Below are 136,787 nucleotides of genomic sequence, written 5' to 3' on the forward strand. Positions count from 1 at the left end.
GTCAGCCCTAGCACCGGTGTGCTTACATCCCATCAAAGAACATGCCAGAAATGTTTAGGGAAAAAACGCGCTCAGAAGGGAGGGTAACAATTCTTGGATTTCAAATCAGGCCAGTTTTGCCCTTGAGGATTGTGTTATTGAAGGCAATGCTGAGCAGAAGCTCATTACAATAAAAGAGGGGGAAATTTGGAGAAGCCAAGATACAACATCCAAATTGCTTTCTTGTTTATTGTCTCAACAGTTGCAAAACCTCAAAAATAAGGAGGAGAGCTTAAAATACACTGTGAATTTCATTATTACAAAGAAAAGACTGACACTACAACCATTCAAACAATAGCAAACATCTCCCTGGTTCTCAATTGGGGCAGGCTCAAGCCTATACAAAGGAAACAGAGGTGCTTAAATAACAAGTAGCTAAAAATACTGCCATATTTAATACTACTTTATGTTTCTAAGTCCTTTGATAGCCAGTTATGGATTCAAAGATCTGTCCATAATTACTGGGCTGGTAGGGGTGATTAGCATGGTTTTCAAGCACAGATAAGCTTCACATTAGACCAGTCTGCTGCAGCATATTACAATATATCCTGAAAGCCACAACCAGAAAATTGGAAACACCTTTCCCCCCTTCATTCCTTTTTACAGCTCTCAATTTAATAAAGTAAATCATAGAGGTATCAAAGAAACTGACTAAAAGGTAGTTCACATAAGAAAGCATCTCTGCCTGCAAGCATATCTTGCTGCTGCAGGCAGCACTGGGCAGGCATGGAATCTGAAGCTGTATGTGGCTGTTGGGTGCTGTGTCAACCTTCCTGCTCTAGCCACAAGACCCAAGAGGAAAGGCAGGCACAGGACTGTTTGGCCTTATCAGCTCATCTGAAAGCAATTCAAGTACTTCAAGAACAGCACAAGATGTGCCCTATACTCCTCACTTTCCCCAAGCACTAACACTTTTCTGGCCTCCTAATCATTGGGTAGTCAATAGACTGAACTTTCAGTCTTAAGACAACTTCCATCTTCATACTGTTATGCTCTGTTTACATAACCAATCTTGAGTTTGTGAACATATATGTGCATGTCACATGTACCTGCATATATTCAGATTGGTGTGATTGGAAAGAAAACTGCTACTCCAGTTTGGTTAAGATGCAACATGATGGGCAGACTTTCTGTAACCTTTATGTGGTGGAATGATCCACTGTATGCAAGAAATCATCTTCCCTGTGAGGCCTCAGAACAACAAAAATTTGGTGTCTGCTCATGGAATGTTTTTCTCATGTGTGATCTTACAAAATGATACTGGTCTGTGATGAATTGGTACACTAGAGACAGTGTGCTGAATTAGATAAACTTGAAAGTTTGAAGTAGCAGGCAACGCCTGTGATGCTGGTATGTTGGAATAGAATAATGCATGTCTTACTATCTCTTCGTGAAAGAAACCAAGAGAACCCCAAATCTAATTACATATCCATCATTAAAGTTCTACTGGGTATCAGCTCTGGTCCTGCAATTCACTGCAGTCTTAGGACAAGATTCTGATAGACTTTTCTTTCACTTTCCCATGAATGATGCTTCTTCACGTAGTCTTTGGCCCTTGTTACAATTTCTTGTTCCATAATGGGGTCGTTCATCAAACTCTTGGACAGCAGAACAAACTCCTGAAAAAAGATAAAGAAAAGAAAAAGATCCTTGATGTGCTAATGGTACTGAAATAGCTTCTATCTCTACCTTGCTTTTGGGAAAGCTCTCGAACTCGGAGGCAATAAATTTTCAAGGCTATTATTAATTTATAAATAATGGTCAATAAATAATCACTTGATACATTATTTTCAGCAGCCCACCACCTACAACATTTAATATTACAAACAATCCCAAGGGAGTCAAGACAAATATGAGCAAGAAATTTAATGAGACAAAAAATTGTTTGCCTACCCAAGTGTTAGAAAATCAGGCTGGTGGTTATAAATTAAGTCAGTCACCTGGAGGAGAGTAATTCTTCTGCATGGAGGACAACTGGCATCATTTGGTCTTGGCTCAGCTAAATTAATATCTCATTGTTACTTTAGTTAATTTTCAGGTAAGGCCCAAAAACTCACTCCATAAATATAGTCACAGTATATAGATAAGAGCAAGGCATGCCCCAACAGGCTCTTCCAGAGTAGTTGCATCTAGTTATGGATACAGCAGTGTTAGCTCAACAAGCTTTGCAAAACAGCCATGTATGAACTGCCCTTAACTTCACCTGGCAAAATAGACATCACAGACTACACCCATCCCTTTGCCTGCTCCTCTGCCACTAGAGTTCTAGAGATGAAAAACTTTGAACTTCAAACACAGGAAAGGAGATTTGATGTCTGAACTAATCTATTCTGAGGAGCTGGTCTAATTTCATAGACAACTTCCAATACTTCAGCTTGATTACATCTATGCTCAGAACTTTGCAAAACAGTGTCTCTCTGTTCAGCTGAGAAAAGCAGGCAGCTCCTGTGCCACTGGAAAATTGAGATAATGCATTGGTGCACAACTGGTAGCAAAGATCTGTGCACAGGGATGTAGGGGACAAAAAGGATAGGAGAAGGAGATGTATTACTTACACAGTCTGTCAGCTAAGGAAGGAACCAGCACAAACAGGCCCAGAGTTCCTATCCACACTAGGTTAACTAGCTGTATTTTCAAGGCATGCTTGAAAACCTAAGTACACAGCACATATAAAGACATACACAGATATAAAACCTTTGGTTCCCACAGAATCAATGTTGCTGTTGTAACGCGAGCAAGCAATAGCTATGCATAATACATAACTATAACCTGACCCCTGGGAAACACGGATATGTGAAATCACATTGAACATGTTATAATCACTGCTCTGACTCTCACTGACAAGACAAACTATCAATATATGCATCACTGGCATGAAATTCAAATAGTCAGTGAAGCACATCAGTTCTCTTTGAAAGGTTTGCAACCAGGTAATAGAATAAGATGATTTTCGTATATGCATAATAACAATAACTTCTTATTTTACATAAAAGCAATACTGCTTGTGATCTGTGCTCTGCACACACAATGCTGAAAGAGCAGCCTCTGGAATAGCCATGAGGGCCACGTGCTTCATACCCAGCCTGCTTTCCATCCACAGCCACCTTGCATTTGGCTATTTCACTGGTGTTTTCAGCTTCTTACTTGGGACCCATATGGGCTGAAGAGGCCATTTTCTGACTGCTTTGAGACTGTCCCTAAAGAAGACAGGTGAGTCTGGTCTCTAGAGAGTATCCTGAGGCTGCATCTCCCAGACACTGCAGACACAGACAGAGAGTCCAGCTTTACTGACACGTTCTTTGCCTTCCTCCATCTCTGCCAACAATACAGAACAGGGAAGGTGGCAAAGTCGTACATGACTTATGTTGGCTTCATCCAATTGCCTGTATAATCACAGTAATAAATACTGTTCACACTGAACTACACTCCAACTTTAATTTTATGCTCCTGTGGAGGATTTTATTTAAAGCAATGTTTTAAAATAATTTATGTAAATTACCCAAGAACAGAAGCAGCAATGTAACAATTTTTTGACAGGTAGTCCTATTAGCATTCTTTTAAAATGTGGCTAGAGAGGACAAAAACTTGGAAACATGTAAATGATAGAAGAAATGAGATCCTTATTCACAGTTACAATACTTAATGCTGGGGATAATTTCAGGAAAATGCCAAACTGACTCCAAAGCATAAAAGTTGAGAAACTGCAGGAGAAAAAGCAAATGGAAAAATACCAGGAGGTAAAGAATAAAGACTTCTCAGCTTTACCCCTACTTCTTCTACTAATCAAATGTGACCACTCACAAGTCACTTGTGATCTGCCTGGAAGCCAGTGGGAAGATTCACTATGACTTCTGCCTCATACCCTTTGAGCAGCTAGAATCATAGAATGGTCCAGGCTGGAAGAGACCTCCAAAGATCATCCAGTCTGACCTCCCCACAGTCAGAAGGGACATCCCCAACTAGATCAGGCTGCCCAGGGCATTGTCAAGCCTCACCTGGAATATCTCCAGTGAAGGGGCCTCAACTAACTCCCTGGGCAACCTGTTCCAGTGTTCCACCACCCTCATAGTGAAGAACTTCTTCCTGATATCCAATCTAAGTCTGCCCTTGTCTAGTTTGAAGTACATTGCCCCTTGTCCTGTCACCACGGGCCTTTGTAAACAGTCTCTCTCCATCCTTACTGTAGGCCCCTGTCAGGTACTGAAAGGCTGCTATCAGGTCTCCCCAGAGCCTCCTCTTCTTCAGGCTGAACACCCCCAGCTCCCTCAGCCTGTCCTTTCAGCAGGTGCTCCAACGCCCTGATAATTTTCATGGCCCTCCTCCGGATCCTCCCCATCAGGTCCATGTCCTTCCTATGTTGAAAAACAAGCTTAGCTTGTTTTCAGTTTTGGATACTCAGCTTTAGATAGCAATAACTTCATTTTTCAGGTGTCTCCCTGTTGTTAACTTGCACTTCAGTTGTAGTTCCATGCTAAGTCTGAACTATGGGCTTACACTCGCAGAACACAGACATTCAAAGCTCAGAGCTCTTTCTGAAAATCAAGGATTTAATTTCTCTTGTCTAGAAGCTTATGGCATACAAAGTCCTCAGTACAATGTCTCTTTATCAGCTGTTATGCTGTAAGTATTTCTGCCAGTGATATTTGTACAAGTATTTATGCACTCTGGCATTTTGTTGTAGATGTGAGGAAAGCTTTACTTGGGGCAAAAGAGAGGAAAAATTCACAACTTACTTTCCATTTGTCAGACATAAGGGTATGTACTTCAGCAGCCAAAATGAAGGAGGTGACATGCATGCTAATTAACTGCTTGGGGGACATCCGTATTTCTAGTGAGCCTTTTGTTCAGATACAGAAATGAGTGTAATTACTCCAGGATGACGGGCAACAGTTTGACATTAGAAAAGAGTAGATTCAGATTGGATGTTAGGAACATGTGCTTTACCATGAGGGTAGTGGAACACTGGAATAGGTTGCACAGGCAGGTAGCTGAGGCCCCACCCTTGGAGATAGGCTCAACAGGGCTGTGGGCAACCTGATCTAATGGAGGATGTCCTTGCCCACTGCAGGGCAGTTGGACTAGGTGACCTCTGGAGGTCCCTCCTGACCCAAACCATTCTATGATTCTGCATCACAGAAATACACAGGGTAAAAGTTGAACTTCAGTGGTTAGCCACAAGTCATAAAAAAAACAGGGGAGAAGCTAATTTTATGTACATGCAGAACTGACATTACATGCATCCCTTTTATGGGTAGTACTTCACTTCAAACACAGACATTTTTCAACAGCAAATGGACCAATCATCTTCAAAGAAAATGTCAGCTTCTCTAATTAGTACCTAAAAGAAACTCTGTACCCTTTTTTTTAGAGACCCATAAATACAGGTATGTGGGAGATAAAGGCAGAAAATGAGAGTGCTGAGAAAAAAGAATGAATATTCCTTCAACTACCACCAGAACTGTACTGGTGCCACAGCTCACACAATGAAAAGAAGATGCATGGTTAATATATTATTTATATAATGAAAGTAAGTCTGCAATTAAACCATTTCATAGCAGCTTCAGCAGATAGAAGAACATGGGTCTTAAACAACAGAGAATCACCCCAGGGAAGGCAAACACCAGCTGTAAATTCAGAACAGCAACAGATCTACCTAGAGGTAGGTGCAGCTCAGAAGCTAGCTGGCACATTTGTGTACTTCACAGGGCAACGGGCCAGTGGAGTATAAACAGCAATTGCTGGCACTGCCCAAAATGGCAAATTAGTCTATTCAGTGCAAAGGTTCAAAGGTCGAAAAACTTCAGCTATTTTCTGGCTAGAAGCCCTGGTAGAAATGGCACTGACCCACGTTTGGCAGAGACCGACGTGCCTTCAATGTATTACTGCCCGCGCTCAGCTGAGCTGCCTTTCCCTCTTACTGCTTCAAAAGTTGTGTCTGCTCACAGTGGTCTTTCCAGGTCCCACTCTCCCTCAAACTTGGCCCCTCTTACAGGCTTTGAAGTTTATTTATCTCCTCCTGTTTATTTAGCCCCTTCTGTGAGCTTTTACAGATACTGAAGATATAATTTTGAATCTTGGGATACCTCTTTGTGTCTTCCCTTTTAGCACAGTGTTGTATTATTTATTGTCCTATTCTTACCTCTTACTTATTTTTTTTGTATTTCAGGACCCATTAGCTCAGTGTCAAATATTCCATAAACTTGCAAATTCAAACAGTGGCAGGATCAAACTATGATTTAAAAGTAAGGTGCTCGGATGGTGTAGTATCAAGGACAAAAAGCCATTTCATAGCTTTCACTTTTATATCAACTGTTTCCCTCTGAGTATTGTCTTCAGTAACTGGCAGGGCTTGCACTAATGCCCAGTCATCAAGCCTCAGCCTAAATGCAAATGGTTAATGATAATTACAGTTATGACTACCTGCTTTCCTGTAAGCCACAAGGCTCACTTTCAGCAAGAATAAAAAAGGCAAATTAAGAGCATTGACAATTTAAAACAATTCTCACTGTGTAACGATCAAATTATATCCTTCTAATTTGGCTTTAAAAAGACCAGACACAATTGCTCATATCTAAAGCTAACTGCATTGTCAAGCTTCCCCTCCACAGCTCAGTAACAACCTGAAAATAAGCACTGCCATCTACTCTTGCGCACCGCTACAGTCATAGAATAGAATAAACATAGAATAAACCAGGTTGGAAGAGACCTTCAAGATCATCGCGTCCAACCCATCAACCAATCCAACCCACCCAAACAACTAAACCATGGCACCAAGCACCCCATCAAGTCTCCTCCTGAACACCTCCAATGATGGTGACTCCACCACCTCCCCAGGCAGCACATTCCAATGGGCAATCACTCTCTCTGTATAGAACTTGTTCCTAACATCCAATCTAAACCTCCCCTGGTGCAGCCTGAGACTGTGTCCTCTTGTTCTGGTGCTGGCTGCCTGGGAGAAGAGACCAACCTCTGCCTGTCTACAACCTCCCTTCAGGTAGTTGTAGAGAGTAATAAGGTCACCCCTGAGTCTCCTCTTCTCCAGGCTAAAGTCTGCATCATCACAATCAGATAGGATACACAAAACCTAGCAAGGAAAATTTCTGTGACAGTTTCTCATCTTTGGTAGGCCAGATTCTTCAAAGCAGACACAGAGTTTCCCAAGCACCTGTCTGCTCTACTAATCTCTCTGTATGCTTAAAAGCATTTTCCCTAACTAACCTGATGTAATTCAGGTTGCAGCAGAACAGAGTTTACCAGGTACTTAGGATGTCAAAGTGATCAGAGTAACAAAGCCCTGAAAACCTCTTAACAGAACCTCTCTTTTCCAATCCCTATTGCCAGGCTGAATCTTCTCAGGCAGCAAAGTGCCATCAGAAGAGTGTTCCTTCTTCCAACAAAGTGAGGCATGCCTTGAAACTCTGAAGTGTTCTAATTTAATTGTTTTTCTTTGATCTAACATAACAACTTGTGATAGTGTACAGTGAGTTTAAGACTGTGTTTGCTAGGGATTGGGGAGATAAGGAGCAATAGTAAAGGGTGTCTTTAAAACCATGAGTGATAATGACTGGCATTCTGAGCTCATCTCTGCAAGAACAAAGTTTCTCCAGCCACTCTGCAGTGGGATTAGAGTATTATCCTGTAAACAAATATATTCCTGACCCTTTTGTAAACTTTGATAATTTACACATTATCTGACACCAATGACTGGACATGAGGAAGAAGTTCTTCACCGTGAGAGTGGTGAAGCCCTGGAATGGGTTGTCCAGGAAGGGGGTTGAGGCCTCATCCCTGGAGGTATCACAGTATCACAGTATAACTTAGGTTGGAAAGGACGTTGAGGATCATTGAGTCCAACCTATCAACACAGACCCCATGACTAGACCATGGCACCAAGTGCCACGTCCAATCTCCTCTTGAACGCCTCCAGGGTCGATGACTCCACCACCTCCCTGGGCAACCCGTTCCAATGACGAATGACTCGCTCAGTGAAGAACTTCCTCCTCACCTCGAGTCTAAACCTCCCCTGGCGCAGCTTGAGACTGTGTCCCCTTGTTCTGGTGCTGGTTGCCTGGGAGAAGAGACCAACCCCTTCCCAGCCACAACCACCCCTCAGGTAGTTGTAGAGGGCAATGAGGTCACCCCTGAGCCTCCTCTTCTCAGACGCAACCATTGCACAACCATTAGCCAAGTCAGTGCAAATACTATCCATGAGTATGAGAGCTAGTATGGTAATGCAAGTTGCTATCTTCACTTAAAAAAGATTCTGTGGGCTTTTGAGACAGAAGAACAGCAAAAAAAGGGTTCTACAAGCAGCAGAATAGGGAAGTTTCTGATCTTTGGCACATTGCAGAGAAAGGAGCTCAGAGAGAAGGCGGTTATATAAATGAAGATTACAGCATTCCAGACATATTTACAGCCTGTGACTCTCACTCTGATATAAAAGGAAGTCCTTAGCCATTTGTACAGAGTCAATGATGTCACTGGAACTACTTTTGTGCTTAAAACTGCACTTTTCTCTAAGTGAGAAAATATATAGCATATTTTTAATCTGGAATTCCAAATAAACACTTGGAATGTAGGATGCTTGGAGATAACACAAGAGGTTTCTTACAAGGACATACAATGAAGCTAATTTAGTCTGGCACGAATAATGGATTTGAATGCCAAGTCAAACATCACAAGCATGTTGAGGGAAACAACAGCATGTATCAAAATTAATATCAGGAGCCATCAGACTGTGTGTTCAACATGATCATGCATCCCTGAGGTTCTGAAGCAGCATATGGAAGTCAGTGGGCTTTTTGCAGGGGCTTCATGGTCAAGTAATTGTACAAATAGCCTCCATTAGCCTGGAAGTACCCTGTTTCCAAAGGATATTACAAGAATATCCTATAATAAGAATACAAGAATACAAGAATATCCTACAATAAAATTAATTGCAGAAGTTAGCAAAGAAAATGTGCTTTTGTAGAAACAACTAGAAACAGTAAATAGTCAAAACACAAAACAACCAAACCCCAAAATAACAACAAACAATCCCTCCCAAACCAAAAATAACCAAAATCAAACCATGAGCTGCCAGAATTTTTCTGTCAAAAAAAAGGCCTCCTGAGCTAACGGAGCGAATTTACCTTCCTGAAGCACGAGTTAATAGGATGCATTAATCACACACCACACAAAGTCAATAAATAGGACACATTTTCATAGAATCATAGAATAGAATCATGGATTTTTTTTTTGATTGGAAAAGACTTCTAAAATCATCGAGTCCAACCTAACACCACGATGGCCATTAAACCATGTCCCAAAGCGCCATGTCCACACATTTCTTGAACATCTCCACAGATGGTGACTCCACCACTTCCCTGCACAGCCTGTTCCAATGCCTGACCACTCTTCCAGTATCCAACCTAAACCTCCCTTGGCACAATTTCAGGTTATTTCCTCTCATTCTATCACCTGATACTTGGGAAAAGAGACCAACACCCACCTCATTCCAACTGCCTTTCAGGGAATTGTAGAGAGCAATGAGGTCTCCCCCCTTAGCCTTCTCTTCTCTAGACTACAATCCCAGTTCCCTCAGCTGCTCCACATAAGAGTTGTTCACCATCTTTGTTGCCCTTCTCTGGACACATCTACAATGGTGCAGCCAGGGATGGCTCTGCTCTTGGGGGCAGCTGGGAGCCCAATTGCAGGGGGACATTTTGAACCTCTCTAAAGTCTCTCTTTGTCATACAGAGACAGGTAAGGACAGCATAATGCAAAGGAGATGACAAATCATGTGGGAAATTCCATGTAACACAATTTAGAGGCAGAGGTTCATGGCAGCTCATGGGGAGTAAGCGAAAGGTTTGTAAGAAAAAGCTACACAACTTCCACAAACAATAACTATTTTTGTGCCTGTTTTCATTATTAGTGTTGCTTCAATAACAAATAAGCTACCCTGCTACCCTGTTTTCTACAACATGCTTCCCTTAAACTGCTGGCTTATATGACAGTATCACAGTATCACCAAGGTTGGAAGAGACCTCAAAGATCGAGTCCAAACTGTCACCACAGACCTCATGACTAGACCATGGCACCAAGTGCCATGTCCAATCCCCTCGTGAACACCTCCAGGGATGGTGACTCCACCATCTCCTTGCCAGCACATTCCAATGACAAATGACTCTCCCAGTGAAGAACTTTCTCCTCACCTCGAGTCTAAACTTCCCCTGGTGCAGCTTGAGACTGTGTCCTCTTGTTCTGGTGCTGGTTGCTAAAGGGAAGAGACCAACCCCTTCCTGGCTACAACCACCTTTGAGGTAGTTGTAGAGAACAATGAGGTCACCCCAAGCCTCCTCTTCTCCAGGCTAAGCAACCCCAGCCCCCTCAGCCTCTCCTCATGGGGCTTGTGCTCAAGGCCTCTCCCCAGCCTCGTTGCCCTTCTCTGGATACGTTCAAGTGTCTCGATGTCCTTCCTAAACTGAGGGGCCCAGAACTGGACACAGTGCTCAAGGTGTGGCCTAACCAATGCAGAGTACAATGACTTCCCTGCTCCTGCTGGCCACACTATTCCTAATGTGGGCCAGGATGCCATTACGTGCAAGTGTGCGCACACCTCCATCTCATAAATGTTTTGCTATGGTCCTCACCACCCAAAAAGCATTAGATTGATCATTGGGTATCTGATTTATTTTTGCATTTGTAAACTAATTCTGCTAGCCAGGTACCTCTCTTCGAAGAAATGTTAGCTCAAAATGAGAAGAGCAGCTATTGTGGCCTTAGTTCCTTAGTCACTCAGCACTAGTGAAGAGCTAGGGTGACTTCAAATAGGGGATGCCTTTAGATGTGAAAAGCGAACACAAAAAGGGCACGGGTCTGTTGGAGAAGGCTCAGAGAATAATTTTGTATTATTATTTGCAAAATTATCAAATTACCTAGTAAGATTTTTCTAAAAGAAATCTTGAGTTGGATAAAAAACACTGAGGGAATGTGGATCTTATATCTGCCTTCCACAACACACATGAATATGTAACAGAAAGCCATAAGCCAGGAAAATAAACTGAAATGAAAATGTTCATTATTTTAATAGGGTAGTGCTCCCTCTCTCCCCAATCTTATCTTCATAGAAACTCCATTCTGACATTTTACTTAATTTTAGTCATTAATTATTTTCTGAATGAGTGTTATCTCGGACCTAATAATGCTTTATATTAACATTTAATTGCTAGAAATTATAGATAATGCATTATCTAAAACTTCAGGCTGGGGTTAGCTACAGCTTGTTTAATGAGAGTTTGCATTTCAGTTAGTACTCGAAGGGAAATTCGGCATATGAGCAGCATCTCTCGGCGGGCTCGGTCATGGAACCTTGAAAACTGAGGTGCAACAGGCTGATGAGAAGCCAGCCCCACCAGGATGGCCGGCGCAGGCTGGGCAAACATTCAGCAAGGCTGACACCTAGTAAAAGTTGAGTGAACTGCAAAGCGAACGTGAGAACAGCAGGGCTTCAGCAAAGGCAATCTAACACCCAGGGTTTTAGGAGCATCTGAGAACAAAAAATTGCTGAGATGGAAAGCAAAGTTTCCAGATAGTCATAGGCATGTAATGGAAAACGAAGTTAACCTTTGGAGGAGAAAGGTCTAAGGATTTTTGTTCTCTTACCTGAGGATTTGAAAATAGCAGTCCTGTTTCCTTATGTTTTATAATTGCTACATTTCCAGGAATATTCCTTGCCAGCACTGGAATACCTAAATCCATGGCCTAGAGGAACACAGAAAAGAGAGAGAAACAACAGTTTATTAGGATTTGGAGATTCTGAGGTGTTAATGACAACAATGAAAAGCAGAAATGACAAAACAAACTTTTTTCCCCATCTCTCCATTATTTATTTTTAGCTGAAAAATGCCATGTCTGAGGTGATATGGAACTTCTCTGAAATACTCTGTAGGGTGTTTTGTTAGTCTTGTAACTTTGAACATACTACCAGAAGCAATCAATCCAGAAGGTCAATGGATAGCTGCTTCATCCTTTGTTCTTTTTCAGCTCAAAGTATGCAGTTTGCTTCCTATTGGAAGCTCCTGATATATGGCAGGCTTGAAGAGAATGAAATTGAAGTTCAGATCAAAGTCTGTCAGTGTAGCTCCTGCCATTATTATGCATAGATGCGAAGATTAGTTCACAGCACAGAAAGGCAGTTCTCCCCAACAAAGTGCCTGCTCTTTTGTTCCATTAAAACACTTTTTCCACAGATTTTCCATAACATGTAGAACTGGAGAGATATAGGCAGCCCAATGACAGTGAAGGTGACCACAGAGACCACTTGACTCTTTCTCCTCAGCAATTCTGATTCCTGTGGGTCATATAGGACTCTGTAAGGAGTTTTTATTTTCACAGCATCTGTTACTATAGCTTGTCATAGACTTTGGGCATTCAGGGATTACAGGTATGTATGTAGTGATGCAGCTTCTGACTGAATTATACCGAGGAGAGAAAAGGTTATGCTTTCAGAACACATTATGCTTTCAGAAAATACTGTCTGTACAAAGTTATTGGTGTGGGAGCCCTCTGAGAGACCAAGGAGGAGGATTTGATTCTACCTAAACTGCACTGGTTAGGCCACACCTCAAGTACTGTGTCCAGTTCTGGGCCCCTCAGTTTAGGAAGGATGTTGACTTGCTGGAACGAGTCCAGAGAAGGGCAACAAAGTTAGTGAGGGGCTTGGAACACAAGCCCTATGAGGAGAGGCTGAGGGAACTGGGGCTGCTTAGCCTGGAGAGGAGGAGACTCAGGGGTGACCTTATTGCTCTCTACAACTACCTGAAGGGGGGTTGTAAACAGGCAGAGGTTGGTCTCTTCTCCCAGGCAGCCAGCACCAGAACAAGAGGACACAGTCTCAGGTTGCGCCAGGGGAAGTTCAGGCTGGAGGTCAGGAGGAAGTTTTACAGAGAGAGAGTGATTGCCCATTGGAATGGACTGCCCGGGGAGGTGGTGGAGTCGCCATCACTGGAGGTGTTCAGGAGGAGACTTGACAGGGTGCTTGGTTGCATGGGTTAGTTGATTAGGTGGTGTTGGGTGATAGGTTGGACGTGATGATCTTGAAGGTCTCTTCCAACCTGGTTTATTCTATTCTATTCTATTCTATTTAGCTCTTCATTTGTATGTGTGTGTGTGCATGTATGTATATAGGCACAAAAAAAGGAAAGGATGTGTGGGGTCTCAGCACTGTAGCATTCCAGACTGCCTGCAGGATCAGAGACCCAGCACATCATCTGTTCAAAGCTAGTAAATCATTTCCAAGAGACCCAAGGCCTGGCAACTTTAAAAAGTACAGCTTAGATTTTTTAAATAACTAGTGTGCAAACCTCAGGCACTCAGCTCTGCTACTGATGCATATCCTGATCTGAAACTTCAATTACTATTGATGAATTCAGAAGTCTTGAGGTGCGCTGACTGTGAAATCAGAAAAACTCATGTTGTACAATTATCACAGTGTCAGACCAGAAAGAAATTCACTCCCCCAAATCTTCAATCTATCTCATACAGATTCCCTGTCACTTCAGAGTGAATGCATTTTTAATTACTGTCATTACACTGCTGGATGGGGAGCAATTTTGCTTCAGCCTACGTAGCAAGAAAACAAAACTCCACGGAGAAAAGCATGGGGTTTGGTAGTCTGGACAAAAGTGCAGACAAAAATACCCTGGCTGGTAATGTACAGACCCAATTATGTTTTGAACAGTGAGGGACACTGCTGTGACTTAGCAACACGTCTTAATAGCTTAAAGTATCCAGGAAAAACACTTTTAAAATCACCACTGCAGATAAATTTACTTTGGACATGCAAATTCTACAGTGCTTCTGGCATGAGCTTCTGTTTCCCAGCAATTAGCTCTAAAAATAATAACCTTTAATGTCATACATAACCTGTTCTATAGTTTGTATCAGAACCTACTGGATCAGTTGGAGGTTAATTCAGATAACTAGATAAATAAAGTGAACATAAACCAGAATATACAAATGAGAAATATAAAAATTACAGATTTCTGAATGTATCTTTTAACTAACTTAAGAAAAATTAGGACTAGGGGGAATGGAATGAAGCTGGAGGTGGGGAGATTCAGACTGGACATGAGGAAGAAGTTCTTTACTGTGAGAGTGGTGAAGCCCTGGAATGGGTTGTCCAGGAAGGTGGTTGAGGCCCCATCCCTGGAGGGGTTTAAGACCAGGCTGGATGAGGCTCTGGCTAGCCTGATCTAGTGTGAGGTGTCCTTGCCCGTGGCAAGGGGGTTGGAACTAGATGATCTTTGTGGTGCCTTCCAACCCTGACTGATTCTATGATTCTATTTTGTTACTTGTTCACTGTTAAAACAAATTTGCTTTCCAAAGGTAGATTTGCCAAAATGTATACTGACTTTACCTACTTATCAGCACAGCAAAGTTCACAGAACTTCAAGGTTCACCCACGAAAGGAGTTCGGAATCTGCAGGTTAAGGAAGTTGCTTTTTGCTCTAACTATAGACCTAACGTAGGGTTCCCACAGAAGCATCTCCAGGAGAGGCAGAATTTCTGATTCAGCTCTTTTTCAGCCCTTCCTAGTGACAACCTTAACTGCCCTTGTGTTCAGTCTGCTGGCTGTTGACCTCATTCAAGCATGTTCAATGAGCAGGGAATGAAGATATTTTACTTGAACTTCTGAACTGAAAATCAAGAGCTCGATAGTGGCAGTGAAGTGTGTTAGTGTTCATTGTCACCTACCTAAGGCGCTCACCTCACCTCTCTGTATCTCCTTTTAGGAAACAAAACTGTAAGAGTACTTCAGGTCTGGCTATTTTCCAAACAAGCAATTGTCCATTCAAGGGACACACCATTGGGGGGGGGGGGGAAAAATAGCAGAAATAAATAATGAAAGGAGAAAACACAAAAAACACATCACACCACCCCCAAGGCCTGATGGCTGGAAGTGCCACTATCCCCAGCTGTAAGACAGAGAGGAGTTTGCATTTGAGTAAGTCAGTGAACAGTGGGCATGGTGCTGCCAGGTACATTGGCAGTGATGGTCAGATTATATGTGGGACTGGCCTGGGGAAGTTCTGTATTGGACTCTACCTAGTGGTGTGGCTGCACAGGCTGGCACAGTACTGCTGGACTGCAGCACACATTCACAAAAAACTCTCTCAAGAGATGTTCCTTCACTGCTGTTTCTGGATGCTACACAGTTGATGATTCATTGAAATGGATCACTAAGTTGATATTTAATTTTCCATGATTTTTGAACTCTAGAGGGGAAGACATTTGTTCTCTCTCAGAGTTGGAGGGCACTAAGTGCTACATAAGACAATTTTGAGGCCCCAAAGCACATAGGTACCAATGAACTACAGCTACAGAAAGGCTGAACAGATGGCCAAATACATAAGATAAGGGGCTGCCTTTATAGCAGCTAGCCTTAAACAAATGGATTGGGCTGTAAATAATTACTGCATGAAGTGGCTTAGAATTTAATTTAGATCCTCAGTCTATTTTTAAGCAGGAAAAAGAATAATTTGCATTGTTGAAAATATGTATAATTTACTGACCTAGGTTCCACAAATAATAGCATAAAATCCCATTTTAGTCCATTGGCCATCTGTTTTGCTACATTATTCTGACTGCAAATGTATCTTAATGCTATTTCAGGAGGATGCAGTGTGTAAATTTCAGCTTGGGAGGCATGTTACACAATAAGCATTTCTAACCAGCAGTATATGGCTTACAGAGTAAATACAGGGTTTATTTACTATTTTGTCTTCTGGATTGTCCCCAATTGTCTTCCTCCTAGCCTGGGCACCATTTTGTTGTCCTGGTTTCAATTGTACTGCTTTACAACAACCCTTAACTACTTTTTAATTTGTATTTCATTTTATTTTTATAGCTTGCTCTGGCTTATACTCCATACTATCAGGACTGTACTTCAGATGTTGTCTCAGACTGGATTTTGACTTACAGCAGAACAGAGTCTGGCCATCTTTCTTTTCTACAATCTTTTTTTTTTCCTTTTAATTGGCTTGGGTTTGTTTTGTTTTCTGGTAAAAACATAACAATCTAATTATTTTCGTAACAGCTGGCATACTCTTGAGAGCACAGAAAAAGTACTCAGGTGAAATGGTGCTGCAGAAAAAAACCCAACATTTTCTTACCAACTATATAGAGAATGCATAAAACTCCAGCAGTAGTGACTTTTCCACTCTCACATGCCCAGGAACATGTAGAACTCCTGAGCTTTCTGAGGAGGGAATGGATTTTAAACACTTGCTGTAATACTTGTTTTCTTTTCTTTGAATGCCAAACAGAAAATAGCTCCATTATAGCAAAATCTCTGAGCTATCTGTACTAGATGACAATGTACCTTCAGGCAGGGTGAAACAGATATGATTATATATTTATCTCATCTATCTATTATAGATATTTATCTCATACTAAAGCACTGTTTATAGATTCATGGGCTTCTCGAATTTTGAAGCTTCAAGAGAATGAAAGTTGCATTTCCATATTCAAGCAAGATGTTATCTCCAGCCTAGGACCAAAGGATTTTTATACATAGTCTTCTGCATTATTAATTTAAGAAGATTTTAACAGATGGCCCTTTCTATTGCTGGCCACCTCAAGCAGACACTCAACTTTGTTAGACTCTGAGAGAGAAACTTTTACATAGGATACTTTATAAGCATGTCCACTATACAGCTGAGTAGTAGACAGACATACTGTACTAAACCCCATATAACTTAAGCAGAAGAATACAAATCAGTCTGAGGTACTAAAAAAGGTCAAGCTCCTGACAGTTTCTCAAGAGAAAACAAAAGATCTATTTCCACTTGTAGAAAATCTTGACTCAACTGGGACCAGAGCTGTTCTCACACAACACCTGTGCCACATCTATTGAACTACTTATAATGCAGGATTTCATTTTGTACCTGTAATTGGTAACTCATTTGCTATCAACCAATATGTACCTGTACTGGCATGCTGAGGCTTCTGAAAGCATGCCACCTCTTTTTATCCCTGCTCCATGACTTCCATGATAAATTCCAGCTTATGAGTTACCAGTTTAAAGGTTAAGCTATGCTTCCCCCACTCTTCAAAAACAAAGCAATATAGGACTGGGGCTTGGGGAAAGAAGTGGGTCACCTATGGTCACACTTCTTCCAGGAGGAAATACTCTATTTAAGAATATCTGAAAGTGCCTTTAATATTCATAAAGAAGAAAGTGATTATGCATGAAAAACCAACCCTAACTATTAGGTTTGACATTATTCCATCAATGTAATAACAGAAGAAAGGAGAGCAGGATCTTTTTATCTTCTTTTTATGACAAAGTTCTGATGTACAAGAAAATAGCTGACAGTCTGCTGTGGGTCAAGTTTTGCACTTAGAAGAACTAATTTAATTTTTCCACTATGGTCAATTGGCAATTTATTTTAGCATATTTAGCTGTCTGTTAAACTCAGATGAAGACTTGAAGGTATATTTGATGTTGATTAGCTTTGTTTATAGTAAAGGTAATGCCTTCAATAGGATTAAATATATCAATTATAAAACTGGCCAAGGGTCATGATATGCACAGCTGCATGTCAGCTAAATAAGTAACACTAACTACTATATAGGTATAAAAATACATATAAATATATCACAGTATATTAGAGGTTGGAAGGCACCTCAAGAGATCATTGAGTCCAACCCCCCTGCCAAGGCAGGATATATAAAGAAATTCAGCAGGAACAAAATAGAATGAATACTTCTTCATCTTAATATATATACTGGTTTTTTCTGATGTCAAAAAACAACCATCAAAATGGCAGAAGCTAATATTGCAAGCCTATATAAACATCCTGCATAGAATGCTCCTTTGCTAGAATGGTCTTGTAGTTTGTAGAGAAGTAGAGAAATGTAACAGGAAGTATTTACTATTCTGTTTGTGTGGTAATTTATATATTTTATTTTATTTTTTTGACAGGTCTGGGTGTGAATTGGGAATAAATTACTCAGCATAACTGTGTACTTGGAACTTCAAGGAATACCTTCCCACTAGACGTGGTCTTTGACTATTTAAGAGCCCTGACAGGACAATTGAATAGTTCAGCCACATAGAAAAGAGCTTAAATAAAAACTTTCCTTGTTGATTTTGTCTTATGGTTATATTCAAAACTTGTCAGAAGTGGACCTTCAAAAGATGAGAGCAAAAATCAGTAACTCCTGAAGCAGGCTCAGCATTATCTCTGAAGTTAACTGGCTTTAAGCTACCCCATATCTGTTAAGACACTGAACTTACAAGGTTGCTTCCTCTCCTGATAAAAGCTAAGGAAAGTACCTTTTAACTGCTCCAGTGTGATGGGAACATTTTGAGGAAAACTGTACAAATTGTTCCATCAATCCTGAGTTTGCATCACCATTTGCATTAGGCCAAGCACATCTGCACTTCTGTTGCAGAAGCTGTCTCTTTGCTTTCTTCCCCCACTTTTCCTGTCCCTGATCCCCCTCCCCTCTAACTCACACTCTCAGGCAGTAAACCAGAATGATTTCTGGTTGACTGTTATGTGAGTAGTCCTGAAGGGAAGGTGCAGAGGAGGTGACAGATACTCAACTTTTACTTCTCTGAGTAACTGACTTAGTTGTGGCTGTGTACTGTGCGCTACACCCCATTTTAGCTTGACAACCAAACATACAGAATCTGTCTAGCCTGACACACAGCTAAGTGTATTGGTGCTGTGAAGCAGCATCTGCATCCACCTCTGAGCACTGGCATTTCAGAAAGGAAATACCCACCTGCAATCTTAGGATCACCTAACTTCCATCATTCTTACAGTGCTCACTCAGTTCTTACTTATCAGGACTTTCAAATGTGTGGAAGAAAAGCATGTGGGAAATGCACCCTGTGATTATTCATAGGAGATTCATTAATACAAATTATGTAATTGTTTCTGTGGTCTTCTGAGATCACCAGGAACCAACATTCAGCAGCCACAAAAAACCCTCAACCAAACAAAATAATTCCCACCCAACAAAAAAAACAGAAGGAGTTTGCCCAAAGGACTTCCACATTAAGTACATTTCCTTTTATATCTAGAAAACACTTGATACTAAGCAGTGCCCTACTTTGACAGGTATGAAATAAACCTGGTTATTAATTTGCAATACTGATGGCAAAAAAAAAAATATTAACCTAGCATAGCACTCATTCATTAATCATTTCAGAAGTAAATAACCAAATACAGATCTTAGATTGCTTTTTGAAAGGATGTAAAAATAAATGAAAGCCTATTCTAGCAACATTATGAGGAAGGAGATGTTGAGTCAAGAGTAGTGACAAGCCCAGTAAATCAGAATGATTTTTAGATCTCAGGTCTGTGTTGGTAAATTAAAAGGATTGATAAAATTACATTCTGTCCTTGGAAAAAAATACATGGACAAAGTGTAAAAAACTGCCAGTTCAAAGGAAGAACACTTGCAAGAAGAAATATTTTAGTTTTGTCTTCACTAGCTTTGGAGCATATGTTGACACACATTTCCAATGATAAAAGGCGATTTCAGATTCTCTGTAACCTCACAGTAAAACCTTACCACTAAGATGCAATTACCTCCAGAATTGCAGCAGACATGCCTTCTGAAATGGAGCTGTTCACCACAGCAAAGCACCTTCTCACAGCAGCATGAAGATCATCCTGTGGCATCTCCTGTAATAAATGTACTCCTGGGGCTCTAGAAATAAAATGCACACCGATAGGAGACCTAAAAAAGTGCTCTAACAATTCTCTCTACATTTACAGCAATGATGGAAGGTGGTCAGAGCAATTCAGGCATGGTTCTGATGTTAACAATCGCTTGCCCATGGGCAAGCCACCTTCCTATGTTTTGGTTAGCTTTCTACCTATAAATGCAGTTATAAATTCAGTACAGAACACATTGCTATCTGCCATTCCTTTGTCTGCCCTGGAGTTTCACAGCTGATCACTTCACACCATGCTTTGTTAACCACAATCATTCTTATAACTGAAGGAGACAAGTTCAGTGGATAGTGGTACAAATTTCCCTTACAGAATTTATGTAATATAGAGAGGATGGATGCAGAGATTTAGATAAAACACAGTTTAAATAGTTAGGGCAATGGAGCACCATCATCAGAATGGTCAGCTGCAGGAGACACTGACTTTTCAGGTGGACTGTGGTTTTGCAACATGTCTTTGATTCCCCCTTTAAAGTACTTTTCTGTTCTGAATAGTTACATTTCTACTGCTTTCATCTTCCTCAGATTAGTCAAGGTCAATTGAATCAAGGATGAAAAAATAGGGTAATTAGGTGTTCAGTCAAAGATTAAGTGAATGAGACCTTTAAGACTGGTGATCATTTTTGAAAAGCCAGCATCTCCTCCACTTGATGATCCTGTTCCTGCCTCTTTAACCTCAACATAAGATCACTAAACCACATAGAAACACAAGTACATTTGACATTAAGAGCAGCTCCCTGTCAACTAGACTTGGTTAACATTGGTTTTCTGATTGGGTAATAACAGCCAGCCTCCACAGACATAACTAATTATATCAACTGGACTATAAATACATGAATACAGGAGTCATGCTTCCCATAAATAAACTGATAAAAACAGACAGTATGCTTTTGTGCTCCAAAAATGGACATACAAAACTCATATGCACATTTTATTATCAGAGATAAGGTGGCTGTTATGTTCATGTCAGAGTTTTTGGTTCTGCAGACACACCCCCAAGATCTCATTTCTCTGACACATATATCCTTCAGTCAAGAAGTATATAAACTAGAGATAGAAAAGTTATACAGGGTTACTTAGTCCATCTGCTCATTACCCCACCACCACCAAGCAGGCAAGATCTTGCTGAAGTCAGTATAAAAGAAAGAAATAAAAAGACCCAAAAGAACAATAAACATAAATCACACTAAGAGAGGTGTGATCAAGCACAAAACATGAAGGAGATCTACTGGTTATTCTAAAGTGTAAAATGTGTAGAATACTTACTCTAAAAATGTTACATGCCAAATAATCAGAACACGTTTGTTAGTTGTACAGAGAGCTCTGCATGCATGTTCATTTGTACACACAAAAGCATTTACACACACAGTTTTAAAAGCCAGTCAGCTAACTGCTTTCATCTGGAGCAGATAGTAGGCTTAACATTAACTTCTTACCTTTTAACTTTTTCTTTAACTTCACATGTAAAAAGTGGATCAACCTGGAAGTGAATACAGACACAGGTACATGGCACTAGCTTTAGCACTACAACCTATGTTTGAAATACTCAGAACAAAAACCAAAAACAAACAAACAAACAAAAAAAGATAAGAATCTTAGCACATTTTTAACTAAACTAATTAAATGCATGAATGTGCTGGGCTTTAAAATCATGCCATAGGTCTTGGTGGTTACATTCGGCTCTTCAGATGAGCTCTTGTGAGTGACTGACACTTAGAATACCCAGCTAGGAACCCAGAGGGTGAGTGCAAAGATGACCAGAGTGTGAATTGATGAATCCACTCTAAATCTGCAAGTGACTCCTAATGCAGTGTAGCTTTGGTCTACTGTCAGAAGGGAAGGTTCCATTTCCTCTCCCCTGACATGCCTCTGGCTGCAGGTTCTAATTAGAGCTAGATCTGTTTAACATGAATGAATGTTTTCAGATGACTGTGAAGGCTAACATGATTCAGATGACCAGTTTGACAGCTTACTGTCTAAGAGAGGAACAATGCACTAATGTGCCAAGAAATTGTCTGTCTCTTGATGCATGGAATGAACAATGTGAGGAAGGAAAGAAACTCTTCAGGCTTTAGTTAACACAGGAAGCAATCTGCATGCAAACTGGGGTAGTCAGGTAGATGTTATGCACTGACAAAAACATTTGATTGAAAACTAATAAACACACCATTCTAAAATACAATCTCCCATGCAAGCATGCTAGAGTTACTAAAAAGTTGTCCAGGCTGGGCAATAATTCTAGTAGTTGTATGTAAAAAAGTTTAAATATGTTTGCTGTTTCCATTTAACATGATTAAAAGAAATAAACAGAAGTTGGAAATCCTTAACTAGACACGAAGAAGAGAACTAGAATGTTTGTTAATTAAAGTTGACTGACTATATTAGTTTAATTAATGATAGCTTGCACAGCTTGCAGCAGTTGTAAATACTGGGAACAACAGGGCTGATTTTTTTTCATGCTTGTTAATATTTTGGCTTGGGGTTTGTTGTTTTTTTTTTTCACATTATGAGATAGGGAACACTCACAAAGCATTTTAGAAAACTTGTATGGAAAAAAGTCAGACTTTTATTTTGAGTGTGTACTTTGAACACAAGATTAATTAGTCCAACAAAACAGGGCTTCATAAGTTAAGATTCTAGAAAAACCTTGCACTAAGGAATGAATTCTGGCTGAATGCAAGACGGAAAAGGTTTGCATAACTGCTCAAGACGGTGGTTTTGGTAACAGGGTGGGGGGAGGGAATCAAATATTCTTTTCTGAAGCACTACCTGATCCTGGAAACAGAGTATGATAGAGATCCCCACACTAAAACAGTATATCCTGCCAGAGGTTCCTTGCACGCTTCATACTGAACTTCACAATTGCTATTTGTATAAAAATATCTTTTCATCACCCCCTCCCCACCAAGTATTATCTTGATGCTGAGTTCCTCTCATGAGGAACTATACTCTGTTTCCATTAAAATCAATGGAGTACTTGCAAGTGATTTAATGAGCAGTGGGATATGGTCTTCTACTTTTCTACCTTTAGAACGATTAGAAAAACCTACAGCCTGTGACTCATAACATTTGTAAGATATTAATTTCTGTCCCATCTAATTCTGTGGAAGCCAAGAAATTGCCATCTGCCTCATAAACAGAACACTCCTTTAAGCTGTATTCTTCTATTGGTAGATATTCCAAGAAGCCTGGTATGAATATGAGAAGTCAGTTAAAATACTACTTTCAGGATGGGTGTAGCAATGACTTAGATAAGTGATCCCCCTGAGCTATATTTAGGAACTTGAGGGGGCACAGTTATCTAACCACAGGCTCAATTTAACAGAAATTAGATACAACATAAGCTGTTCAGTAAGTTGGAAATGCACTTAAAAGATGTGAATGCTTCCAAAGCCAATTGACTATGGCAGAGTGCCTAGCAACTTAGCACAGTCTCAGAAAAAGCTACTGAAAGGAAAGCTACTTTCACCCAAAATGTCTGGACAATCCAGCTATTCTCCAGGTAGAGTGTTTGTTGCCACATTTTATTTTGTCATCTATTAACATAGCAGGCAAATGTCATCATCAGATACCTTTTTTTTTTTTTTAACTCATCCATCCAGAGGAAGAGCTTCAGAGAGCTGCAAATTTTGTCAGTTTAGCAGAGATCAGAAGAAAGCAGCTTGCATTTTCTGAACAGCTTCTATCAGAACAGATGATACATGGAAAGGGGAGTGGGCACATAACAAGAAACCACACCTAAGAGGACCAGATACGCTATTGAGGAAGTTCTACTCTGCTGACAGGTGAAGAAACATCTGAGAGATGTTTGACAGTGCAGAAAGTCACAGATCAAACACTGCACAAAGATGAAGGTGCCTATTAAGCACGGAGCCTACCACGATCAAAATCTTCTATAAATGCACTATATTAAATTGCTGTCATAGAAAAATTAATTCAGACAGGAGAAATGGTCCAGAAACATCTTCATCATTATGCTAGAATTACTCTAGACTTTGTAGGGAAGAACAAGTCTTAGTATAGTTAAAGTTCTGGCAGAATATCACCCAGAGTGCTAAAGAGTGAAAAGCTGCGTCTGCCACTGTATTCTGTAAGGATAGGAAGAATTTGCTCAACTGCTCAGGTTTGGGAGGTTTTGACAGCACCCCTGTGAAAGGCACCAGCTTTATTCACAGCAGCAGGTGACCCCACATCACAATTTTTTATCTGATCGATTGTTGAATAGGCTCAGCAAGACCAAGCTTCCCCTACAACTGAAAACACAACTGCTGTCTGCAATACAACACAATCTGCCTGCAGCAAATGTACCAGGAATGTAAGGTCCTGGTGAATTAAGCCCTTCTACATCATCTTTTCTGTATACTAAATGCTTGAGGAAATTCAACGTCTCCTAGCTCTTGTGCTGCAGTTTGGGCCAATTAACAACTTGTTAAAAAAAAATACAGTTTTAATTTAGCTGAAACAATTTGGCAACTGGGATCTAAATTAACAAATCCCCAGGTCTAATGGAAAAATCTATAACCCAGTTAAGAAATATTGGAACAGTTCATTTTACCATTTCTAACTAGAGTTTCATTTTCAGGGAGTTTTGCTTGAAGAATAAGCAAAGGGGGTGAGAAGAGTTGTCAGCTTAATGGTTGCAGCAGTCTTATCTTTTAAGATAGGACACTTATTCAGGATGTAGCTGGCAGTTCCATACTGCTCAGCACACTAAAGAATTTGAAATTGCACCTCTCTTTCCTATCTGATTTTCCTAATTATGTTTGGAGGCATTAACTCAACTAAAACAGTCTCAATAGGCATGGAAAGAAGTTGGACAGAGAAAAAATAGCTGTCAGTGGAAAGCTGTGTCATTACAGACACAATATTCTGTACTGTCTACGAGATGGAGTAAGAATTAGGCAGAGTACAAAGTGGGCTTCAAGAGGATAACGAACAGCTGAACTCCAGTTTTGTGGGCTTAACTTTTCTCAAGTTTCATTAGCTTCTATTCTTGGGATATGAAGTTGCTGAAAATTACCTATTGTTTCAAATTTCATTATAGAAAAGAACAAAAAGAACCCTGGAAGAGGAGGTAAATGCTAAAAAGTGTTACACTATCCAGGACTGAATCCTGCAACATTCTATAGGTTGCACTATTTTGAGACAATGATATGTGGCAAACACAGAGTAAAGGCTATAATCTCATGGAAGGAAAGCAGGAAACACTGTGTGGGTCTTTGTTCTTTATATTCTTAATTAATAGACTCTTAAAGTGTGGGGTTTTAATATTCACAATAAACATTACTTGCTTCACAGATAATGGCACTGATTATCTTAAGATTTGTGGGTTTATAAGTAACATGAATAAGAAAAGTACAGCTAAACACCAATAGAGCAGAGATTTATTTTCATCCCTTAGCAATATTTTAGTACTGTGGGAGAAATATAGTTTTTAAATGTTTTTAAAGGAGTTTCAAGCCCTTGATCCCACCTATGCACTGCCACAGGGTTACTTCTGGCAGCTAACTGGAAAGATGTTAGCTTATGGAGAAGTGAAGCACATTTACAAAGGCAACTAAAACGTTGCAAATCCTCACTGGAGGCAGAAAGTGCATCTTTTTATTGTAAAGCACAGATGCATTACACCTGCTCTAGATTTGCCTTCTGTGAGAAATGAGCTCACTGCTAAATTTTAAATACAAACAGTTTATTATAAAATGAAGGCAAAGAGCACTGGATGCACAGCAGATTGGCTAGAAGCGCGCCGTAACAACACGAGTTGAGCTTATAGAGACGTCAAACATACATATTCATCAACATCTCCACGAATCCCTTTACATCTCGCAAGCACGCTCCCACCCGCCCAGTCCCTCCTGCTGTTGGCTGCGGTCATCAGGGCTGGGATAGTGATTGCACTCGTGACCTGTCGCTCCCGGCCAGTCTCGGAGGCCTCGATGCCTCACACCCACACCACACCCCCAACACTCCCCCTTCATTTCTCTCCCAATACACATCCTACACAACACAGACTATAACCAGTCAATCAGCTCAAGGCTCGAACTCCGCGGTCCCCAGCAACGCCAGGCACCCAGCTTCCCCTTGCAAAAGCCAAATGTGACAATTCCTCACACTTCCACACCAGTTCACTTCCAGATCATTTTGTGTATTAAAGTGGGGGGTGGGGTGAGGAAAAAACCGAAAGGCAGATAAAATAAAAGTGTAAACCCAGCTTTTAAAAACAAAATCCTATGTCCTAAAATTTACTGAGAACAAAACTGAATAAGGCAATAGAAAAATAGATCTTATTTGCCCATTCAGATTCTATTTATTTTCTTATAAAGCAGACTGCCTGCAGGTTTGCAGGCTCATGTGAAGATGAATCTGAGGTAAGATTTATAGAGGGACACAAACACATTACCCAGATGAAAAAAATGAAGCTTTTAGTACCCTTTTAGCATCAGCAAGAGTGTGTTTCATGTGACACAGCTGCCTACTCATAGCTTTATGTTTTTTAAGGCTACAGGCTGCCTTTTCAAGTCTTCTGCTGCTGTAGGTACATGTATAGTACCACTGATTTCTTTCTCAAAAGTCCTGCAATTAGTGCTGTTGCTTTAGCATAAAGAAGGTTCCCTTGACATAGGCAATGGTACTGGAAGCAGAAGCAGAACAGTCTCCCTGCAGCTCCACCAGGTCCCTGTGCAGGGCTGTGGGTTGAACCACAATTTGCATAGAATTAGGAGCAGCATGTCAGTGGCTCGAAGGCTTCTTTTCCCCTCTCCCTCACCAGTTTATCCTGCTAAGGATCTGGCCCCAGCAAATGTTGAGGTTGAATACTGGTCAGACTGAGGTTTGAGAGTATTTCTCTCATGGTTCTGAACATAACCAGGCATTCTGTAGTTTTGCACTTTTTCAGCCCTCTACTTGGCAGAAATCATAAGACCATTTGCATGTTCATGAATGGTTTCCTTTAGAAAAGTTTTGAGTTTCTGCAGGTGAATTTAGACAGATCTCCAAGAGGAAACAAACTAGAAACAATGGTGGATGCTCAAACAAGAATTTTGAAGAGATCATTAGGAAAGAAAGGCCTGGTAGAACACTTAACTGTATATTCCCTTTTAAGCATTCGTAGCAGCCTCAGAGCTGGCTGAAGTAGCGCATGCTTCCCTCTTTGGAGCAGTTCAATCTAGTTACTTGCTCAAAACTCATGCTACTTGATTGGAAAATGATGGGGTGCACTTTCTCATTTATCTACATGATTCACAAGTCCACATTTTCAAACTTTTCTCTATGAGCAGAAGATTAATATATAGTAATGTCTGATGGTTTTAATTTTAAGCTCTTTCAGGAGCTGATGCTTCATGAAAAGCAAACCATTGCTGGGTAACATTATCAGGTGGCAACTCAGCTGTACATTTTCTCTAAAGAGAGTTAGCAAGCACAGAAGAGCTGCCATTTATCTGCCTGGTGTGTTGTGGAAAGAGAGAATTAAAAGGTATAACTTCCAAATTTGTTAAACAGAATCTCTATGACATAGGGGGAGAACATGAAATTCCACATTAATATTAACCAGAATGTTTACTAAAATGTATATAATTCATTTGGAAGGTGTGATACCAACTCAAAGCTTAATCTGAGATGTGGACATATAAGAACAATTCTATTTCTGATTTCATTTATTTTAGTCAACACCACCTTCCCTCTCAGCTCTTTCCCCGGCTTTAGTGCACTCACATTCTAAATGTGAAACAGACTTCAATTTTATTTGTCAGCTCAAGCTCTGTCCCTGCTGTCTGGTGTCTGACAGAAACCTAACATCATTTTGCACCTGCTGACAACTGTTAATTGAGTAAACCAGAAACGGCATCAAAATCTAAATAAAATGGAACAAAGATGCAATCATCCATGTGACCAAGAGATGTAAGAACAGGGATAATGAGCACCTGATATCACCTCCACATTATTAAAACCTCTCATTAACAATAGCTGCTAAAAGAATTGTTCTAGATGGCAACTGTTGCCTTTCAAAGTAGCTGATAGGCTCATTTATAAACTATTCATATTGAAATAGGTATTTGTAATATCTTATTTGACAGAGGTCACATTTTTAGTACTTTCTGATTCTCCACAGACCTTTTGTACTAGCCTACAGGTATACAAACAGAAACCAAGTATTTTGATACTTTCTGCAGTCAAATGAAACAGTAAATGCTTTGTTCTAAGAGACTACAATAGATAAATAACAGTATTAAGCCATGAGCTTGAGCTAGACATAAAATTCTAGCAATCCACCTGCAAAAGCCCTCTGTAACACCAGCCCAAGCCTTCTAAAAAACAATAGAAAATAATCAATATATGTAAAACAGATTCATAGCTGCTGTAAACCACTTTAGTGCTGTTGATAAGAGTCTGCATTAATAAAAACCTAACTGAATAGAGTTGTGTTACCTCAGTACATATCCTCTTAGATAAACCCTCTTAGCTGCTTTCCCTTTTGTAGTGCAAAAGCAGAGCACATGCTGAGCGAGGAGGCTTTATATTTGGGAGCAGAACTCTGAACTTTGGATGTCCAAGCATTGAAATCACTTCCACTTCCAAAGTTCAGGCATGTTGTTGACAGCCTTCACAACTGTTAGGTGTGCACCTTCTTACCTCTCAAACAGAATTCCTCTGGCTTAGGTTCAGTTTGCAAGTTATTACTGCAATAACTCAGCTGTGAGTAAACGGAAATGTTTAGCAATAAACATGTAAAGAAGATAAAAATTACCACAACAACTTACTGAGGGTCCAATTATGCCCAAATGGACACTGGGATCCTTTCTGTGCCAGTCTAAAACAGAGGAGAAACATCTGTTTTATTAATAAAAAAATATTAATTGTTAATGTAATTATTTCTCTGAAATCAATGTAAATAGCTGCATGAATAAAGCAGAATTAGACAAATATTGTATTAGTACTTAAGAGACTAAATGCTTCGCCCTCAAATTTCTCCCCAGGATTCAAATGATTAGCATATCTGAAAGTTAGTATTTAGCATTTCTGCCTCATGCAATCTCTTTATGATTCAAGTGTTATTTAATTAAGATCAGATTTAATTTTGGATCACCTCAAGAGAACAATGCTCTGTATGATGCAGTGACTCTGGCCACTAAGACAAAATAATTCAAATTTTCCTCTACATGGCGGAACATGTGGAAGCAACTGCAACCACCACAATTAATACTCAGTTACATGCTGCTCTTTCAATACCAGAATAGAACAAAACCAGTCACTTGACTTTACTCAACTACATTTGTTGCTAAGAGTCACAAGGTGCTAAAGGCCAACAAAAGTAAGCTGAAGAGTGGAGGCTAAATTTCCACCTTGGAATATCTGAACCTTTTACAGACACAAACAAAACCTGGCACAACACTCACCTATGTGTTGTTGTAACATGGTTTTGGTGTTCACCCAAATCACCCTAGAGTCACTACAAGCACAGTTTCCAGGCCAAGATGTTACCAGGCAAAGATGCTTATTATGTTATACAGCAAGGTTATATACTCTTTTAGAAAGCATGTGTCACATCTTAATTGGTTATTTTCTACTGGTATGCATGTAATTAAGGCATGTGATAGGTTAAAATAACAAAGCAATATTCCCTCAGAGATATTAAGTGATTTGGCTGCTGAACATCTATCTATTAGACCAAACATAACCTTCTCTAATTTGAACAAAGGCAAATCTTCTAGAATAGAATAGAACAGAACAGGTTGGAAGAGACCTCTGAGATCATCAAGTCCAACCTATCATCCAACACTATCCAATCAACTATACCATGGCACCAAGCACCCCATCCAGTCTCTTCCTAACCACCTCCAGTGATGGTGACTCCACCACCCCCCTGGGCAGCACATTCCAATGGCTATGTGACTATGAGAAAACTGCAGCCTAGTTTACAGTGTTGAACCATAACCCTGACTGGTAAAATTTGCTTGTAACTTCAATGACATTAATTAGCACAAATGCAAATCAGTGTAACAGCCATGGGACAGCAAGATAAAAAAGTGATTTTGAAGTAGGTGAACTCTTTTTGTCTTCCATTAATATTGTATGCGACAGCAAAACAGTTTTCCCAGCAAGTAAAATCCTCAAATGCTGCTTTGATGCTCTGTAATTCCCAGCAGGGTGGAAAAGACACAGCACAGAGAAAAAATGTGTTACATGAGCATGTCTTTTTTTTTAATGTAAATATATTATGAAATTTTCTGCATTGAATGAAACAGCTTATGCCAAACTTGTTAACATTAAAAGAAATGCATCTGAATCTGGGGACAAAACAAGGGTATTCGAACAGCAGGTGCCTACCTGAAAACGCATCTACTAAGTAGAGAGGGTCCTTGACTCTTCGAAGTCCACATATCAAAAGGAACACATGTAAACCCTGTGTGTCTGTAGGAATGCCTGCAAAAAAAAGAATTTTAAAAGTCTGAAGGCAGATATAAAAGCTGAACACTCCATATAGCTTTGTGAGTGAGCACACACAGTGGTAAAAGCAAGTGATGGGGAGGATTCTGAAAAATTCTCATTGCTGTTCCCTCTCTTTCTTGCTCTTGAATCAATCATCAAATTATCTCAGAGAGAGGGCCACAAAGCTGAAACAGCTCTGTTATGAAGATAGGCTGAAGGAGCTGGGGCTGTGGAGCCTGGAGAAGTGAAGACTCTGGGGTTACCTTACAGCTGCCTTCCAATACCTGAAGGGATCCGGGAAGGCTGGAGAGGGACTTTTCCTAGGGGTGTCTAGAAATAGGACAAGGGCGAATGCTTTTAAGCTGAGGGAGAGTAGGGTTAAACTGGATCTTAGGAAGATCTTTGGTATGAGGGTGGTGGGACTCTGAAACAGGCTGCCCAGGGAGGTTGTGGATGCCTCCTCCCTGAGGGTTTTCAAGGCCAGGTTGAATGGGGTCTTGAGCAGCTGAATCTAGTTGAGAGGTGTTCCTGCCCATGGTGGTGAGGTTGGAGTACATGATCTCTGAAGTTCTTTCCAACCTAAGCCATTTTATGATCTATGTGAGCACAGAAAATCATTTCTAGAGGCAGTGAATGTCTAATATTTAGAGAAAAAATACAGTGGCTGGGTACTCTTTAACACCAGAACCCAGCTTTGACTGACTAGGCAACCATCCAAATCAGTGTGTTTCTCCATATTTCTTCTACCCATGAGAACAATAAATTTGAATCCATATGAACACTCAACACCTCTTTGAATGATATTGCAAGGATTAGTTAATCAGGGGCTGCAGGGACTAGAGCTCTTGATCTGACTTCTTATTACAAAAGATCAGGTAAATGTCCCATAGTGATCTATCAGTAATGTCAGCACTGCTACAGAGTAGTTAACTAGAAGTTAAATTATTGCAAAGCATTTATTTTAACCTTACTGCAAAGAAACACAAATGAAAAATAACTTGAGAAGGAAAAAAGAATAATCTCAGCATTGAAAATCTGTCTTGCAAGCACACAGCCATGCCCCTTCAAAACAATTTTGTGGGCTATATTAGAAACAGAGGACCTGATGTGTGACCTTGCAGTTGCCATTGGCTCTGTGACAGCACAATTATTTCAAAACATACCTCTGGAGAAGGGTCACTATGTGGTAAAAGGTGTTTATCATAAACCACACAATTCACAAATTGTTGAAAGAACACACATAACAACAACATAATTACTAAAGACTAGAGGAGTGGAAATGTTCATGTTTGATTTACTGGACTGAACAAATGGGTTTGCTGTTACTGAACTCATGGCAAGGGTGGACAACATGCATTACCTAACACTAGGCAGCTCAATAAGGAGCATCAGTTTGTAGGACATCAGTACATGGATCCCACGCTAGGGCTATGTCACATAGATACCGGGGGAGCTGTGCTGCATGGTCAGAATGTCTGTGGGATTTGTGACTAGCAGAGGAAAGTAACAGAGCAGCTGTGATGGCACAGTGATCTGCTGCTGTTGAACACTGCAAAGCTTTCTTCTCTAAGGTTTTGTCCTCCTTTTCCCTTCCACTCTTCACCAGTTGAAGGAACAGCTCAGCTGCTTACACTGAATTGCTGCAATTTGTAATTTAAGATCATCCAAACTTGGTACCACCTTAAGGTTCCTCACAGTGCTGTATAACATAACTGCAGGGTCTGCTCCAGGCCCTGAAGCAGAAATATGGAAACAATATGCCAAGAATACCTCCCTTCACAGCAAGGAACTGGATTAACATGAGCTCTGTATCAAAAATTTGTGGGAGGGGGAGAACCAAAGGAGTGGTGATTCATGACATACTCAAGTGCTATTGCTTTTAAAATTAAAATCCAGTTCAGGGACATTTAAATGCTCCCTGTCATAAATTCATTATTGAGTCTGTTTCATTTCATGTAAACAGCTTGAGGTGTCAAGAGAGGCTGTAGCAGACAGGGTAAGTAATGTTTTACTGGTTACTGGACCAAGAAATAAGTTGTAATTTATAATACATAAACATTTGTATTGAAAAAGCCATTCTTTGGTGCAATGGCCCATTAATACTGTTTGTTTTTAAGACACACAGCACTGGTTTCAATTCATGACATAAACTCACACAAAACAACTAGGATGTGTCAGCAAAATTCATATTGCATTTTAAACTATCCATATGGCACAAATAATAACTTTAAATTATGAACTCTCACCTATTGATCTTCAGCTCTGGCTATTTGGGAACAGACTTAAAGTTAGGGCTGAAAGTTCAGTCAGACAGGGATTAGAAAACAGATCTTCCTGTTCTCAGACTCATTGCAGTCTTGATGTGACATTACCCTAATCAACAATAACTTGCTTGAAATAGCCACTTCTTTTTATCTCTTAGCATCTTTTTGTTTCTATCTTACAGCTTTCATTTTATTACATAAGAGTTTAAAGTGCTCTGACAAGGAAAAGCCCAAATAAACCCATACTGTGCAGTCCTGACAGCCTGTATGAAAACCTTCATCTGCAAGAGAAACAGGGAACAGTTTTTGTAATTTGTATTTTGCCACTCAGTTCCTGTGGCCTTTAAAGGAACTTCTCCCAAGAATCTAATCAATAACAGTCTATTTCACTAGTGAATATTACCTAAAATAGTATTTATTCGTGGTAATAGTGCCCCAATTTGACTATTACTTTGAAAAGTCATTCACAACCTTGAACTCTCACTGCAGATTATCCCCCTCATACAAGTTTACAAAGCCCTATCTCATACAGTTTTACAAAGCCCTTCCCTATCATGGAGTTTTATGTATTTTTCTCTGAAAAATATTGGCTATACATGATCCTACATGGCATTCCTACAAACTGTTATAGAAGCACTAGTCAAAAAAACAAGATTTGCCTCTGCCATTCAATTAAGTGAAGTGAGAATAAGTTGTAGTTTTATTTTATTGCATGCTGTAGATCTTGGTCATCAGCTAATTAATTTTTAAAGGTGGACTTTCCCCCTGTCAGTGTCCTTAGAAACACAGAAAGCCATTCCTGAGAACACTTCATTACCAGGACATCACTGCCACTGTTTAGGGCTGGCAGTTTACTCATTCTCAATCTACTTAAAAATCAGATTTCATCAGCACTTGTTTATCTTGTTAGCTTTCTGCTCATTCACCAAAAATGTTTACATTCACACCTCAAGATGACGCTTGCATCAGTGTTTTCCCACCTGTTGTTTTCTCAAGCCTTGCTAGCACCCCTGCTGTGGAAAAAAAAATCCCCCAAACCCCATAAACCCAAACCAAACTGCCACCAAAAACAACCCAAACAAACAAGACCAAAAAAACAAACACACAAAAGCCATTTGTAGAAGGAAGCAATCCTTTTAGTATGGTTTGGCTTCACAAGAACTCTGAAAAGGAGAACATATTAAGAGAATAACTTCAATAGCTGCCTTTAAGCAGCCATAGCCATCAGCTGGGTGAAAACTGGTATTTGAAGGAAGACATTTTTTCTTTTTCCTTGGGCTTAAGGAAGACTTTCAGTATATGATTTGGTTTGGGTTTTTTGTTTTGGTTGGGGGTTTTTTTTGCTGTCATTCTGTCTTTCCCAGGCAGGCTACTTAATCTGTAATAAGATACTGCCACCTCATGTGGTTCAGTTCTGAAATGGAAATGCATCACGATGACACAATCAACTGATTTGCTCTTTTGACTGTTTCACCGTCTTTGAATGACTTGGAAACATCCAAATAACAAAAGAAAGCCCTAATTTGTGTGTTCTCTCCCCATTTCTGTTAGTGTTACTAAAGCAAAGATTTGAAACAGCCCACAGTGCTTCGTTATCTCTTAGCTCATGCACGCTTCTGTTTGCTTTGCAAGGAAAATGCAAAATGGAAGGATTTGCCCAAAGTCACTAGCAATAAAACAAGACTGCATATGGGACATGTTTTCCAGCCATCCTTCAGCATCACTATACACTAAATGCAAATCAAGTCTTGCCACAGTAATCAAGGTCTCAGTGTCAAAAACAATTGTCTGATACCATCAAGAGGTGCTCCTTTAACCATGCATTGACAGTGTTTGTCTGTGGCTGGAGCCTGATTTGGTACCTTGGCTTTATCTATAAAAAACAGCTGCACGTTGGCCCCAGCCAGGCTTGAGCCTGCTTAGCGGGTCACCAGTTTAGCAAGATGTGAAAGGTCAAAACAAAACCAGCAGTTGATAGGATTATAAAACCTCATTCCTCTCATCAGCTTGACAGTATTCTTTCCTGATATGCCCCAGGACTGTGGGGATGGTAAAAAATGAACTGCAGGTGAGCTGAAATGAGACAGACACAGTGGAAGATTAAGATTGGCATGGAACTCCCACAGTCATGAAACTTCTTTTTTTATGGTGGAGCTGAGGTGGTATTATGCTGCTCCAAATTGAAACACAGCAACATATCCTTGGCACTTAACACTTCAGAGTAGAATTGCATGATCAAAAGGGTATCCAGCTGCTCTGCCAGCGTATTTGTTGATAGTATTGGAACCTGGCACAAATTATGCTGGCTAATAGATAAAATGTGATTAATATTCAGGATTCCTGTTCTCTTGCTGGCTGTGATTCTGAGTTATGGCATGGCCTGCAGAAGTTTGCCAAAGTCAGACTTACCCATCTAGGCATATTCATTCACAAGCAGCTTTGATAATTGCATGACATAAAGCAATGGCACTGGGCTTAACTTTTGGTACACTGTTTTGAGGTCTCTATTTGCAAGACAAGAGTGAGAGAATGGAGGATATGAAAAGTGGAAACCATTTTCATAATGTAGCACTGGAAATAAGCAGTTTACTATTTCAGATTGCATTGGCTCCTAGTTTATTCCTATAAGGAACTGTGTCACTGATTGTCACAGCAACTGTTCCACTATTATGACACACATTTTGGCCTTTCTAAAAACATGTACTTAGATGGCCAATATAGCAAACCATGATCAGAGACAGCTAACACAAAAGCTTACATCTTTTCAGAAGCACTGGGAAGGACATTGCTTTTCTGAGAAAGGCAAAAATAAGTAGAATAAATAAACCAAACCAGGTTGGAAGAGACCTTCAAGATCATCGTGTCCAACCCATCAACCAATCCAACCCACCCAAACAGCTAACCCATGGCACCAAGCACCCCATCAAGTCTCCTTCTGAACACCTTCAATGACGGCGACTCCACCACCTCCCCAGGCAACCCATTCCATAGCGCAATCACTCTCTCTGTATAGAACTTCTTCCTAACATCCAACCTGAACCTCCCCTGGCACAGCCTGAGACTGTGTCCTCTTGTTCTGGTACTGGGTGCCTGGGAGAAGAGACCAACATCAGCCTGTCTACAACCTCCCTTCAGGTAGTTGTAGAGAGTGATAAGGTCACCCCTGAGTCTCCTCTTCTCCAGGATGAGCAACCCCAGCTCCCTCAGCCTCTCCTCATAGGGCTTGTGTTCCAAACCCCTCACCAACTTTGTAGAAGTAGAAGTGTTATCTAAACAGATTTTGAAAGAGCAGATCCATTTAACTCCATGCCTCTAGGTACTATCAGAAGAAAAAAAAAGAAAAAGAAAAAAAGTAGTAATCATAGATGTATAGTAAAAATAAACACATTAATGCAAATCTTTAATCTTACTGAAAAGCTGCAGGCCTCTAAGTGAATGAGTAACACCAAGCATTAGCTTGCTGAGTTTGAGAATATCTTAAGTGAGTAATTTTCTCAACCCTTGCTCAAATCAAAATATTTCTCATATTTAAAAGTCCTCACTGTGCCTTTGTAGCATGGTTCTGAACTCTCTAGAGGGGAGAAAACCATAGAAAGAATCAATGTGATTTGTCACTCAAAGTTGTTATTTTGGACCTGAACCAACAACCTCACAAAGCCAAAGTTCTTAAGGTGTGTCCATTCCTTCACATTTTACAATCCAGTTTGCACGAGAGATTAAGTGCATTTGATCGAGTATATCAATATTAGACTTCTAGGTTAGACTTGCTATCACAAATATTGCCCAGCAACATGAAAAAAAGCCCCACAGTCTGCATTTGAAACATTTCTTATTAATACTAGGTCAAGGATGATCAAAGATTTTAAGATTATTTTTCCAACCCCTTTTTTCAAGCTCACTGTCGTGTTCTATGGACGTTTAGAGAACAATACGAAGTCTATATTATCTGAGCTTAGTTATCCATTTCTGGGTTTGTTCAGAAACAAAATCTAAGCCATGAGGAGGTGGTGAGGTGAATAATCTTTCTCATTTTCTTTTCACTTTGAACCACAGCAGGTCTTTCACTCCTCTTGAAAACTGTTCATCTATTCATCTCCAAAGCTTCTGAAAATAGTAACTGATCCCCTAAGAAGAGGAAATCCATAGGTTTATTGATGAGATTTTGATCTCCAAGACAGTTATTTTATTTTCTTGATATTGAAACACAGCTAAATCTCTCCAACTCTGGCATGTATTTTTGATATTCTACATCTTTCACTTCACAGCTATTCTTTACATTTATCTCCCTGGGCACAGCAGAAATACCATACATTAGCTCTTTTAGGCTCTGGAGTTTGATTTTGTCTCTCTTTTACAACTCAACAATTAAAACCAAGCTGCTGAGACCAGCCAAGTTTTCCAGCTAGTTTGACATGGTGGTGTCCTACTGCAGTACAGCTTCAACATGCTACCTTACTTTCTACTGACTCTGAAGTTTCTTTAGTTGAAGTCACTGATGACACAGAACTTTGATAGTTATTAGCACAATTAGGTCTTATTTCAGCTGCATACTTCACCACCTACAGATCTCAAGCATTTATTAATGTTTTATGAAGGCAATTTGTTTCACAGAAATTAAGGAGAAGTGGAGTAAATAACTATATGCCAAGTGTTTATACTGCTATTCACATTCAGTGGTGAATAATTGCTATATTTGCTGATATGTTTGTGAAGACAACAGAAGTTAAATGAACTTCTTAACTTCCAGGTGAGGACTACAAATCAAGAAAAGTCAGACTGCAAAACTGTCCAGCAATTCTTTTTTTCCCCCTTGTTTCTCATTATTTTGACTGGATCAGACAACAACAAAGCTCTGTGCTTTCATATCTCTTGGGGAACAGAGTTTACTGCTGCTAGTTTATCAGTATTTCTATGGTCAGCTATATATCTGCACAAACTTGATAGAATGGTTTGGGTTGGAAGGGACCTTAAAGATCATCTTGTTCCAACCTCTTGCCATGGACAGGGACACCTCCCAATAGACCAAGCTGCTCAAGGCCCAGCCAGCCAGGCCTTGAATATCTGCAGGGAGGGGATATCTGTGACCTCCCTGGGCAAACTGTTCATTTTCCTTATGTGGGCCTTTTTTTCCAGCATACCTTAAGGAAAATACAACACATCTGTAAAACCCTGTCTGTGTCATGACAAGTCATATAAACTTTTCAAGCTCTGAAAATAGCTGTTTTATGAAGCAGAAATTATCTAAGAGTATAAAATGCAAGCTGCATATTTTATTTGATCAAGCACATGATTCTATGTCACCTTCCAGGAAATCAGTTCTCAGTCTTGTCTGTTGGACAAACAAGCTTCCTCAGTTCATAAGACTTTGTTAGCTATCTATGTCTTTTAATCCCATGATGTCTAAGTGTTTATTAGCATTTATATCTTACAAGCTTCAGCCACATTCCAATGAAGTTAGAAGGAGTCTCTCATCACAGTGTGATGACATCAAGCCTGGCTGTGATCTTAAGTATCTGTGCTCCATCCTTGAGCTAGCTTGTTAGAGATTAGTCTCAGTTTTCATGTTTACTTACACCATCTCGTCATATTTCTGTCTGTCCTGGTTTGAGGCTGGGCAGATCCTCTCTTGCCCTTGAGAGGGGCAAAAGAATGACACATAAATGGATTGCAGAAGTGATGGAAAGTTTAAATGGAAAAGCAGTAAATGTTTTACAGAAGCTACAAGCATAGTGACAAGAGAGTCCCAAAGCATAGAGTCCTTTATAGCACACCCAAAGCCTCCAACACTTCCCTTTTCCCCACCTGATGGTATACCCAAGACCCTCAGGGCTCTTTCTCCCCACTGCTGTGCTAGGCTGGTCTCAGCTGGCCAGGTCTGAGACTGCCTCTGCTCCTTCTCCTCCTGGCATTAAGCCTAGCCAGGCCCAAGAGGCCTTGAGATACTCCCCCACCACTACCAGATAGGGAGCATCTCCCGTGGGAGCAGAGAGGGAAGAAAGAAGAAGAGAAAGACTTTGCAGATGGATTTATAGGGCACAGGATATTATGCGTATGAAATACGTTATTTCCTGTGTCCACCTACTGGGCTGGACACTCGGGACACTGGAGTTGTAACTTGTGTGGCAGTAACAGGAGACACCTAGCCTAAACTGCCACACTCAATCAGTCTACAGCAAAAGCCTGAACTTCCATTGTGTCTCTCAAGCGTCTGGATTGGCATCTGAAATTGCTAACAAAAGTGATTATGCTGTATATAGATTCCTGTATTATAAGGCCAGATAAAAATATATTGATCATTTGATCTGAGCTCCAGACTGACAGGCTGCAAGACTGAGTTACTAAGTATACTAAAAATGTTGTCTTCTTGAAGTCTGTGTTGAAATCTGTACCTGATTCAGCTTTCTGGTTTGACTACAGCCTCTCATCCACATAAGACAAAACTCTCTGAAGCTGACTGCTAACCAGAATGTGGATTGAGTCAATAACTGTTTGAGGAGCCAGCCACTGAATATACTGCAGCTAGTAGATAGCACACTAACACTACACAAACATCACCTCTGCAACTCTCAGGCCCGCTGCTGACACTATGGAAAAAATACTAATTCCATGATTTTTGTACTGAAATTGTCTTGCATCCATAATAACAACAAGAATAAAATGTACACAACAATGCTTCAGTTTATATCAGGCTATTGCTATTTCTGTAAGTGACCCAAACTCTCAAATGAAAGGCACAAAAAGCTGTGACTCCGTAGTCTTTTTCATAGTTTCATTCAGGGTTGGAAGGGACCACAAGGATCATCTAGTTCCAACCCCCCTGCCATGGGCAGGGACACCCTACACTAGATCAGACTGGCCAGAGCCTCATCCAGCCTGCTCTTAAACACCCCCAGGGACGGGGCCTCGACCACCTCCCTGGACAACCATTCCAGGGTTTCACCACTCTCATGGTGAAGAACCTCCTCCTCACATCTAGCCTGAATCTCCCCACCTCCAGCTTCATTCCATTCCCCCTAGTCCTATCACTACCTGAGATCCTGAGAAGTCCTTCCCCAGCCTTCTGGTAGCCCCCCTTCAGATACTGGAAGGCCACAATTAGGTCACCTCGGAGCCTTCTCTTCTCCAGACTGAACAGCCCCAACTCCTTCAGTCTGTCCTCATAGGAGAGGTGCTCCAGCCCTCTGATCATCCTTGTGGCCCTTCTCTGGACGTTCCAGCACCTCCACATCCCTCTTGTAATAGGGGCTCCAGAACTGGACACAGTACTCCAGGTGGGGTCTCACCAGGGCTGAGTAGAGGAGGAGGATCACCTCCCTCGACCTGCTAGCCACACTTCTCCTGATGCAGCCCAGGATCTGATTGGCTTTGCGGGCTGCAAGTGCACATTGAGAGCTCATGTTGAGCTTTTTGTCCACCAGCACCCCCAAGTCTCTCTCCTCAGGGCTGCTTTCCAGCCAGTCACTGCCCAGCCTGGATTTGTGCCTGGGATTGCCTCGACCCAGATGCAGGACCCTGCACTTGCTCTTATTGAACTTCATGAGGTTGGCTTGTGCCCACCTCTCCAGCCTGTCAAGGTCCCTCTGGATGGCCTCCCTTCCCTCCAGCGTGTCTGCTGCACCACACAGCTTGGTGTCATCAGCAAACTTGCTGAGGGTGCACTCAATGCCACTGTCCATGTCACCCACAAACCTCTTGAATAAGACAGGTCCCAGGACTGATCCCTGAGGGACTCCACTTGTCATTGGCCTCCACTGGGACATGGAGCCATTGACAGCCACTCTTTGGGTGCGGCCATCAAGCCAGTTCCTTATCCATCTAGTGGTCCACCCATCAAACCCATGTGTCACCAGTTTGGAGACCAGGATGTGGTGCGGGACAGTGTTGAAGGCTTTGCTCAGGTCCAGGTAAACGACATCAGTTGCTCGCCCCTCATCTATTAATTTTGTCACCTGCTCATAGAAGGCCACCAGGTTGGTCAGGCAGGATTTGCCCTTGGCAAAGCCATGCTGACTGTCCCCAATCACCTCTTCACTATTCTTTTGAGCGAGTAGTGACTCCAGGAGGATCTGCTCCATGATCTTTCCAGGCACAGAGGTGAGACTGACTGGCCTGTAGTTCCCTGGTTCCTCCTTCTTACCCTTTCTGAAGATGGGGGCAATGTTTCTCCTTTTCCAGTCTGTGGGGACTTCACCAGATTGCCATGACTTTTGTACCATGCCATGCTTTAGTACCATTCACATTGGAGGGCTGGACTGGAGGGAAGTTTCCCAAGGTAAAATGTATTTGATGAATTCTGCCACTCATTTAAATCTGCTCTTAAATTCTTTTTCCAATCCATTACACTGATTTAAAGAGACTATTTATGTATTGTGTTATATTTAACACGAGTCAAATGTTAAGGCTTTTCTATGGCTAGAAAAAAAGATAATAATTACAAAGACTATTCATAAGAAGTCTGTTCTGTGAAAAAAAAAAAAAAAGTAGTCTTGAAATACCCTGAAGAGCTTATTTCATTTTAAAGAATAACTTGACAATGTATGGCCTGATCACCAAGGACGCTTAACACTGATGCTGCCAATGCGTTATAATTTGCATTGTGGGGCACTTGCTGTTTCTTTATACTCAGTTCTAGGAATCCTGAATTTGACAAATGTTCAAGGATACTGATAAAGATACAGGCAAGAGTTATCTGGAGAAATAATTGAAAAAAAAAGAAGATGATCATAAATGCCATGAAGTGAATGAGATTGGACAGTTTTATCTGCATAAAAGCTAGAGATCTTTTCAAGTGCACTTCATTGTGCAAGCCTACACCATCAAAATCGTATTCTTCTGTGCAAAACTGCTTCCTATTTTTGATAGTTTTCTACTGATTGCTCCAAGTTTAGTAGAATTTTAAACACTTTCAAACTGCAAAACCCCAGTAAAGCAGTTCAGTGGGAACTCTTAATTAGTCTGTGGTAAGTATAAAGGTACAGCCAAAAAACCCTGCCTCCATGTGCAATATTAAAAGAAGTGGAAATTGTAGGCTGCTACCAGAGATGGGCATAGAAACAAGACTGATAAGATAAGTGAGTTGAAATAGCCATAAAACCACTACTGAATAATCTGATGGCAGTTCTCAAGCTATTATTTAACAGGCACAGCTGTTGGAGTCACATTTTTAGTTTACTTCTCATGTACATTATGAATTATTTTGCACTTTTGCATTAGTACACATTAGGCAGAAAACTGTCTCTAATATATTAGATGAAATGCACTTAGGGGGAGCTTCCCCCTCCTCACTCTGTTGACTGCTCTTTTAATCATAAAATGGTTGGGACACGAGATCCAATCACCACTAAGGCTGTGCTAGCAAGTGACAAATCATTTCACTTCAGAAAATTATTCATCTTGGTGGCACTGTGCTTGTGTGCTGTGATTTACTGAGAACAAAATAACCTCACAATGCTCAATTTAAAATTGGACAGGGGTCTTGAATAACGGCACACATTTACTGATGTGATAAAGCAATTGACTAGCGAGGATTCATTTGTAACAGAGAGAACAGCTTCCCTATCAGAGATCAGATCAATGAATATAATATTGAAATATTTTTACCACAGTCAAATGCCTACAAATTCTTTTTTTAGGCAGGAAATTCAGAGTTTCTATCACACAAAGCACAGCACAATCAGATATTGGTGCTTTGGTCTAACTTACCTTCTAAGGAGCATGGACCCATATGTCATGACCATTTATCTTTGGTGAAGTTCAGCCCCGGACAGATCAGAAATCTGGAGGCAGTCTGGGTAGTTTCCTCACCAGACTAATCTGACAAATATTCTGTCTGAAGCTAATATTAGAGTTTTTCATTCTTCATAGCATCAAGCCATTTTATTTCATAATCAATTAATCTTCACATTCTAAATCTCTTCCATCCACTAAGAATAAAATCAGTGAATATAGAAAAGAAAAAGCCATTGAGTTTTACCTGCATTTCGTAGAAATCTGTACCAGTCAAACATTTCACTAGGTGTAGTCTTAATTCCTGTGTTGGAAAAACAGAGAAACAAAACATGTTTGATTGGTTCCTGGATAGCTGAACTATGGTTCTTGAAGTCTTGCCCTAAGAAAGTAGTGTTTCTGTTCAGCACATTGTTGGATGGAAATAGCTGTTTACAGAATTCAATGTCAGGCTGCCTGTATAATCCTTCTGTAGTCATCAGACTCAAATTTAATTGAAAATCTTGCACTGTGTGTATGAACTTCTTTAGCAACTCATGGAAGTAAGCTCACTTAAACCATGCTGAATTTGCCCTTTTAAAATCTACACACAAGATAATATTATCTGAGGGAACATTTCATTCCAGAACAGATTCAGACAACCTGAGACCCAGGTCCTTAACATAAGGCCAAGAAAGTAAATTAAATGTATAGAAAAATTAATCTTAACTGAATATTAACTTATTTGTTTTGTCAAATTCTTTTACAAATGATTTATTTATTCTCTCAGTTAACTATTACCTCACAAAGGGCTTAAATACAGACTAAACATGGGCTCAATAGGCCTTGCAAGGAGTTATTTCCCCATAACAGTTTTGAAAACAATTTTTTAAGTTAAGTATTCCAAACGGATGTAGTTTTGGAATCTGTAGAAAATAAGGAACTGCAGTTTAAAGTAATCACATCTAAACTGCTGAGTTGAATGCTCCCTAGACTACTCCCATAAGCACTACACTTTGGATTAGGTACTTGTTGGGTGTCATGATGTTGGGGACTCATCTTAAAGCCTTTAAAGAAATTTGGAGTTTCAGAGAATAATCATTTAGCACCAAAATTTTGGTATGCATTGGAGAAGGTTCACTGTTACCTTAGGTGTGACCTTGTCTCTCAGATTCCTACTGTAAGGCATCTGGCAAAACTATTTTTAAAGGCCCTAAATGAGTGGAAAATTTTAGGCTAAGAGACTGAAATATTGCCTCAATTAATGTCAATGACAAAAAGCTCAACTTCAGGGGAGCCAGGACTTCAAAACCATTTCAGCAAAACATATCCAAGGAAAAGAAAGTAGATACAGGTGCTAAACACTATTCAAATAAATTGAATGACTTAGCCAGTATTTCAAAACTCTTACCTTGAGTTTGGACATATATTTTCTTCCTAGCATCTGGCTTTAAGGAGAAGAAGAGAAGTTAACTTTCATAGCTCACCATAGCCAAGATCTATTCAATCTTCCAACAATCCCAACTAGTGTAACAAAATGCACATCAGCATGATTTTCTTTCAACTATTAAAGATCAAATCAGACTATTAGAGAGGTACCTTGCAAGATGGAGGCCAATTTCAGAACTTAAATTTGCAAGACAAGTGAGATAGCTGAAAATCAGCACTAGGACATAGGTGCAGCAACAAAGAAGGTGGAGAAAACCCAATGGGGCAGAAGGCAGCTTAAGCCAGCCTTGCCTCCATAGCTGATATACTGCATAGCGCTGCCTTAAACTGGTGGATAAAGATAGGCTTTTAGTTCCCTAAAATCACTAAGTTGCAAAAATAAGCTTAAGTTAAGCATCTGGTTTTATGCTCTGCTGGACCTTTAATGGCTTATGGTGAGTAAATATAATCCTGCCAGGGCTTGGATCATCAAGAGGAAAATAGCAGGAATACTGTAAAACGGTGTGTACAGATCTATTCACACTTTATAGATCAATTTTCCATTGTGTTCTATATTTTAAATGGTCTTGAGGAGAATGGAAAAATGAAATTGAATGCCAATAAAACTGGCTTAGGTAATTCTTATGCAGCAGTTTTACACTACCGAAATAAAACACTGACCACAAGCACAAGATCTTTTACAGCATTTCAAACTCATTTGGAATACAGATTGTTACAAATGCTGCATTATGCACTCCATAATTAAAGATAATTTATCCAATGTAATAGAAAATAGAAAAGATACAGCCCTTGAGTGCAGTGCAATTGCTTATATGTTCATAATTTAAATTATTAATTGACAGCCTAACTAATAAAGCACACATCAGAGGAATAAAACACTTCACATTAGTGTGAGTTAATATGTAAAAAGTCTTGATATTCTGTGACTTATGTATGGAAAGATATGTTAATATTTTTCACTGCTTGAAACTAAGGATGTTGTGTTTGCCCTTGCACTTCATAAGATACAGCTTGGGGAAAAAAAAAACACAACTCATATGTCTTCAGCTAACACAGCAGTTGGCTTGCACAGCAAATAGCTGGACCACCAAGATGGATCAGAAAGCCCTGCTGCCTGGTGTGGAGTTTGTCACAGGTTAGCTGTCAGCCTGACACTATCCGAAAGCTCTCCTTGTACTCATATGACCAGCAAGTCTTTATTGTCTTACTCTGCTCTTCAGAAACCAGGACTGAGGACTGTCTGCTTCAAGGATTTGTCTCAGTTTTCTCCACTGGCAGTCTACCACCAACTCAACCACATAAGAGTGACAATGTTGACCCAGTGTATTTTCAAACAGGACCATCAGATACTAAAAATAACTGCACTGAATGTCTGAAGTAACCTTGCAACACAGAAAATGCAAAGGTACCTACTAAATGGAGACAGGGAACTAACCATGATCACTGCCAGTTCTCTGCTAAGTAATATCCTTGAAATACATTGAAAACATTTAAAAACCATGCTGTTAGATGAAATGTTGCATATATCATTCAGTACAGTGCATTTTGTTTTATTTTTTCCAGAAGCAGAGATGAGCTTTAAGAAAGTTCAGTGCTATTTACAGGCTACATATCCTTCAAGGCCTGGTCAACAGGGCTGTATATCGCATACTGCTGGGCTTAGTGTAACTTCAGTTTGAGCTCTGCTGTTCACCTTCAGGAGTTAATTCTATTCCCAATGTTGACAAAACAAGTATTTTCAAACTATTCTTCCCAATTCTTCATTGCAACTACAGGTTCTTAGTTGCATATTGGAAACATAAAGCTATTAAATAATCATAGAATGGCTTAGGTTGGAAGGGACCTCAGAGATCATCTATTCCTCCCCCATCTATTCCAACCTTCCCATCATGGGCAGGGACACCTCTCAACTAGACTCAGCTGCTCAAGGCCTTGAGCACCCCCAGGAAGTGCCATCCACAACCTCCCTGAGCAGCCTATTCTAGAGTCCCACCACCTCATACTGAAGAGCTTCTCCCTAAGATTCAGTCTAAACCTCCTCTCCCTCAGCTTTGAATCATTCTCTCTTGTCCTATTGCTGGACCCCCTTATGAGAAGTCCCTCTCCAGCCAACCTGTAGGATTCCTTCAGGTATTGGAAAGCAGCAATATATGCATATAGCATCAGGAGAGACCTGGTAACAACAGCAACGCTTAATCTTCAGTGTTACAGAGAAGCACTTCCCAAACTGCTGTATACTCTTCAAATAACAAACAGCTTTTAAATGCCAGATTTATTTGACCTGCTGAAGCACATAAACATGAAATGCTTTCTCTGAAAAGAAAAAAAAAAAAACCAAACCAGGAGTAGAGACTGTGAATACTATCACAATTCTCTAGCATTACTTAGAAACCATCACAGAAGAATGCACAGCTGATAAGACTATAAGCATCAGCCCATAAACATACCCACTCTGCTGCTGCCATTTCCTTCATCTTCGTTGTGAAAGCCACTGCAAACCTAGTTAAATGGACAAAAATAGTTGGGATCATCTGCTTAAGTGTTTAAACATAAAAACCAGAAAAGTACCTCAGGAAAAAAAAAATATTCATAAGAACAAAGAGTAGAGGCTTATAAAATGATTACAGATGGAAAGACAAAAAGCAGGCTTTCTGTGTCTTTTACCAGAAAATACTAGTAAAACAATTAGTTATCTCTTCAGGCTTTACAACTTACAGCTCCTGGGGAGTTGAAGTGAGGATTTCTTAAACTAAGAGAAAGCCCAAATGATGGGAACATCCCTCAGTTCATCTTGATTAATATAAACTTCTGTAATAGTCAACTAGCATTTCCTATTTCTACATGTTGCAGTAGCCCTCTTCACAACCACAAGGCTAAGAAGGGACCTTAAGTCCTGAAAGTTTCAAACAATTGTTACGTGACAATACCCAGCCCTACTATTTCCATCTCATTGGAACTGAGTTTAATTCAAATGAGCAGAAGGATTTAAAAAAAACCCAAACTTTTCCCCAACGTTTTCTCTTATTTCTAAGCAATCAAAGCTGTCAGTGTGAAACAAACACCTGAGAGAGAAAAGCGTTATTCTTCAGGGAAAATATCAGCATCAAATAAACTTGAAAAGAAGAAAAATGATCCAGTGACTTGGCTTCAACTCTGCATTCTCACAGACTTGAGACTGAGCTTGGTAGCTCTGAATGCTTCTCCATTGCAGATGCCTAGCAATTTGCAGAGCTGAGTTAGACACCCACTATTCCTTTCTAGTACATAAAGAAGAATTGGGTGCCCAGAAATGAGATTTACCACAGGCAAAGAGGCTGTTACACTAACCAGACACAGTACTGATAGAAGAGCATTTTGACTGCTGTCTAGCTAAGACTTTATTATGAGAAGAGTGCTTAAATGAATGAACTGTAGAAGAGTATAGGAATACCATCTATTCCTCCTCTGTAATGTATATAAATGGTAGTAATATGGTGGTGTTGTTCGATCACCCTAGAGTCACTACAAGCACAGCTTCCAGGCCAAGATGCTTATTATGTTGTACAACAGGGTTATGTACTCTTTTAGAAAGCATGTGTCACATCTTAATTGGTTATTTTCTAGTGGCATGCGTGTAATTAAGGCATACAATAGATTAAAATAGCAAAACAGTATTTCAATGCATCCAACCAAATTCTATCAAGTCTTTCTCTTCAGTTACAAGATGCTTACATTCTTTCATAAGTCAAAAATTAAACATAACCTTCTCTAACTCAAGCAAGGGCAAATCTTCCCCTACATTTCCTCTTTTCTTTCTCTCAGTTACTGATAAGGTGTGCATTCCTAACTCAAGGGCAAATCACAGCTGTTCCAAAGCTATCCAGAAACAACCCTTCTACATCTCCCCCTTTTTCTTTTCCCAATAAAACCACACTTCTGATCGACCTTTCTAACATTCTTTGCATACATAAAAGCAAGCAAGGTAAAATTAACAATATAGCAAAAGCAATCAATATAATTTTGATAAGAGATTGTATCCATTCTGGTAACAACACATCCCATTAAAGTCCTCACATCCATGTCTGTGGACAAGTAACGGCCCTATTCTGTAACACAGCATGTCCAGCAGACAGCTCCATGCTGTCTATGCTGTTCAAAACACCAAAAGCTGGGGGAGAGGCCATGAAAGCCTGTGTTGCCAAAGTTTATGGATGTTGATGCATGCAAGCTGTTACCACTTCACTTACAGCAGGATTTCTGAAGGCACACAAAAGTCTCTGGCAATCAGTGTTTTTCACTTGCTTCTCCAAGGTAGGCTCTAATTTTCCTGATCTTACTCTCCTTCTTAGCATTGTCCCCAAACTCAGTTCTGATCTCATCCCAGATCCCTGGATCATACATCTGTTCTTTTAGTGAAAGAGGAGTGGTGGTCAGCAGCTGAAATGAGAATCTGCTCAAAAGCAGAGGTACTGATAGACTTCTCATGTTGCTTAAAGAGTTTCTGAAAGGCTTCTAGGACAGGTGTTTAAATGAATGAAGAAAAGTGTATGAATACCATCTACTCCTCCTTTGTAATGTATATAAATCACAATGCTAAAGCAAGAAAAAGCAACCAAAAGTGCACTTGAATGGGTAGGGCTTTCACCTGGGAAGAACAGACTTCTGTCCCCAGGCTTACTTTAACTTCTTCACTTATGGCTCTTTATAATGGCTCTGAACTTCTGCTTATGTGCCTTTGAGAAATGTACAAGTACATGCTCATTCCACATAACAGAAAAGGTATGGCACAGACCATTTAAAAGCAGCACTGTTAGCAACAATTCAGGTTTTGGGTGTCTCAGAGAGACTTTGGTCACAGAAGTCTGATTTCTAAACACACCAGATAAACAAGCTATTCTTAGGAGGAGCTGGGGTATGATCCCAAGAAGTCATATGAGATGTTTTTAAGGAGTCAGTTAATAAAGAACCCCTGTTCTGAAGAGATCTTAACAACATTTGGCTTTAATATAGCTTTTACCTCATGATGAAACATAAACATGTGCTTCCACATTTGTTAAATAGAGCTTCAGTGTTAACTAGAAACACAAATGGGACCATTTCTGAAGACTACCAGTCCTGTGGAATAGAAATGGTTGAAAGCCTCTTTCATATGAGAGATAATGTGTCTGCTCAGCAAAAGTTTTTTTCTTTTTAAATTGCTTTTATAGATAAAATATAAATATATGAATATAAAAGAGGGGTTGTCACATATTACACTTACAATATACAATAGCAAGCCTATTCCCTCATATTCCTTCCTAATGATATAAAGCTGTAGCAAGCACAGGGAGAAATAGAATAGAATAGACCAAGTGGAAGAGAACTTTGAGATCATCGAGTCCAGCCTATCATCCAACACTATCTAATCAAATAAACCATGGCACCAAGCACCCCATCAAGTCTCTTCCTAAACGCCTCCAGTGATGGTGACTCCAGCACCTCCCCAGGCAGCACATTCCAATGGACAATCACTCTCTCTATGAAGAATTTCTTCTGACATCCAGCCTAAACCTCCCCTGGCACAGCTTGAGACTGTGTCCTCTTGTTCTGGTGCTGGTTGCCTGGGAGAAGAGACCAGCTCCCACCTGTCTACAATCTCCCTTCAGGTAGTTGTGGAGAGCAATAAGATCTCCCTTGAGCCTCCTCTTCTCCAGGCTAAGCAACCCCAGCTCCCTCAGCCCCTCCCCATAAGGCTCACGAGTCACAGAAGCAATGTTAGGGGTTGGAAGGGACCTTCAGATAGCGAGTCCAACCTCAGTGGTTAGAAGTGAAGCACATTGCTAACTCACAACCAAAACAGTACTTTTCCATTGGAGATGTTATGTTATGAGGACATGAAATCACAATAATTTACTAGAAGTTACATAAATGCTGAATGCTAACTCCTGCTTCTATTTGTTGAAACAGACCTTACTCCCATACATTTGTTTTGTAGTATCTGCTTTATGATACCACAGTGAATTTCACATATACAACTTGACAGCTTTAAGGTTATTAAAGCCTTTGCAAATGCTTCTTTTGTCAGGTTGCACATGCTCCCTTTCCAGTTTTTGCAATTATACTTTCCATTCATCACATTAACAAGCACAAAATAAAACAAACCCTGTTGCTCCTAAGCCTACAAAATACTGTTCCATAGAAAACAAAACAAACCAAAACAACAAAACAACCCACCCCAGAGGAATACAACCACCATTTAGAAGAGTTTGATTAAAAATGAAACACACATTATAAAGGAAGACAATGTTCAATACTTTGTTTTATGGAATGTGATGCTATGTTGTACTGGACAAGTAACCTGCAATTCATGATATTTCTGCTTAGAACCTTGCAATCAATAAAAGGGAAAAAAATATGTTTCTTGTAATAACTGTGCAATGAATAATACCAGTGATAACACTGGAGAAGAAATCCATTCAGAATAACTTCTAGAAAACTGAATTAATTTTTCTGTAGCAGTGGAAATATTATGAACTGCATAAGGAAGCAGTAAATGTATTTTGAAACATCACAGGAAATTCATGTTCCCAAACTATACTTCAAGTTCCTAACTTATTTCTCATTACAAAAACATTCAGCACAGCTTTCAGAGAAGATATAGTAGCTCTATTTGTGACAGATAGCACTTTAAACACAGAATTGGATCAAATGGACACACTCAGAAACTAAACTGACCCATTAGTTACCTTTTTTCTCTTCCTTCAGACTTGTTTTAAAGAATAACATCTGATTATTTGATAACAAAAGTAAACACGTATATAAATCTTCTTTTAAATGGGGCTTTGCTGCTTTTCCACTGTAAGTCTCCCCAGCATGTAAGAACATGCTTTAATGATTCTTCAATGAGTGTGATTGAGCTGTCTTTAAAGTCTGTTTACCTACCATATTTTATAGGGCACTACAGACAGAAGAGCATATCTATGCCAGAGGTAAGTTAGCTAATAGTAGCTAGAACATATAGTGGCATTAACAAAGATAAAATTAGAAGATAAAAGCCTGCTGCAGATTCTCTGTGCATTTCCTCATCACTAATATGAACCAAAACCCATCCTGCTGTATCTGAACCACTGCAGTTATTTTTCTTAGCTAGAATGCTGTGATGAATGAGCAGAGACAGGAACCTGAGCAAGCTCTGTTCAGCAAGGTATTTAAGCTCTCCTAGGGCAAGCATGCAAGCAGTATCAGTGGATTTGATAAAGATGTTCCAGGTGCTTAAATTTTATCCCACCTTGTACACTCAGGGACCCCTTTGCTTATGCAGAGCTCAGTTCTGGAGAGATAACTCTTCAGACCACCGCAGTCACCAGATGCTCAGACACACTGCAATGCCACGAGAATAAGTGACCTGCTGGAGCAACTTAACGCCACCAAACAGACCTCCTCCTCATATTCTTCCACAAGTTTTTTTTTATTAAAGGGGTAGAAAACTAACTTGGGGCAGGGGTGAGAGAGGCAAACCCAACCAAACAACCAAAAAAATCCTACACCAATTTTATACCATTTAGCAAGTTAAACCTGCTCAGAAAGCAGTTCATTTGTGGCACAAGGAAAGGTGGATCACACAGCCACAAGCAAGAGAGAGGAAGAAGAGGAAGAGAGGTAGCAGTAGAGCCATCCCTGCCACCAGTGAGCTACTGTGCTGGCTACACATGAAGTGACAATCTTAGCCTCCATCTTGGTAACACCTAAGCTACCTATTAAATTAATTGCATCCATTAGAAGCTTTACACACAAAATGTTTTAGATTCCAATAAGAAAGGGACTTATTGGCCCAGTATGGATGTGATCAAACCCTGTAGTCAACAGACCTTTGGATCAAGCAGGAAACTCCTTTTCTGAGGATGTTGAAAAGGAGAAATACTGCAAAACCCTGTTTGGTTTCAGTCAATTTCTCTGACTTCTGACCAGTTCTTGAACTATATTTGTGGACTACACTGACATGTCATGAGAACTTTTCTGGACTTTAAACCACCAAGAAAATACTCCCTTGTCAATTCAACTGGGGAAAAAAAAAATCAAGACAATTTGCTTAAAGACTTTTTTCAGTCTCTGCTTCTTTGTTCATGTATCTAGAGGGCAGATCACATTGGAAGGAAAAAAAAAAGAACAAAAGCTCTTTATACTTGAGTCACCAAGCCCTCTGTCAACAAGCTAAAGGCAAAGCCTCTGAGAACAGGTTTGCTCTGTGATTCATAGGACAAATGCCAGATATATTTAGTTGTTGTCTCACTTAAGACAAACTGCTGGCCACCATGGTCTGTATGTGCAGACAGCACTTGATGCTTAAAACATTCTAGTTCCAATAAAGAATATGTTGTATGTTTGGATATCACAGTATCACAGTATCGCCAAGGTTGGAAGAGACCCCGAGGATCATCGAATCCAACCTGTCACCACAGACCTCATGACTAGACCATGGCACCAAGTGCCACAGCCAATCCCCTCTTGAACACCTCCAGGGATGGTGACTCCACCACCTCCTCGGGCAGCCCATTCCAGTGACCAGTGACTCTCTCAGTGAATAACTTTCTCCTCACCTTGAGCCTAAACTTCCCCTGGTGCAGCTTGAGACTGTGTCCCCTTGTTCTGGTGCTGGTTACCTGGGAGAAGAGATCAACCCCTTCCTGGCTACAATCTCCTTTCAGGTAGTTGTAGAGGGCAATGAGGTCACCCCTGAGCCTCCTCTTCTCCAGGCTATGTGTAACTAACCAAAAATTAAAAACTCAAAATTCAAAACCACAAATCAACTTAGAGCAACATTTAGCTCTTCTGGCACAGGGCATTGGTAAATGGGGTTCAAATTTGTTTAGGCTAATACTATTACTGCAAGATCATATTGATACCTCCACTGGTAAAAAGGCAGTTTGCTATTTAATTTAATCTCCACTACTCAAGTTCCACTATTTGAAAACTAAGTATCAGTCATTTCATGGCCAGGATAGTTCTGTACACATGAGAACTGTATGGAAGGTGTTGGAGATACTTAGCTATACATTTATTTACCTAAGTTCTGCAAATAGGAAGTCTAAAATAATTTTCATGAGAAATTAAAACTTGATTGCATAAAACTGTCTTCAGTAGAAACATGTCAAATAAAATACAGCCAAGTTGCCACAGTTCACAGTTAGGCTAACCATCAAAGGCCGTCTTTATAATGTCTACCCACGGATTATTCTGCAGAGCAATATCCTGCCAAATCCCAGGTGAAATGTTCTCAACTATTGTTCTCCTTTGTCTCACTTGCCTCAGCATTTTATATCCTCATCATACACATAGTCCTATTATTCTAGAAAACAGTTATGATTCAGTAGACAAAGCACAGGATTAGCTAGCAAGAGCACAGATTTCATTAGCTTTTAATGAGATTTGAGTCCTTATTGAAAATTCACAGCCCAAGAGACCAAGTTTCAAGCACTGCCTCTGCCAACTTGTACGTGCACAAAAACAATGAAACGACTGGAAGAGAGGAAATATAAAATTAATAGACTGGTCACAGGCTTGAATTTTATTAAGAAACTGTTCTACTTCCATCACTGAATCATGAAATACTATGTAGAAATCACAGGAATTTCAAGTTGCCTGTCCTTTGTCTGCTGGCCTACAAATCTCCCAGTCATTCCAAGCATTTACTGATCAGTACAGATGCTTTTACCTGGCTTCTTGTAGCACTGCTCCCATCACACGATGTTTTTCTTCACATTTGATATCTTCATTTATATCTGTCCCACCAAAGATGATTCCAAAAGGAATTCTGCTACCTGCAAAGCAAAGACTACAATGAGAAGTTGACTAATGTGTCAAGGGAATGACTTGAATGGGACTTTAAGAGTGAAAATGTGTACTCATAATATTTATCACATATGTAAGCAAAAGCATTTGAAAAAGAAACCTGGGAATACTTGAATTCATCTGAGGTTGGGTGAAGAGGCTGCGCCAGGGGAGGTTCAGGTTGGATGTTAGGAAGAAGTTCTATACAGAAAGAGTGATTGCCCATTGGAATGGGCTGCCCGGGGAGGTGGTGGAGTCGCCGTCATTGAAGGTGTTCAGAAGGAGACTTGATGGGGTGCTTGGTGCCATGGGTTAGCTGTTTGGGTGGGTTGGATTGGTTGATGGGTTGGACACGATGATCTTGAAGGTCTCTTCCAACCTTGTTTGGTTTATTCTAATAAAGAATCCCATACAATAACTATGCACTTTCCCAGCATGTCAGCCAGTTGAGTAGCTATGAGATTTTGTCTTTTTCACACTTAATAAAAACAACCAAGTAGTTTCCAGACTTGGCAGCCTTCCAAACTGCCTATGTACCTTAAATGTTATTCAGCATTGCAAAGTTTAGTCCCAAGTATCTAGTCTCAGCCACTCATTCTCTGCCCTCTCAAGCATTCCAATACAATGGGTTTGGGTAACTGTCCCACAAAGTTGGTTACAGAAAGGTATTTTCTCAAAGATTGACTTTTGAAGCAGATTTTAATGCTACAGAAAGAGTAGCATTGGAAAAGGTCACCAAATTAAATAAGGTAGTATATGTGAACCTGTAACAAACCCATTGCTTTGCTAATTGCATCCCAACAGATGGATCTGTTTATAATTGGTTGTTCCAAGACCTTCCGTGGTCATCTAAGTTGTTTGTTTTACAGTGCCTTAGAGTGATCACAACAGTAAGAGCAAGGGAAGGCAGACTGGCTGTGAGACACTATGCACAAGACATTATCAATATTCAAATCTTAGTGTATCAACAAAATATCTATCCTAGTGGTGTCTGCACTCTGATAAAAGTCTTATTTTGATACACTGCATGAGAATAACTTCACATTTGTGTAAGAACAAAGCCACAAAACATGGGTAGTATAGCACTTCTGTGCTAAGTGACTAGACTTAAATGGACAAGACTAAAGGCCATTTAGATGAAAACACAAAAGCCATTAGCACTGAAAGGCTCCTTTCTAATAGTATTTCTTTTCTTGGAGTCAGCTTATTTTTAGTAACTGACAAGTTACATACTCTTCTCCTCTTAAACTAATCAAGATAGCAGACAATAGTGTTTACTGTTGATTGCTTCAGCACTGAAATTGATTAAGTGGTCAGCTTTACACTACATTAAGCTGACAAATAACAACCTCTTGGTGGCTAATTACTACATGCAGAACACAGTTTTCAGTTCCAAATGGGGTTGTGGTTATGTAAAAGAAACAGTCTCCACAAGACAGTCTACAAAACCTGCCATTAAGGTGAGAGATTTTGTGGATTTTGCAGATTTCTGTTAGCTGCAACAGATGAAGCCAAGGTTTCCTTCTGACTGTGAACAAGAATAGCTAGGCTGTACTGTCACTACATGCTGTGTGCCAAGAAAGGCAGAAAATATACTTTGATTTTATCTGTTTGCTATCGGATGGAAAGGAAAACAGATCAAGGACTTAGTAGACAACACTGTCCTCAGCACTGGACCTATGAGCAGGGCACTAGAGGCTACTGTGCTGATGTAGCTTCTTCCTTTTGAGATGATATAACTGACCTTCAGTGTTCATGGCTGTGGAAACTATTGGTGACACCTTCTCTACTTACCCACACTGTCTTAGGAGATGGAGGGAAATGATAGGTTAAAATTCAGTGAACTCACATAATTGAGTCCATCATCAGTAAATTTGCTGACGACACCAAGCTGGGGGCAAGAGTTGATCTGCTGGAGGGTAGAGAGGCTCTGCAGAGGGACCTCAACAGGCTGGACAGATGGGCAGAAGCCAATGGCATGAGATTTAACACATCCTAAGTGCCGGGTTCTGCACATTGGCCACAACAACCCCATGCAGAGCTACAGGCTGGGGTCAGAGTGGCTGGAGAGTGGCCAGGCAGAGAGGGACCTGGGGGTACTGGTCGATGGTAGGCTGAACATGAGCCTGCAGTGTGCCCAGGCAGCCAAGAGGGCCAATGGCATCCTGGCCTGCATCAGGAACAGTGTGGCCAGCAGGAGCAGGGAGGTCATTCTGCCCCTGTACACTGCACTGATTAGGCCACACCTCGAGTACTGTGTTCAGTTCTGGGCCCCTCAGTTTAGGAAGGATGTTGACTTGCTGGAACGAGTCCAGGGAAGAGCAACAAAGTTGGTGAGGGGTTTGGAACACAAGCCCTATGAGGAAAGACTGAGGGAGATGGGGTTGCTCAGCCTGGAGAAGAGGAGACTCAGGGGTGACCTTATCACTCTCTACAACTACCTGAAGGGAGGTTGTAGACAGGCGGATGATGGTCTCTTCTCCCAGGCAGCCAGTACCAGAACAAGAGGACACAGTCTCAGGCTGCACCAGGGGAGGTTCAGGTTGGATGTTAGGAAGAAGTTCTGTACAGAAAGAGTGATTGCCCATTGGAATGGGCTGCCCGGGGAGGTGGTGGAGTCGCCGTCATTGGAGGTGTTCAGGAGGAGACTTGATGGGGTACTTGGTGCCATGGGTTAGCTGTTTGGGTGGGTTGGATTGGTTGATGGGTTGGACACAATGATCTTTAAGGTCTCTTCCAACCTGGTTTGGTTTATTCTAATTCTAATAAAGTTTATTCTAATTCTAATTACAACGTGTGGTTAAAACCAAACAAGGAAACCTTAAAGCAAATGGGGAATGAAATAAGAATGTCGGTAATGATAAAAACATACTGTATGTTTCATATTTCAAAATTAAGTGAGCTGTAAGACAAGTGTGTTTTAGCATTGCTGATTTCCTCATTGCTAAATGAAAAAACAAACATACAAACAGCATGCCAGACATAATAATTCAGGCTTTTTGAATACCCACCAGCACAAACTGCAGGGGGACTTCTGAAGTCTGAAAACTAGAACAACTTCTACTGAAATCTAATGAACATATCCAATTACGTGCCTTTGGCCAAGTGAATAGATCTGTACAACACAAAGGTAATTTCAGAAATTGATACACACTTGCAATTTCAGTAGGTGACAGCATCTGTAATTTTGAAAGCCAGCGCCTCCAGTGCACCACTAATGGCAGGCTAAAATTTTGTTCTACAGGCCTAGATACAATAGAAAATTTTATTATTTGTCTGATAACATCCTGTCTCCTACAGTTTAGCTGGCATGAATGACATCTCTAAGTTATTTCATGTCCAAAAAGCCCTGACTCATTTTTTGAACAGAAAATAAAATAAATCAAATTAGCCCCTCTGCTTTCTTCTATTCGACCTCAGCTATATTTAGCCAGGCCATTGTCCTCTGAAGGAACACATTTGTTGAAAGTACCTTAATGTTAATATAATGCTCTTATCTTAATGTAGTTAAAGTATGTAATTATGAAATGCACTATTGCTTTAAAAGTACATTTTCTTACTTCTCTCTGGATCAGATAAAATAGAATAGAATTAACCAGGCTGGAAAAGACCTTTGAGATCATCAAGTCCAACCTATCACCCAACACCATCTTATCAACTAAACCACGGCACTAAGTGCATCATCCAGCCTTCTCTTAAACACCCCCAATGACAGTGACTCCACCACCTCCCCGGGCACCACATTCCAATGGCCAATCACTCTTTCTGGGGAGAACTTCTTCCTAACACCCAGCCTAAACCTCCCCTGGCACAGCTTGAGACTGTGTTCTCTTGTTCTGGTGCTGGTTGCCTGGGAGAAGAGACCAACCCCCACCAGGCTACAACCTCCCTTCAGGTAGATGTAGACAGCAATAAGGTCTCCCCTGAGCCTCCTTTTCTCCAGGCTAAGCAACCCCAGCTCCCTCAGCCTCTCCTCATTGGGCTTGTGCTCCAAAACCCTTACAGCTTTGTTGTCCTTCTCTGGACACGTTCCAGCAATTCAACATCCTTCCTAAACTGAACTGGACACAGTACTCACAGTGTGACCTAACCAGTGCTGAGTAGAGGGGCAGAATGACTTCCCTGCTCCTGCTGGCCACAGAGAAAGATTTTCAGCATCTCTGAGCATTTGCAGGAGTGGATAAACAGAATAACTGCATTGCATGTGCATTTATACATTTCTAGCCATTTATAACTGCTTGTATTCATTCTCTTCTCTTTTAGTACCTTTTCCAGATGTATTTTTATTGCAAATTAGAAAGAAAATTACCTTGCAGAAGTCTGCCTCCCTTATAAAGATGAATGGCCAGGGCTGCATCAAACATGTCTGTAGAGGTTAGATTTGCTATTTCAGTTGGACTTTCATACATGAAAGCATCTTTCAGAACACAGGTATGACCTGCAGCATGTAGATGATTCCTTCATCATTGGAACAAACAGAAAAAGAATAAAAATAGATACTGTTAATGTTGTCAGCACACCAGTGCATTAAATAAGCTTAATGAAAATGTTTTTCCTTAATTTTTTCTCTCATGTTTATCTTTATGCTAATTTTGTTTAAGCAACTATGAAGCTATTTACAAGGGTGTTTGGTGGTTTTGCCTGGGAAATATTTGTCACCTTCACCACTCTGAAGCCACAGGCACACTGCCAAGCAGCAAGATCTGCATTCATTTAAAGGCCCAAGCTTCCCAAGTACCAACGTCACCTTTGGAAATCATCTCTCCTGATTGAGCTTCAGCTTAATATGCTGAAAAGAATCCATTTGAATTGAGTGTGAAAAAATCCATTTGAATTGAGTGTGTTAGTGCTTGGTCTTAGACATTTTCAGATCCTTGCTCTGGAGAAAGGCCACTGAGTGAAGAAAGCACAAATATGTCCAGCTAATCAATGCTATTAAAAATACAGAACAGGCAAACAAATGAATACATAAATAGAACTGGAGAGTTGAAATTGTATTTCTTTTGTGTTTGACTGTGGGTTTAATTGCCCATTTGTAAAACAGGCATAGGATAATTGAAGTACAAGGAAAAAAATACCCAAAACCACACTGAAGTAATTATACAAATACTTTCACAGGCTTTTTAAAGAATCTCAATGGATTAAAAGAAAAAGAAAAGCACAAATAAACCCCAACAACAAAACCCTCCTACTCAAGTGTCAGCTTGCCCATTCATCTTTCTACAGAGTGGTTCCTCATATTAAAACATGGATTGAAAGACTGCCAAAGTCTCTTGACTGATTGATTACAGGAAGCTTTACTTCAGGCATTTTGGTGAGCTTTGTTTTAGTCTCCTCTTTTACACTGTAGGCTCATAATTCTGCCCATCAAAATCAGAATCAGTTATCACTGTTTCCAACTACATCAGCCAAAAAAACACACAGAAGAAAATCCATGTTTTGATAGAAAGTAGCACACTGTAAGTGCTGGCACTTAGTGTTTACATTTCCAATATTATAAAAAGACCAGAAGAATGTTTTCTGCTCATTACATATCGTTCCACTTGATTTATTTCTCATAGCATATTAATTGTTCTGGCATTAGAATCCTGCTAACTCAATAGCTTCTTGGATAATCTCGTCTCTTTCCTCTCCTGATCATTTCATATCCTCCCAAAGAATGTAATTTTCTGGCCTGCAGAAGTTAGTCATTACTGCAGAAATTGGTGCTAAAAATGTTGTAAAATGTCTTGAGGCCTTGGAAGGAATGTATTAGCACTATATCAGACAGAGCTCCATTGGCACAACATATGGTGCTGTACTTCTTCCTTCTTCAAAAAAGGGACTCATTTTACTTTTAACTTCACCATTTTACACAAGACTAATAAGTTATATAATAAATAATAAAGTACAGCCAAATTGCAAGCTCCTTATTTGCACTATTGAGCAATTATTTACATCAGTTGCCCAATGAACTTGTTATCATAGTAGTGTAAGTCAGGGTTGGGACCACAAGGATCATCTTGTTCCAACCCCCCTGCCAACCCCACACTAGATCAGGCTGGCTAGGGCCTCGTCCAGCCTGGTCTTAAACACCTCCAGGGATGGCACCCCAACTACCTGCCTGGACAACCCATTTAAGGGCTTCACCACTCTCATGGTGAAGAACCTCCTCCTCACATCCAGCCTGAATCTCCCCACCTCCAGCATTCAAGTACCTGCTTGCTGTCTGAAAGGGGCTCTCAATTTACAGCTAAATAAGGATGCCCAAATCTCATAGCTGTGAAATTAAAATCTCTTGGGCGAACACTTGGGACGCTCGTGCCTGCATTCCACAATTTCACAGGTGCTCATTAACCAGTTTAAAAGACTTTTTTCCCATCAGTATTCCAATTACCATAAATCACTACCATGTACAAGCAATATGTTTGCATATTACAATTAATTTGAAAATAATCCTCTCAAGACATCAGGAATCAAGAAACTCAGCTAGGAATTTCAATCTGAAACATTTCTTTTTCTTTTTTTTTTTTTGAATATACTAAGAATTAATGCTTTTTCCATCTTCCAGTTTCCACAGCACCAAATTTCACAGCTGAATGACGGTTGTTTCTGAAGTAAATAGAAGGGACTCCCTCAAGTGTTCCAGGGCTCAGAAGATGGTGGATTACTTCTTCTACCTCCATACTTTTTTCTACACATGACGACTGATGAGCGCAGAGACAAAAATTGCATACAGCTTAACAAGAAGAAAATCATCAAATTACTCCCAGGATAATGCAAATTCCCAGATATAAAAAGGTTTTAATCCCATAAACATACCACCGAGTTCAACATGATTAGTCACAGGCTTCAGATTATGCATATATGGAAATAAATGTGTGCAGAAGCAGAGTTATTGGGAAGGATTTAAGCACTGAAATTTGTAGTGTTAGTTTCATATTTTCTAAATTATTTTTCATGTTTATAACAAAAAAAAACAAAACCCAAACAAACCAAACAAACAAAAGGCTACAATTTTTACACATATGCTGTTAGGAAAGCGCCCAATGTGCCAGGGTGCTGCAGATCCCTTGCAAGAGGATTTTTTTGAAGGCTGATCTGTCTATGAAGTCACAGCTGTCCCTGGATGAAGCCACAAGTGAAAAGATCATAGTATCAGTCAGGGTTGGAAGGGACCACAGGGATCATCTAGTTCCAACCCCCCTGCCATGGGCAGGGACACACCACACTAGATCAGGCTGGCCAGAGCCTCATCCAGCCTGGTCTTAAACACCTCCAGGAAGGGCACCCCAGCCACCTCCCTGCACAACCCATTCCAGGGCTTCACCACTCACGGTGAAGAACTTCCTCCTCACATCCAGCCTGAATCTCCCCACCTCCAGCTTCATTCCATTACCCCTAGTCCTGTCACCACATGATTTCCTGTGAAGTCCCTCCCCAGCCTTCTTGTAGGCCCCCTTCAGATACTGGAAGGATACATTACCACTATAGATACATTAGACAGATTAGATACATGACCACTATATTTTCTCCTCCTGGCAAGTGTGCATTCACATTATTTTGCCATTTTATAAACAAATACTTTCTGAATGAAAAATAAAAATGAACACATCTCCTGCTGCCTATGACTCTAAGACAACGCTGAAAATGTTAAATCTCAAGGATACATTTTCCCTTTATTGCATAAATTTCCAAGCAAGCATCTTAATCACCAGTGATTATTACTTGGATCCAGAATCAGCCTTGCTCTGCCACATCTTTCCCTTCTGCTGAAGCTCTCATGCAAGCCAATGCCACTACCTGGAGAGAAAAGTATTTCTACAGTCTGACAGCTCCATTTCAGGTTTGTGGTGTTTTGCTAGGAAGTAACCAAACAGGGAAAATTCCAGTCACCCAGTAAGTTTCAAAGATGGTTTCTTAGGATACATTACATTAGTCACTGCTTACACTGTGATATTTATAAACATGTGAATACTGGACAAAAGATTTCCCAGTCCCACTGACCAATATTCAGGGAATTAAGCTTCTCTGTTATATTTTTTGTGCTCTTTGGAACTCATAAGGCTGATAAGCGAAACTTTGTGTCTGCTATGGATCTATACAGCATAGAGAAAGATAACTGCTGAAAGGTACAAACCTTTTCTGACACATTTTCACTTCACTTAAAACTTCTATAGAAAATATTTTTTCTCTAACACAACTATGAAAGACCAGGGGGTGCTTTACAATGTTTCAGGTTTGTTGCCTACATTATTGATCACTATTTCTCACTTATCCTGGCTAGCTGTCTTCACTCCATCAACCTGAATCTACACTTCACAGATCTTCATAATACAGAAACCACTTTATAATTCTGAATGCAACATGGTTGAGGCTAAGACATAGGCAAGCTCTAAGTATGCTTACTTCTAAATTATTATAGTATTGAAACTTGCTTTATTTCTGAGATTACTTCCTCTTAAAAATATTTATGTCCTAATTGTCAACTGATATTTCAATGGAATTGCAGACAAAGAAGTCTGACTTCCAAAAAGTTCTTGGTAGGTAGATAGATTGACACTTCTTGAACAGAACAAAATGGACTTCATAAGAAAAGTGTTAATTATCTCTTTCCTTAGGCTGTTCTGCAAGGCTTATTAAGGGAGTCCCTTCCACTGCCTTTTCTGCAATTCATCCAAAACAGAATACTTACACTTCCTACTGAGTTGAAACTCTGCTTGATCTCTGTTTTCTTTCTAAATTATCTATATATACATATACACTTGTTAAAGCAAAGCATCCTTCATTTTATTTCTCTCTCAAACTTCACCTTTAAACAAGAGACAAATGATGTTGACAAGAACGAAGTACAAATAACATCCACTGTGAATAAGAACAGAAATAAGAAATTTGAGCAAAAATGGGAAGAGAATCCTTCTGTCTCTATGTTCTGAAGTCAGTAGCTGTTCTTTGGAACAACAAAATAACACTGTGAAGTTTAATTCTGACTTAAAATATAGGTCTAGCAGTGCAAACCATTTTGGGATGCACATACATCAAGTGCAGGCCATGTAAATGATTGTTACTCAGTTCCAAAGGTGGAGGACAAATGCCTGCTTTGCAGCTATCCTGCTCTGGGAACAGCCATGCAAACAGCACCAGGAATCCACCAGCACCTGTGCAAACTAACATAAGGAGGTAAAAGCCCTCTTATGATCTATCAAGAAGAGAAGAGGATCTTGTGCTGCACCAGTGCTCTTCTGTGAGACTTTAATGGTAGGGGCTTTAATAGAAGGCTGAGCTCAGAATTACTCCAGTAAATGTCTAAGCTGAAAAATAATTGTAAAGAGGAATGATCAGTATTATTGAATTTGTGGGTTTAATTCTCTTCCAGTTGATTACCTGGAGATTTACAGAATGGCTATCTCAAGTGTTGTGCTTCAAGTGAGAACTGAAACAATCCCTAATTCTCCAAAAGATTTTAAAATATTGACAAAATACTCAATCTAAATCTTTGTAATTAACCAATTAATTCAACATTTCTGTTCCTCCTTACTACCAAATCATAAAAGATGAACAGAACATTTCAAGGGGCAGAGAAGATGCATTTATCTTCTTTCCTAGCACCCTCTTTGATCTCATTTCTAAGCCTGAAGAATGGCAGCCTAACCAAAGACTTGCTTAGTGTTTTATTCTCTACTCATTGCTCACTTTATTTTCAAGTGACTAAAGATTATGCACACCAATATGAATAAGACCACAGCACGTTCATTATATCACTTGTTTTAGCAAGCTGATTTCTAGCCAAATTAGATTCTGGAATCTTTGTCATCAGGAAATTAGTATCTTATTTATGAAAAGATGAAGTAGTTATAGGAACAGCTGTAATATCATAAACATACTATACACAGTGATATTAAGCTGTAAAATTTATCTATGCTGGCAAGTGTCCAACCTAGAGACAACTTCATTTTCATAGGTACTTAACTAGAAGTTGTCATGGTTTATTCAATATAAAACAAACAAACAAAAAGGACTGAACATATGAATTTCTAACCATAAAAGCAAAAATATGCAACTGGAGGCAAATATTAAGTGGAATATATACTGTATGCTACAAGGGTTACCATATGTATTCGACCTCAGGTATTGCAGGTTAGGGTGAAAAGTGACACATCCAAGTCTTTAGACATAAATGTAGACTTTTTAACCCTTTTTTTCTTTTTAATGGCTTAAGGTCTTAAGAAAAGCAGTATTAAATAGAAGCATCTGCATAGGAGGGTTTCAGTGATAGCTGTCATTTGACTGGCCTTTTAGTCAGGAAAATGGAATTCGTGGCTAGCCAATACTTTACTTTTTTCCCTGATCAGACTTCTGCTTTCCTAAACAAGCTCATTGACATCTTTACTATAAAGAATGATTATGGCAGGTGGTAATATAGCAACCAAACTTAAGCTACTGATTCTCAAACACTGGTTCTGTTAGTCCTTTATCCACTTGAATTGTGAACATGAATGAAATTGACTTTTCACTCATTGTTTTCTTTGTAGTTGAAGGTTTACATGCATAAGAAAGCAGCATTCAGTTTAAGGTAGGCCTATAAAGCAACAGGATGCTAAAGCAAGTTGGTGTACTCTACATAGATGACTGCAGATGCGTTCACATAGCTGCAAATGATTGTGTTAATGTGGTAATATGTTAAACTATCTGTTATATGTTATATATATATATATATATATATATGTTAACTATATGTTAACTGAGCTGTTGCATCTCACCAAGTCTATGCTCTCTTTCATACTAAAATGTTAACCCAGGCCACCATGCATGAGTCACAGCTGGAGAAGGCTCACCAAAATTGCTAGTTACTGTGACTCACATAAAGGCATCATACTAAACCACTGTGTCTCAACGCACAATGCTCAGATGATCACAGCAGTCTCAGTGCAGTTAAAAGACAACCTGAAATTGTACATGGACATTTGCATGCTTGGCTTATGCTAAAATAATGCAAAACCTACTTTCCACTAGATCTCTACTGAATGGTTTCACAGTCCGATGTTTGTCCTACTCCTCAGAGCTGAAGTGGAAAATGAAGGTAATTAAATATTTAATTTGTCAAGGCAGAAGAAATACTCTTATGGAAGAAGAACAAATATTGATGTCCCCAAGAATAACTAATCATGAGGCAGTAGACATGTTCTTTTGCTATCTTGTACAACATTGTAGCTCTGCACAGATCTAAGGCTGGTGAAAAACTATAAAAGCAGAAGGTTACCCTAAGAGAGTAATTTTAAGAACAATAACTAAACTGTGAGTGACTCTTTGACATGTAAGAAGAAACCAAGTCCTTATTTCAGGCCTCCAGTGTATAAAAACATTTGGAAATTGTTTCACTTCTATGGCGACTCTTTTTTCTTTTAAACAAATCAGCCACATCCACATCCCAGACAGAAATGAGGATATGAAGAACATCCGTGAAGATCTGTGACTCACAACAATTTCAAAGCACAACAGCTTTGTGTCCATAATCTCGAAGAGAGCTGGATACAGAAAGCCACAGCCAGGGCACTAACTGGCATAGCTCTTGCAGAAATGCTGCTCAAAGACGGCTCCTGTACAGACCCTTCTTTCAGAGCTTACTGCATTTTACAGTGAGTTCTCATCCTACTGTGGGTAATTCCCAAGGCGGATAGCGCCGAGGAAATCCACTGCAGCGCTAACACCGGCTGTGTAAGGCCTCCGTGGGTTGGCTGGTCTGGAGACCCCTGCTCTTGTGAGCCAGGTTCACCCTCCAAGTGCGAAAGCCACCTGTGCTAAAATATTATTTGTTTTAGTGGGGCTGATTTTTCTTTTTTAGCGGGGGAGGATGCTCTCGGCTCCCCCTCTCCCTTACTCCCCAGCATTCTAGCAAATGGGGTCACGTTGTCCACGCGGAGCCGCAAGAAACCCGCATCAGGGGCCGTCTCCCACGGCACGGGCTCGACCGCATATCCCAGCGGGCCCCGGCTCTCGGGTCAGCAGCCGATCCCCACCCCGGCGCTAGCAGACGGGTCTTGCCTCAGCGCTCGGCAGCCGCCCCCTCGCACACCCCCTGCGCCAGCCATCCACGCGGATGAGGCGGAGCAGACGCCGTCTCCGTGCAGCAACGGGGGCAGCGAATGGCGCATGGACCCCGCCACCCTCCAGCCCCACGATATGCTCGCAGCACCGGCCCCGACCGCAGAGCCCTTGAGGAAGCCCCACGCAGCCCTCTCTACCCTGCGGGCACGACCGCAGCGGCCGCTGCGTGAGACGAGGAGGGGCCGGCCCCGCCTCCTTGCCGGCTCCCTGCCGATGAGCGGGGAGCGAAGGCAGGAGCGGAGGTGAGAACCCCGGGGGTATGGGGGCGGGAGGCAGGGAGGCCGGGAGCTGAGATCCCGCCTGCAGGGGATACTTACTGTATCCTCTCCGCGGTGGTCGCGTTGCCGGTCTGCGCTCGGAGGCACGCCAGCAAGAGCAGCCTCATAGCGGCCTCTCCTGTGCTTTCGGGCGGAGGCCGACTCAGTGAGGGGCAGAGCCGCGGTCACCGCCTCCTTTACCTGCCGGCCGCCCGGGCGCGGCCCCGCGGTCTCCCGGAAACAGGGGCGTGAAGCGGGTGTACCACCTGCCGCAGCGCCAGCCCAGGTCCTACCAGAGGGAGCTCCGACCCACTGATGAAGCTGGTAGGACCCCTATGGTGAATCGCGCCCTTGCCAGGTGTCCCTGGTCAGAAGGCACCTCGGAGCAACAAGACCACGTGTCTCCCAAGATAAGGGTGGCTCAGACTCAGTGCGGGAATTGTGGATAAAATGCCAACAACCAGAAAAGCCAAAGGAACATTCTAGTCTAAAGAACAAGGAAACAGTATGGTCAAAGACCACACTGAGTACCAGGAAGGTCACGTTATAAAACAGAGCCAAAGGTGTTGAATAGACCAGAGGAAAGCTCTAGTGAGGAACTACAACTGCCACATCAACGGGATAAATCCTGCAGAACAGAGAAGGAAAAAAAAAAATAAAGAGTCCAAGACTGAAAAATCTACCCCTAAATGATCAAGCTCATCTTCAGGATAACCCCCAGTTATAACCAAAACACAGTGAGCAGGTAAGAGTACACCTGTGGGGCATGATGCACTTGAGACTGAGAGGCCAGTTTAGGGAGGCTTTTGGGAGATTGATGGGGGCCAGGTGGCTGACTGTGGATATCCACAGCCTTGAACTTGATTCAAGATATTGTAAAAACACAGAGAGCACGTGCAGGACATTTGTGGCCATGAGACAGACGAGAAGGAGGTCTTGATCCAACTGAAAACTCACTTTTTTGCTTGTATACTTACAGTCTGATGTGATTCACCACAGGGCCATGTGGCTGTTTGTTTCCCCAAGACTGGAGAAAACAGTGAAAAGGTGATCTGTGAACTGCAGTCTCTGTTTATTGTAGCTTAAATTACTCTTCAAGTCTCAGTGTCAGGCAGAGGGGAAAAAATATGCTGCCTACAGAGAAAAGCTCTTAAATTTAGTAATTTTAAAAATACTAGTCCTTCAGATAACTTGTATGGATCTGTAAGGATGAGAGATATTGAGGAAGTGGGGATTTAGAAGTGATAAAGGTACATATTGGAGCATGTTCTGGCAAACTGTAAGCATTTTAGTATGCTGGCTCACATTTTGCTAATGGGCCTTCATGCTGCAGAGCTATGTTCAACTGTCTCCATTTCACTGATTTATCACTCAGAAACTATTCTGCACAACATTGTTTAGACCATTTTAAACTCTGTCCAAACCAAAACAGTTGGCTCCAACTTAAAAAATTAACAAATCCTGCATAAATGCTACAAATAGTGTAAATGCCAATTTAAGGCTAGGCAGGACCAAGCTATTTTATGCAGTTTTAGAAAGTGCTTCTAGCACTAAGTTCCAGCCCCACTGAAATATAGAGGGGTTTTGTCAATCCACTTAGGATTCTAGCCTTTGCATTTCACTGTATATGGCCTATATGAAACATAAATGTGCTTTTGAGAGCACTCACCACCCTCAAGTCTAGTACCAGCCTACTCTGTTAGTCCCTGCTACCCAACTGTCAAAGTGACCTGTAATTTACTACACAAACTGCATGAAGCTCATGCATCTGCCTTTCTGGCTCCTGAAACATGGCTACTCCAAATCCTTTCTGAACAGACCTTCCTGGTTCCAAGATCTCCCCCACACAACATAGGTCATCCAGCTGTACAACACTACAAAAGTCTGACAGCCCTGTAGTGAAAGCAGCCTGTGTAATCCAAAATAGGGCATTCCTCAGTAGCACAGCTTCAAGAGGGCCATGTGATGCTGCTCAGAAGAGCCATGGTTTGAGTTAAAAGGAAGATGTGGTTTTGATATCTGTGTGAACTATCTTATTACAAGTAACTGGGTAGCTGCAACTTCTCACTAAAATGTCCCTAAAAACAGGCAAGACATATCCAGCATGTTTAGTGTGTAACACAAAAGAAGACAAAAATGCAAACATCAAAGCAAGACAAGGCCTGCTCCACGAGACAAATGAGAAAACTTAACCAGTCACCTCAGAAATAAGGAGAAAATAAAGGAGACAGTCACAAGAGGTCTTAACATTTTATTACTATTTATGGTAACTCTGGCTTTTATGCTATAAAGGTTTTGACTGAATAAAAATCTGCAACTCCTTGCAGCATTATGTCTTTGAAAACATGTATATGCACTAATGTAGCACTGTATAGACACAGAGGCATACACTGTCCTCAAAGAAAGGATCATGGATGCAACTTAATGAAGTTTCAAATATACTGCAGCTAAGTGTTTGTTTGGAGGAAAACTAAATCCCACCTTCCTGAAACTGCTGTATTTCAAGGAGAATGTTTGAGTTATGACAGTAGATTTTGAATGTTAGTGGAAGTACTTACATCTTAATAGCTGAAGATTTAAATAACATCATATAAGGCACATTTAAATATTATTCAGCATTGCCGTGAACTTGTTGCTGGGTAGGCCAGCAGAGAAATCGTATCCCACTCACCAAAGTAAATTATGAAGGGCCTAGAATGATCTCTGCATATAATACGCCACACAATAACACAAGACCCCTTAGAAGATGTCCTCACAGCTGATACAATGTATTACACTGTGCAAAGCTAAAATGCAATTTTTTCACTTATAGAAGCAGTCATGTCACAGCATATGGCATCTCTGTACACCTAGCTGCATTTTCCTTGTTGTCCTTTGTCATGAAATGTAGCTAGTTAAGAGAGCAAATTTATTTAATGAGTCATTTTTATGGCACATGGTATTTACAGAGACCCATCATTAAATGATTGTATTGCCTCTTACAAGCACCATTTGCTCAATTACCAACGCTGCTCCAAAAAATTTTAAGTCATACCTAGACATTGGGTGCAACTACATGATGTTAATTTACCCTTTTTATTGAAAACACACAGCCAGGAGTGTCTTTCCCACTTTGCTCTAGCCAAAACCAGGACTTCAAGATCTTCTGTTGAAGAGCTATGTACTGTCATGATTTTTAGCTCACCATACGTGACGGTGGAACAAAAAACCACCTTCGGGCTCCAATCTTGCAACCACTAATGCGTTTTCTCATTTTAATCACGCACTCTGTTCCATTCGGATGGGAGTTTTTACTGTTCACATGTACTGATGACGGATTACCGATGCTGGTGCACCCGAGATAAAGTAAACAGCGCACAGGTGGCTGCTGCTCCCCCGTCCCGCGGGCTGATATCCCGGGGCAGCACCCAGCACTAAAGGCGTGTCTGCTGCATTTATTTACCAGCAGCAGCATTACACCACCAAAAAAAAAGCATTTTAGAACGGTTTCCTGCAGGATCACCATTTTATGGGGACAATCCTCCCCTTTGCTTCTCCGGCAAAAGCAAAATAGGGAAACAAACCTCTGTCGTTGTAATTGCTGAATAAACCTAAGGAGAAAATGAGGTCTCCCGCGGAAGCTAGGGTTCCACCTATGTCGTTATTAAAGCCAAACAGCTTCAGTTAGTGCTTAAAACCTAACTGCCAGCCTGAACTAATGTAAGAAATAGCCATCAAAACAATGTCCCCTGCTGCTGCCTCCCCCAGCCCGGCGCCTTAGTGAAAGCGGCGAGAGAAAACCTGCAGAGAGAAAGCTGCCGCTTGCCTTCCCCGGTGAAGCTCCATACACCCGAAGGGGTATAGAACCCGCAGCTCAGCCCAGGCGCTGAGGTGACACCGCGCGGCCTGCTCGGCCCGGGTGCCCCGGGCAGGTTGCAGACCCACCCCGCCGCTTCCGGTCCGCCATGACCCACCCCCCTCAGTCCCATGCCTGCAGCTCAGCCGCCTATGTGACGGTGCGGCCGGCGAAGTGACAGCTCCTTCAGCCAATGGTGATGCGCCTTTCCCCGCCGGGCCGGGCCGGGCCGGGCCTCTCCGTGCGACAGCAGGGAAGTTTCCTCAGGGTGGGTCGGGAAGCGCAGCGGGGCCGGGAAGGAGGTGCCGGGAAGGAGGTATCTGGAAGGAGGTGTCGAGAAGGAGGTATCTGGAAGGAGGTGCCGGCAAGGTGGTACCGGGAAGGAGGCACCGTCATGGAGGAGGCCGAACCGAGCGAACGCAGTCCCTTGCTGAGCAGCGGGGAGCGCGGACGTGTAGCAGTCAGCGCTTTCCACGGGCGGCGGTTGGCCTGCGCCGCCGTGCTCCTGGCCGAGCTGCTGGAGCGAGTGGCCTTCTACGGCATCACCTCCAACTTGGTGCTCTTCCTCAACGGGCCTCCCTATGACTGGGAGGGTACCCAGGCCAGCCAGGCCCTGCTGCTCTTCATGGGCATCACGTACCTGGTGTCACCCTTCGGTGGCTGGTTGGCTGATGCCCTGCTGGGCAAGTTTGGCACCATCCTGCTCAGCATGGCACTGTACCTGTTGGGCATGCTGGCCTTCCCTGTCATTGCTGCGCCACACACGCGCCAGGGCCTTTGTGGGGACATCCCCTTGTTCCCCGTAGAGAACTGCTCCTCTCCAGCATCCAACGCCACCATGGCACCTTGCTCCCAGGTGGGAGCCATCCGCTACTGTGCCATGTCTATCTTCATCGGACTGGTCCTCGTGGGGCTGGGCGTCGGGTCGGTCAAGGCCAACATCACCCCTTTTGGGGCAGACCAGGTCAAGTATTGTTTGGCAGCTGCTGAATTGTTTGTGGGTGCTGATCTGAGGCAGGGGATGGCTGTCAGTAATGCAGAGGGGCTTGCCTTGGTGGGGTGGACAATGCACCTACTGATTGACATCTCTGTAGTGTTTAACCCTTAGAGGGAATCAGATCATCCAGTTTTGTTCCCTGTGTAATGCAGACTGTTAAGTTGGACTGTGTTAGATACAATTTTGTTGTCTGTATGGTGTCAGATCTCCTATGACACTTGGTTTCCTGGTAGCCCTACCTTATATGTGGTACCTGATTTGAGTAAGACATTACCATCTTGAGGAGTTGGGTTGGATACTTAATGGCTGCTAAGTGGATTGTTAATTATCCTCCATTGTGGAGTTTGTTTCAGGTTAATTTGACCTCAGAGCTCACCAAGTGAAATATCCCATATACATGTTAGATTTAACAAGGATACCATTGGCCTTCTATGGCAGTGCTCAGAGGCCTTTATCATCCCATGATAAATGAAGGATAGAGAATAAAGAGTTTTTTATGCTTTAGGTATTCTCTGTATGGCACTGTACCCTTGAGTGATACGTTTTTGCAGGCTAATGTGCTGCGTGATGGATGGGAAGGTGCTGTCAACATAGTAAACGTTACCTGGGCTATTCTTCTTAAGGACATGTCATGTCAAATGACCTTACTGAGATCCACTTCAGTGATATCATTAATTGGATTGTCACTGCAGAACCAAGTGGCTTTATGGAAAATGCTTGAGAGACCACTCATAGTTCAGTATCAACTGGAATGCACTGTTGCATGTATATGTTTCCAATCTCATGGTAAAGGTAGTATGCTGACTGTGGATGGTGGAGTATAATGTCTGCTTTACATACTGAGAATTTCAGATGCTTAGAGAATGCTTAGAGACCAAGCAGCTTTTCTAACCAAACTGTTCTTGATGTAAAAGCAAGGAAAATACCTCCAGTCTGTTTGTGTGTCTGTTTACCAGCCCATTGAGTTCTGCTAAGAGCAGGTATCAGAAATGCCATGACACTCTTCATGAGAAGTAGGATCTACCACAATATCTTTGACAGATATACCTCTGTTCTCCTTTGTGCACTTCACATTTGTCATTCTTTGTCATTTTGTGCTTTATAAAATCTGGAGTTGGGGGTGGAAGGCGGTATATAAATGTAAACCATTATTATAGCCTAGGATTGTGTGTCCCCAGTGTATCAGTTCTGTTTAAGCCAGCATGAGCCCATCAGGCGAAATAGCTTTAATATGGCTTTATCTTATAAGGTGTTTTTCAAAACTGACTGCTTATCCCCAGAACACTTTATGAATGTTAAATATAAAAGATACATAATGGCAGGAACAGAACAAAAGAAGAGCCATTGCCAATGGAAATATAGCTGTTGTAGCTAGGTTTTTTCCTAAAGGTTTGCCCCTCAGGATTTCATGGAAAGTAGTTTTTGTCTAGGTTTGCAGATAATTCACAGTGATTTATGTAGGGTGAAACAAAAGGAATACTCCTTTCTGGTTCCTAATAATCAGTAGAGCTCTGCCAAGGACTGGATTTCCCCCCCACACCCCCCATGTTTGTTTGCTTTTTTCTGGCTTATATATTGTTAAATATATTGCAGCTTGCCACTTACCTTGTTGTGCAGTTTTGAGCCCTCTTGGATGCCTTCCCCCTCCCTAGAAGTGTAGCAAACTGCTGGGTAGATGGATATATATTGCTGAGAATAAAATCTGTTTCCCAGAGTAACATTCTTGGGAGTCCAGAATATAATGCAAACACATTTTGGATGGACATGTGCTGATAAGATTTGTCCTCTTTCCCTTAAATACCAAATAAAGGAAAATACTAGTTGTATGTTGTGTGCTTTAGCTGACATGAAACACCTTTCAGCTATTGTTAATTGCATTCCATTGCAGATCTCTCAAAGATTGCCATGTGAATTTTTAATTGTTAATGGATGATCTGTGATTTTAATGGAGAACCTAAACCTAATGAGGATTTTCTTATTTAGAAGAACCACTTTGTGGAAAATTGGATGCTAAATTCCAATAGTTATTTTCCTCAGAGGTTAAGAAGATGTAGTTTCTTAGTTTCTGTTAAACTGATGCTTTTAGAAGTGCTATTTCAAGTGGCTGAGAAGACTTCTTATAGAGTAACTTTTGCCAGTCAGCTTGGCAAACAAAAGTTACTGTACACTAGGTGTAGATCAGCTTTACTTAATTGTGCTTATCAATAAGAGCCATTCTTATAGAATCTGCAGATTGATCCATCATGCAGGTCTGAATCTGAACTGATGGTTCTCAGAATAGTGTTTATAATCATGTGATATGTATAACCTGACACTTTCCAGTTCCCCTTTTAAAGGCAGTGTTTTGCAGTGGCTTCCTCTTCTATGTAGCAGTTTGTGACTTTCTGTAGTTAGGAAACAGTGTGACTGCCCCTCATTATTGTGAAAGCTGGTTTAGCTTCAACATTGAAGCCAACCTTAGTAGTAGACTACTGATCTAGCATCAGCTATAATCATTGTTCTAATTATAGATTAATCTGGTTTGGGTTTATGTTGATTAGAGATGCCAGTTTTGACTCACAGAGTATTGCCTTTCTGCATTGCATCATAACCATTAAATCTCTCAGTCCATAACCTGCCCAAAATCTTCTAGCTTTGCTAAAACCATTGCTGTTAACAGTAGTATTGCCAGAGGCAAGGACCTGTTGGAGTGACTTTTCAACCTTTATTTATTTGTAGAACTCAGATTTTCCAGCCACTCAGAAGAATGGAGGACCTTGTGTAAAGAGTTGAAGGTCACTAACTGAAAATTGTTTTGTTGTGGTTGAACTTCTTAGGAGACTGCAGACCTCTAAGCCTTTGCAGATAAGTTTGAAAACTGAAAACTGAAGTTGTGGCATTCACACAGACAGTACTAATTTATTTGTTTCTGATGGAAACAGGATAGGACACTAGTGAGAGGAAGCAGACTTTAAATGTGAATTTTATTGTAAAAGTTTGGAATTGTGGAGCAACTGAGTTGTAGTGCATAGCTGTTACTGAGCTGCCTCCAGATGCTCTCAAAGAGTAACTCATGTGTGTAGTGATGGATTAGAAGGTCAAAATTCTGTAAGAGTCAATTTGACTGTGGAAAACAGTTGGCATTGTGCTTTCTTGTGTAGGCTAAGGACAAGGGCAAGCTTCTACATTTTCATCCTTGCTCTGTTGTGTGGCTGCTTACATAGTTGGCTGGCATAAGTTTGGGGTTTTTTGTTACATTTGTCACTTGTGACTGTCAGTCGATTGCAGGAACAAAGGGAAACTGCTACTGTCAGTAACTTTTAAATCATCTTTTTGCTTTTATGTGAGTCAAATAGGAGGTCTTGCTTTGCATCTTGCTTTGCATCTGTCATGTGAACAGGGAGAGAGGGAATATTATGACATACTGGTACTTTGAAATGTTGGTATTTAGGAAGTATTTGAGATAATCAGCAGATGATGTCAGCCATCAGATGTCACAGTGGAATGGCACTAGCTGCATCAAACATAAATCCTGTAGATAACTATTGCTGTAGAGAGCTAGAAAATTACTTTGTGACAAAGCAAAGCATCTAAACACAAGAACTATGGAGAAGCAACACTGCTTATATAGATTCCTGTCTTTACATAAAGGGAGGGAATCTGCTATAATCTAAAAGTTATATATATATAAATCAACTGTATAACAGTTTTGATTTCAGGCTGAGTGAACTGCTTTGGTTAGTAGTTGGATCATCTCCTAAGAAAGATGTGGGTGTTGCAGAATCCAGGGGAGAGAGAATTCAGAAAGTGATGATCTTTTGTCTAAGTCAGAATGAGGTCAGCATAAATATTTCCTTTAGAGACAGCTTTGCTGTGGAAGTTGCTCTTGGTCAGATACTTGTAATGAACTTTTCATCACATGCTGTAATTAAAGATCAAGTTGCTCTTTCCCTCTTTCTTTGTATTAGTTGTGTTTGCCATTTTGTTAAGACTGTGAGATGTTAACCTTATATCCTAGATGAGTATAGACTATTGCAGCGCAGAGTTGCACAGCTCATGTATCTTCTGCTGGAAGTGGCTGTAAATAACCTAATGATTACACAGTTCCTATAACACAGTGTTCCAGACAGTGAGGATTCTTTAGCATGGAAACTGTGACTGTGATTGCATCTCACTGAACCACAATCAGTCTGATATGTTTTTGGGGCTTTTTTTGTATTGGAAAGTTTGATTTTTGAGAACTCTTCCCTTGTTACTATGAAATCCAATGTGTGTAGGTCCCAGTTATAAAACTCAGAATGTCACTGTGCTTTTCTGTCTGCATTTGGATTAACTATGTGTAAAGGATAGTTGTCAGATATATGAAGAAAAAGACCTTTTGGACTGTAGAAAAATCAAGTGCTAGGTTAGATCATCCCCCCCCCCCCCCCCAAAGTTATGTTAGATGTCTTGAAAGTTAGCAAGATTATTTTAATTCCTCTTTAAAGGCCCACCTGAGGCAATGAGCAACAAAACAGCTGTGGCCAGGACACTTAGAGTTGCTCATTTCCTTCATTTCTGTGTTGGTGGGTATTTTTAGTGTGGGTGGGGATTTTACTGGTTTAGTTTTGGAGAAAGGTTGGGAGGGGTTTGGTTTTCTGGGTTTTGCTACTTTTTTTTTCTCCATTAGAATTTGCCCTAGAGTTTAAAAGATTAAAATCTAGGGCAGTTGTGATGCTCTTTGTGTGGTACAATAGGTCATTCTGTATTTTTATTGAAGCAGATTCACTACTGGATTGTTCCCCAGAGTTTTTGGAGATTGATGTGCTACCTCATTTAGTAAGGGAAAAAAAGCTCTGTAAGGTTTGAAGGATGCAGAACTGTGAACTGAAGACTCAGAACAGGATTTTATGTGCTGGAGGCTGATCTAAATAAGTGACAGCTGTCTAGCCCTGGTAAATTCTGTGCAAAAATGTCTGAATCTGAACTCATTTGCAAAGCAAGGTGTTTCCTAGAGCAAAGAAAGTATGTAGCAGATCCTTGCTAATATTCATTCAAGTCAGGGCACCTTTGAAATAGTTTTAGTAGAGTGGTTTTGTTCAGTGATAGGAAGCCTTGCAATCTGTCCATGGCATTTCACTGATATTCTTTGCATTTTTCTGTTGTAAGGAGTTTGGCTAAAAGATGGTAGATCTAAGAAGGTGACCTTTTAGGCACTACTACTGGTTTTAAGCTGTTCTGTTGCAATGGGGACAAAATCTTTTAAATGTGCCTATTTTGACTTTTGATGCAGGGATGTGGAACTGTTAGCCCACAGGACAGACTCAGCACAGGACCCACATCCTACTGGTGCCATTTACATGCCATTTCCTTGCTGGAGTTCAATATAATGAAACTGTTGGTGCTGGTAACACAAGGAGAGTGCTGCTATGCTTGAGCATAGATGAAGTTGAGAAGAGGGAGCAATAGATTTTTCTTTCTGCCTGGGTGATTGAAAATAATCTAAGCATGAGGGGAAAAGGAGAATTCCTACAGCCTTGTGAAAAACACTTGTCCTTGATACAAATTAAATAATGAAATTCTACATAGTTTTCTCCTTCTTGGTACCTTGCTAAAATGTAGCATCTACTTATGAAGAGAATAAACCAGTCCATTTGTGCTGGCACACGACTCAAGTAACACCCAGGAGGGTGTAGTCCCCTGTAAATGTGATCTAGCTAAGATTTTGGGCAGCCAGTCTGATTCTTGAAAGGAACTACAAGGATTGCCTTTTAACTCTAACATATTTTTTGATTTTGGTAAGACATCTCCATAGTTCTTCCACTTTGTCAAGACATTTCATATCATAGTTCAGTCTGTTTTTTTTTTTTTTTTTTTGTATTAGGCTATTAATGTTTGGTAATAAAAAGCCACAGTGGCATTTCAGATGTGGCTGTGAAGTGACTTTTAGTGTGCTTGCATACTTTTATAAAGCAGCAGCAAAATCTACTCTCTTCATTGTAAGTCTGTGGTGTGTCTGTCCCTTGAGCATTGCACTCTTTTTTGGTTACAGTTTCAAAAAAGATACTGCAGATGGAGAAGGACTTTTCAGGGAAGGCTCACAGATATGATCAGTAATTTTCATGCAAGAGATCATGAAACAGCCTATAACTTTCTGTCTCTGAAAAGGCACCTAGAAGGAAGATGTGGTTTCTGCAAGTAATAGTCAGAAGGAGAGAGGCAGAAATGGAGCAGGTGTGGGATAAAGCTCAGCTGTCTTCTGTTCTTTCCTGCAACTAGGTAAAACAAGTGAGGCTAGTACAAGGCAGGTTCAAAACAGACAAATGGAGGTGGTTCTTCCCACTGTGTAATTAGCTGGGGAACTCTTTGCCACAGGGTATTATGGATTCTAAAAGCTGACCTGGGTTCAGAGGCAGGCTGGATGAGTTCATGGAGAGGAGATCTGTGCTACTTATTATGTAGGTAGAAGCCATTCTTGCTTTAGAAAGCTTCTCGGGAAGTAGTGGTTGGAGGCTGGTATAATACTTGATAGAAGGATCATTCTGTGCTTGCTCTTTTCTTACCTATATCAGTTTGCTTTCATCTCCCAGCTTCTCTTTGCATAGACATTGAGCAAGGCCATTTGTCAGAGGGAGAATGGGAAGTCATATTCCTTGCAGAAATCATAAGAGAACAGATACTTCATGATGAAGAAACGGGACCTTCATAAAATACATTGTTAGGTCCTCACATAAATTGTAGCACTGTGTTTATGATGTAATTGTTTGCTACTATCCTGCTGCTGTTTGGGAGGGATTCCTATCTTGAAACATTATTGCAGATGATGATTTACAATTTGGAAATGAGTGTCAAGTTGGAACTAGAAAGAGATAATTTCTTGGGTTGAGGCTCCAAGATTATATTTGACTTGCTAACATGAATGCCTAATGATGCTACTAACTGTGCATAGGAGTAGAGGTGCCTTAATATTCCTCTTGTTAGGCTTGGTTAAATGGTACAGATGGGATTGTGCACCACTGAGAAACGAAGCTGTAAATCCAAACTGACAATGTTAAAAACCTAGTCCAAGACACAGCTTGGTTTTCATACTGCCAACTAAACACAGATTTTTTTTTTGAAGATCTGGCAAATGAGGAAGGGAAACTTGCAATTAAAAATGAAAAACAACTGACTCAGCAAGACTGGTTCATAGCACTGACTTGATAGTCACTGTTAATGGCCTTTCAGTCATAAACTGGTGACAGATATGGTATTATGAATTCTTCTGCAGACTAGTTGATCTTTTTAATGTATTTCAAATTTTAGCTTGCATAGTTTCTCTTAGATCACATCTTATGAGTGATGCTGGGTTCCTGTGACTTAATTACAAAACATGGGGTGACTTATGGTAGGCAGCACAGAATAGTGAGTGATAGTGAAGTCTGTACACTATAAGTCTATAAACCAGGGTTGTCTCGACTTTCACTAGAGAGACATTGAGAGCATCAAGCAGGAAAATAGCACTATGAACACTGGTGATTTAATAGAGGGGTGAGTGTTTACTGGAGCCTTGTGACACCTTAGGCAACCTTTTTTTTTCAGGTCAAAATGGCAAGTTTTCAATTTATGTTCTGATGAGAGACATTAGGACTGTGTTAAAATGTAAATTTGTGCTTTAATTACCAAGCAGTCATTTGAGGCTCAGAAAATGGGGTATGGTTAACTGTTAAGTGCATATACAATTGAAAGAAGCAAGTGTTGCAGTGTTTCAAATACATAAAATTGTAGGTAGCTTAACTTTTTGGGGCTTTTGTTTAGTAAAAATAATAGTTATTTTAACTTCTGTGCACTATGGGACATTAATCTGAGTTTTGCCTAGAGAAAGGACCAAATAAGAGACCCTGCAGCAGAACTAATAACAGCCTCTATGGTGCTATTGTTGAGTATTGTGTGGCTTCTTTTAACCCTGTGCTGAACTTCTAGAAGGTCACTGATGCAATGGAGTAGCTCAGCAAGATGTCATTGCATCAAATACCATGCTAAGCCCAAACCATATCCTTTCAGTATGACTAAATTAAACCTGAACTCTTTGGTACTTTGAACTACACTAATTCTAATAGAGAATCTTCATTTTCTTCAGAAACTGGATGACTTCTTTTTAATCTTTTCCAGGTCAAAGATCGAGGGCCAGAAGCCACGAGAAGATTTTTTAACTGGTTTTATTGGAGCATTAATTTGGGAGCTATTCTGTCTCTGGGAGGCATTGCATACATTCAACAGAATGTGAGCTTTGTTGTTGGATATAGTATCCCAACGGTTTGCATTGGAATTTCATTCATGGTTTTCTTATGTGGGCAGAGTTTCTTCATCACAAAACCACCTGATGGTAGTGCCTTCACAGACATGTTTAAAATTCTCACATATTCTTGTTGTTCAAGAAAGAGACAAGTGGAACGTTCAACTAATAGGTTTGTAATGAGCTCTTTGGTATAGTCTCAATTCAGTGAATCAGCCTAAGAATTGGAGCTAGTTAGTTTGAACTAGCTGGCAGTAAGTCACACTGGAGAAAGCACTAGGATATGCAGTTTTGCTTTAAGGACTGGCACTGGAAGAGTTGGGTTCTGGAAATATTTTCTGGGATGAGAGAGGCACATTTTGAGACCTCTGGATCTCCATGCTGCAAGGTCAAATCTGTGAAACTCACACATAAGTATGCTACTTTTAAGCATTAGTTTACTTACTTAGTAAACTATTTAACTTACTTACTTACTTAGATATGTTTGTGGGACACCTTCTGATTTAATAACCACTGTCATCTGCTTTTAATGTTGGAAATGGCTTTTTGTGTACTGGCATTTTGCTTTCCAAATGGTTACTTCACTCTTAAAGATGCCTGTGGAATACTGGGTGCTGAATTCGGTCACTGATAATAAGAGATGCCAGGTGCCTCCTCTGCAACGGGCTTTTATGTAGTCAGATTGCAAAACAATTCACTGAATTAGAGTAGCCTGTGTTTTGTGATAGTGTTTCTTAAGTTTTGCGTATTGCAGTGCCAATTATTTACGCAAGGAGGGGGAGGAGATGGGAAATAAGGAAACCTTTGTAATGGAAATTTTCAGCTTGTGCTCTCACCTGCTGATGATCCATTCTGGCCTAATTGTTTTGCTGTAAGTTACACGAGTAACTTCTTTTGGAAATGTATGAGCTTTTTATAATGAAGTGTCACAAGACTGCCAGTTATGTCGGGGTTTCGTTGCTGTTTAACTAAACATTGCAAATTCTTTTCAAAAGCGAAGGCCAAGGAGTACTTCAGCAACCTCGCAAGCAAAGCCTGTTTGAGACGGCCAAGCTGTCTCGAGGGGGCCCGTTCAGAGAAGATAAAGTAGAAGATGTGAAAGCTCTTGTCAAGATTATCCCTGTCTTTTTGGCTTTGATACCTTACTGGACAGTGTATTTTCAAGTGAGTAGTTCCGAATGGTTAAATTGGTGTCTAAAAAACATCATTTCTAATTTAAGGTCCATAGTGTCCTCTTCTCCCAGTTGAAGCAGCATTAAGTTGCAGTTCTGAGTCTGTGTTACAAATTTAGCTTCTCTGAAAATTACCCCCCCTCCCCTTCCAGAACAGTTACCCAGAGGAAACACAAAGGCTCTTTGGGGAAACTGTAGTAGAAGGTTCACTTGCAGCTAGCATTCAGTAGCTGTGATTCTAAAGAATGAGATTTTTTCCAGAAAGCTGCTGTTGACAGTTTGTCTTGTTTAATACCCATGTATTCAATAAGGGTATTTTGACTTAAAATACTTGAAATATTAATTAAAACTAACACTTAGGCAAATTAACTTACCTTAAATATTGTGCTCTGTTTCATCTTGCACTGATCCAGATAGGTCAGGATAAGTAGTGTAGATTTCATTTTAATTAATTCCTTTCTTGTTCTTCTGTCTTAGATTAATTAGAACAGCAAATATATTTGGGGGAAGAAATAGGCAGAAATTGTTTTTCACGTCACATGAATGATTCTTGTTGCTTTTGGTAAAATTAAATGCAATGGTTTAAAAACAGATCTTGCAATGTTCTGACAACAATTATTTTTGATTTGCTGCATTAGCACTTTACCTGTGATATGATGTTAATTATCCAAAATTTTAAAGTACTCTTAATAACCTCAACTCACCTTTCCTAATGTTAGATGCAGACAACGTATGTGCTGCAAAGTCTCCATCTGAAAATTCCTGAAATATCAAATGACACCAACTCTATTCACACGGTAAGCAAGGCAAAAGAAGTGGAAAGTATTCTTTGTTTTTCAGTCGAAATGCAAACCAGGTAAGGACTGTACACAAATTTCAGGAGGTTAAGGTACTGACTAAGGGGAGTCGATGGCAACAGACACTGGGGCATTTAGAAACATGGCACATAATACAGAGATCTTGGCAGAGTGTATGGAGTTCAAACCATCCTGTTTTGAATGGATTCAGATAACTTTTATTGTTTTACTTAAGAGTACCTTTATCCTTCAGTGGAAACAGCGTGGTCTTTGAAGACAGTTTCTAAATCTGTATTCCCTAAGTTTGCAAAGTTGTAAGTAGAATAAAAATGCTTCAACAAACTCAGCAGGAATACCCATACCTAACTGAAACATTAGTATTTGCAAATATGGAATCTGAAGTATATTTGTAACTTTATAATGCTTAATCAATATTCACTTTACCTTGAATCAGTTTAGCATATTGAAGGAAGTTCATCAATATTTTTCAAAAGCTGGCATCCTGTAACTGCAGAAATGGTGCTGAGAAGCAGAAACAAAAAGGCTGTATGTAAATTCTTAACAAGCTTACTAAATGTTCTTTAAAAATCAAGTTTCTTCTCTTTTATTTACAATTAATGTCAATAAGACAGAATGGCTTCAGTCTTTCTTGTACAGATCCCAAAACAATGCTTAATTTTTCTTTGAACTTGCTTCAAAGCCAAGCTGCTTCTAAATAACCTATTAAAGGCTTAATGGAACTTGTCTCTTAAGTATTTTTCACAACTGAAGTAGAAAAGAAGTTTAACTCTTATCAGACTAGAGAACACACTGGAAGCAGAATGGCAGGGACTGTTTAATTGCATTAAATCATTTCTATGCCATTAATATTGACTTGGAATGCTTTTAAAAAGGGTATCTTGGCTGTATTCCTTTAAACTCTCTGCACAATTTTGTTTACTGGAGTTGAGCTGCACAATCAATCATTCCTCAGACAGATGTTCTATCATTAAAAAAAAATCTTAATGGTAGAAAAGCTCCCAAAGGATAGTGATTATTGCCATTAAACATATCTCAGAACGTATGCAGAAAAACTCCAATGCTGCAATAATGCTAATGGCCATCTTCTCTTTCAAAAGGCAACTTAGAAATCTTCCAAAAAACCCTTTTCAAAACATCTTTGCTGAGTTCTACACTTTGTTTTCTTAGAGTACTCTTTTCATCTGCCCAGTAATTTTCTTATTCCTCATTTTCTTTGGAACTGTGTGCAGTTTTGTTTGCTTTTGTGAAAAGAACCTTTTTTGCTCTGAACACTTCATGTTGTTCAGTGCCGGCAGAAAGCTTCTACATTCTGGGCACCCTACCCTGCCAAAAAACCCACAACCACCCCAACACCCACCTCAGCACAGCTGGAGGTGCCTTTTGAAAGTGAGAATGTGCAGTACTGTTGGAGTTACTATGGTGAGGAATCTTTTGTGCTTCTGAGCTAACAGAACTATGAACTGCTAGATTAAATGAAAACCTTCATAGCCGAGCGTTTCCTCAGCCTTCACACACTGATCTTTATTTTCACACTGTCTCAGTGCACTGTCTTTTATTTTGGATCTCACTATTCCATCAAAAATATTTTTTTCCTTTGTGAAATAATAGTGAAAAATAACCCTTAAGTATGAAACTGCTAACTTAAGTCATCTGTCCTTTCAGTTTCCAGCAGCCTGGTTGACTATGTTTGATGCAGTGCTTATTTTGATCCTAATACCCTTAAAAGATAAATTGGTGGACCCCATTTTAAAGAGGAATGGCTTGCTCCCATCCTCACTGAAGAGAATTGCAGTTGGAATGTTCTTTGTAATGTGTTCTGCATTTGCTGCAGGTAAGAAAACAACTTTGAGAGCTGCTTACATAGTTATTCATTCAGATAATTGCAACAGCAATTTATGATCAAGATTAGTCAGACTTCTTTTTCATGGGATAGCTAGAATGGAACTGCATGGATGCATTTCCTACATTGAAAGAGATTTTCTCCAAAAGCTACAGCTGTTCCGAATCTTTGTGATAAAATTGGACCATTTTTCCTGCCTGAAATGGATTTTGAATATACCTTTTCAAGCCAACTTTTATTAACAAGTTTTCTCATATATTATTTTGCTCTACTGTGCTTGGTAGAGAACTCTTTCTTCTCTAATTGTTTTCTCAACACATGCTTTAGTTTCACATGCAGTGATTGGGTGGCCTGAACAAATGTCCAGCATTTGGATATAAGGCTATTAGTCCTCTTCAGATAATCTTTATGCTATTATGGAAGTCCCTGTTGTCTGAGTTATTAACAATTTATCTCAAAGTTTAAAATGTATTTCTCCTAAAACCCAAATGAGTTCAGAAATAACTGTGTTCCTTCATAGAGCTTGACATCCAAGTATTTTATAAAGTGAAATTTTACCTAAAATGCTGAAATAAAAAAGTTAGGTTATGGCTGAACAATAGTTTCTTCCCACTCTGGGGTTTTTTCTCCCCTACCTTAATGTTCCCTAATGTTTGGGAATTACTGTAGTGTAAAATAGCTTATCTATAGTGTGAAAGGAGAAAGATGGCAACTCTGTTCAAACCATAAATCAGCTACTTTTGAGATGATTTAACGTTGTTAGGCACTGCTGATGTGGAACTGAACATCTCTGAGCAATGCTTCATAGAACCTATAGACTTCGCCTAATATTGCTGTAATGAACATATTGATAAAGCATTATAGCATTAAGTAAATTAATTTCAGCACTTGTAATCTCCTATATTTTAGAGAGTGGGACACTTTATGTGGCTATTAAGATTTCTCCAATGAGAGAGATAATTACGTTATTAGGCCAAGGTCACTTTGTGTATGGGCAAGTTCTTAAAGCAAAGTCATTTAAACTTAAAATAGGAATGTTTCTCTTATTCCATGTTACTTAGGACACTGCTACCAGCAAAAGATGATGATGCAAAACAGTTAAATGTCAGCTCTTTAAATAGAACCATCTGGCTCACATATAAGTGAGTTCAAAACCAGCAATATCTGTCTTTATTAGTACTGGGGGAAAATGTGTTGCATTCTCACAGCTGACTTGGGGAATGGATTCCTATAGCAGAATTCTTAAAAATTTCAAATGCCTTCTTGCTTTCTATTCACCTACAAATGCAATACATGATTTTTGTTGGATTGATCCTCCCCTAACTCTTCCACAGTAAAATCTGAGAAGGTGAATTCTATGTGTGCTTACCTGCAGTCTGGTTGGAAAGCTTAACCTTTAGGAGTAATCTGACATCCTTTCATCATAACATGAACTTAAGAGCTTCAGTTGTGACAAATTTGGGACATAGGAAACCCTGATTATTTCTAGCAGGGTATAAAGCTTTTGTTGGTTTATATGCTTCATAACTTTTTTATTTTCTTAGCAAATATTTATAGAAGCCATGTTTTAATACTGTTAAAATACAGCATGACTTCCAACCATTTCTGCCTGAGAGAGTGATTAAAATCTTGGACATATTATGGTAATATGATTTGTTTGTGCCATATTTCCATTTTAACTTATCTAACTGGCATTAGTTGTGGACACTACTTAGGCTGCCTATTAGGTTGTTTAGATGATTTTCAATATCTTACAAACTGTGTGAGAACACAACTGATTAGATTTAATGAACATCTGCCATGCTTCATGCATTTTATCATAAATTCTGAGCAGCAGTACTTAAGGTTGTTTAAGTGGAAAATCTACTTCATTTATGAAGTTTAAACAATTATGGCAAGAACTTAAGATTCTCCTAACTAAAAAGAAAAAGTAGGATTAAACTTGAAGCTTGTCTATCAAAGTCTAAAGAAGAATCAAGAAATTCAGCAGGGGGGTTGAACTAGATAATCTCCTGAGGTCCCTTCCACCCCCTACCATTCTGTGATTCTAGATCCTGAAGTACTTGCCTCTGAAGACAAATTTATGGCAAAGTTTGGTATATTGAAGTTATGCTCCTGTGTAGCTAAAATGCCTCCTAAATCTGCTTACATTGTCAAGAGTATGAAACACTATAAGGATCACTAGATGTTTTGAGGTGCAATAATTTTGTGTTGAATGTATATGGATGGAATTGAGTTCTTAACTCTTTCTGCTTCTTTGTTTATATTTAAACTAAGTTCCACTCAAAAAGGTTCATCAGCTCTAATAAAAGTAAATCATCAAGAAATCCATCTTTCAGAAGGCACTGGGGGGGTTGAAGGGCTAAAGAAAAGAGACTTTAAGATGGGTGGGTGATAAAGGTGTTAGGGAAGTAGAGAAAACGTGGTTGCCTGGCATTAAGAGGTACTAAGTTCACAACAGTCTTTACCTCAAAGGTAGGTGTTGCTAAGGAAAACACTTATAAAGAAATGTCTGAGGGCCTCAAGGTAGTATTTAAACAAACTTGAGGAATTCTAACCTGCTTTCCCTCTACAACTCTCATGTCTCAGAAGATTAGTCTGTAGACCTGTTGCAAGGTTTTGTACTTGAGTAGATTCTGAACTGCAATGAATGAGTGAACATGGATTATACAAATGCAGCTTCCCATCCTTTTCTAAGTACTTTGTAAGCCTCTTGTTAATGTGTGCTTCCTCAGTTCCATTTTCAGAACTGCTCTCCAACACCCCACAATGAAGAAATACAATGTTATCCTGTGATATCTAGACTTTCTTGTTTCATTATAGCCTCTCCTAAAGACCGTCTATAGGAACTACAAAGAGCTTTCCTGGTGCTTTCTTCCCAGCTTGGCTCTCTTGCCATGACTAGGACTAATAAGAAACTGCATACTGTGGTATGAGGTGGTTTTGGCAAGCATCAATCATTCTCTTGGAGCACTGTCATTTAGCAGAGAGGTGGTGATGTGGTTGGCCCCCATGAGGGTTGTATGTCACAGATGTAGGGAGAAACAGGATAACAGATATTCTGTTGTGCATTAGCAATTGCTTGTGCTTGTTTATGTGAAAAGTGCTGTCAATAGCTTCAGCAGACATCGTATTAAATGCCATGTCATCATTTGGCTTCTCTAGGAAAGGAAAAGGTAAAGGTGAGGAAGCAGATATAATCATTTGTACATGGTTTGATATCTGTGAATCATCCTGTCTATCATCTAAGCCAGGTATAATTTCTTTTTGTAACAGTAGTGATATTTTGTGCCTCAAGATTAGGTCAGATTTTGGCTCAATAAGTAGAAAGAGACCAAAACTGACAGGCACTAAATAGGCCATGTGTGTGTAACTATTAAGGGGAGTAGTGTCATTGACTCAGTCTTGTTCCTCTGAATTGGTAATGATTGAATCCACCTTATTTCCAAGGATATTGAGAGATCTTTTACAGAGGCCCTTTCTGGGTGAAGCAGGGAGTTTTATTAACTATTCTGTTCTTGGTGTCATAGAATGGTCTGGGTTGGAAGGGACCTCCAAAAGTCATCTAGTCCAACCCCCTGTGCAGTAAGCAGGGGCATCCTCAGCATGATCAGGTTGCCCAGAGCACTGTCAAGCCTGGCCTTGAATATATCCAGGAATGGGACCTCAACTATCTCCCTGAGCAACCTCTTGCAGTATTCCACTACCCTCATGGTAAAGATCTTTTATGCAACAGTGAAGCAAATCCTTTTAATCTAGACAACCTCAAGAAAAACTTTACAGCATTATCACAGTATAACTAAGGTTGGAAGAGTCCTTGAGGATCACTGAGTCCAACCTATCAACACAGACCTCAGGACTAAACCATGGCACCAAGTGCCACGTCTAATCTCCTCTTGAATGCCTCCAGGGACGGTGACTCCACCACCTCCCTGGGCAGCACATTCCAATGACGAGCAACTTGCTCGGTGAAGAACTTTCTCCTCTGTTACTGTTATCTGTTACTCTCTTTCTGCTCTAAACTGTTGTGTTGTGCAAGCAAAAAATGGTTATATTTTACACTGCCATGTCTGGTTTTCATTCTGCATGAAGTACTTTCTATGCAGTGTTTTGCCTGTAAATAAAGTTCTAATGAGCTTTTGGATCTTTTGAGATGCTAAGTTTTGTATAAATGCCATGAACATGTTCACAGAGAGTTTTCATAGTTCTACAGGACTAATGTAGCCATTTCAATAAGCAAAAGGGGGTTTAGTTTATTAATATTGTGGTGGCAGATGCAGTAGTTACACTGCAAAGTAGTAGTTTATGAAAATGAGATTGTCTTTAAAAAAACCTCAATGTAGTATGAGAAAGCTCAGCTAATTCATCTGGAAAAGACTTAAGTATTTCTATAATTATTGCTACTGAATAAGAGTATAATCACTGATTCTATGGCAGAACAACTACATGTCTTCGAATGACAATAGCAAAATTAGTCTGAAATGCTTCCTGTTAGGAAATTAGGAAATGCATATTCCAATTTTATCATTTGTAGTTGCAATGCAACACTGAAGCCTGATTTAGTCTGAATATAAAACCCCCAATATTTGCATCTTAGGTCTTATCTTTTTTTTTTTCTTCCCTTTTTTCCCCCCCCCCCTCCATATAGGAATTCTGGAAAGCAACAGACTGAAAATTGTCAAGATTAAAACAATTAATCAGACAATTGGAAATGTCACATACCATGCTGCAGATCTGCCAATCTGGTGGCAGATTCCTCAGTACGTGCTGATTGGATTCAGTGAAATATTTGCAAGTATAGCAGGTAAGTATCTATGTGTGTTTCAAGCCTGCTTTCATAAATGATGGATTCCTAGGAAAGAAATATCCTCTTCCCAAATCCTTATGAATATCCTCTTCCCAAATCCTTATGAATGAGCTCTAGTGTTCCCAAATGCAATATTATTCACTGTAACTTAATATAAGTGGCAAAGTACACAGTTGTCTTTCACAATTGGAAAGCAGCTATGTGAGGATATGTTTTCAAGACTGAACTTCAAACAGAGCAATACATAAAATATTTGCATGTCATCCAATTAGCATTGGGTATTTGCAAGTCTCAAAGGAAATACAGTATAGCCTTTCAATATTGTATTTTAAAGGATCATTTTAATTCAGTATTGGTTGCTCTGACTCTTCCTCTGTGCGACCAATAAAACTTGTGCGCTGTCACTTTTTTGGCTTAAAAATTGAGCTCATGCTTTAGAAAGTAATCAGTAAGTAGCAACACCTTTCTGAGTGGGGGAAAAAAAAGAGGAAGAAGTAAACCATCTTTAGCTTTACCACCTGTTCAAGTTTATGCTACTTAAGGTTTTACATCTTTGAAATAAGAAAAGTTGTGTGACACTCCATCTAAACTTTTTCTGGTGAATGTTTATAATGAAGTAGATGTTCTCACACGGTTTTACCTGCTTTGTTTATGGATCAGGTTTTCTGTAGTTATTTCAGTACTTTCAGCAAACTGAAACACTGTTCAAATCTTTCCTTTCTTGAACAAGTGCAAGGGAACTAAAATTTCTTCATACCGTTCTGCGTGATACAGCAGACAGCTGCGTGATCAGATTGGGTTTTTAAGCTGAAAGTGAAGTGGGAGGAGAGGGTGAATAGGACTATAAAATCTTATTTTCTGGTCTGTTTCCTGTACTTGCAGGGCTCATTAGCAGGAGGGAAGCACAGGCAACTTATCTGTTGTCACTGCGGTGTGCCTAACACTGGTTTGCTGTGATTAAACAAGTGAAATGCTAGGGTGATTCCCTTAGCACAGTGTTTACATATGCAATGCTTGGGAGCAATGCTTAGTTACCAGGAACAGAAACCTTTCATGTTCACAAAAAGAGCTGTTTGGGTAGCACTTACACAGAATTGCAGAGCTACCTGATGCAATGTATTGGAACTCCTCCAGTGACTCGATGTAAAATCATTTAGTATTTGCTTAACTGTAGTTACTTATTACCCTGTTGAACTACTCTTTCAGAATATCAAACTTTGGGGATCATCCATTCAAACTGACATTACATACAGCTCTTTTTCTTCGATTCCCTGTGGCAGAATTTCCTCATTTCATTTCCCCTGTAGGGGGTTACTTTCACTCCACATGCTGGGCAAGCACAGTGGGTTAAAATGAAGTTCTCTAAGATCTTGCTGGTGGTAGCCCCAGCTGTCACACGGGCTGTTTGCTTCCCTCTTTGTGGAACAAAGAGCTTCTGCTCTATCGGGTTTCTAGTTACATATGTTCTATTGTCATCACAGTTGTTAGGAAATAAAACAAGGTGGTTGGATTGCTTGGCAAGTAGAAGAAAATGTGACATCTGTTTGTCAGGTTTTTCTATCTGCTCATTTACTCTAAGCTTTTCTTCCAGCTCTCTGGTTTGTGATTTCATATGACTGGAATAATTAGACATCCATCACATATTAAACTTTACCTTAACTAGTTACTTTGTTGGAAGAATTCTAGCACAGACTCTTGTGGCAGTAAGCAGCAGGATTTGGATTGCACCAGCTGAAACCCTAGTTCGTTTTTGTACTGTAGCAGTCTGGATTGTAGATGAACCTCTAAGTGTCAAATGATTAAAGGTCCAGGATCATTGACTGATAATCTGATAAGGATCCTATTCCTGGTTCCTCATGTGGTTTGCACTGCCCCCAGTGATTTATAAGCAAGTACTTGGATTAATTTGCTTCATTGAATAGCTGGTAAGATACAGGGAAGAGTTCATTATCTTTAAAGCACACTAAGACCCAAGATGCTAAACACATTGGATTCCTAGATGGAAAGTACACTTTAGCAGTGCAGTCAGTCTGTACCTTTTGCTAGAGGACATACCTGCATAGCCATTGCCGTACATTTCATTACATGTGAATAGTAGCTGTCACAAATCCTAACGTGAAAATATGAAGATGGAAGCCTTCCTTAATTAAGTTCCTTATTAAAACTGAGGCTGTGTTTAGCATTTTTCTCAAAAGGATAAAATGAATTCTGTGCAACTTCAGGGATTGTGCCAATTAAATCTGAACTCAGATAAATAGATAACTTATCAGAAATGCAAGTGTTCATGCAAATAGAAAGAAATTTCTCTCCTCTTGCACATTTTTGTTTCTCTGTCAGGCGTTTTTCCTACTCTATGGACGTTCACAAAGGAAAAATAACAAACCTATCTGCAGGGTGTGGAAAGGTCAAGGACTTGGTGCATTCTCTGTTGAACTCCAAACTGAGAGCTGGGTTTTTTGGACTGCTTTAGTGGACTTCTACATAAGAAAAAAAGACTTTAAGATTGCTGTTTTGTACTTGCTGGGTCTGCCCCAACAGCTTTATAACTACAAAACCTGTTGGTCAATGTTAGAAAGAATGCAAATGTTTCTCTTTCTTTGAGCCAGAAATTTTATGCAGATCTTAATTGTTTTGTGTGTTGCACTTTTCATTCGACTTGTTTTACAAAGCTTTCTTTTTCCTGCCTTTTGATTGTGACTTTAACGGAATTCCTAACATCTTTAAGAAAGTCTCTTGAGATTTAACAGAGCAGACATCACCAATTTGATACTAAAAGTTGATAAAGGCATCTATTGTGCTGTGAAGCTTTAAAATACGCAAAGTGTTAATGGTTACAAAACTACAGTGATTTGGAAACATTCCTTGTGAACAAAAGGGGACTCAGTATCATAAGAGCAGAAACAATGTTTGAGTTTGTTTACTGTAAAGCTAAGCATATTCTTATTAAGCTACATTAGTTACACTTGAGGTACCTTTGGAAAGATGACACACACTGTATTAATCTTTTGTATTATTCTTGCAATCCTCTTAAAGCCCCCTTATTGGACTGGGAATCATAATCTCACATGACACCACCACATCTTGGGTTTAATTTCAAAACTGCTTGTTTGAGGTAGCATGAAATCGTTATCAATGGCTGCCAGCAGGCAAAAAAAGATCTCTGAAGACAAAGAAAAGATTTCATATTCTTTAGGCCAGATTTAATATTGGGCTTGCTGGAAACGTTTAAGTTTAGAAATGTGCCTTATTTTGTTGGGAAAAGTGTTACACCTCTTCTGGTTTTTGGTTTGAGTCTTAAAAGCTTTTACCAGCAGTAACACTCACATCCACTCTTACCTGCAAAATGAAGAGAAGAAATGGGCCAGATCCTTTCATGTGATATAGTTGAGCTTAATTTGTGCAGCACATACAGCAGCCTGGTGGCCAAAATGTGACTGATACACTGGGGACTTGTGACTGAAGACTGAAAACAAAGGGTTAAAAAACTAGCTACTGTATCCTGAGAGTAGTCTGCTCTTTCTCTTGAAGCGAGGTGGGACGGAAAAATACTCCTTGAAAAACCTGAATTGTTGTGTTAGTGACAAAGCCCTAGTAAAAACATTTTGTAATTCTCAAAATAAAGATAAGTTTGCCACCCCCTTCCCTCTTTGCAGATGTCTCTCCATCTCTCTAGAGATCCTCTCACTGTAGTTTGAATTTACAGGAAGCCAGGCAGCTGAATTGCATGAAGAATGTTTCAGTTCCCTTCTAGGCTCACAGATAGGTTGCTGTTGGCCCATTCTAGTGTGTTTTGCAAAGGAAAGGAGAAGCAGTGTGTTGATTTCCAGAGAGTTTTCAGGTGGCAGTACCAAATGCTGTTAGATCAGTGAGAACACAGATTTCTGTTTCTTTTACAAGAACAAAGTTCCTGCCTCTCAGCAGGCAAATTGACCTATCTGGCTTGAAGCCTTTTCCTGAAAAGAAATGCCAGTGCCTTTCTATTAAATTCTGTCTGGAGTAGCAAAAGTGAAATCCCAGTAATGGTGTAAATAAAGCATACCATTATTATGCAAACCAGAAGATTTGTGCTATTTTCATGTCTATAATGCTGCTTTTGCCAAGAAATATGCTAGATGAGGGAGCATGAATTTCCAGGATGAAGTAGACTGTTTTGAAACAAGCATTTCACCTGTCAGAGAAAAAGCTCTGCAAAGAATGTATTTGCCTGTCTCTTAGGAATAATCCCATTTGATTTTTGACAAGAGTATTACTCTGAAAGAGAGGGAGTTGATCATGGGTGTTCATCTTGGGAAGGCAGAGCCTAACCCAGCATGTTCTGTTGGTAGCACAGGTTTTCAAACTGATGTCATTGATGTGTTTTCCTTGGTTTTATCAGTTGAAATTCGAGTAAGGATAGTTCAAAGTTCAAGTCCCACTTCTACAAGTCTTACAAAGAGCAGACTAGTAAGCAGTGAGCTCAGGGAACTCTAGATCAAAATCAAATTAAAGCTAATTACTTCCTTTCCAGCTACAGTTAATTTATCTGCATATTCAGAGATACAGACACCCATGCTAGAGAGATCTTCAGTGCCCCAGTGCTTTGTTCTCAGCATGGCATGCTTTGTAAATGCTCCACAACAAATACACAGTACAGAAACAAGAGAAACTAGGATCAGGGAACTTGCCAGGTTAAGGTTACTTGAATAAATTTCCTAGAGGACTAATTTAGACAGAAAGATGAATATGCTGTCTCAGAAGATCTCTTGATTTTACACATGTAATGTTAATAAGAACAAAATGGTTGTCTCAAATGTTGTCCATCTGGTAGGTTAATATATATTGATGACCTTCAACAGGGTTCATAAAGCAATTAGAGGGAACTGCAAACTGATAGGGATTCACTGCCTCAGTTGCCTGTCTCTTGAAATCCAAAGGCTAGTTGTGCCAGAAGGAGTATACAGCTGTACCTTCTCTTACACTAAATTACAACAAACTTCTATTGTTTCTCAGGTCATCTAATAGCACTTTTTTCCTTAATCTTTTAATACAGGTCTAGAATTTGCATATTCAGCTGCTCCCAAATCTATGCAGAGTGCTATCATGGGGCTGTTCTTTTTCTTTTCGGGAATTGGATCATTTGTTGGCTCTGGATTGTTGGCACTGGTTTCTATTAAAGAAATTGGCTGGATGAGTAATCACACAGATTTTGGTAAGTTATTTTCAGTGTATTCACCAACTATGAAGTAGGAAACTTCCTTCAGAAGCAGTTAAGCATCCAGCATGTACAACTGTGGAACCTTAGTATAGTTATTATTTTAGAGCTATACATTTGACTACTGTTTTGTACAAATGGAGTTTCATTTTGCATGTAACATGAAGTGACAGCATGGGAAACATACATGTATCATTTTGCCTCAGTAAGATCTGTCAGTTACAGCTGTCAATGCAGTTTGTCACTAGAACTTAGGAATGTTTTTATTCTAGTGAAAAGTATTTAAATTATGTAGGGACCAAGAATATATTAGGTATAAAGTACTGAAATTACTCTGTGGTTATGGAGAGTAAAATGTACCCATCCCACACTTTGAGATTATTCAGCATCCTAGTTTCAAGGGACTTCATGGAAATGGCCATGAGTTAATTGTGCATTTCTGTCTGTTTGATAGTTATACTCTTTTAAAAAAGTCCAACATATCTTCTGCTTTGTGTTGCCTGCAGAAGTTAAAAATAATTATTGGCACCAGCAGGTGGCACCTTGGGAATTTAAGAAAGTCATACCATCATCAATGAGCTAATTAGCTCCAACAGAAGGAGCAAGAAAAGTTCTTAAAACATCTGCTAGACATACTATGTATACATGGCTTAAAAGGGCAGCCTCAGCTAACTTTGAATTTGGTATGAGAGAGTTTGCCATTTAAACTTGATTTGTGTGCTGCCAAAAAGTAATGTTGTCTGGGACAGTACATTAGGCCACAAGTTGTCACAGGTTTGTAACTTGCTCTTTAAAAATCTGCAAAAGGTGACAAGTAGCCCTTAACTTTATGGAAGTGTCCTCAATAAATTAAAATCTAATCACACTGATGCTTTTTTTTTCCCCCAGTCCCTTTCAAAATCAGAAGAGCATCTTTTTCTGCAGTTGTGTAGAGAGATGATTCAGCTGATAAGGGCTCAAAGGGAGGAAAATTTCAAACAAATGTGGTATTTGATGGTGCCTTTTTATCCTTGCCTTTGTTTTCTAAAGCAGCCTAAGAGAAGAAAGTGCCAAATATTCTCTCTATAAAATATTTAGGTTGTGCTAAATTTATCCAGAGTTGGCTAAAACTGGATGATGTTACCTTTCATGACTCACTGGTCATCTGTTTTGAATAAGCTACTCAGCTGGGTGGATTGTATTTTGGACAGCTGTCAGAACTGGGTATTTCTACCTTTCTCAGTCCAAAGACTAGGTCCACAATCAAGCCTTCTCAGCAGCTCTATGTGTGGCACAAGGTTGAAGCACTCAGTGGGTGATTTTGATTTGTAGCATCCGTGGTAGCTACTATATTAACTGTTTGTAACTTAGTTTTCATTTGGTTTACCATTAATGAAAGTTACCAAATGCACATCTAAAACTTACTTAAGACTTCCAGAGTAGGAATTGCAAGGAAGAATCTTTATGAATGAAGAACTTCTGAACTTTTAATAAGATGCTGTAGCATAACTAAAAACACCTGCACCAAGTTTCTGCTCTTTATGCTGGCTCACGGTACACAGTCAAGCTAAGAGGGGGCATCAAAAAACCTCCACTCTGGACTTCAGGTTACTTAAGGAACTAATTCAGAAGGTACCTCGGGAAACAGCCCTTAAAAACAAAGGGGTCCGGGAGGGCTGGACCTACTTGAAGAAAGTAATCTTGAAGGTACAGGAACAGGCTGTGCCAATGTGCCAGAAGATGAGCCACTGGGATAGACAGCCAGCCTGGTTGGATAATGAGCTTCTGAATGAATTAAGAGAAAAAAAGAGGGTGTATCATCTGTGGAAGGAAGGAGGGGTAACCCATGAAATGTTTAAGGATGTTGCTAGGACATGTAGGACAAAAATTAGAGAGGCAAAAGCCCATTTAGAGCTTAGACTGGCCACTACTGTGAAGGACAACAAAAAATGCTTTTACAAATATATTAATAGCAAGAGGAGGGGCAAGGACAACCTCCACTACTTAGTGGACATGAAGGGGAACATTGTAACAAAAGATGAGGAAAAAAGCAGAGGTGCTTAACACCTTCTTTGTCTCAATTTTTAATAGCAGGATAGGTTGTCTTCTGGACAACTGGCTCCTGAGCTGGCAGATGGAGTCAGGGAGCAGTATAGTTCCACTGTAATCCAGGAGGAAGTAGTTAGAGACCTGCTCAGCCGCTTGGGTCCTCACAAGTCCAGGTGGCCAAGAAGGCCAATGGCATCCTGGCCTGTATCAGGAACAGCAAGGCCAGCAGGAGCAGGGAAATCATTCTGCACTGTTTAGGCTGCACCTTGAGTACTGTGTCCAGTTCTGGGCCCCTCAGTTTAAGAAAGATGTTGACTTGCTGGAATGTGTCCAGAGAAGGGCAACAAAGCTGGGGAGGGGTGTGGAGCACAAGTCCTATGAGGAGAGGCTGATAGAGCTGGGATTGCTTATCCTGGAGAAGAGGAGGCTCAGGGGAAACCTTACTGCCTTCTACAACTACCTGAAGGGAGGTTGTAGCCAGGTGGGGGTTGGTCTCTTCTCCCAGGGACCCAGCACCAGAACAAGAGGACACAGTCTCAAGCTGTTCCAGGGAAGGTTTAGGCTAGATGTTAGGAAGAAATTCTACACAGAGAGAAAGAGAGGTTGGCCATTGGAATGTGCTGCCGTGGGAGGTGGTAGAGTCACCATCACTGGAAGTATTTAAGAAGAAACAGGATGGGGCACTTAGTGCCATGGTTTAGTTGATTAGATGATGGTGGGTTAGACTCTATCTCGAAGGTCTTTTCCAACCTGGTTAATTCTGTATCATTTGAGGTAACTGATGCCTCAGTCTGCTGAGGAAGTTCACTTTCTGCTGGCACCTCAGTGGTTTTGACTTCTCTGACAAAACTTGAGATTTCATGGGTTTAATGTCCCATCTTATAGAGGATAATTACTACTCTTTAAACAGGCCTGCTCTTGAAATGGAGATTCACATGTGTATTGCCTTTTAAATGTCAAAGGAAGGCTCCATGTAATTTTACTGCATTTTATTGTAAGTTAATTGAATTGAATCTTAAGTTTCAGTAATGAGAGTCATTTCATCTGAACATTTACAGCCATGCAGCATGATCAGCTTGTTAGGATCAATAGATACTTCGCTGTTTTTACTCTCCCTAACCCTTTTTGGTAATCATAATGGTCCAATTTGCTGTGGCTCACGTGGCATATTGGAAATGAGCCACAATACATTGTTCTTGGGAGTACAGCACTAGCGAGTACACATTTCTTAACAGAGGAAAAATGTTTAGCAAGGAGCTTTCTTAATCTAACATTGTTCAATGGGGTTCAAATGGCTAATTTATAACAATTTTGAGGGAGTGAGCAAACTGAACCAAAAAGTAACCACATATAGAATAAACCAGGTTGGAAAAGACCTTCGAGATCATTGTGTCCAACCTATTATCCAACACTATCTAATCAACTAAACCATGCAACCAAGCACCCTATCAAGTCTCCTCCTAAACACCTCCAATGATGGTGAGTCCACCACCTCCCCGGGCAGTACATTTCAATGGGCAGTCACTCTGTGTAGAATTTCTTCCTAACTTCCAGCCTAAACCTCCCCTGGCACAGCTTGAGACTGTGTCTTCTTGTTCCGGTGCTGGTTGCCTGGGAGAAGAGACCAGCCCCCTCCTGGCTACAACCTCCCTTCAGGTAGTTGTAGACAGCAATAAGGTCTCCCCTGAGCCTCCTCTTCTCCAGGCTAAGCAACCCCAGCTCCCTCAGTCTCTCTTCATAGGGCTTGTGCTCCAAACCCCACAGCAACTTTGTTGCCCTTCTCTGGACATGTTCCAGCCAGTCAACATCCTTCCTAAACTGAGGGGCCCAGAACTGGACACAGGACTCAAGGTGTGGCCTAACCAGTGCAGTGTACAGGGGCAGGATGACCTCCAGGCTCCTGCTGGCCACACTGTTCTTGATACAGGCCAGGATGCCATTGGCCCTCTTGGCCACCTGGGCACACTGCAGGCTCATGTTCAGCCTACCATTGACCAGTACCCCCAGGTCCCTCTCTGCCTGGCCACTCTGCAGCCACTCTGACCCTAGCCTGTAGCATTGCATGGGGTTGCTGTGGCCAATGTGCAGAACCTGGCACTTGGATGTAGTAATCTCATGGGAGCTGTTTACAGTCCAGGGCTTGATTTGCAGAAAACTTTTTCAAGTCCATTTAGTGGCCACAGCACAAGGATATTTTGGGGGCTTTTTTGCTTTGTAAAGGAATTGTCTCCTTAAAAATTGGTCAAGTGATGCCTGTTATTTCCTGTCTGAAGAAAGTAAAGCATAGCTGAAAATGCACCTTGAGGTTTTTAGCTTGTCTGAAATCATTGCAGTTTTGCAGCATGAGAAACTAGACTTTAAAAAGAAAGGATGCAAGGGGGAGAAAGGAAGATTGTTAGCCTATTAATATTTAAATTGTTCTGACTGACACAAAGCACACCCAGCCCACTGCTGTATGCACCAAGGTGTAACCGGGATAGGAGGAGCCTCCAGCAATTCTTCGTAAGAAAGAAATCATGCAGTAAGAGCATCTCAGCTTCTTCAGGGACAGTGCTTGATTTAAGGTATTGAGGCACAAGAGAAAGTGATCCTTGTACTCTGCACATCTCAGAGGTTCCATTTTTTTTTGCCCTGGCTAATTAAAAATGAAACTATGCTGTCAGATGGAAATGTGGTTTGGTTTTGCCCATGTTTTGCAGAATAGTCTTCGCTATTTAAGCTCGGAGGGATTGGCTCTTAATTTTACAAGTTTTATTAATGTGTTGTTTGGTTTTTCCTCCCCCATTCTTTCTAGGCAATATTAATGGCTGCCAATTAAACTATTATTTTTTTTTGCTGGCTGCTATCCAAGGAGCAACCCTCTTGCTTTTCCTTATCGTTTCTGTGAAATACGATCATCCAAAATCCAGGATTAACGAAGTGGCTGCCAATGGGAGGATCTGATCTCTGGTACAGAGCAGACTTTATTACAGCAGCACACAAGGAAGTGGCAGTGCACCCCAAGTCTGCAAGATCTTAAGTTTTCTCCAGTGGGACACTGACTAGACTTGCATGTTACAAGAGCTCTGCCCCTGCCCGCTCTCATGTAACGTAGGTAAGTGCCTTATGTCGGTGGGGCCGAGTTCTTGCACTACGTCCCTGGCAGAGGACAAACACAAATCTTGGAAGTGTATTAACTCTAGGCATTCAAGTTGCTCTTTGTTCATTGCGAGATGTTTACTTAACTGGTGAAAGCTGGGACACTTACACTTGGAAATCAAGTATTATGAGTCACATGTGACATGGAGTGTTCTGACTGAAAAACTCTGCTTAGTGAAGAGTGGATCTAGCGAAACACTCAGCAGTCTCAAGCCTACATTGAGGACACAGGAAAGAAAGTGTTTCACAGAAACCTCAAGTAGTGGGTACAAGAACAAATCTCCCATCCCTAGAGAAGTACTCCTGGGGGACAAACAGGGACAATTTAAATTGCAGATTAGCTCAGATTAAAAAGAAATGTAGTTTTGTAATTGACTTTTCACTAGCAGTGTTTCCAGGATTTAAGTCCAAGCTTGCGGTCAAGAGTATCCAGCACTGAAGACTGGATTCTATGCCACAGTAGCTTGTCATACAGCTGCTGTGTATTTTGGTGCACAGTGACACTTGTTGGGACTGAAATAGTTTTACTTCAGGAAAAGTCTTACATTTTGAATCGCATTAGATGGATTAGGACAACATGGAAACATTCATCTTTTGACAAGGCCCTGTGCAGTCTAATTGCTGCCACTTCCCTAAGGAATATTCTAAATATTGGCAGAAAGAAAAGTGAAATTGAACTCCCAAGAAGGTGACCACTCAGTTTAGAAGCCTTTCAACCAGTCCCTTCAGTCTTGTGTCTTACTTCTATCTTACATGCTACAGGGTTTGTATCTTTCAGCAACACATTCCTATAGCAGAGCAAATGGTTTTGTGTTCAGCCTCTTGAATGTTAATGATTCTAACAACTGTGCTTAAGACTGTGTGCAACCTGATACGAAAGATGCAAGGAATTATGAAGAAAGGAAATAAAAACTCCTCTTTTTATTCATGTGGTGAATTTTTATAGTTTCCTTTGCATTTATGTTGTTGAAATGTCCTTTTGTACATGGACATCTTTTTAATGGGTTTACAAAATAAAATGAACTTCCATGCTGTGACTTTTGGCCCTTTGTTTCTAAGGTAAATAAAATTATACTACAAATAGCTTGTTCTTTAGTCTTTGTTTCCAAAATATACAGTGAAGTGATACCAGATTTCTAAGTGCACACTGGCATCCTATTAATTTGGTCAGCAGTATGCAAGCTGCCCTGTCTCTGCCAAGATCAATCAGTGGTAGATGCTTCAGCTGTTACACTCCTGAGTATGATTTAAAATTGGAATCATTAAAGAAGAGTCAGCAAAATCTCCTATTAGTAAGAGGAAACTAGCTTTTCCTCACTTTGTTTTTAAAGCTCCAAATGCTACATTATGTTTCTGGATTATCCCATTTATAGCCAGATAAAAAAGTAGTACCATTCTCAGAACCTCCAAGAGGAACGTTGCTTCTGGTCTTAGATATCATCAGGTTTGGTGTTTGTCCCTTTCCTGGTAAGGGAACTGAATTAATAGCATTATCTTTTTTCCCCAAGATGTAAAATTTTTTCAAGAACATTCATGAATTTCCCACCTGATACAAGTCTTGTGATTCTAGTTAAAACTGAGTTTAATGAAGAAGGGAGAGTAACCTGCAGATTACCAAAGAAACTAGGTGTCCAATAGCAACTGTGACAGCCTATGCTGGCAAGCTTTAGTGAAACTATTGGTTAAGGGACAAGATAACTACTGGGAGGAAAAAGTTCTTCACTGAGAGAGTCATTTGCCATTGGAATGCACTCCCCAGAGAGGTGGTGGAGTCACCATCCCTGGATGGTTTCAAGAGGGGATTGGACGTGGCACTTGGTGCCATGGTCTAGTCATGAGGTCTGTGGTGACAGGTTGGACTTGATGATCTTTGAGGTCTCTTCCAACCTTGGTGATACTGTGATCTTTTGCCCTATTACAAGCATACAGGGAATGTCCACGTTTCTGTAGGGCTGTGGTAGTTCTAACACTCTGGAGATGAGATTGAACATGCAATCAGTTGTGTAATTTAATTTTGATTTGGAATGACTTGGCTGAGCTCCAGGCACAAGTAATTGTGACCATTTATGAAGATGAATCTGACACTTCTCATCAAAGGGATGAGGCCATTTTGTGACTCGGAAGCTTAGCTGGTTCTTCCTCCCCCGTCTTATCTTTTAGTGGTTCCACTCCAGTCACAGAAATAAGACTAATCAATTAACTTTGTGGTTGAGCACTGCACCTCATTAATGAAATACCTTGATATGTACAGTTTGGGTTCTGAGGTTGCTCCATTGCAATAGAAAGACCTGACAGGAGTCAACCCAATAGACATTTCTAAGCCTCTGATTTTCTAGGGGTCTTAAATTCAAAGCACAGTATTAAAAGGAAAGCAATTGTTTAACATGAGAGCAGGCATCCATTTAACTCCTGAGAATTATGAAAAGAATAGTGCTAAGAATAAAGCTATCATCAAATCTGTGAAGAATAGCCTCTGTGTTTCATTTGAGATTATAAAGTGGGTGCAAAGCTTGTGTAATTTTGGATCTTCACAGGTATATCAAGACCTGTTTTCTCGTACCTGCCTTTGTCTCTACAGGCTGTACTGCTACCACACCTCAGAAAAGGGGGAGCTTTTTTCCCTGTTTTCTTCTGCTTATGTAAGCCTCCAGAGTGGATTTAATTACAGTAGCTGAAGCATCCCTCAGTATTTCCCTTAAAAGTCTGTAGACAACTCTGAGTCATTTTTACTTTCTTTGAGTGTTTTTTGGGGTTTTAAAAACTCGCTCAGGGCTGACACTTGTCAAACAAGGGTTCAGCTTAACAACAAACTTGTATTAAAAGATGCATAGAGTTCTTAACTTTGTGTGCCTGTGTATTTGAAATATGTTATCCTAGCAATTTTGTTTATATGCAGGGCAAGTTACGTGACTGCAGACAAGCCCTCTGGGGAAACAGATTACAAAGCTTTCCACTTGAACAGCCAATAGTTTGAGATGCAAATTCATTTCTGAGGGAGCAGACAATCTGTAGACCAACACTCCACACTGCTGGTAGAACAATGCACGTACCCGAGAGCTTGGCACCTGCTGGCCCCAGAGCAAGGATGTGAGTGCAGTGAAAGAACAGAGAACAGAGGTCAGAAGCTGTTAAACAATAAGCATGTAAATAAAGACTCTGCTGCAGGTAGCACCAAGTTCAGAATAGCAATGAACAGTACTTTCAGTCAAGATTGCCTGGTGACAGTTAATAGAACGTGGCTGGTTTGTCATGCCAGGTACACAGTATGGTTTAATAGTCCTTTCCATCTTGGAATTAATTTTTCTGTTACAGTACTCGCAGCACAGATTTTGTTCTGGAAGCCAGTGGAAAGAATAGTTGTCAAAACCTAGTTACATAGTAATTGGATCCACTTACAGTGGGTTTCAAATGAGCCTTACTATGTGACTAGTAATCTCTAACTGTTGAGTCTGTTGGACTCAAAAGATCATAAAGAAGGATGAAAAACATTACACTGCTACAAGCACAGAATTGGGAATTACAATCCATCCCACTAACTTCAGACTGCCAGTGGCTGCTCAAAAAAAGAGGAGGTAAAATAACAGCATATTGAGGAATGAGCAGAACAGAAAGAAGTAGGAAGTTTAAATGGCTACTTTATACCCTGAAGGATGAAAGCTTAACTTTTCATTCTGTACCTTGATTAATTCTGTGCTCCCTTATATGTTTTTTATTATCTTTCTTAAACATGCCTCCTGTATCAGAACATTTTCCTCCAGTGCTGAATAAGTTCAAAGTAGGTACCTAACATTAATGGATGTCCTTCAGTGGAATATCTGTGCTCAGCTGAGCTGTCACTGTAGACAGTTCTGAGCTAACCAGATACAGATTGGAAGAACTACAGCACAGGTTGGTAGGGATGATCCTTGGCTGGCTCTGCTGCTTCAGTGTAGAGGACACTACATGGCTCCAGCATCCAACCAGCAGCCTGAGATCTAGTCCACACAAACTGCAGGCACACAGCAACTGCAGCACAGACACATTCCAATACTGCATGCCTATTTTGGTGCATAGCTACCATACAGTACTGTACCAGTAAGGCTCTTCATCTGCCTTACTAGGAAGTGTTAGTTAGTAATGAGATTTAGTGATACTACAGAGTCCATAAATCACTTTTGACAGGGACTAGAACACTTCAATAAATAAGGGAAAATGAGGTAAATGTTGCTGAGGCTTTTGATGATGGAACCTCAAAGAGCAAATGTGCTTTCTGAAAGCTCTACTTGTCTGTCTCTGCACATCTGATGCTGTACACCACAAGCAATTCCTACCTATCCCATCACCTTCACAAGAGTAATCACAGTATCACTTAGGTTGGAAAGGACCTCGAGGATCATCAAGTCCAACCTATCAACACAGACCCCATGACTAGACTATGGCACCAAGTGCCATGTTCTCTTGGCTCTGAACTCTCAGGAGACTCAAAAGTCTAGGTCTTGAATTGCTCTACCTGCTGTAGCTAGGTGTCATGGTAAGGCCAAACAGCCCCAGCACAAATTCAGATAGACTGTAAGGTGTCTAGACATGGTCCCCCTCTCCCCTCTCCTTCCTGCAGAAAGTTAGGGTAATGCAGAAAAAGGAACGAAGGGCACAGGCCCATGCATGTCTGGTAAACAGCCCTGTATCTGGGGTAAGGGCGTGTGGTCTGGCCACAGCCTGGCAGAACCCCTTCTTATTGGGTAGCTATGTACTGGTTTCAGTTGCCCTATTGGCCCAATTGATCTTGGGCAAGATTTGTATACAGGCTGGTTTCTAGTTGCCTGTGCCTTGCTTTTGCCTTGCTCAAGCCTTGCGTGCTTGAACTTGCTTGGACCTTGTCTGGCTTGCAACTGCCTTGAGTTGCATAGTCCAGTGCCTGGGATAAAGCCATGAGCATACACACTGCAAGCCACAAGAGAAGCCATGAGCTTAGGAGTCGGAACCAAGCCTGCTTCCCCTTGCAACCAGAATTTTGCCATGCCTCAGTTTCCCCAGGACAAAGCAAGCACCCATTGTGATAGAGCTGTTAACAGCCTGCCATCTGTGGAAGCCAGACCAGCCATCGATGACCACGTGGCCTTCCTGCCGGCAACCTGCCATGCCCAGCGCGAGTGCCCCAAAGCCTCTAATACACAGCAGCAGCACTCCCCACTGGGTACAACCAGCTGTGCGTAATTAATTCACTGCCTCTTTGGCATAACGTTTCTTGTCGAGTCTCCCCCCCACTGTGGTCGAGCACCGTTTCCCTCCTGGGGTATTCTCTGTTATATTCCTCCTGGTTTGCATAAAACAGTTAAATTGTTATAGTTGGCCAAATCCTGTACATTCCCATTGTAAATACATTCTAACTGTACATCAAACCTTTTGATACCTTTTGGCAATTTTCATCTTAATAAATGCTTATTAATATATTAATATGGCCATGGTTTACAAATAAAGGAAATATGATATCCTTTCACACCAGGGAAACTGGTTAATATGGTGCACCAACACAAAGCGACTACAGCATATTTAAGGCATAATAACTATTAACTTGATCGTAATGACAAATGGCTTTACTGTCAGGCAAGATGCTATAAACCCCTAGTCTGCAAACTAAACATCTGTGAAGAGCAGTGTTCTGCTCAAATTTAGGATGAAGGGGCTTGAGGGAGAAGATGCTCAGGGCTGGTGTAGCGCTCCAAGTTTTGGACAGATTGCTGTGCAGAAGCCGCAGTAATTAAAATGCAGGGGAAGGCTCCCATTAATTAATTTCACATTTTAGAACTTTGTCAAAGTGATCCCGAATTAAAGCACAATTCCTAATGTTGTCTGGCAAATTAATATCATGCACAGGGAAAAATCTGGATTAAGTTCCTGGAGTGAAATAATTAAGATGACAAGTGGGCAGACTTTGAAGTGAGTTTTTATCCTGCTCGTAGCTATGTGGAGGATAATGCACTGCTGGTAATTGTGGAGCCAAGGAATGCCAGAGAGATCCTAGTGATGCCTGTGAAGTGCAACACTGCATTTAGTTTCTTGCTTTTGAAAGATGTCCCAAGCATCTGATATGCTCTATCCCCTCACTTCCTGACACACTGCCATCTCTGTGGAGAAATGCAATCATAGAATGGCTTAGGTTGGGAGATACCTTAGAGATCATCTACTACAATCTCCCCACCACGGGCACAGACACCTCTCAACTAGACTCAGCTGCTCAAGGCATCATCCAACCTGGCCTTGAACACCCCCTGTGAAGAGGGATCCACAACCTCTCTGACCAACCTATTCTAGAGTCCCACCACCTTTGTACTGAGGATCATCCTCTTGAGATCCAGTCTAAACCTACTCTTTCCCTCAGCTTAAAACCATCCCCCCTTATCCTATTGCTGGACATCCTTATGAAAAGTCCCTCCTCAGACTTCCTGTAGGATTCCTTTCAGAATTGGAAGGCAGCTATAAGGTCTCCACAGAGTCTTCTCTAGGCTGAGCAATCCCAGCTGCCTCAGCCTATCCTCAAAGCAGAAGTGCTCCAGCCCTTGGATCATCTTTGTGGCTCTCCTCTGGACTCACTCCAACATCTCTCTGTCCTTATGATGAGGACACCAGAACCGGCCAAAGAATTCAAGGCAGGGTCTCACCAGAGCAAAGGAGCAAACACTCCCCTCTCTTGCCCTGCTGGCCATGCTCCTCTTGATGCAGCCCAGCACAATTTGTCTTCTGGGCTGCATGAGTGCACAGCCAGCTCCTGGTGAGCCTCCCAGCCATCAATACACTCAAGTCTCCTTCTTCAGAGCTACTCAGAAAATGGAAGGTAGTCAAAGAATGGCACAAAGCAAACACCGCTGCACAATTTCACGTGACTTTACGATAGGATACTTCTTTCTACCTTTGTCCATACATTTAGGGAGGTACTATTTTTTCTGTCATCACATTAGAAAATTGCAGAATTCTAGGGCTGACTGCAGAGCACTGCTTTGGGTATCTCAGTTGGAGATTTAAAAGGTAAAGCTATGCTAATGAAGCATTTCTAATTGGGAGATTACATAACTTCACCTTTTTATTGCAGTGTAACAGACTGCCAGTGCAGCAGTCCCCCTTGACAACATAATGACTCCACATGATTCCACAATAACAATTATTCCCCAAAACTGAGCTCATGGCTGGATCAGTGTGAGCACCCTCACTAACTTCAGCAAATCACAGGATTGCTCTTAAGTATCAGGAATTTTTCTGCTTGTTTCTTAAGACTTACTGATTGACAACCTCCCCTATCTAAATCTGTCAACTCATCACAAACCAAAGGAAGCATATTCTGTTTCTATTCTAATATTGGTAGGCATATCAAGATTTCCTGATTTGTTTTTTTTTAGTGCAGATCTTAGTGTTGTATCAGATGTCACTGATGGAAAGAATCAGTTAACCATTACTTTACAAAAGTCACTAGTGGTCATTTTTGTTATTTCTGGCAGAGAAGATCTCAGAAACAGTGCAGATGGGTTCTAAGTGGAGCTGATAGTGTGGGTTTGAGACCAGAGTTCCTGGGGTAAGAGAGAAATGGCCCTTCCCTCTCTCTTCCATGCAATTAATGAAATGGACAAGTGATCTTCTGGGGGGGGGGCTCTGTTTGTAGGTTTAGCTGGAGCAAGACCTGAGGGGGCACATTGCAGACAACCACTTCCAACTTCTATGGCATCTTGTGCAAGTGTGTCTTGAGATGGCTATCTTGAAGTACAAAAGCCTAGAGGAGATATTTTGAAGTGCTGAATTTCTGAAACTGCAAGCTGGCATGGACTAAATAAGCTATTTGTGTATTGTATCTGTTCAGCATAAACAAGAACCTTCTAGATGCTACAACCTGCGATTTAAGAGTTGATAAATTTCATCTTGATTCTTCCAGAAATGAATTAAAAACAACATCAATGTTCCCACCTAAAAGCCCAAAGGACTAAATGGAGGCAGATGATTACTCTCAAAGAGCAGACATTTCACCTCAAAGGCAGTGCAGAAACATGAGCCAGGTGTTCCTCTGCTTGTAAATACAGCACAAGCACACTGTCAGAGGCAAGTGTTCTAAAAAGGCAGGGAGAAAAAGAGTAGAAGCAGCAGAACAGATCTCTGCTGTAATCCCAGCTTTTGTGACATCAGCTATAGTTACAAGGTAGCTTTAAAGATTAATGAATTGTACCATGTGCTGCATTGAGAAGAGTTGGCCACCAGAAAAAGAGAGGGGATTTTGCCTCTTTACTGTCCTCTTCTGAGACCACACCTCAAATATTGTGTCTAGTTCTGGTGTTCCCATCACAAGAAGGGCACAGAGCTGTTGGAGTGAGTCCAGGAGGCCACAAAGATGATCTAAGGGCTGGAGCATTTCTGCTAGGAGGATAGGCTGAGGGAGCTGGGGTTGTTCAGTCTGGAGAAGAGAAGACTCAAGGGGGACCATAGAGCTGCCTTCCAAGGGTTTCCACAGGAAGGCTGGAGAGGGACTTCCCATAAGGGTGTCTAGCAATAGGACAAGGGGGAATGGTTTGAAGCTGAGGGAAAGGAGTTTTAGCCTGAATCTTCAGTACAAGGGTGGTGAGACTGTGTAATAGGCTGCCCAGGGAAGTTGTGGATGTCTCCCCTCCCTGGGAGTGTTCAAGACCAGGTTGGAAGAGGCCTTGAGCAGCCAAGTCCAATTGTGAGGCATCCCTGCCCATGATGAGGAGGTTGAATTAGATTACCTCTGAGGTCCCTTCCATGACAATTACTGCATCCTCTAATTTCTTCATTGTTGCTACATGAAAAGCCTATAGAGATACTTCCAAAAGGCTGTCAGAGCATTGAGCATGATGCTCAAATCTTAAAGTCAGTGCTGGAAGAGTTGCTATGGATTGGACTGTACAAGAAAGGTAGAAGTCAGAGTAAAAAATCTAAAGAGTTTAGGCTGGGGATTGTCTACAGTGGCAGATATCTAGAAGATTATTCACTCAGTAGCTGTTCTATGTTAACTCCTCACACTGATAATTTTTTTCTCTGTTTACTACCAGTCTTACTAGTTTTAGCAGGTTTATATCTGGATTAATGCAAATGAGGAAATCTTTTGTACTACAAAGGACAGCTTAGAGACATGCTTGAGTCACCTCTAACAACTCAGCAGCCATCAGCTAAGCCCCTGGTAATTGCATGTGATTTTTATCTCCCAATTGTGAACACAAACAGCTCCCCTGTGTCCCGAGTATCCATTTCACTAGATCAGATCACATGCTGGGGAGGCTGAGAGCCCTCCTGTAACTACTGATGAGCCAAACAGACCTGCAGTAATTTAAGTGCTGCCATTCAATCTTGTCTCTGAACATGGAAAACTGATTACACCATGAAATAAGCAAAACTCTGAATTTTAAGGCAGTTTTGCAGTGTAGAGAAGCCAAACAAATACTAAGTGGAGAGTAGCACTTAAGACCTGTTTCAACAGCCCCAAATCTTGGTAGTTTAACCTTTACTGCTTCCTCCCTCTCTGATGACTTAGAGTAACCTACACTTCAGTTGTGTGGTGGTTTACTGTCATTTACAGCTATGAAGTGAGCGGCTATTAAGAGAGCCCAGGAGGACGGTGGGTAAAGCTGTCAAGTGATGCTGGTGCAGGCTTTCAAAAGTTTAATCATGGCCAAAATTATAGTGTGCATGTCTACAGCCCTCATCATTTGTAAATTCTATGTAATGCTATGAAATTGTCCCAAACTGTCCAAATTCAAGTGCTCCTAAAAGCTACAATAATTTACCATAGCTGTGTGCTTTGCAAAGCATTCTCAGAGTTCTGGAGCACTTCAAATAATTTTTTTTAATAAAGATGTCAACCTGGAATGTGGTCAAATAGCCTTTTGAAGTAAAAGTGGAATCCATCAAAACACACTCCACAGAGTGAGAAAAAGCACTTGGAGCATCTTGAAGAATTTCAACTAAGCTCCAGCTTGCAGCTTTCTGGAGCAAAAGTTTGTATGCTGATGCAATTAAAGCAGGAGAGTTGGCCCTTATGGATGTGCTCCAGAGTTTAGGTCCCAGTCCTGCAAACAAGTAGTTGCTTTCTTTATAGAAGGGGTACTCGTGACCCCCAAAGCCCAGCACGGTTTGTGGTTTCCTAGAGGCTACCATCTTAATCAGCTCTTTCAGCAAGCCATGGAAAGTTGATTTCAGTGAGAGTTCATGTTCACAGTCAGCATCATCTGACTAATGTAGCGAGCCCACCCAAGCAGGGCAGAAGTGGTGCTCTGCAGCACTGAACAATGCAGTCTGGCATTGCTTCCTGCTGTAGGAAAAGAAGATATGACAGAACCTGCAGATTCTACATTGGCCTCATTCTGACAAACTGCCATACCCAAGACAGCAGCTGGCTATCAATGAAAGCTCATCTACTCTGAGCTACCCCCAAAACATGTGGCATTACCTTGTCTTCAGGGACAACAAAGCTGGTGAAAGGTCAGGAGAAAGGTCTTCTGAAGAACAAATGAGAGAACTGGGGTTATTTACCCTGGAGAAAAGAAGGCTGAGGGAAGACCTCCTCACCCTCTATAACTACCTGAGAGGACATTGCAGCAAGGTGGGGTTTGGTCTCTTCTCCTTAGTAACAACAGGATGAGAGGAAATGGCCTCGAGTTGCACCAAGGGAGGTTTAGGTTGGATATTCAGAGAAACATCTTCACTGAAAGGGTTTTCAAATACTGGAGCAGGCTCCCCAGGGAGATGGTTGAATCCCCACCCCTGGAGGTATTTAAAAGACAGATGTGGTACTGAGGATTATGGTTTAGCACAAGAACTGGTGGGATTAGATAATGATTGGACTTGATAATCTTAAACCAAATCATTTAAACCAACCCAAACCATCCTATGACTCCAGGCACATCCATGTATGCAGCGTGCCTGCCTGTGTGTACACCAAAAAGGTTCTGAGAACCTTTACATGATTTCTCAGCAGCTAACATATGCTGGATCCAGCAGCCTAATTTTTATGTTTCTCAGAAAAGATGGCTAATTCAGGCCTCAAATTAATTTTGTTTAGTTTTGCACATGAATAAGACTTGACAGGAGCTGCCTCTAATTAAAGTTGTTCTACTGCATCACTCAGTCCCACAGACCGTGGAGGGGGAAAACATGCCATGATAACATCCTCCTTCAATTTCCTCTTTAATTTTTGGTACAATAGAGATATTGCCATCTGAAGAAGAGACTAATGCACCCCTGAAGTTAATAAAATGATATGGGGTCACTTTTATTGAAAGAAAGTTAAACATCTGCTGTATCTATTGCAGTATATTAAACAATATTTTATTATTCTCACGTCCCTAACCTGATTTGTGTCCCTGGCAGGCAGAGAAGCCTATTGTCTGCTTTTCATATACACATCTAGCAATTTTAAATGCCCCTGTGAAATGAAATTCAGAAGACACAGACTGGCTGCAGATATAAGCAGTCAAGGACAGGTGGCATTAATTGTCCTTATCCGTCCTGCGTATGCCCACTCAGCTCATGAGGGCCAGAGCACTGAGAGAGGTCTTGCTCACCCCTCTGCCAAAATGATGTGGGCTCCCTGGAGAGTCACAGTGCCTGGGATGTTTAAAGTGAGCCTAGATTGGCAGAGTACCAGACCTGCTCTTAGTCTTTTCCATCTCCAGGATGCTACTAGCTGTTAGGAATGAGATACACCTTGCATTGCTTTGTCTTTTCCACACTTCAGGCTTATGCAGCAGATGACAGATACTTGGCTTAAAAGAGGATTATTTATTTATTTATGGTGGGAAACAGACTGCCTGCCTCATGTACCTGAAAAGCAAAAAGTCTGCCCACCTTACTGCTGAAAAGATCTCAAATGCTAGACTGTAAGGAGCAGAGGCACCAGCTGGGTCACAGGAGTTCAGCTTGCAGTCCCTGCGGTTCTCTGAGGAAACTCAAGAGATCTAGCCACAGCAATGGAAGGGGACAGAGAAAAATATTGGGGATGTGTTTTGTGGGTTGGAGTTTTGAAATTATTTTGGGGTGGGTGGAGTTTGGGTTGGATTTTTTCCTTGTTGATTGTGGGTTTTGTTTGGATGGGGGTTTGGGGGCTTTGGCTGGTTTTGTGCTTTTTGGTGGCTGGTTTGTTTGGTTTGGTTTTTAGGTCTTTGGTGGTTTGGGCTTTTTTTGGGTGGTTTTTGTTGTGGCCTTTTGTTGTTGGTTTTGTCTGTTTCTTTTCTTTGTGAGAGAAATGGGCTAGTGTTGGAGAAATATGGTAATCTGCTTTCCCTTAAGCTTTGCTGAAATTATAGCAGTTTTGGTAATACTTTCAATCTGCTGAGGGGAAGCACACAGGGAGGAGGAAGGCAGATGAACATTTTCAGTCATTTTTCATCCAACTCTGATGGAAAGTGGGAGCCCGGGGACGGGCATGAAAGAAAAACACTTCACTTCCTATTAACGTTTCCTTACACCCACTTAAGAGCCTGGTATGTGCCAGCAATAAAAAACACAACAAAACTGTAACTGGAGCATCCGTGGGAAGAGAACACAAAAGCAATGTGACTAGAGCTGGAGCTGTGCTCAAGTGCAGCTTAGAGAGGAGAGGAAAAGACTGACTGAGGCATTTGCACAGCTCTAGATATTTGACAGAGAAGTTTGCCCCTAGTTGCCAGCATTTCCAATAGATTTTTTTATATAGTGAGCATAGCAAAATGACTATCTACTGAGGGGCTGCCAGTGACAATTAAGCCACTGTTGTGGGTATGAGATACAAATGAAAATTGATGGCAGGTTCAAATGGCATTAGGAAATGTCCATTCATTCCATTACTGCTTTTTCTTAATTAAATCAGCCAAATTCTGTTAACATACAAACAGATAAAGCAACATCTATTCAGGCCAACACCTTTTCACTAGGCAAAGCAGCCTTTGAACTTTGATTCTTATGTCAGCAGTGGCATTATTTCAAGATCAGCTTCCCAACCTCTCAGCACCCCAGTACAGGAGAAAAATGGATCTGAGGTGCTCAGTGGCTCTGCATGCAGCCACCATCCCACAAGCCTTTGCCAGGCTGCAGGAGAGGTTGAAGTTACTGCCACTGATTCCTGTCTGCTGAATTTGAACTTGATCTTGTGACCCTGCAGGCTGCTGCTTCACAGTTCTTATTGCCATGTCACAAAACCAGCCTGGGCTGCCTGCAGCTGTAGTCCAGCCATTGCTTCCAGCCTGTTCTAAATGGCACTGAGGGATGAAGCATTTCAGGATGGAAGAGAAACATTGCTTTCCCCCCCCCATCCATTCACTCTTTCAAGTCTGTCATGGTTGCTCACAATTAGAAGCTAAAGAAAACATTTACAGCTTTCCTCAGCAATCAGCCTCTCTGCAAGTTCACCCTTTATTGCTGTGGTGCCCATAAAACCAAACTGGTGAATGGCTCAGCTGTCTTGTGTTAAGTGCCATTGCTTCCCTCTTCCCCAGTGCTCTCTCATCTTTCTGTAAGCCAAGTGTGCATCTAGAGAGAAATAAAAGACACTTCAGGATCTCTTCTTGTTCAGTACACAGCACATTTCTGACTGTTAGATATCTTCTCAAAACTATAATCGCTGAGGGAGGAGTCTCAAGTCTGAGACTGCTTTTAGAGACTGACCAAATCACTTTGGCATGGGGAAGTGGGGCTACTCTACTCCAGCAGCTAGGAAGCTGCTAAACTGGGAACAAGACAGTGTGGCACAATTCCATAAAAGCTTGCGCTCAGCATAAACTAAGTATTCCCCTTCTACCCCCAATTCCCACTGCAGAAAGCTCAGACTCCTCACACACATCTTGCTGGTTCTCCAGGATGAGCCATTGAGCAATTCAAAGTAACTATTTTCTCACTGCCTCTGTCTCACTGTCCCTGAAGGGTTGTAGAGCAACCCAAGGTGCAGCTGCAGTGAGTTTCAGCAATATCCATTTCATTACTTACTATCAGAAGGTCTTTGCTCAGCCCAACTTTTTGCTCCCTTCTACCATTCCTCTTGCTGTTGCCATGGAAATAGTGCTGTAACTATGGAAATGAGTGACTTTGTGTTATTAGTGTGGATTGTGGACGTCACTCCACAACCCACCCAGAGGTTTACCTGTCAAAGCATAAAGCCACAAGCTGTGCAGGGTCTGCCAGAGGGGTTCTCTCACTGCAACATTGTCTGGAGGCTACAGCCCCGCCTTGTGGGATCAGAAGGGATGGGGAAAACCTCAGTTTGACTCCTGACATTACTTTCTCAAGGTGAAGAGGAAAGTCCATGGCAATCATCTGTGCCTGAGCTCCCCCTGTTTGTGTAATGATTCTGATTTATCTGATGGACTATTCATTAGTATGTTCATGCACCTTGAGAGTCTGTGTTTTAAGGGATCAAACTATGAATTAGAATTCTTCATGTAAACTTTAATCACAGGCTAAGGTAGTTATATTTTTTCTATTTTAAGTGTGGCAAAATAAGATGAATAAGTGATTAGAATAGTCACATCCAAAATATTCTTTTAGCAATGAAAACTTATTCATATCTCTGTTGGAAACCAAAGCCTAACCATGGAGCCTCAACAGCCACTGAAACCCTTTCTATACTTTCCTCTCACCCAAAACCAGAGCACAGAATGTCTGCACTTTCTAATCTACAGTTTACAACTGTGTATTACTCTGTACACATCACTTATACTCAGCACCATCAGTTGTGTACCAGATGCCACGTGGCCACAAGGATGATCAGAGGGCTGGAGCACCTCTCCTGTGAGGACAGACTGAAAGTTAGGGCTGTTCAGTCTGGAGAAAAGAAGGCTCCGAGGTGGCCTTCCAGTTTCTGAAGGGGGCCTACAGGAAGGCTGGGGAAGGACTTCTTAGGATATCAGGTAGTGATAGGACTAGGGGGAGTGGAATGAAGATGGAGGTGGGGAGATTCAGACTGGACAGGAGGAATAAGTTCTTCACCGTGAGAGTAGTGAAGTCCTGGAATGGGTTGTCCAGGGAGGTGGTCGAGGCCCCATCCCTGGGGGTGTTTAAGCCCAGGCTGGATGAGGCTCTGTCCAGCCAGATCTAGTGTGGGGTGTCCCTGCCCATGGCAGGGGGGTTGGAACTAGATGATCCTTGTGGTGCCTTCCAACCCTGATTGATTCTATGATTCTATGTGAATCAGCCATGAGAATTCTAACCTGCAGCTTGCAAGGAGGCAGAACTGAGCATTTACTACTAGAGTACTACAGTTTAGTAGAACATAACTAGGGATAAGGCCATAGCATGGCAACACATGTGACTTTCTCCAATTTCCACACCCAACAGCCAAATCCAGAGTGTGTGCTCTGCATAACTTTTTTTGTGCCAGGAAATCCAGACCAAAACCCTCCACGAAATCCATGTGTCAATGGTCCTTGGCTCGATTTGGTAGGGTAGAAGCTCCCCCTCTGTGAATGAACACAATTCAAAGCCTGTCCTGATATCATCTCTTGACACTCAGTATGCTTCCCCCCTTGTGAACTGCACATTCACCTTACCCTTCTGGTGCCACCACAGTACCTACAGTGTGATGATCTGCACTTGTGTCATTCTGCCCAGTCAAACACCACACCTATGACAACTACTGAGCTCTGATGAGCCAGCCATCAGGGAGAGACTGTGACTGCCACTCTGCTTGCCCTCCTGGCAGCTTAACTGCCTTTGGACTGTGCAAGGATCCAGCTCCAAGCACTTAAACAGGTTAGGTGAGAGCACTCTTTCTTGGTGGCAAAGATGGTGCCTGCTGGATTTTGCAGGGAACTCTGTACTTAACTGTTTCAGGCTGTCTAGAAAAGCCAGCTATAGGACATCTTCTGGTTTGTGGCAGGACTGTCTTTAAATTTCAACACTTGAGGGAGCAGCACCCCACTTTAGGAGGCCAGAATGGGTCAAATGCTACAAGAAGAGAAGTGAAGCTTCTTCAGGGGTCTCCTGAACTGTTCTCAAGTAGTTTGGTCCTTCTCTCCTTGCTTTCTTTCAGTGATAAGGAGGGGATTCAGCTTTCCTTTAACAGTCATACTTAAATTGCAGACTTGCACAGATCATACTATCCTCCCTGTTCCATTTGCTATTCTATTCTCTATTCCAAACCCCTGCTTTCTGCATGGCTGCACCATTCAATAAGCAAAGGCAGCTTCTGCTCCCAGGAGAAGTCTTTCCAGACTTCATGAAATTCAAGGGAAAAAAAAAGCCCTGAGTCACTGCTATCAGTCCACTATCTGTATATTAGGAAGCACTTGAAGGAAATATGTTTTCCTTCCCCCAGGTTCTTTCCACCTAAGCCCTTCTCTAACATCACAGCGAAATCTTCCAGCTGGGAATTCAAACTTCATTTCCCCCCAGGGCAGCTTAGGTGATAACTGCTTAGCCACCAGCAAATTTTATTATAGCAAGAGGTACTCTTTTTTTTGTTTTCCATCAGACTGATTTTCCAGCTCTGCTCTGTATAAGTCAAGGCATTTGCTTCTCTATTTCTTGCTTGTCAGCTATGCTAAGCTGTGCCTCTTGTGAAGGTGTGAGAGCCATGAAGCAAAGCTGAGTGCTGCTGTCACCTGAAGGGACACAGGCAAGGCAAAACCTCATGGAACTAAAACATGAAAATGCAAGTGTTAAAATATTAAAAATCATCTGGGCTTTGGGTGTGCTCTCAGAGTTCATGGTCATCTCAAGGCAATGATGCATTAAATTGGAAAGCCTTTTTATTGAATAATACTGGAAAGGTTCTTTGTAAAAAGCAAAATAAAGATTGGAGGACTACTGAGCTGCTCTGGTGGCATAAGCACAGTTTCAGCCAGTTCATTAACCCCCAGGATCCTGGATTTTTTTAACTGAATCAATGCATTAAGTAGATCATAGAATGCTAGGGGTTGGAAGACACCCCTGGAGGTCATCTATTCAAATCGCCCCGCCAAAGCTGAGCCACCTAGGGCAGGCCACCTCCCCCAGTTAAAACAAAGCCTGACTTCACCCGTGCACACTTCATTTGCATCATTCACAGCCACCACGCTGCGATCACAGATTGTATCACAAGTAAAACAAAGCAAAGCAGCCTGATCAGGGATGCTTGTGCAAATCTAGGGGGTCACAGCATCCCGTTTCACTCACTGCAAGAAACCTGAGCAGGCACATTCCTGGCTGTCAATTATTCCCTCAGGAAACAGGGACAGACCTTCTGAACTAAAGGCCTAAATTACTCTCTTTTGGGAAGAAATGCAAACATTCTAAAGAATCAGCCTAAGCTCCTGTGAACATGAGATCAGATCTTTGCATCTCATCCTACCTATGGCTGCTTGCTCTGCACTGAGGGGTAAGGCTTAAGAGCAGAGGTGAGGATAAGAGCACAGAGAAACCTAAGCTGGCAAGAAAAGCCACACATGAACAGAGTACCACCACTTTTAAGGAGCTAGTAGGGCTTGGTGAGGTAGTTTAACAAGACTCAGCTTCCCCTCCAGCAAATCACCATCTTCAAGCCTAAGATCAGGAATAAAGGACCCCTATAAAGGGACCTTCTACAAGCTCATAACCTAACCAGCCACTCTTCATCCAGACAAGCATGTCAGACAGCAGACATCACATTTTTATTCTGTGTGCAGAACCCAAGGAGGTAAATCATTTGCCCAGGTCACCAAGAAAGCTTGTAGGAAGATGAGCCATTCAAGTCATCTCTCCTAGCCCCTTGCTAAGTGCTTCCTGCCCTCTTTTCTCCCCCGCCCAACGCATTCCACCACCTATGCCTGGGGACATCTTAACTCCGAATGCACCTCTTAGGGCTCAGCCCCAGGAACGCTGAAGGGCTGCTGGCTGCTCTGCCATCTATTTGGTTTTTTATTATCTTTGAGGAGCTGAAAGCCTCCCAGAGCTGGGATTTTTCAAGACACTTCATTTTCATAGCAACTATCTTAACAAAGGTAAAAGCCTCACCAGGGAGCATCCCTAAATACAGAGGACAAACAGTGGGCTTGCTCTGCCTGCTCTGTGTGCAAGGATCAGTCAGGCTGCTGGGTTTTTTCTTGGCACTGTCCAAATATTGACACTGCTCAAGTGCCACTCAGTGCTTGTGCAATCACTTCAGGCTGTGGAAGCTCTCTGAGAGAATAAATATTTTGCTGGAGTGCTGCTTTTTGGGGAAAAAAAAACCCAAACCCACCAGACCACCACAAAACTGCAAACCAACACCACAAAAACCAAACCCCCAAACAACTTAAAAGTAGTGTGTTATTGTCCCACAGTTGCTTTTAGAGCAGGGCTTAAAGGCATGAACAATTTGGTAAGATGAAGGAGAGGAGGGAAATAAATGAGGAACTCCACAGTGCTATAGTTTGACATCTAAGTGGGGTTGAGCAGCCTGCACTGGGGCAAGGGACATCTGAAGAAAGCTAAATGTGAGTAGTTGGCTCCCCGTAAGAAACAGCAGGATGGGGCCAGGACAGAAGAGGCCCCCAGAAGGGCAGAGTGTTGTAGAGATGATGCTCTTGTGTGGTCTTGAAAGGAGTCTGGATTAGAGAGATCATGAGACAACAGGATAAAAAGGAGCACCAAAGCCAGATACCTTCTGCAGAGGCTGCAGTCTCCTGGTCCACTCCATGTCCAGCAACTCACAACCAGTATCACAGCAGGGAGAATTTCAGAGGCCAGAGCAAACCCACAAGGCTACAAGTTTCCAGAAGCCAGTAACTTCTGATGTAATGAGCAGAGCTAATGCCACCAAGACCATCCAAGGAACAGGGTTCTTTTTTTTTCTGGTGCCAGAGCAAATCTGAAGCACAATGCCTCAAAATGTCAGAATATTTTTGTTAAGTAATGGATGAGTTCTGGGGGGGGGGAAGGGAGGAAAAAAAGCAGCCACAAAACTTTAAAGCAAAGCATGAAATTCTGCTGCTCCTGAGGCTCTCCAAGGCTAGAGCCCTTCCTTCTGATGTAACAAGCAGGAGAAGAGGTGAAATGACATGGATAATGAAGAACAGGAAGATATATAATAGGGAATGGGAAAGTGAATGAGGAAATAACTCTTCCATTGTTAGAGCAGTGCTAGTGGCAGCTTTAGAGCAACTTATCATTTCTTTTTAAAGCCTGGTTTGGGGGCTATAATCTCTCAGCTGTTTTCTGTACCATCTGGCTGAAATTTAGCATAAAATTTGTTATCTCAGAGGTAAATGAATCTTTTCCCTTATCAAAACTGCAATATTTGGGCAACAAAACCAAGATCTAGGCACTCACATTCAGGAGTGTTTTGATCACTCTGATTTGCTAAGGGCAATCTTCCCTCTAAAAATAGCTTGAGATAATCTGGCCACGGGAGCAATGTCTGACTCTTACACAGTATTTGTCAGAGTTCTCTGTGTAGAGAATCACAGAATTACTAGGATTGGAAGGGACCTCATGGATCATCTAGTTCCAACCCCCCTGCCATGGGCAGGGGCTCCTCACACTAGATCAGGTTGCTCAGAGCCACATCCAGCCTGGCCTTAAAAACCTCCAGGGATGAGGCTTCTACCACCTCCCTGGGCAACCTGTTCCAGTGTCTTACCACTCTCATGGTGAAGAACTTCTTCCTAACATCCAATCTGAATCTACCCATTTCTATTTTTTTTCCCATTCCCCCTAGTCCTACCATTACCTGACACACTAAAAAGTCCCTCCCCAGCTTTCTTGTAGGCCCCCTTCAGATACTGGAAGGCTACAATAAGGTCTCCTCAGAGCCTTCTCTTCTCCAGACTGAACAGCCCCAATTCTCTCAGTCTGTTTTCATAGGAGAGGTTCCATCCCTCTGATCATCCTTGTGGACACATTCCATAAGTCCCATTTGTGAAGCTTTAAAGCTAAATGCACTGCAACATCCCGCCCTCCCCCCTGCCCCAAAACTGCCAGGACAGTGCTATACCTAGAAGGGCATCCTCCCATTTCCCCTCAGCCATTTGCCAGGGCTTGCAAGAAAAAGTCCCACAGTCCAAGCTCAGGTCTGGCCACAGTGGGAAAACAGCAGAGCCAGGGCTTGGGAAAGACCTGGAAAGAAGTGTGCCATGGGCACCTCTGTGCAAATCCAGCAGCTCAAAGCTACCCTGCACTGCAGGGCACTGTGCTGCCAGTTCCTGCCTTGCAGCTTTGGCTTTGCCTTAGGTTTACTGCGTGACCCTGGTCCTATCACCTCACCCCTCTCACCCCACTACAGTCTTTTCATTGACTTTGGTCAAGCACTCAGAGATGCCTGTGAGGCAGGGCTTTGCTCCACTGCTGCCATGGGCTGCTGCCAAGGACAAACTCAAACATCACTTCTTGCTCCATTTCCAGGCCACCACACTTGGAAGATTGTGCATGCCCCAGAGGGAGCACAGGCTGGTTATGCATAGCTCTGGGACATGTCTTTCAGAGTCAGTAACTTCTCACATGCTATTTCCCCATCTGTTAACTTGTATAAGGGCTTCTTCCAGTCCTGGCCAACTAACAGGGACAGGAGTTACCATCTACCCATTTACCCCCACTGAGTGCATCAGCTCCCATTTCACAAGCTGGGGATGCTATAGCTCCATTTCTATGTTTCACAGCTGAGCATCTCTTTTTCCACTAAACCCTGGAAAGCTACTTTCATTTTTCATTAACCTAATCATTTCCATGCTCTGTGCTGCTTCACCCCACTCTCATCCTCAGCCATCCTTGGAGCTGAGGTGTAGAGCTTAACCTGCTGAAAGAAGTCTCAGCTTTCTAGACCGGACCTCGAGTATGTAGCATACAATACAGCTCAGTGGAAGAAGGTTGTTGGAATAACTTGTACCTTTTACATAAACTGATAATAAAAACTTAGCTCCTTGATGTACTTCCCCCCCCCCCCCCCCCCCTTAAACTGTAGTTATGTTTCCTTGAAGAGATAAATGCAAGATAAATTCAATTACAGCATAATTTCTCCCATGATGAATAACCTTTAAATCAGCTCTGATCTCAAAACACATTATGAGATAACACACTGTCCATTATATTGTTGAAATTGGGGCTATGGCAGTGTCTAGAGTTGTCAGCATGAATATCAAATTATTTATGTTCCTCTTTGAATCCTTGAATACCAAATCAGCTCAGGAACACTGACAGCAAGAAGCCCTATTTAAACACTGATTTTTTAGCAGAGGCAAGAGATGCTTGCTTGACAGCTCTTGAAATTGCAGTGCGCTATTAATCATGGAGATGTGCAGCAGCACTATGAGCTCCCACTCTGCTGTCACCTTGCCCAGAGTCTCCCCTCCTCTTGGGGAACAGCTCAGAAATGAAAGCTCCATTAAGTCTTCCACTTGGCTGACTGCACTGCTGCTGCTCAGAGCTGGTGCTGAAATGAAAGGAGAGCCGCTGTAACATTCCGAGCGAGTGCTTCAGGTTTGAGCTGTTAATCAGGAGTGGTCCTGAAGTGAACACCTTCCCCGCCACCCCAGTCACAAGATTTAAGGGTTCTCTTTACCTCCTCTTCTATTTTACAAGTCTGGATATTTAACACAGTTGGTGGCTGCTTTAGGGGGATGTTTTTGGCAAAGCAGTATCCAGCAGGAAAGCAACACACCTTAATGCAACCCCTCTCCAAGGTTATTCATAGAATCAATAAGGTTGGAAAAGAGCTGAGAGATCATCAAATCCAACCTTAGCAGTGTCACAGGCTGGAGCTCCAGTGCTGGAGAGAGCAGCAATGACTCTATACACCATCTACCCACAGGGCTCTCTGCAATGAAACTTACTTCCTGCAAATCAAGTTAACCCTATGTTGCCTGTGACAAAGCTCCAGATGGTCCAACTTGCTGAGACTAAACAATCCAACATGATTTTAAGTGCAGAAGTTTTCACTTGGGAAACAAATGGAGAAGGGTCTCAAGCTAGCTATCTGCCAGGTCACATTCTGCAAAGCAACCTCTATATTGGTTGTTTGAAACTTCTGCTCTGAAAAGCCCCCATCCCATAGGTACTGTTTCAAAAACAAAAGTCTAAAGCCATCTGAATGAAAGTCTGGAGGTTTACAATCTGTATCAAAGCAATAGCTGTGCTTACAAAGGTTCTCAGTTTAAACAAGAAGTAGTCTAATAGTTCATTCCACATCAGGAAAGGCTCACCAAACAATGAACCTAAAGTTGTTTTAGTGGGATAGATGAGGGGAGGAAGAAATAGTTGTTGATTGATCCCTTGCTGTTCAGTGAGTGAAAACAGAATTGCTACTACAACATTACCAGCAAGCTGTAGGACATGCTGGGGCTTTAGAAAGCAGCTTTTTAGCCTTCTAGAAATCATTTTCTTTCCTAATTTTTAAGGCCATCAGCATGTCAAGCAGAAAATTCAGTCAGCTGTGGAGAGCTGTGATTACCAAGACTGTTTACAAGAAGCTTTGATGGCAAAAAGCCTCTTGTGCAGGAGCAAGTTTGCCTTTGAGACAATTTGAGTGTCAAAGTCTCCAACTCAATTGCCTGGATGGCTTGTTACTACCTAATGAAATGATGGGGGCAGAGCAAAAGGTGCTGCTAGAGCTGCTTGAGGCAAACAAGTGTGAAAGAGAGGAGCCTTGAGCAAGGAGCACATATCAGCTTCTCCAAACCTCATGGGAGCCTGAAGCTTGGCAACAAACTGAACACCCAGATATGTGCTTCCTGATGCTGGCAGCATTCCCCAGACAGTGAGTAGGCAGCTGGCCAGGAGAGCTCCCTCAAGTTCCAGAGAGGCCAAAAGACACTGAGCTGTCAGCAAGCAACCTCAGTGAGGACTGTTGGACATTATGCCAGGCCTGGAGAGGAATAAAACCCCAAAACTATTGGCTGGGCAAAGCAAGTGTTGGTGGATATAAAAAGAGCTGAGAGGGAATGGAGAAGGGCAGAGCTCTGCTGAGAGGACATGGTGGTTTCTTTAATGCTCATACTACAGGTGAGATGACTGATAGAAGTGGTTTTGTTGTGATTTGCATTCTCTTTTGTTAAATGATTTGTAAGAAGAATAACCTCCTGGGAGCTCTCTCCACCTCAGGGCCAGGCAGTCTGTTTACAGCAGTAAGGTCACTGCTTGCACCTGGTGCTGCTGGATGCCCACTAGGTAATTTTTTTTTTTCAAAGACAAGCTAGACTTGAATTGAAATGCAGACAAACCCATCTGACAAAACTGTGGAGCTGCCATGCCCAGGGACCCTGAGCCTTCCCACAGGCTCAGAAAGCACTGAGCAGTGATTCCTCTCTTCTCATCCTCCCAAGGACACTAGAAAAGTACTAAACAAGGCTTTTCTTCACTCAGTACCAGGCAGCCTTCTGCAAGCCACTTGCAAAGTGCTTTCTATCTTCTACAAGACAGAGCTACTTCCAAAATCAAAGCCTTGGGATTTAATTCAATACCTGCACCTGATGCTGCTTTCAGGGGGAGCACAGGGTGCTCTTGGATGAGGATAAGCTTCTTTCTCCAAAGCGGGAGCTGAACTTGACAGTGCAAAAGGCTCTTATTGGTCACAAACCAGCAAAGGGCCTGTTTATCACCAGGATTTAGATGGCCCCATTTGACAAGCCTCCACTAAGCGACTCCACAAATCACATTACATTTGTCTGCCTTTGTTTTCCTCCAGCCAAGGCAAGTCAGTCTGTAAAAACAACAGCTGTTAGTCACCACCTCCCCGTCCCAGGGAGGCAGCGTAACGGATGGAACGAGGCTGCCGGCTGCGATTTACCAACCAGGGAAACCATTTGAATGTGCTTGACAGAACCAACAATAATCATTCTCTCTGTCTGGGCTTTATGAATATCTGTGCATTGCTGGAGATGATCTATGGAGGAGACAGAAGAAGATGCTTTGAAGCTGGGAAACAAGGCTGGCCCTGCGGGGCTGAGTGAGTATGTGTGTCAGAGAAGCACACATGTCCACACAACGTGTCATTTTTATGGCACCGTGAAGCCTCTGTGACAGAAAGCAGAGTTATTGCAGCAGTAATCTCTCTGAAGAGCCTCTCAGGTGGGGAGGAGAAGGAAGAGGTCTCCTGATTAGATGGGAGTTGTTCATGTGAATGAAGCTGGGAGTATTTCACAGTGCAAATACATTGCTGGTCCTCCCTGCACACAGTGTAAAGTCATTTTGCTCTAGGTCAGCCATGGGAACCTAAATATGTTTTTGCATCAAGAGGCAGCACAGAGAGGGCTCAGGGACCAAGGCAATCAGCCTCACCCTGAAGCAGTTCTGAACTGTCTTATGTTGAAGGAAGTAATATTGTACCTTAGCCTCAGTTTTCCTCCACTGTAAAAAGTGCAAGCGTCTAGTTCTTTAATGAGCTTCTTCAGTGTTTTAGAAGTGTCTCCATCTAGCAGAAACTCAGATGGGATTGACCATAACACAAGGACAAAACCCTGGAGATAAAGTCCACAGTAAAGGCAAAGCCTGGTCCCATATATGACATCTACTGGGCCTTTGCAGTGGCAGTGCTCTCACAACTACCAAGAAGCAGCTGAGCTCAAGCCAGGCTGGGGAACATTGGGTGGAAAAAACACAGTGGGTCACACCAGCCTAACCAAAACTCTCCTGACCTTGGTGGGATTAAGCCAGAGCAGCACCACATGTCTCTGTCCCATTTGCAGGAGTGACCCTGCATGGCAAGGCACAGGCTGTGTTCAGAGGGCAGCAGGAAGGCTGGACTGGTATTCAGTGTGAAATTATTTCCTTTGTCACCTTCACAGTTCAGATGTGTGGCTTCGGCTGCTCCACTTCCAGCTCAAGAGCAGAGCAGCTCATGCCAGGCAAAGTGGCAGTCTCATAACAGAGGATATGGTCTTCCCATCAAATTACAAAGCTTTCACATCTTTGGTTGGCTGAACCTTAGCTAGACACCCTTTGCTAGGAAGCATGAGGCCAAACTGAAGCAAAGACAGACCTGGCAGACCCCTACCCCTTCCTGCCCTCCATGGCATCTTTTCTCCCTGGAAGTCAGTCTGTGATTAAGGCCTCACAGGAAGGTCAAGATTCTTCCTGAAACCACAGGAAAGTGACTTCCACTAATACCTGCCAGCCTGATAAAAAACCCTTTAAATCCTGCAGAGGAGGAAGACATGATCAAAACCTCTTTCTACTCCTCTGTACTTTGTTTTATTGTTCAAAGCAGCAGGGGAGCTGCCTGCCTCCCCTCAAGCTTTCTTAATTCTGCAACCTCTCTGGGAAAAGTTTTCGTCCTGCATATACCCATCACCATCCAACAGCCTCCTCTCCAAGGAGGTGGCTCCTGGGCACAGCAGTCATGCTAAGGCTAGCACAGTGCTTGCCAGAGCTGCCCAAAGACTCTACAAGTGCATTTGCTGCCTAAACTCTCAGAAATCCCTAAAGACTAAACAAAAATAACGAACAAATATCAGAGCAATAAAGCCAGAATCAACCCTAAAGCATTCACCTGCTGCATGGAATCTCTCCAGAAACTCACTCTGTCATTCTAGTCACTTGCTACACATTAAAGAGTTTCCAAACTTTACAATAAACAGAACTTTCCCAAACAGCTCCTGTTTTATTCCAGGGTTTGGGTCGAGGCATGCAATTTTTCATTCATGAAGATTTTAAATGCAAGCCAAGGCAGATTCAAGAAGGCCCTTACTGTGGAAGCTTCATCAAAGAGAATTATACCTTTGGACAAACCATTGCTCTACTTCTATTATCTAATGCACTACAAATGATTTAAGAAAGACAGTGTGGAACCTCTAGTACAGGAATTAATCCACTTTATGATAGCAGATTGCTCCACGATTCTTTTCAGAAAGCTCTTGCACAATAATTAAGCTAATACCTAAGTGACCAACAACACACCATCCATTTCATCCATAAACTTGTTTCTCCTTTGACTGCCAATAGTTTGCCTGTTCACTTGGCAATTATTTATAACTCAAAATGAAACAAATTCCAGAAAGAACAGGGTAAATGAGGCCTTGAGCACCCTGGTCTAGTGGAAGGTGTCCCTGCTCATGGTGGGAAGGGGATTGAACTAGATGATCTTTAAGGTCCTTTCCTCCCAAAACCATCCTATGAACCCCTGGATTTATAAAATGAACTGTGGAACAAAGCTTTCAGCAAGCAGATTTACCTTGGGGATTTAAGGGATTCAGTGTTTGACTCTTCCCTTTCCATCTTGATGCCTAAATGTAAAAGGATCACTCTCCAAAAGCAGCCTTTCCTCTGCACCTACAGCACGATGCTGCTAAGTTTTGCCAAGTTTTCTGCTTTTATGAGGCAGGAAAGAAAGACTCCAGTTATGCTGCTGCATATTCAGGTTCAGACTTCCATTTGATAGCCTAAGCAGTGAAGATAATAGCAAAGTTTGGTGTTGGTTCTACACGATGATAAAATGGCCACATAAACAAGTGAAGCATCCATAAGATTTATATGCAAGACTTCAGGGAAATTCTACAGGTTTGCCAGAACACCACATTAATATCTGAGGGCAGTTTTGTTGTAACAATCCTCAAGGTGGGGGGAAAAAAAAAGGTTTCTCATATTTCCAAGTAAAATAGAGAAGCAAGAGGTGGTTTAGAACTCATTTCTGCTTGCAAGAGTGACTGAAACCCTGCTCTGATAACCCCTGGCAGAGATCAATAACAGAGCAGGATTTCTGAATCATTCCTGGGAAAAACTGTGGCATTTTAAACTTCTAGAAGCATAGAATCATTTGTTACATGGGCCCTTGGATCACTTTAAATGCTCACCCCCTCTCTTACAGGATGCATGGCTTTCTCCTGGAACAAACAGATCCTATTGTATGTGCACGGCAGATGCACTTAGCATGTGCTGCCCTTGGAGCTCGGTGGAGTCAAGCATGCATGGAACAGGCACTCAGAGAGAATCAGGCTTATTTACACTGCTGACAGCCATCTGAACACAACAAAGGTGTCAAGTTACGACCCTGCATGGAAGTACAGAATCACAGAATCGCTTCAGTTGGAGAAGACCCCTAAGATGGAGACCAACCATCAACCTAACACCACCATTAAACTATGTCCCCAAGTGCCACATCTATGTGGGTTTTTTTTCCCCAGCAACTCCAAGGACAGTGACTCCATCACTTCCCTGGGCACCCTGTGCCAATGTCTGACCACTCTTTTAGTAAATAAAATTTTCCTCATACCCAGTCTAAGCCTTTTCTGGCACAGTTTGAGGCCATAAAGTAATTATAGGCAGTGTCCACAGGGTAGAGGTGCACAGAGCAGAGCCCAACAAAGCCTGACCGGAGAAAGCAGGAGGGAGCCAGATAAATTTATCAGTGCTCAGGTCACAAGCCTTTGTGTTCCATTATCTACAGACACTAACTGGATAATCCTGCCTTTGAAACACCCCAAGAGGCACTGTGGACAAGATCAAACTAGGTGCATGGGCATGAAGTGGCATAATGAGCTGCAAATAGTGACCAAATGTCACAAGAACTGTAACCAAGGCTGGAACTCAAAGGCAGGTTTCATGTGGGGATGTGTCAGGGAGGCTGCAGGTGGCACTGCAACCCAAATGGCATTCAGGGTTTGAATGTTTTAGCCAACATCTTTATTCAAAAACCAAATCCCAGAAGTTTTTAGTGGAAGAAAGAGAATAAAGATTTAAAGCTTTTCAGACCAGAGTTAAGAAAAATGAGGGAAAAAGAAAAGATACCCTAGCAGCTGGGGCAGAGATCAGATGACAGACATGTGAAGTCATGGAGAAGAAATACAACTGAGGGGAATCAGAAGGGGAAATCAAACTTCAGAAGACTAATAGCAATTCAGCCTTCCTGAAGAGGTCAAGCTATTTCTTTTACATTTGGGCTTTTCTCCCTCCCTAGTTCTAATTTGCCTCATTTTCAGATCTTCCCTTACCTTTCCCTGTAACCCAGCATCTCGCTTTGCTTTATCCAAGGTTTGTTTTGTATGGATCTTGTGGATTTGAATGCTGCTGGAGCATCCAAATGAAAAAAAAGCAACAAGCACCTGGATTATTTGTAGAAAGACAATAATTGCTGTTCAGAATACACAGTCACATATGCTCCTTGAAAAAAGAAAAGTAAATCCATCCATTAGACCAAATGGATGCTTATGAAGGACTAAGTGTCTGTGAACCTGCAGGGAAGTCATGGGTCACCAGTGACACAGTTAAAGCTTCAGCTCTAATGACAGACTAGAGCATTCTGCTTTCAATCAGTTTTGCCCTTCTACCAAGCAGAAGCCTGATCAGCCTAAAGCTGACAAAGCCTTGATAAACCAGGGGTGTATTTGCTGTTACTTCAGTTCTTAAGTTGTCCTTCAGTCTACTCAAAACTGAACAGAAAACTAATTGGGGAAAGAACTGTTTCCACCTTACACCTTCAGCTCATGAGCATCCAGATATAAATATCAACATTAGCTCCATGGAGCCCGAGGACAGCTTCTTCTCCTCAAGGATCACATAACAGCTCCCTACCCCAGCATAGTAATCCTGAGTACCCCATAGTAATCCTGAGGTAAAAGGACCCACATGGCCACCAGCAAGTTACTGGGAACCTCACCTGCTGTTGAGTCCCAGCCCTGTTTCTCTCCTTGGTCACAAACCATGTTCTCAATCAGCTGAGACATACAGAGCCAACAGCCTGAAAGCTGCTGCTTTAATAAAACTATTTGCATTCTGCCAACGAACAACTAACCCAAGCTTTTCTGATGGTCTTTACATCAAACACAAAGCAGACAGAGCAGTTATATAGGTCTCCTCTTCCCTGTCCCCTTCTCACAAGTAATATTTCTACTGACAAGACTCATTGCAAAGTTCATGCTAATGCCTTCTTGCTGCTAAGAGCTGCACCACCACCTTAGCTATGATGCATCTCCATCATAATTAACACTTTTCATCTTCATTTTAAACTGTCATTCATTCAGCAAAACACTGTTCCTGCCCCCACACACTCAGCTATTCCGGGAGGTCCCCACGCTGGCACGCCCCCCATTCTACAGAGGTGCAGACTGACAACACTGGGGCTGTGTTTGCAGACAGGAATTCCACTGTTGTGCAACTGTGCTATGCTAAGAGAGGCAGGGCAGTGCTGCAATTGTGCAGCAAAACCTGGAGTCTGTCATCGAAGTTGTAAGTCACCAAAGTATGTGCTGCCCAGGGGGGTTGTGGAGTACCCCTCTCTGGATATATTCAAGACCTGCCTGATTGAGTTCCTGTGTGACCTAGTATAGGTGATCCTGCTTTGCCAGGGGGGTCAGACTAGATGAGCTCTTGACATCCCTTTCGGCCCCTGACATTCTGATTCTGTGATTTCAGCAGTAACTTCTTGTCTGCTAGCCCCGCTCCCCTTTCCCTTCCCCACCTCCCCTGAAAAACACCAACTGCCCACCACCTCATTTTCCCGGCTCCCAGACTGATTTAGGTCTGCATGTGCATAAACTATAACCCAGTACATTAGGAGGAAGCACACAGGACTCTGAAACATGGCATTCTTGGAGTGCCATCTTCTGGCAAAGAGTACTGCATGCCTGCCCTCCTACACAGAGCAGCTGTCTTGATGCTGCTTAAGCGGCAATCACCCCTCCCAGGCTTGGCCAAGATTTCTGCCTCGGTGAGCACTCACTGAGAAATTTCAGCACCTACTGAGAAATTTCTTCTTGTCCATTTAGGAACACACCAGCTCCTGATTTTGTCTGCTATCAGCCTGCTTTTAATTAACCTTGAAATCTTAGGACTATCTTTTTCTTGTAACAGATGCATTAGAATTTTTCTTCCTAAACATCATCATGACGAAACCTCTGGATGGAAGCCCAGGACAGACAGTGCCTAGTCCTAAAGGGCACTGCACAATGCCAAATGAGTCCAGCTCTTTCAGCTTGAAGATTTTCTGCCAGGTAATTGCTATTATTTCTGCTAAATGGAGAGCTCAGAGAGATGAGCTCAAGAGCTGAGTTCTACTAACTCAGAACTGGGTACTTGGCATTGCTTTTAATAATTTTCTAGTAGATTACATCCTTGAATCCAGGAACCCCAAGAACCCATTTAAACCAAAGGATTTAGGCACTTGCAAGTGGAAGACTTTGCATCTATAATAGCCCTCACTCTTCTGTGGTGTTCAGCAGCGTTCTTATGCACCCATAGTTTGACCACCAGCCCAAGGCTGAAGAGAGGCATGTCCAACAACTCTGCATTGACTAGAGAGCTGCAGAAGGCTTCAGATTCATTTTTAACCCATGCACCACCAGTGTCTGAGGGAGATCCAGGAATTTCCAATTCTTGCAGGTTAGCAATGCTGCATGGAACTGAACTAATTGAACTTGTCTGTCTAAGCCACGGGGCTCTGATGGGAAATTGCTAGCAAGTGTATTTGCAGGCCTTTTGAGAATGAAAATGGCGAGAAGCCTTGGCCAACCATCCATTTTCCTTTCAACACACATAGCTGCTTCTCCCTAGGGCAATTCCTGCTTTACCTCTAAGCAAATTCCCACTTTCCAATAAAGGCTCCATTTTGGATTGCTTGATTATTTGGCTTGTCTTATTTTGACCTTCCCATTAAAGGGAGATGCATTTCTGAATCTTGGGTTCACTGCAGCAGCTTAGTGCAAAGAAATCCCTGTGTCCATACTGACATGAAGTGGACAACTTGCAGGTAGAATTGAAAGGGAGTTTATTCTAAAGGGCAAGACAACTTGTTTTAGTAACTCCAAAACAGGAGTTGGCTTCCTAATTTAAGACAGGAAACAACCGTTTTAGAGAGGTGCTTGATGAGAGAAGAGACAAATGGGCTAATTAGGTTAATACTTTTTCTTAAAGTGACTTCTCAGCATATGGAGATTTTTATGTCCATTACCTCAGCGAGAAGGCTGACATCAAGCTTCCTGGCTGGCCTCTTCCTCTGTGCCCTCATGCTGCTATCAGAGTATTTTTGAAAGAACATATGCTTACTGCTAACTGAGCAGGTTTTGTGAAGTAAAAGGGTCATTTATTACTGCCTTCAGCATGCCATGGAAGGATCATGCTGGCAAAGCAGGAGACAGCTTCACACAGACACCTCTCTAGAAGCAGGGAGGGTGGGAAATAGCCACCTCATCTCTCCCCAAACCTCTCCAAGCATTACCATCATACCTCAAGACCTCACAGAGCATGATGGTTTCTGGCTCTCCTCCATACACCCCTTTCTGCTATGAATGGGTCTGTAGTAGAGATTGGTGTTAGCAGCAGTACCCTAGAAGAGAAGAAGAGGCTGTGAAATTCCCCCTTTCTCAGCCACCAAGAGAAACTGGGTTGCCTGCAACTCAATCACTATCTCCAGAGCAAGTCTGCTGGAGGAGTCAGTGGTAATGGAGGTAAAAGAACAGCAGAACAGAACAAGACCCAAAGAAGCCATGAATCTGCTGCAGATAGTGATTGTTTCATGCAAGATATACACACAAATGCATGTCTACACTGAGGTACATCCATGGGAATGGTTTAATTTAATGTCCCATTGCACCTGCTTCCCATGTGCTTATGCCCTTCACCAGCTGAAGTACCCTACTGGCCAAAGCACTGATTTATAACATCACCATTGGAAGGACCTGGCTTCTCCATATGTTTTTCCAATGAGACCAACGCAGAGCAATTCCTCTTAGCATCAAACCTATCATTGAATTTGATTACCTGCTGGCTTAAATTGGTGAATTGTTAATTTGAATTCATGGATTTATGGGTTCAGTTTTAATAGCAGCTTGCAACTGCTGCATTATTCCATTCCAGTAGTTTAGTGAAATTGCACTGGATTAGTTTAGCAATATGCCTATTTGGTTTTATATTTATTTGCTCATCTCTTCAATAAAGCCTGTAAGCACACAGGGCTGGTCATTTTATCAAAGTAGAACCTGCTTCATAAATCCTAGGCTAAGGGCTGTTTAAATTAGGGTATTAAAAATACTGAACTAAAGTAAGACATGACAAAGGCGGGGAAAATATGCAGGACTTCTCTCCTCCCTCTGCCCTTTCCATACACACTTTTACTTTCTCCTCCCCAACAGCATATGCAAATGGAACCTAAGGCCCACACAGTATCTGTTAACCTACTTAGGGACCAGACAAATGCAGGAGTACTTCCATACTGTGCAGCTGTCTGTGCCCTGCATGTGGAGCTCTACCATGCCATTGCCTTGGCCCCATAGGTCCCACAGCCCAGGAGCTGCAGTAGCAGGCAGAGCTTGCCATGGCAATCTTTGGTTCACCGAAACCCATGGGACATCTCTGTCTGCTCTGGTGAACAGAATGGCAAGAAGAGGAGGCACTGGACATCTGCAACTTTAGCTTTGCCCTTCCAGCTACCCCAGTTTAGCTGAATTAGATTTTTAACCCAGTTTGCTCCTGCTGTAGGTAGAGGTAGAAGAGGACTTGGACTGAATTAGATATTTTAGCCCAGCTTGTTCCTGTTGTAGGCAGAGGAATACTGGGGGGGGAAGAAGCCTCTATATTTTGCTTTTTTTAACCAGAAGAATTGAGTTTTGATCTGCTCCACTGACAGGTAGCAGCTGAATAAATACAAGCCCTGTTACAGCAATCACTTCATGGACAGATGATACTACTGTAAGGACTGCCAGGAAGGAACCTGAAACATGGAGTGCTCTCCAAGAACCTGTATTACAAGAGTTCTGTACTCACAGACCTCTGCAAAACTTAATGGGAAATGCTACAATGGTAAGGACTCATAGATGTGCCAAACCACAGCACTCCTGAAACACCTTATCACAGGTGACAACTCACCCCAACTGCTCCTCTGGAGTGAGGTGCTCCTAATTTTTACCTACATGTTCAATTCGTTCCTGCTCGAGGTAAGCTGGATGGAATCATAGAATCAATAAGGTTGGAAAAGACCTCAAAAATCATCAAGTCCAACCTGTCACCCAAGACCTCATGACTACTAGACCATGGCACCAAGTGCCATGTCCAATCCCCTCTTGAACACCTCCAGGAACTAGTACTGGATCACTAGTACTTGGTCTAGGAATCTTCCCTTCAGCCACAAGTGTCTGGACAATACCAGTTTGTATCACCAGAGTCCACAAGCTTTTGTTTAGAGCACAGGGTCCTGATGAAGAGCTGAAGTCAGAGCAGACATTCAGGTTCCTCTACCTCCTTCAGAGCCGCTTGCAACTCACACAGTCACAAAACCTTCACTCTCACATACCCAACTGTAGCTAACTGGGGCCTGTTGGTACTACCAGAGGGAAGCGCAAGTCTACAAATAACACTGGAGTTCCGGTAGCCATGGGTAGAGCTGTAGAGAACATCACTCCTTGCATGGGGGGAAGATTTCTGGATTCTTAATGGAAATCCCTTGTGCTTTGCTTTTGGGGGGAAACTTCCACTTGAGTCTGCTTGCTAGGCTTCCAAAAAGCCCTGAAGTTGTCAGTTATCAGACCCACTTATTTCCCTCTTCCCCCACATAAGCTTGCCTTTTTATTTTCATACTAGTAAGCTTTGAAACAATCAAACACAATGTCCTACAAAGCAGAGAAGACATTCCTGGAGTGCTTAAAAAAACAGAGAGAACAAAGTGTTACACTTCTGCCACGCTGATGGATGCGGTGTGACGAACCTAGAGGCATGATGGACAAAGTAAATGGCAGATCCCAAAACACAGGGGTGGAGTGCAAGAATGGGAAATGGTGACTTGATTTGCCAAAGTGTTTCTGTTAAAGAATACTAATCTTTCCAGACAATCCATGAAAAGGCCCTGTAGCCATATCATGTTAAATTAATAGAGCATCATCATTATGGTAACCTCAGCTCAGTTTTATAAGATTTATAGTGTCATCATAACCAAAGAAGAGTCCCCAGATAATTCTGCTCCTACAGCAATTGCTACTAAATGACACTGAAGTGACGATTGTTAGCTACACAGCATTTTGGGTGCCTCTCTGTCTCAAATGGGGCTTTCTGCCTGCAGTGCAGCTGCCTACAGGAGCCTCATAAGATGCACAATTCGGTTTGGGAACCAAGATTTTCCATGTCACCAGAAAGTGTACAATAATGACCCTGCCCCTACACACTCCCAGATTATCAATTACACAGAATCACCAAGGTTGGAAGAGACCTCAAATATCATCAAGTCCAACCTGTTACCACAGACCTCATGACTAAACCATGGCACCAAGTATCACATCCAATCCCCTCCAATTGTATGGACGGGCCTTACCAACAGAACTGTTCATCATACAGTTCCTCAGGTGTTGGCATAGATTGTCAGAGTGGAGGCTCTGGTAACTGCTGTGCTGCTCCTAATCTATGTAAGAAGAAGCAGACAACATCTGTCCTATGCCTCAAGGGGCCTGTTATAGATCTTGCCCCTAAAGCAAGAAACTTATCACTCCAAACCAGTCAGGGAAATTTTACATACAGTACAGAAAGCAAACTCTCATTAGAATCACAGAATCATTAAGGTTGGAAAAGACCTCCACAATCAAGTCAAACCATCAACTTAACATCATCATGTCAAATATACTATGTCCCAAAGTGCCACATCTACACATTTTTTAACACATTCCTTCCCACCTCCTTCCACAGGAGATGTGCATAACATGAATTTGCACCTGGGGCTTTTCACTAGCAATAGTAAAGTTTAAATCAGCAACTTCTGCAAGCTAGATGGCAGCTTAAAATACCCAACAGTGAAAGAAACAAGCAGCAAATGAGCAAAGTTCCAAACAGGCAGTGGCAGAAGGCACTTTTCTCAGCCTGGTGCCTCTTCCACTTGACCATTTGGGAGACAGTAGCATAACTACCACAAGCCTTGGTTAGGATTGCACTCCTGTCCTGCATTTGTAGCCAGAAGACAGAAGTGCCCAGCTAATCTGTTTATGAAAGACTCAACCTGAAGTGTGGCTTCCAGGAATTCAGTTGCTCTCCCATAATTTGATTTCAGGAGATTAAATTTGACCCTCGCAGCTGCCTTGCAGCACAAGGCTCAACAGAGCTGAGAAGCTTCGCCAGCAGCCAGAGCACAGGAGCACACCAGTGCCTCCTGCACCCACCACTCTAAACAACCAGAAAGCACACTGGAAACTGGCTACCTGAAAAACCTCTAGACACTGGCTTGAAGAGAAAGAAGTTGCCAGCTGTCTCTAAACATGCATGCATGCATGAAAGACGGACAATTGACTGCAATGTGCCTGATGGTGCACCAAACAACTCCTCCAGCAGCTAAGGGGATGATTAGTCTTTGCAACTTGATACAGCTCAGCTGAACATCAGACATATATTGTCTCCAAGATACCCGTGGCTGGCTTTGACACCATTGCTTTACACAAAGAGCTTTAATCCCTCCCTAGAACAAGCACAAAAAGAATGAGTCTGAGTTTGTCCAAAATAAGTAATCAAGAGGGAGAGCTATTTGGTAATTTGCATCATTATCTCTGTCTGCTGTGGCATCTTTGCTGACAGCTTATTTTTAAGCACTGAAATCCAGTTTAGGAGTTCCAAAACAAAGCAACACTCGCTGCTATGGCTTCTTGGTCTTGGAGGACGGCAAGAAGGAAAGGAAAAATGTATGTGCGAGCACGGGGTGGGGAGGAGGGGGTCACTGCCCTATTTCCACCCCAGAAAGCTGGATGCAGCACCAAGAACTAACTGCATCCCTGCTTTCCAAAAGTGAGAGCCTTTTTTCCAGGTCATCTCTCAAACTTAATCAACATCAAAGTATTTCTAGAAGCTAAGGGCAAGTCAGTGTGCTCACTGGTTGAAGGAACACTGACTTCTTATCAGCTAAGCCATATCAGATGGAATCCAGCATCTGATCCAGGAGGTACCACATTGATTTTGCACAATCAGGTGTCCCTATACACTGTCATGAAGGAGACAGACAAACCAGGCTGTTAACAGCCACTGCTTCATTACAATTGAGTCTGCTCCCCTTCCAACACAATAAAACTACAGGTTCAGATGTCAGCTGGGAAAACACTGTTGCACAACTAATTAAACTATCAAACTGGAGAGATGACCCAAAAGGGGGCACACAATTCACTCAGAAAACGAAAACCTCCCATACAGGATATATAGGTACTCACCAAGCAGGGGGTGAGGTTCCTTAGGTTCCATTGTAAAGGGGAGAAGTTCTAAGATGCAAAAGCTGCTTCTGTGGAGCAAGAGAGCTCCTCTCTGTAGCAGAACTACTTTTATACTGCTGCCAGTTCAGCTGTAGCCAATTGCTCAATTAGTTGGAGGGCTGGTTTCTCCAAGCAAACAAAAGACAGAGGGGGAGCAGAGATGAGGAAAGACTGATCTTTGTCAGCTTCTAGCAAGCTTCAACCCACCTGGTGGGAGGATATTGTTTGTGGAAGAGGGGTGAGGACAGTTTGTACTTTTATGTGCACATGTGCCAGGCAAATTGCATCTTATTCCCTTCCTCTTGGCCAAGGTAAGGCATGTGCAATGCACATTTTCTCTTGCCCTAGACTTGGGACACTTAAGCAGTAAGATTTCTCCTTCCATCCAAACACAGCCCACTAACAGAAAAAACCCAAACAAACCAGTGCACCCGGCACTGTCTCGCTGGCACAAACAGGCCCCCTTCAGCCCGCTCCCATTTTTACCCTTCACTAACAATTGGAAGTCACCAAGCTTCTCAGATGAAAGGCTCTCCTCTAAGTGCAAATTATTATTAATGAATTTCCATCTTGGCTCCCTGACAGAAAAATGTACCTTGCAGCCTGTTATCTTTGCAGCCATGCACCCCTGGCACTCATCGATTCCCTCATCTGGCAAAGGAAGGCACAATGCCAAGAATGATGCTCAGAGCAGCTCTCTGCGCCCTATCCCAGTGCCTTTGTAACTGCAGCACAGCAAAGCTTAAGAAATGTAAATCCTGGCATTTGACCCAACATGAATTTCTCAAATAAATGATATTTCACAGCCTGGTGGTTTCCTCCCTGCTGAGATGATCATTTACGGTGGCTCACTCAGAGTTGGGCTTTGACAGAACTTTTGGTCAGTGGAAGATAAAGTGAAACATTTCAGTATCTGCCTCTGTGTCTGAAGCTTCAGAAAAATTAAATGTGAAGGCAGGGCTGAGGTTTTATCCTTTTTTAATTCCCTCTGTTGTCTCTTCAAACACAGCCCTCCTCCCCAAAGACCATGTGATTCTGAAGATGTGCTCCTGCTCAGCCACGAGTTAGGGGAGTGAAAGTCAATGGCATCTCCTAAGCTTCCTCTGGGCTGTGCTGGTCTTGGCTGGGATAGAGTTGATTTTTCTTCACAGCACCCGGTGTAGGCTGCGTTTCAGGTTTGTGCTGTAAGCAGCACTGGTAATTCAGGGACGTGTTAGCTATCACTGAGCAGTGCTTACACAGTGTCAAGGCATTTTCTGCCTCTCACCACAGCCCACCCCACCAGTGTGTAGGTGCACAATGAGCTGGGAGGGGACACAGCCAGCACAGCTGACCCCAACTGACCAAAAAGATATCTCAGACCTAGCAACATCATGCTCAGGGTAAGAGGAAAGGAGGAGGATGTTTGGAGTGATGATGTTTGTCTTATGTTATAAACATTGTTATAATCATTGTAACCATTATGTGTGATGGAGCCCTGAAGATGGAGATGGCTGAACACCTGTTCCCAATAGGCAGGAGTGAATGAATTCTTTGGTTTGCTTTGCTTGCATGCACAGCTGCACAGCTTTTGCTTTACCCATTAAACTGTCTTCATCTCAACCCAAGAGTTTTCTCTTTTACTCCTCTGATTCTCCCCCCCATCCCACCAGGGAGGGAATGAACAAGTGGCTGGGCAGTGCTTACCTGCTAGTTGGGGTTAAGCCATGACAAAGATCTACAAAGAATACAGAGAAGCACAATGCCAAGATTTCTGGAAGAGTAAACAAACCCCTCTGCAGCTCAGCCAGCCCAGAGCTAGGCAGCAGACAGCTGCAAGCAGCAGAAGATGTTCTCCCTGCTTGGTTTAAAGCAACATCCTAACCAGCCATGTCAGTAGCTGTTAGCAAAGGATATGTCAAGATGCACAAAACAACTCCTGCTGCTGAGGAGGGCAACAGGCTGTGTCAGGAGAAGTACACATCGCCCCTGTCCTGCACAAGTCTCCAGAACACACTTGGTGTATCTCCTCCTGCTTTCATGGCAGGGACAAACAAATCCCTCATCCTGTGAAGCACACAAATTCAGTTCCATAAAATGTGGAAAAGCAGCTTGAAAACTCTTCCTAAACAATCCTAAACATGTCCAGGTTCCTGGCTGCTGTCATGTAGCATGGCTTTACCGGACGGCTTCAGTGGAGATACAAAGATTTACAGGACAGAAAAGCTGTAGTTGTGACTAACGAAATAATTGAAGCAGAACCTCAGGACTAGAGAGGCTTCCTGAGTCCTTCTCCCCCAGGCATCAGAAGCCTTACAACATGTGGGCCAGTTGTTAAGCACATCATGGCTTCTCTGGACATATTTTCAACGTTTCCAGTGGTACCACATGGATGGCACAGAACCTGGAGCAGTGGTTCTTCTTTGCTGTAGTACCATGTCACATTACAAGAGGCAGCATGTCAGGTGTCTTCCTCCTGCAGGTTTAAAACCCCATTGTGTTGCCAGTGTGGAGATTAGCTGAAGTCCATTAACTGATAACTCAGAAACTAGAAGACATCAATAACAGGCACATTAGTAAAAAGAAACAAACCAAAAAACAACAGAGAAACCACTTGGTGTGCTTCAGGGATGTTATGTTGCTGTTTAATTTGCTTTGTGGAAGTAGCTGCACTGACTGCTCTTGAGTCCTGCAGCACTTAAGAAACTGCTGCTTAAGCTGCTCCCTTGGGCTTACATTGGCAGCTGTACGTCAGTATCAGCATTTGCAAAGTGATTATTATGGCACAGACAGGATAAAGAGTACATCAGAACTGTAACAAATGTCCACAGTAATCCACAGCATGTGTAAAATGCTGCCTGTGTTTGTGCGTGGCAAGTGGCCAGCTCAGCGTCGCAGGCTGCAGTCAATGGGCTTCACATGGGCAAGTCTCTGCAACCACTCACTGTGGGAAGACAGAGACTTTTTTTCTTCTTCTAATTTACATATAATGACAAAATA

The 136,787-nt window shown here is 41.6% G+C and overlaps 2 protein-coding genes across 3 annotated transcripts; one reads left to right on the forward strand and one right to left on the reverse strand.

The window, feature by feature from the left end:
* Positions 1-214: 214 nt before the first annotated feature.
* GLT1D1 (glycosyltransferase 1 domain containing 1) lies at positions 215-66,103 on the reverse strand. Of its 2 annotated transcripts, none has more exons than XM_068157427.1 (12): positions 65,811-66,103; positions 57,719-57,867; positions 53,294-53,399; positions 46,071-46,122; positions 43,586-43,622; positions 42,443-42,499; positions 30,104-30,199; positions 28,537-28,586; positions 21,214-21,257; positions 19,632-19,752; positions 11,686-11,784; positions 215-1,658 (listed from the first exon to the last, which is right to left on the reverse strand). In XM_068157427.1, the coding sequence occupies exons 1-12, from the start codon at positions 65,876-65,878 to the stop codon at positions 1,512-1,514; spliced, it is 1,026 nt and encodes a 341-aa protein (XP_068013528.1). In that variant the 5' UTR covers positions 65,879-66,103; the 3' UTR covers positions 215-1,511. The 2 variants fall into 2 exon arrangements, with proteins under 2 accessions (XP_068013528.1, XP_068013529.1); XM_068157428.1 differs by lacking the exon at positions 65,811-66,103 and adding an exon at positions 64,392-64,416.
* A 3,714-nt stretch (positions 66,104-69,817) lies between these two features.
* On the forward strand, positions 69,818-98,846 carry SLC15A4 (solute carrier family 15 member 4). The gene is made up of 8 exons (XM_068157426.1): positions 69,818-70,549; positions 78,692-78,987; positions 79,811-79,979; positions 80,707-80,784; positions 82,468-82,636; positions 87,294-87,449; positions 92,482-92,640; positions 97,466-98,846. The coding sequence occupies exons 1-8, from the start codon at positions 69,980-69,982 to the stop codon at positions 97,612-97,614; spliced, it is 1,746 nt and encodes a 581-aa protein (XP_068013527.1). The 5' UTR covers positions 69,818-69,979; the 3' UTR covers positions 97,615-98,846.
* Positions 98,847-136,787: the final 37,941 nt, after the last annotated feature.

Source organism: Melanerpes formicivorus, unplaced genomic scaffold (genome assembly GCF_026170545.1).
Source record: "Melanerpes formicivorus ecotype bairdi unplaced genomic scaffold, bMelFor1.0.p_v2 SCAF_36, whole genome shotgun sequence".
NCBI classification, from domain to species: Eukaryota; Metazoa; Chordata; class Aves; order Piciformes; family Picidae; genus Melanerpes; species Melanerpes formicivorus.

Excerpts from the sequence above, each read along its gene's own strand:
- SLC15A4 (XM_068157426.1), top strand. The coding sequence starts at position 69,980 with ATGGAGGAGGCCGAACCGAGCGAACGCAGTCCCTTGCTGAGCAGCGGG. Across the intron at positions 70,550-78,691 it reads CCCCTTTTGGGGCAGACCAG|GTCAAAGATCGAGGGCCAGA; the intron begins GTCAAGTATTGT and ends AATCTTTTCCAG. Across the intron at positions 82,637-87,293 it reads GTGTTCTGCATTTGCTGCAG|GAATTCTGGAAAGCAACAGA; the intron begins GTAAGAAAACAA and ends CCCTCCATATAG.
- GLT1D1 (XM_068157427.1), bottom strand. The coding sequence starts at position 65,878 with ATGAGGCTGCTCTTGCTGGCGTGCCTCCGAGCGCAGACCGGCAACGCG. Across the intron at positions 42,500-43,585 it reads AATATATGTCCAAACTCAAG|GAATTAAGACTACACCTAGT; the intron begins GTAAGAGTTTTG and ends TTTCCAACACAG. Across the intron at positions 19,753-21,213 it reads GTTAAAGAAAAAGTTAAAAG|AGCCCCAGGAGTACATTTAT; the intron begins GTAAGAAGTTAA and ends TTTTATTTCTAG.